The sequence below is a fragment of the Anastrepha obliqua genome, chromosome 1 (assembly GCF_027943255.1).
Source record: "Anastrepha obliqua isolate idAnaObli1 chromosome 1, idAnaObli1_1.0, whole genome shotgun sequence".
NCBI lineage: Eukaryota > Metazoa > Arthropoda > Insecta > Diptera > Tephritidae > Anastrepha > Anastrepha obliqua.
The window spans coordinates 142,264,838-142,386,733 of NC_072892.1; the positions used below are offsets into that span (position 1 = coordinate 142,264,838).

General features: G+C 34.5%; 4 protein-coding genes, 1 long non-coding RNA gene and 1 pseudogene across 6 annotated transcripts; 3 read left to right on the plus strand and 3 right to left on the minus strand.

The window, feature by feature from the left end:
* Window positions 1–8,174: 8,174 nt before the first annotated feature.
* LOC129236521 (uncharacterized) lies at window positions 8,175–8,651 on the minus strand. Its single transcript, XR_008581678.1, has 2 exons — window positions 8,572–8,651; window positions 8,175–8,511 (listed from the first exon to the last, which is right to left on the minus strand). It is a non-coding gene; the product is annotated as an uncharacterized LOC129236521 (long non-coding RNA).
* A 608-nt stretch (window positions 8,652–9,259) lies between these two features.
* On the plus strand, window positions 9,260–56,031 carry LOC129236354 (sialin). Its single transcript, XM_054870696.1, has 7 exons — window positions 9,260–9,812; window positions 14,194–14,427; window positions 20,280–20,576; window positions 33,480–33,629; window positions 33,701–33,833; window positions 55,479–55,723; window positions 55,804–56,031. Exons 1-7 carry the CDS (start codon window positions 9,549–9,551, stop codon window positions 55,930–55,932), a joined length of 1,452 nt encoding a protein of 483 aa, XP_054726671.1. The 5' UTR covers window positions 9,260–9,548; the 3' UTR covers window positions 55,933–56,031.
* Window positions 56,032–63,124: 7,093 nt separating this feature from the next.
* LOC129236355 (polyadenylate-binding protein-interacting protein 2) lies at window positions 63,125–67,538 on the plus strand. Of its 2 annotated transcripts, none has more exons than XM_054870698.1 (4): window positions 63,125–63,259; window positions 66,008–66,185; window positions 66,989–67,089; window positions 67,215–67,538. In XM_054870698.1, the coding sequence occupies exons 2-4, from the start codon at window positions 66,042–66,044 to the stop codon at window positions 67,342–67,344; spliced, it is 375 nt and encodes a 124-aa protein (XP_054726673.1). In that variant the 5' UTR covers window positions 63,125–63,259; window positions 66,008–66,041; the 3' UTR covers window positions 67,345–67,538. The 2 variants fall into 2 exon arrangements, with proteins under 2 accessions (XP_054726673.1, XP_054726674.1); XM_054870699.1 differs by lacking the exon at window positions 63,125–63,259 and adding an exon at window positions 65,010–65,205.
* A 4,790-nt stretch (window positions 67,539–72,328) lies between these two features.
* Window positions 72,329–99,843, plus strand: LOC129236356 (mucin-5AC). Its single transcript, XM_054870700.1, has 9 exons — window positions 72,329–72,841; window positions 73,471–73,691; window positions 73,877–74,580; window positions 74,640–74,694; window positions 81,810–82,818; window positions 82,888–83,894; window positions 83,963–84,104; window positions 84,213–84,371; window positions 98,588–99,843. The coding sequence occupies exons 1-9, from the start codon at window positions 72,626–72,628 to the stop codon at window positions 98,801–98,803; spliced, it is 3,729 nt and encodes a 1,242-aa protein (XP_054726675.1). The 5' UTR covers window positions 72,329–72,625; the 3' UTR covers window positions 98,804–99,843.
* On the minus strand, window positions 89,503–89,686 carry LOC129236519 (U2 spliceosomal RNA; annotated as a pseudogene).
* Window positions 99,844–102,861: 3,018 nt separating the features above from the next.
* On the minus strand, window positions 102,862–118,929 carry LOC129236357 (L-dopachrome tautomerase yellow-f2-like). Its single transcript, XM_054870701.1, has 6 exons — window positions 118,663–118,929; window positions 106,385–106,713; window positions 106,216–106,321; window positions 105,939–106,143; window positions 103,194–103,644; window positions 102,862–103,125 (listed from the first exon to the last, which is right to left on the minus strand). Exons 1-6 carry the CDS (start codon window positions 118,835–118,837, stop codon window positions 102,982–102,984), a joined length of 1,410 nt encoding a protein of 469 aa, XP_054726676.1. The 5' UTR covers window positions 118,838–118,929; the 3' UTR covers window positions 102,862–102,981.
* Window positions 118,930–121,896: the final 2,967 nt, after the last annotated feature.

The window sequence follows — 121,896 nt, forward strand, 5'->3', positions numbered from 1 at the left end:
TGAGTAACAGAGGCCCAATTGCTGCGAACCGCGACGAATCGATAATTGATGCTCATCATTAACACTGGCCGATACAGCTGCGATATTTTCTTCAGTTCGCAGTCTACGTAAGCGTGTTGGTGGTTTGATGCCCAATAATGTAAATTTGGTTCTAAATTTAGTCACAATAGCTCGAATAGTCGCTTCAGTGGGTCGATTAAACTGACCATAAAATGGAAGAAGCGCGCGATAACATTTTTAACAGAACACGCATTTTTATAATAAAATTCATTTGTAAGACGATTTATGGTTAAATTATAGACCAAACTGGAGATGTTTGACATTGACACAAAACACGAAACGTGCGTCAGCTGTTTGAAAAGATAATAGCTAAAAAATTACGCCTTACATTCGCCAAACAAAAGTCTAAAAATTTGAATTAAAAAGTTTGATATTTGACGAAAATTTGTTGAAATTTTCTTATTTTATACAATTTTTAAACTTTGAGTTACATTGTTTTTTTTTTTTGTTTGTAAATATTATGAGCTACATTTTTATTAATCATAATAAATTTAATATGATAATAATCATAAAAAATTAAATGTGAAATAAAGGCAAAACTTTGCAATATGTCGTGCTGCTATTTTTATGAACACAGGTGTAGGCGCTGTTCTACGACATGTTCAGCAAAAATATGGACGTACGTGTGCAAACGGTGAAATAATGGCTTAATGTATACCGACATATAAAAAATTGCAGTGTCAAATAAAGAGTAGTTTTACACTGCCCACTTTGAAACTCTATTAATGAGTCGACCCAGTGTTTTGTCAGACTTTGTAAAAATTTTATGCTTTACAAAATTTGCATACATAGATAGGCTAGAATCTTGTCATAAACTGTTTGTATTTTGCCCCTGAAGAGATATCCTCTGATGTACGTTAACCTTGGCATTCATGCGCTATTATCAAGGCACTTTCTTGCCCCTCTTAGCCCGGCGGACTGCTAGAAGCAGGGCAATAGGAAAATTTACATTTCATTGCATGCCTTGTCACACCCATTGTCAGCAATATTTAAGGGGTTACATGCGTCCAGAATTATCACAAAATCGATTTTTTGATTTTTCGATATTTCGAAAGTGTAGAATCTTAAGAATATATTGTGAAATTTTCATGTGGAAATTCCCATTATTATAGCTCCTACAGCCCATTAACCAGGTAGAGATGGTGCGCGCGCTGTACCTCAAACTTTAAATTCGTTTTTCTCGAAACTACTTTTTCCTCATACAGTTTTTAATATGTTTTTGATGCAATTTTTTTTTAAATATTCGAAAGTGTTTTCTCTATAGATTTGATTTTTGACATTTTTATTAAAAATTTTATAAACATAATTAAAGTGTGACATTTATGACGTAAAATGCATACTTTTTATTTAAATGCTGTAAATTGCAGAATTTTTCGAAATTCAAAAATCCGCCTCGACACTATAACTACAACTTTATTTTATAAGATTTTTTTTTTACTTTTTACAGATCCATCAACATTTCAAGGAGAAATGATGCAGACCGTGGAACAACTTTTTTTCATTGTACTTTGGGTCACGTGATTTTTTATATACTAATTTTTGTAAAGAAAAATTAAAATAATTTTTTTATTAAGTTTTCGTATTAATGAACAATGTTTAATTTTTTTATTTTTATTCCTATTGCTATCCCTTTTAAAAACAGTTTTTCTTTTTGCGCTTTTTTGGCGCTGCTGGACGTATGTAAGGGTTAGATATTCAGCACTAACTCACAGTCTCTTTAACCCCGGTTTACGTTAGCAGAGTGTATATCAGGTTTTAGTTGCAGCGGCATGAGAACTATCGATATCGATAATATTGATGTACCAGCTGAGAATGGCAAACTGTTTGGCGAGTCATCATGAATCGTTTAACAACAGAACCACGCTTTTAAATTGTGGAAATTTACTTCGAAAAAAATTAAAAATTTGTTCGCGATTATTTCCTAAATAGAATACAAGACAAAATGTATTCCAATAATATTTCGGTTTCATATTATCATTTTAAGTTCTCAAGTTCTTAAAAAAAAGCACCCGATACTTGAAGTAAGATTTAACTACAGCGCCGGGTTTCAGTGAGAATTTGAGGTCATTTCATGCATAAATTGTTATTTGTGGCAATACAGTTTGTAACGGGTGTCAAAAAAGTATTCGAAAAAAATGCATTTTGTCTCTCGTGTGTCAAAAACTGTAGTGTTTTCCAATGAGTTTGCTCGAACTTTGCCATTATATAGCGGTCATCTTGATAAAGCTACCAGCTAACCAAGGCGAATCTATTAAAGGTGCTGTTGGTAAATCAGTCGGTTTATTTTATTTTTCTCTCGATGTGTCAATGTGACTGTCAGCACAGAATAAAACAAGGCGAATAATTTTTTTCTTTTTCTACTTCGCCAATACCTTGCCGTGACAATCACACGTACAAAACATTGTTGTTGGTCTAGTGCCACCACCTTCAATAAATGCGCCTTGACTTAAACAAGTGTCCGGTTTCTGTTCGTCAAACTTTCCGTACACTACCTTCGAAATATCATCTTCAGTGATGAAGCTCATTTCTAGTTGAGTGACTTCGAAATAAACAAAATCGCCGAATTTATATATATAAATCTAATTAGCTCTTACACCCTTTCTAGAGTGTTGTTCCGAGTGGCCGAGCTCCTCCTCCTATTTCTGTTGTGCGTGCTGATGTTGTTCAAAAATGGAAAGGCCCACAGTTTTAAGCCTACTCGGAATGACTGATATTTTTTTTCTTTTGAAGAGCTTCAAGACTATATTGTACATTTACGAGGGTCGTTTGCAAAGTCCGTGCAAAAAAAAACTATTTAATTGTTACGGCTAAGCCTTTTTTTTATTTCTCACCATAGTCTTCTTTTAGGCTTATACAGTTCGTCCAATGCTGTTTTAGTTTTTGATGTCTTCCGAAAAATAAGATTTGCCCAAGTCCATTTGTTTCTGCAATCACCTCCTCGTTTCAATAAAATCTTTTTTCCGCCACCAATTTATTCAAATTTGGGAACAATTAGTAGTTCGTGGGTTCCGAGGGAGCCAAGTGTATTGAATAGAGGTGATGTGAAACGAGTTGGAACCCTATTTCCATTAATTTTGCCACTACTTGGGCGTGAGCCGATCTCGATGGAAAAGGACTTTTTTTGAAAATTACTCGCCTTCTTCGATTCAAACGAATGCCAAACTCAACGAAATAGGCCGATCTGACTGAAACTTGGTGTGTGTTCTTCCAAGAGATGCTACTAACTAAACATAATCTCGTTACGTGCCAGTAGTGTCATCTGTCTGGCTTTGTAAGTACTTTTCAAACGATCCTCGTGCACACATATAAATAACTTTCTTTATTACCTGACTAGCTTTCAAAAAACGAATGTTTACACAGGCTTGACTTAGGTATTAGTTTGAATTATGAATTTAAAGTGTTTAGATTAAAAGCAGTGATTGGCATAGTTCTACAATTTTTGGTGTATATCATAATGTTGTAGTACAAAATTGGCGAACACACAACTTTATGCGTCAGATGATTTTGACGTGATAACGTCTTATAATTCGATTTACCTTGCTCATTGCCGTTACCTTGCTTATTTGTCGTTACCTTGCTCATTGCCGTTACCTTGAATGAACTGCAAGCGAAAGCGCGGAGCGAACGACAAAGCAAACGAACGGCAACGTTCGACATCTTGCTCTCTCCTACTTAAGTGAGCGTATATATGTATGTATATGCGCATATGTACATATATAAATTCACGTATTTGTATTTGCATATGCCTTCTTATTGATTATTATTAATTTGATTTACTTGAAGAATTTAAAATAAAACCAAGTTTGTTAATAATACCTGTTGTTTTAATGTTATTATTTTTTGACGTGATAACGTCTTATAATTCTATATAGCCGGCTGCACGCACCAAAAAATGCGTCGTTACCTTGCTTGAACAGCATGTTATGTTATGTTATATGTTATGTTATGTTATGTTATGTTATGTTATGTTATGTTATGTTATGTTATGTTATGTTATGTTATGTTATGTTATGTTATGTTATGTTATGTTATGTTATGTTATGTTATGTTATGTTATGTTATGTTATGTTATGTTATGTTATGTTATGGTATGTTATGTTATGTTATGTTATGTTATGTTATGTTATGTTATGTTATATTATGTTATGTTATGTTATGTTATTTTATGTTATGTTATGTTATGTTATGTTATGTTATGTTATGTTATGTTATGATATGTTATGTTATGTTATGTTATGTTATGTTATGTTATGTTATGTTATGTTATGTTATGTTATGTTATGTTATGTTATGTTATGTTATGTTATGTTATGTTATGTTATGTTATGTTATGTTATGTTATGTTATGTTATGTTATGTTATGTTATGTTATGTTATGTTATGTTATGTTATGTTATGTTATGTTATGTTATGTTATGTTATGTTATGTTATGTTATGTTATGTTATGTTATGTTATGTTATGTTATGTTATGTTATGTTATGTTATGTTATGTTATGTTATGTTATGTTATGTTATGTTATGTTTTGAAACTTGCAGCCATTCAATCAGTATTTTCTTATGACGTTATCACGTTAAACTATCGTCAGTAAACCGACTTTACAGACAACCTCTTTTTTATGACGAACCTCGAAATGCACTCGGAGGTTCGCCCCTATCGGGCAAGTTGCGGCCGCTGTTAGAAAAACTGCTCCTATTATTTGATATTTCATGTCACTCGCCTACGCTGGCTGGGTTAACGTCCATTCTAATGGCCTAAGTTGACACCAGCCGCACTATTGCTGGGTGTATACATTTGAAACTATTTGTATTGGTGTAAGTGGGAGTGTATTTGTAAGCATGTGCATGATTTCTGTAAGTGATAAGGAAATGGCAGTGAGCAACCTATAATTAATTCATTCCATTTTATTTTACCTGTTTACATACCAGTCACGCTGTCTGTTGCACACATTGTTGCTTATGTACGTACATCCTTGCAGTAAATGAGGGAAATATTCGCTAGAGCTAGTCCCACACTGTGCTTGGGATTCAAACTAACTCGAGAATATATACTCTAAAAAATATAAAATAATCCCGGCTAAAACATGGAAATTATGCAGTTTACCTTCGTGTTCTTACACTAACGATTACGATGTGTAAGCACATCGCTTCACTCACCGTCATAAACACTCAGATCGACCGTGGGCTTAACCGCCTTGTGAGAGTCTCTGTCTTGCTAGCGTTAGACCTGTCGAAGGCTTTCGATACCGTCATCCATTTCACGGTACTAGAGGATATCGAACAAACCCTACCGGGACTGAAGAGGTGGTCCGCGAACTATCTGTGTGGTCGACAATCGCCTATCATTTTCCATACCACAGATCAAAATTGAGGAGGATAGAGCAAGGTGTGCTGCAGGGTGGAGTCCTTTCACCCTTGCTTCTCAGTGGTCGCCTTTGCTGACGATTGTTCGATAATGGCGTCTGGCAATGACATCGATGACATGTATTCCAAAGGGAACATTTATCTCATCAGCCTTTCGCGCCTTTTCACAGCGAGGAATCTCCAGATTTCTCCCAACTAAATCCACGGCGACCCTCTTTACCACCTGGACGAAGGAGGTCAAACCACAGTTCAAAGTTACAGTCGATGACACACCAATACCGATTGTTAACAACCCCAAGACTTTGGTTGTCCCCTTCGACAGTTTGCTCTCCTTTTCTGCGCATACAACCGCAATTGCCACTAAAGTTCAAAACCGCAAAAAAGTCCTAAAATCGCTGGCCGAAGTAGGTAGGTAGGTAGGTGAAATGGTTGAAGTGCCAGTCTGGCATTCCCCAAGAAGCACTGAAGCGCCGTTTTTATACCATTATGAGACCTCCAACAGGCAGATATCTACAGCCAGCCAGAGCTGTTGATATAATGGAGAAGATTGATGGGATTTAGGTTGGCGCACTGCCTCAGGCTGTCGAAGAAAGGAGCACCCAGTGATTGCCATTGTTTGCCGAGGAGCGACCGCTATTAGAAAAATGTGTTTCTTTATTTTACTGTTTTATTCACGGAGTTTTGAATCGAAGCTCTCCCGAATAGTAGCATTTGATTGAATATATATACCTATATAATTGGCGCGTACACCGTTTTTGGGTATTTGGCCGAGCTCCTCCTCCTATTTGTGGTGTGCGTCTTGATGTTGCTCCACAAATGGGAGGACCTACAGTTTCAAACCGACTCCGAACGGCAGATATTTTTTATGAGGAGCTTTTTCATGGCAGAAATACACTCGGAGGTTTGCCATTGCCTGCCGAGGGGCGACCGCTATTAGAAACATCTTTTTCTTAATTTTGGTGTTTCACCGAGATTCGAACCGACGTTCTCTCTGTGAATTCCGAATGATAGTCGCGCACCAACCCATTCGACTACGGCGACCGCATTTGATTACTATTACGTAAATTAACCTCTATTGGTGTTCACTACATTTTCTTTCAATGGTTGAAATCTTATTTATGCAATGGACGATATGTGGTAATAATTGAGAGTGAATGTTCGGAACTCTTCATTGCAACTTCAGTATGCCTTAAGGCAATGTTATCTGGCCTCTACTCTTTGTTTTATTTATTAAAATGTGGTTGTAGATTAAATAAATTAAATGAGTCATTTGCCAATTTCCTTTTATTTACAAGGGTCGTTTGAAAGGCCATGCAAAGTCAGAGAGATGGCATTACTGACGCATATTGAGGTCATGTTTAGTTAAGAGCATCTCTTGGAAGAACGCACACCAAGTTTCAGCCAGATCGGTATATTTTTTGCTTTTGGTTTTCGCTTGAATCGAGGAAGTCGAGTGGTTTTCAAAAAAGTCCTTTTCGATCACGCACCAGCTCACGATTCAGCAGTTTTGATCGCAAAATTAATGAAAAAGGGTTCCAATCGTTTCATATCCCCGCCTATTCTTCAGACTAGGCTTCCTCGGATGACTCGGACTACTATTTGTTCCCCAATTTGAAGAAATTTGTTGCGGGAAAAAGATTTTATTGAAACGAGGAAATGATTGCAGAAACCAATGGTTATTTTTTCAGACTTGGGCAAATTCCAATATTCGGACGGGTTCAATAAACTAGACTAGCGTTGGACGAAGCGTTTAAGCCTAGAAGGAGACTATGTCAAAAAATCAAAAAGGGTTACCCCAAAAAATTAAGCAGTTTTTATTTCTGCATGGATAGGGGTTATTGTGCCCCCTTACTACACAGACGAGTTTGACGTTTTGATTTTGGATTCAAAGGTTTTAACGTGGAAAGGAGTTCTACGCAAAAATACTATGGATAGTGTAGCCGGAGTAGGGCTGATGCGTATAAAAATTCTAAACAAAAATTGTAAAAATTTGCGAAAACCGTTCTAGTCGACGCTCCTGTAAAATTCAAATTTATATGTTTATATTTTCGAAAATGTTTCTCAATTCTAAACTAAAGCAAAAAATACTGCAAATTTACAAACTGAACGTGTCTGCATGCGAACTTCGTTCTTATTTCAAGTTTCTGGCAACACCAACTTTTCGCTAAATTACACAATTGTAACAATAAATTATTAAATAACTATAACGGTGGGTGCGGCTTTAAGATGGGGATACACCCTTACAACCTTTTTCTACAAAGCACATTACATTATACTAAATTTTTCCCCGAACGTACGTACATACTGCCTCATTTGCTATAGAAGCTATACATTTTACACGCCAATTTAAGTACTTTTTTAGTTTTCAAACATTATTTAACTAATTTGTTATAGAAGCTTTAAATTTCACACGCTAATTCAAGTACTTGTTTAGTTGTCAATTCTAAGCGCATAATCACAAGTCACAGTGGGTTTGTTCGTTTAAAAATTATCCACTAGCTCGCCAGGAACTTAATTTCCGAGAATGCGCTCGCAAAGAAAAAAATGAAAAGTATGTACTTAGACGCAAAACACGTAACAATTTGCAAGCTTTACGAACAGCTGATTAAATTGTTGGCATGGAAGGAGAAAGGAGATCTTTTAAAGTCGCTGGTCCATTTCCTCAAAAAGAGAGTATACATATGTATGTATGTGCACTGAGACTGAGAATTACTTACTACACTACCTTATAATTAAGTTTAATGCAAAATGTTGATTTTCATTCTTTATTTTTGTTATTGATTGTAGTTGTTTGGTTTTTCAACCCACTCTTTAGGACATATTGTTTTTGTAATTGAATTCAGAAAATTTTTAGTTACACATGTATGTATGTTGCTCATTGTGTACGGTGATTTTTTTAAATAAATTTTTCATGCTAAATGATATTTTGTAATTTTTGATTTGATCAATTATAAGCTTTGTCGATGTGTTTGTATTTCATGGCATATAAGATCTCTCACTTCATTTCTTCTCGAAACTTCACCATGCATTGTAGTTTCAGCAATGGTGACTGGAGGCTGTAGTTCAAAAGTGCATGAATGTCCGATTCCTATTTATTATATGTCTTCAAATAAACTTTATAATTTCTATCTAAAATATATCTACCTACATTCTCCATTTTTATTTAACCTAAGAACTTTGACTCAATTCGTTAATCTTAATTCGTGTTTATTTTTACTTTGCGATCAGCTGTTTTTCTCGCTTGCAAATTCTTACAAGTAAAAATGTATACAGTAAAAACCTGCAAGTTCCCCTCAAAATGAAATGTCAATTTGCTCTCTCACTTTCCCCTACTTTGCAAGTCTTTGGGATGCATGAATACCAAAACTTGATAATTTGTAAGAATTGTGATAAATCATTTGCTTCATGAACAGACATTATATTGAAAAATAATTTATTTAGGGTTTAACAGATATTCTAATTTCATTTAACTATTATTTCATTGCTGCCCTTCCTTAACTAGGTATTTCTGTTATTGTTTTGTTTATTTGTCGTGGAAGTTGTGATTTTGTTTTAAACTAATTTGATGCCCTAATGGGGTGACCACTGGAAAGGGGAAGGGGAAGGACAATGAAACTCTACTCAATACGAATCAAAACAAAATGAAACAAACCTAAAACTTATTCTTATTGTTATTGGTATTATCGTGCTTATATGTTTTGCTATTTGTGTATACCTCGCTGAACGTGACAATGGAACGAATTCTCTTTTAAAACTTCACCATAATGATATAACGCGAATACGAACGTGTTTCACGGTTACACGTGTTTGGCATTTAGGTGAAACGAATACTTCCACCCATACAGCACTTGCAGCCAATGAACAATAACCAACTCGAAATATTGTGAGCACTTCAACTCTCAGCGATGATCGGTCGGTGTCGCAAGCGCTAATGCCCTGATCCACATTTTGTGAGTCTTCAAATTCCGTTCGAAACGATTCATGCCATGTCGTGTGTGGGGTTATGTGTGTGAAAAAAAATTAAGATAACAAAAAAAAAATAAATAAAGAAATAAAAAAACAAAAAAAAAAGAAATAAATAAATTCCATTTAAAAAAGCGTTTTTAATACTATTAATTGTGTGTAATGCCCAAAATTTATCAGGTCAATGGCGATGCCGAGGAGCAAAGGCAAACCGATAAGTCGGCTAACTATCCACTTTGTTGTTCGGCGCGTCTAACCTATACAATATGTGCCTTTATTGCCATGATTGTGCAGTTGTGCATGCGAAACATTTTCGATTTTAGTATACTCTGCATGGTGAAGTCGCATGGAGAAGATGCAGTTCTTAACTCTAATAATACATTGCAATCCCTATATACAAGTGATAGTTCGCAATCAGAGCAAAAGGTAAGTATGTACTTGTATAAAAATGAACGCCGGATAATGCCAATATTGGTAGTTTCCAATAACTGTTTCCGAAAAGATGTACTAAATGTAGAAAGCATTGGTACGCTTTAACCACATAAACAGGTTATTTTCCAAATACTTCTAGTAAATTAAACCACCGCCATCATTCCCATGACAGTCGGTTCTACGTTATCAAAACGCCCCGGATTAAACCCGGCCGGATTGTCATATCAGCAGCATTCCCAAAACATTTATGGCGATTGTTTATGCTTGATTCTGTCAAATTCGCTGAGAGCAAAGCAGCAGTAGGGGAAAAGGGAGGGAGCAAAATGGGGAGGAAGTTGAAAGTTTTTACTGGATAAATTTTTACTTGTAAATTAAAAAAATTACTTATATTAAATAGAAATTGACCAATGATTTAGAGGTATGTTCTTCAGAACCAGTCAGCTTCCAGTCGCAGTTGCTGCAGTTTCCAAGCATTGAAGGTGTCTTTTTGTGCTTGTAATTCTCGGTTATTAACCAAGGCTAATTGAGTAGTGGAGGTGTCACCATTAAAAACCAGTTAATTATTTTGGTAATTTGAAGATTTTGACAAATCTGACGTCAGCTCCCTTCGCAATACAAAACAAACGAACAAGCAAAAGTAGGAGAAAATGCATTTCTGTGAAAATTCAGTGAGTGGCTTGGTAATATGTATTGCGATTTGTGAGATTAAAACTAAACAAACTAATGCAAACGAAGTGCCGCGTGTTAATTTTTTTTTTTGACGTGATAACGTCTTATATAGGGTTATTCAATAGGTGCGCTTCAACTTTTTTCCGATAGGGAGGGCGAACGACGCAATATTTTTTTATTTTTCGCTTGTCATTTGTAAACTTTATTAGTATACATTTCATCATGGAACGCTACACACTTGAGCAACGATTGCAAATCGTGCAAATTTTTTATGAAAATAATCGTTCTGTTGCTGCTACTTTAAGAGCATTACGGCCATTTTACGGTCCATTTAACAAGCCGTCCCGTTTTGGGGTTATGTGAAGTCATTGGTCTACAGTAACAAGCCGGCGACGATTTGGGAGCTCAGAGCCAATATTGAACGCGAAATTGCTGGAATTTCGGCCGATTTATGCAAAAGAGTGGTCGAAAATTGGGTTCAACGATTGGACTTCGTAAAACGTGCACGCGGTGGTCATGCAAAAGAAATCGAATTTCATACTTAAATGTATATGTTCAAACTCGATAATAAAAAAAAAATTAGTTAAAAACCGTTTGAGTTTTATTCAAAAAAGTTCAAAAGTTGAAGCGCTCTTACTTAAAAACCCTAAATTTCGATTTAGCCGGCTGCACGCTTGAAAAAATGTGTCGTTATCTTGCTCAACCGTCGTTATCTTGCTCATTCGTCGTTATCTTGCTCAATCGCCGTTACCTTGCCTGAACTGTAAGCGAGAGCGCGGAACGAACGTCAAAGAGGCACAATCGGCCCCCGCGTTCGGCATCGTTCGACCTACTTGAGTGAGCATATATATATGTATATGTATGTATATTCGCATATGTATATAAATTCACATATTTGTATTTGCATATGCCTTCTTCCTGTGTGCATGGTAATGAACCATTTCTCTGTTGAGAATAGGTCGATGATAGGAAAAGTAGGAAATGAAAGGGGGTGTTTCGAGTGTAATGTGTCTTGAAAAAGGCAAATCGATGATGTTGCCTCTTAGTGTTGTTAACTTATTACATACATAAACGTATCTAGTTATATCTGCCTTAGCAAGTCATTTTATTTGTTTTTATATATTATTTGATGAGGGCTCTTTCAGTAGATCGAGAGGGGATGAATATCCAAGAACTATGCTGAAGAACATTTGTATATTTTGGCAGGATGATAATGCGAGTATATGCTCCAGTGATAATTGTCCATGGCAGTTGGGGCATTTGTTTGGTGTAGAACGATCCAAGCCATAAACGAATAAAAGGTTTCAACATTTTTACAGGCAAAATAGATGGAAAGGTGGGTTTTATCCTCTTGTGATTAGCAGAAGCATAGTGGTGGGTGTAGAATTTCCAATCATCAAGGAGAGTGGAATGACGCAAGCCTCCAAAGGCAAATTCTTGCCTTTTTATGCGGAAGACGCCGTGGCTAGAAAGTAATGTGCGTGTGCGTATAATTTCTTGGGTTTGGCTGTTTCCATTGCTTTCGCTTACTTTTCCGCTTTTCTATTTATTAATGGAATCAAGGCGAATCTATGTATTAAATGTGCTGTTGATAAATCATAAATGTTGTTTTTTTTTTTTGTTCTTTTTCCAATATTTTGCGGTGACAATCAAACATACAAAACATTGTTGTTGGTCTAGGCCACCACCTTTAATAAATGCCCATGTGGGCTCTTACGACACGGCGAATTCGGAAGGCGCAATCTTCTTCTCTATCATCCTTAGTTATTAACTAATTTGGCAACATATAAACATACAAAAATGCATAGACGAAAGCAAGGAAATTATGAAGCAAATTGCGATTGCCACAAATGCAATTGCTAATGGAATGTTCTTCATCTGATAGCGATGATAAAATGGGGCATATTATTGTGGACAAAATAAAATCATGTGATGCTAAACTCGTTCTTTTTTTGTTTTTTTTTTCTAATTTAATACGAGATGGCTCAACTGAAATAATTGTAATTTTTGTGATTTTCCCGCCAAAAATTCAATCAGCTGTTCGTAAAACTTGTAAATTGTTACTGTTTTCGCCTTCATGTACTTTTTTTGATATTTTTCTCTTTGAGAACTTATCTCGGAAATTAAGTTACTATTTTTACATAAATAGGCCTAATATCCTATACTCGTATAAGTAGTGCAAACCAGTTGAACAATCTCAATACGAACTCAACCAAATTATACAAGGTGAAGTCCAATATAAACAAGACTGAGCTAAAATAGAAACGACAGGAGCTTTGTTCTGATAACTTCGAGTTTATTCATTCAAAATGGTCCCCTCTGGCCTCGATACGCTGTTTTGCGCGATTTAAAAGCTTTTCGAAAGAGTGTTTCAGGTCCTTGTCTGCAATGTCCTACAAGATGTCGGTACAAGACTTTTGGATGGCCTCTACGGACGCAAAACGTTTTTCTTTCATGGCTAAATGCAATTTTCCGGATAGGTACAAGTCACAGGGAGCCTTATCAGGCGAATATGGTGAGTGATTGATGGTTAAAATGCGATTCTTAGCCAAAAAATCAGTCACAAAAGTGGATCAATGAGATGGTGCATTATCATGCAATAAGCGCCAGCTTTCTCCTTCGCGGTATTCAGGGCGAATACGACGAATGCGATGCAACAAACGCTTCAAAACGTCAAGACAGAAAATTGCATTGATGGTTTGGTTCCTATGGCACGAACTCCTTGTGGACAATTCCCTTGGAATCGTAAAAACAAATGAGCATCGACTTAATTTTAGATTTCTCCAAACGCGATTTTTTGGGCGGTGGCTCGTCTGGGGCCTTCCATTCGGTACTTTCACGTTAAGTTTCAGGTTCATGTTGGAAACACCACGTTTCATCACCAGTTACAATGTTGTAAAAGAAGTTATCGTCTTTTCTCTCCTCTTTAATGAGGTCTTTCGAATGTTGAACTCTGAGCAATTTTTGGTCCTCAGTTAACTTGTGCGGGATGAAACGTGCACAAACCTTTCGTAAGCCCAAAATGATCAGTTAAAATGCGATAAATCGATGTTTTGGAGATATTCAACTCCGATTCCATGAATTTGAACAATGATTTTGGAGCATTTTTAATAAATTTACGAAGAATTTTGATGGAGTTTGCGGTGATTACTGATTTTGGGCGGCTCCTATGTTCATTGTCATTTATGTCCTTACAACCATCGCTGATACGTGTAAACCACTCATGAACTCTGGCACGAGATAGACAATCAACGCCATAAAGTGTTTTCAGCAATTCAAATGTTTCGGTAAACGTTTTACCGATTTTAAAACAAAATTTGATATTAGCTCTTTGTTCGAAACTAATTTTTGCACCGATGACACAAACATACTGACACTTTAGACGCAATAACTTCGCTTCCACTGAAGCGAATGACAAAAAACTTTCACTGGAAATCAGCTAGGGATGTAACTTCGAACGCACCAACCAAAAGATGGCGCCATCAAAAACAATTTTATGACACCAGTCTTGTTTATTTTGGACTTCACCTTGTCTGTTTTATGTTTTGTATGAAAAAGTTCAAGCTTCAGCTGAGAAAAAATTGAAAAAAAAAAAATCAATACAACTATGAAAGACATATTTATAGTGCTAGCTATTATACGATTTTTTTTTTGTTTTTATCTCATATTTATTATCTTAGTAAATATTCCTTTTCTCTCATTTCAGTTGGGCGACATTGCTTGGACACGGCAAGAGGAGTTTTCTATACAAGCCACATTTTACTACGGCTACGTAATTACACTTTGTTTTGCCGGTCGATTGGCTGACAAATTTGGCGGTAAATTCTTCTTCATACACTCCATTACAGTACAGGCAGCGCTGTTCATGCTGATACCAGTTGTCGCTCGCATTAGTTATGTCGCTACTTTTACTGTACGCTTAGTTCAAGGATTAGTGGCGGTAAGCACAAGCAAATACAGCGCACAAACTCGTTACTTAAATGTGGCTATGTGCACTAGGTTCCTAGGTGTTTTTGTTAGACTCCCAGAGCCTCCCTTAACTTTTAATTGTGGACAAGTGGTCGCACAGACCTGAACGATCTCATATCGAAGAAGACGGAAAATGCTATGTAAATTTTGAAACAATTTTTTTGGTACCTTAAAATAAAAGTGCTCAGGGTGGTGGTACGAAAAAGGAATGTCCATTCTTAGTTGCAACGAAATTCAGCAAATGTCTGTTATTGTAGTGAAAAAGGATTCGCATAGAACTGAGTATTGTTAGAGATTTCGCATTTTTAAGAAAAAATTATTAATTGAAATTAAAAAATAAATACTCGAAATTTGTCCATATGTGGTGTGCACTTTCTTTTGACGCTGAATGTATATACATATGTTCGAAACTGTTCCACAATTTTTGGAAGATTTTATTTTTTCATTGAAAATTTTAAAATATTGATTATTTTCGATCCTTAATTTTTATTGCAAAAAAATCTAAAATTGATATTTCTGAAACTGCTCCGAAATATCAAAACAATTAATGTAATTTCGAGCGTGTTAGTGCAAACTAGGGTTTCTCTCCCGGGACTTCCCGTTCCCGATATCCCGGGTAATCCGCAAAAATATCTATTCCCGATTTTCCGAAAAAAACGTAAATTCCCGGGATTATTAAACATTTATTATCATTTAAAATGAAAAATTCAAATTACTTTTTTTATTTAAAAATATTCAAAAACAAAGTAAGCTAAGCAAGCATTGACTTTCTTGTTTTCGTGATTATACAGCTGTGCAACACAAATATTTGAAAAGTCATAGCGTTTGGGTGTCTTTACTTTTTATATTTTAAAAAGTTATATATTAAAAGTGGTTAAAAGATTTCTTTGTGAATTAAAGTAAGTTTAATTGAATTTTAATTGAAATTTAACAATTAGTTATTATTCCACTGATATTTTAAATATTAAAATTAAAGGGTTATTAAAAAATACGAATGTCGTCAGAAAGAAATTGGAGATTTTATTTTACCATTGATTCTACTAATAAGGACAAAGCAAAATGCAATAAATGTAATCAAGTGATTATGAGAAAGGGAGGTTCCACAAGTGGAATAAATCGTCATATGCAAATCCAACATGGAATAGATTTGGTTACCAAGAACAATAAATTCGACGCTCCAAGTACTTCATCGCCGGACAAATCTGATAAATCAATTTCATGAAATCAAAATTCCATTTTAAAATATGTAAATAAACAATCATTGGAAGAAATTCTTGCAAAACTAGCAGCTGTAGATGGAATTTCCATCAATGTTATTTCGAAAAGTACGTTCATTCGTGAATCTATTTGTGCGAAAGGATATTTTCTTCCTAAAAATCCTTCACACATAATGAATCTTATATTCAACTATTATGCCGAAGTTAAATCAAAACTTAAATATAGATTTTCAACTATTCTAAATGCAAATCAAAAATTTTGCTTAACTGTAGATGAGTGGACAAGCAGCCGTAATCGTAGATACATGAATATCAATGTTATGTCCAATGGTGGGATATTTGAAAATTTGGGATTAATAAGAATTGAAGGAAGTTGTGGAGCTGAAAAAACATTAGATTTAGTTAATGAGCGGTTAAAGGAATTTAACTTGAATTTATCTACAGATATTATTGCAATCATAACTGATGGAGCAGCCGTTATGGTGAAATTTGGAAAGTTAGCTCCTGCCTTCCATTTACAATGCTACACACATGGGATTCATTTGGCTGTTCTGGATACCCTTTTTGGTTCTACTAAGATAGAATTATTATTGCAAAAAAATCAGCAGCACCAAGTAGACCAATTATTAGATTCAGATGATGATAGCGACATTGATAATTATGATTGTCTTGACAAAGACGAAAATACAACATTTGAAGGGATGTCATATGAACATGATACAAATATAAGTGACCTTAAATTCAAAGATCTAAAACCTCATATCCAGGATGCAATAAAACAAATCCGCAAGATAGCATCATTTTTCAGAAAATCGCCAGTACGTAACACAATTCTTCAGCAAAATGTCAAATTAGAATATGGTAAAGAATTAAACCTATCATTAGACTGTACGACAAGGTGGAATAGCTTATTAGATATGTTGGAAAGATTTGAGCAAATAAGAATTCCGATTAAAAAAAGTCTATGCGAAGTTAATGCTACACATCTACTTGAAAAGGAAGATCAGCTGTTCCAAATTGTAAGCACATTAATTACTTGTTTACGTCCAGTAAAATTAGCGTCCGATGCATTATGTCGACGTGATATGGATTTAATAAAGAGTGAGGGAATACTATCGTTCCTAATAGAAACGTTAAATGCGTTAGATAATTCAATATCTCGAGAATTATTACAAAATTTTAAATTCCGTATGACAACTCGAAGATCCAAAATTTTAATTTCATTGGTAAAGTACCTAAATAATTCAAGTTTATTGTACTCCAATCAAGATGATATGTTTTTTGAAATGTCGTCGAAGTCTGAAATGGTTAAATTATCTAAAGAATTGTTACACCGCCTATTTCCAGTTAATATCCTTGAAGACACCACTGTACTTGAAAATGAAGAAAGCGTATTGATTTCCGAAACGGAAAACAATATAGAAGCAGAAATGCCCGCGAATGTTTTAAAACGAAAGCTTGAAAGTGCTATAAATAGTATGAGCGCCAAAAAACAAAGTACTGGAGATACAGAATATAAGACTATATTAAAAGAATTTAATTTATTTGAAGCTAGTGGAAAGTTAACCAAAAATTTGAAAATGCTCTTCTTTGCATTAAACCAACTTCAGTGGAAAGTGAAAGAGTATTTTCGACTGCTGGCCTTTTTGTCACCAAAATTAGGACAAGACTCAACGACAATTCAGTTAATGCGTTAGTTTGTCTCAGAACTCATTTTAAAAACTCTTCTAATAAATAACTTTTTTTTGTTTTATGAATTTGAATAAATATGAATTTTTTTGTTTTGTGAATATGAATAAAATATGTGAAAATGAATTTTTTAATTGTTTTTAAATTAATAAATTTATTTTAATTAGTAAATATAAAAACTCGATTTTCCCGGGAATCCCGGGAATATTTTCGAAATATTCTCGTTTCCCGGGAATCATTATGTGACGGGAAATGAGAAACCCTAGTGCAAACCAGCATTTCATCCAGTTCAAGGCGCATTCATTAAAGGTGGTGGCGCAAGACCAACAACAATGTTTTGTACGTTTGATTGTCAAAGAAAAGTATTGGCAAAGTACAAAACAGAGAATGAATTCGCCTTGTTTCATTCTGGGCTGACAGTCACATGGACATGACGAAAGGAAAAACAAAAATAGCTGATTTACCGATACCACCTTTAATAGATTCGCATTGATCCAGTCTTTCTTGTTCTTCTCTTTAAAAGATTCATTATTTTTCATTCACAATAGATATTAACTCTAATTTTTCGGCAAAGTTGCCATCGAAAATTCTCCTAATCCGCTTAAATTATGGGCATTAAGTCCACTTGTCGATATCCACATTAGTTGCACTTAATTCCTGAGATAATTCCCGATTACTAGATAATAATAATAATAACACCGTCAATCTAGGCTATAACGGTCCATTGCTTATATGTTTATATGTTACAGCCGTCTACTTCACGTATCCATTTCGATAGGATGATTAATTTTACGCCACCCAGTATATACGAGGTGTGTTCCAAAAATAAGGTGAATTTTCAAATTTCACGGGCTACGTACATTCGACTTTCGATGATTATTTTTTTATGTTGGTACACTCGTATCGAAGTCATGTTTAGTTTGTTTGTGAGAGCCATATATAAGACAAGTGTTTTGCGTGTTCGGCGATTTTCTGCTATCGGAAAAAATGGATCTAAGAAGTTGCATTGAATTTGTGTCAAAAATGGAATTAAGTGCTCAAAAACACTTGCAATGTTGACAGTGGCATACGGTGAGAGTACTCTGAGTCAAAAAAATGTTTACAAGTGGTATAAGCTTTTCGCAGACGATAGAGAACAAAATTGCTGAATTTTCACCAAAAACAACGTCGCATGAGCATCGCTCAGGAATTGTTGAATCACCTCAACGATGATCCAGATTTGCTTAAAAGGGTCCTAACTGGTGACGAATCATGGGTATATAATTATGACATCGAAACCAAGAAAAGCCAGGACCGAAAAAAGCAGCCAAATTCGATCAAATGTCAAGGTTTTTCGCACTGTTTTCTTCGATTACCATGGCGTAGGGCATCAGGAGTTATTACCACAAGGTAGTACGGTAAATTTTAGTATTACCTTGAAGTAACGCCGACAGCCGGCAATAAGGGCCCTCGGGCCAGTGACGGAGCATTCGAAACCGGTCAAGGAATTACTGGCCTCACATTTGACTGCGCCCGAATTCTTTGACATAAGCCTCATCTGGGTTCCTGATCACAGCGACATTGAGGGAAACTGTGAGATGGATCAGCTGGCCAGACAAGGGACATTTGAGGTGATTTCCTAGCGAAGGGAGAGAATTCGGATCCTCCTGCCTACCTGCGTTGTCTGCTCCTGAAAAGATGGGCATCGCGCCAACTCAGCGAGCGCTGAGCAAATACACAAACGTGTAAAGTCGCGAAATCCTTCTGGCCACGTGTGGACTGAAGGCGCTCGGGCGAGCTTCTGAGGCTGACAAAATATCAGCTCTCCAATCTAGTGGTTTTTCTCACAGGACATTATGCGCGAGGAATGCATGCTGTGAGACTTGTAATTACCTCGAGTCCTTTTTGCGTCGGATGTATGGAGGATGAGGTGGAATCAGCTCAGCACTTTCTTCTTAGCTGCCCTGCTCTGGCGGAGTTAAGATCTAGGTATCTTGGCTCTTTCTCCTGTGCTACGCCTGCTGATATAGCTGGTGTTGACATTAAAAATCTGATCAATTTCATCAGCAGCACAAAGCGGTTGACGCAAACGCAGCGCAGTCATCGTTCATAATCCACATACTCACAAAACCCATCCTCGTAACCATCCCACCACCACTTCTCCCCGCCTTCTCGCATCGGTTTTCTCTTTCACCTTACCCACTTCACAATGGCATCACAAATGACGAATCCGTTTATCTTCGTTCAAGTGTACCCATTCCTTGGACAACCATTCCAACCTAACCGAAACTATGCGCCATTTGCGTGAAGCAACACAAAAAAAAACGCCCGGAATTGTGGAAAAAAAGTTTATGGCTTCTGCATCTTTGCTTGTGAGGGATTGTTTGGCCAAAAACAACACCGTCATCTTGCCTCAGCCACCGTATTCACTAGATTTGGCACCCTGCGACTTTTTCCTGTCCCCACGATTGGAGAGACCCACGAAAGGATGGCGGTTTGCGCCGATTGTGGAGATAAAAATCGAATCGCTGAGAGAGCTCAAGGACATGCCAAAAAGCGCAATTCAGAACTGCTTCGAGGATTGCGAAAAACGCTGGCACAAGTGTCTTTTATCTGAGGGGTGCTTCATTGAAGGAAATAAAATAGAAATTGACAAATAAATAAATATTTTTTGAGAAAAATGAAAATTCACCTTATTTCTGAACACACCTCGTACATATTTTAACGGGTTCATTGCTTCACAAAAACCGGTGAAGTGGACATGTTCAGCATTTTTTCTTAAGTTTTCAGGGGGCACTACACTTTTTTACATGAGAACAAATCTTTCAAAAGTTATGTGAAAAACTGGAAAAAGTTCCAGCCATTGATATCGAATACTTTATAATCTTTTTTTAATTTTTGAATAATATTCTATCATTAAACAAATACTTTGATTTAGGGTTTCGGAAATCCAGCACTTTACCAACTTTTTTCCACATGGGCGCATCAAAGGGAGCGCACCGCTTTATTATCGATTGCCTATGGCGGTTACTCGATCGGCGTTCTCATAGCTTTTCCATTGTCTGCGTTACTTTGCCGTTACAATTGGGAATTGACTTTTTACATAGTTGGTTGCGCGTCCATGGGATTCGGAATTAGCTGTCAATGGTTGGTTTATAACACATTGGAGGAGCATCCCCGGTTATCAGCGGAAGAACATGACTATTTGAGGAAGGCAAACCAGGAGAAAACAAACGTAAGTTATGCAAAACAATTCAAACAAATCAACAAAAAATTTACTAAAATGTGTGCTCTGCTCTGTGTGTGCGGTGCCATAACAGATAACACATTTTTCTGTTGCTGTAAGATGATTAAATACTTAAGAAAAAAAAATAGAAAATTACTATTTGATTGGTACAATAGTACCAAGCCTCAGACCACGCAACCTTAATAAATATATTTCCAATACTAGAGACTGTTTTGGCAAAAGAAAATGGCCGATGAGTTCTCTCCGGCACGTCCTGAATTTAATTTGGTCTAAAACCATACGTCTAGTAGGTTTCCTCCACACAAGAAAACCGGGGAGATGGCAATCTCTTATAAGTAAATCGCAATCTGAGCATTCAGCAACTAGGAAATTAATAGATGCAAAGGAAATACAAATCTTTTTTAGTTATCTCGCTTCTGAGATTGTGATCGGTCTTTTTCAACGCCATCAAAGTTTAGTACCAGTTAGTTTGTAATATAAGCGGAATAAGATGCGTTTCATAACCATAAGACACCTTTGGTATACAATTTTTGAACTACCATAAGCTCACTTTTACTTGCCGGAGTAGCTTTTATTTGGCGACTTTTAACAGTTATAGACATCAATTGTTTCTGGTACGAAAGCTCACTCTATTTCTCTATCTTTTCCAAGAAGCTGCACTTTTGCTAGTCTTTTCGGCGTTTCATAATGATAGGACACTAGTCGAAAATAAGTTTCTGAAGAGATAGAGGGTGCTGATTGTTATGTTGGATGGCTTTAATTATAGAGGGGTTCAATATTATTAGAAGAGGAGCGTGGAGAAATTTTGGCCAACAAGGATTCAGGCTTGTCAATCAAATTAATTGCAAAAAAAAAGAGGTTGTCTGTAAAGTCGGTTTACTGACGATAGTTTAACGTGATAACGTCATAAGAAAATACTGATTGAATGGTTGCATTTTTCAAAAGAAAATTTTAATTTTATTTGTTTGATAGATATTTTATATGGATATAGAGAATGAGTTAACATTAACATAACATAACATAACATAACATAACATAACATAACATAACATAACATAACATAACATAACATAACATAACATAACATAACATAACATAACATAACATAACATAACATAACATAACATAACATAACATAACATAACATAACATAACATAACATAACATAACATAACATAACATAACATAACATAACATAACATAACATAACATAACATAACATAACATAACATAACATAACATAACATAACATAACATAACATAACATAACATAACATAACATAACATAACATAACATAACATAACATAACATAACATAACATAACATAACATAACATAACATAACATAACGTAACATAACATAACATAACATAACATAACATAACATAACATAACATAACATAACATAACATAACATAACATAACATAACATAACATAACACATAGAGAATGAGTTAACATTAACATAACATAATATACTTTAACATAACATAACATAACATAACATAACATAACATAACATAACATAACATAACATAACATAACATAACATAACATAACATAACATAACATAACATAACATAACATAACATAACATAACATAACATAACATAACATAACATAACATAACATAACATAACATAACATAACATAACATAACATAACATAACATAACATAACATAACATAACATAACATAACATAACATAACATAACATAACATAACATAACATAACATAACATAACATAACATAACATAACATAACATAACATAACATAACATAACATAACATAACATAACATAACATAACATAACATAACATAACATAACATAACATAACATAACATAACATAACATAACATAACATAACATAACATAACATAACATAACATAACATAACATAACATAACATAACATAACATAACATAACATAACATAACATAACATAACATAACATAACATAACACAACATAACATAACATAACATAATATAACATAACATAACATAACATAACATAAAATAACATAACATAACATAACATAACATAACATAACATTACATAACATAACATAACATAACAAATTACCCCGTATTAAAGCACTTATCAACAGCTTTCATTTGATACCCATATTGTACATACACAACCAAAGGTTACCCGGGTCCACGTTTTGACCTATATCTCGAGACCCCAGTCACGGAGCGGCATGAAAAATACTCTGTACTAAAGCATTCACCAACAGCTTTCATTTGATACCCATATTGTACATACACGTCCGAAGGTTACCCGGGTCCACGTTTTGACCTATATCTTGAGACCCTATCTACCAATAGGTATTCAAACTATACGGAAATCATCTTCAATACCTACTTAACAATGTGTGTAAGTTTGGTTTAATTCGGTTCAAAGACACGGAGGGTCCACGTTTTGGCATATATTTCGAGACCCTAGTCATCAATAGGTATGAAAATTACCCCGTATTAAAGCACTTATCAACAGCTTTCATTTGATATCCATATTGTACAAAAACATTCTAGGGTCCACGTCTTGGTCTCTATCTCGAGACCCTAGTCACGGAGCGGATGGAAATACTCTGGACTAAAGCATTCACCAACAGCTTCCATTTGATACCCATATTGTACATACACATCCGAAGGTTACCCGGGTCCACGTTTTGACCTATATCTCGAGCCCTATTTCCAAAATAAAATATAATCCATGTTACTCGTGGAGGATGTAGCTTTCGAATGGTGAAAGAATTTTTAAAATCGGTCCAGTAGTTTTGAGCCTCTTCATTACAAACAAACAAAGTTTTCCTCTTTATAATATTAGTATAGACAACATATCTTATAAGGTATATGGTAAATATTAATATACCATACATTTTTTCCTTCATATATAATACAAAAATTAATAATAATAACATTAAAACAACAGGTATTATTAACAAACTTGGTTTTATTTTAAATTCTTCAAATGAATCAAATTAATAATAATCAATAAGAAGGCATATGCAAATACAAATACGTGAATTTATATACGTACATATGCGCATATACATACATATATACGCTCACTTAAGTAGGAGAGAGCAAGATGTCGAACGTTGCCGTTCGTTTGCTTTGTTTGCTTTGTCGTTCGTTCCGTGCTTTCGCTTGCAGTTCATTCAATGCAATGAGCAAGGTAACTACATATGAGCAAGGTAACACTAAAGAGCAAGGTAACACTAAAGAGCAAGGTAACACTAATGAGCAAGGTAACACTAAAGAGCAAGGTAACACTAAAGAGCAAGGTAACACTAATGAGCAAGGTAACACTAAAGAGCAAGGTAACACTAGTGAGCAAGGTAACACTAAAGAGCAAGGTAACACTAATGAGCAAGGTAACTACATATGAGCAAGGTAACACTAATGAGCAAGGTAACGACACATTTTTTCGTGCGTGCAGCCTGTTAAATGGAATTATAAGACGTTATCACGTCAAAAACAGGCAAAAGTCGTTGTGTTATCCGGAATTTTTCACGGAGTCCTGAGAATTGCAACATTTTAAAGCCCGTTGGAAGAAAATGTTCACTATCAAGTCGAGAACAGCGAGCAATCATAAGAAAAGCTTCTAACTCGACTAAGTCTTGCGCCAACTTAGCTGCTGTTAAATAAAAATAAAATAATAAATAAGGTTTCAAAAACAACAGTTTGGCGCACATTAGAGAGGTGCAATCATTTCAAATTAACAAAAATAAGAAAAAGACACCATCTTTTTGCCACGACACAAGCTGGCGCATCTTCAGTTTGCAGAAAAACACCTAGACACCAGCTGGGACACAGTAAGATATTATTTGGAATATTTTTAATGTTGCCCAATTTCGTATTATTTTTGAAAAGGGTTGTATTTTCGGATGAAAAAAATGGAACCTTGATGAACCCGAACGCAAATTCGGTGGAGGTTCTGTTGTGGTTTGGTGTGCATTTACATCGAAAGCAAATCTTAATACATAGTTTGCATCATAGCGAATGAATAGTGGGGACTATAAAAATGTTTTGGAAAATAGTCTCCTTCCATTTATTCAGAATAATCGGGAAGTGCCCATCGTTTTTCAGCAAGACAACACCCGAATTCACGTAAGCAAGGAAACAAGGCTGTATTTGACCGATTGTTCCGTAGAAACTATAGACTGACCTCCGTGTTCTTCGGATCTAAACCCAATAGAAAACAATTGGGGGTATATTAGGCAGAAGAGTTTACGCCAACAATCGCTAATTTGACAATACCAACGAGCTTAAAGCGGCCATTAAGTCAGAATGGGCTTCTCTAGATGTAAATTTACTTAAAAAGTTAGCAGAATCGATCAAAAAAAGGTTATTTTGCGTCGCTAAAGCAAATGTTGCTTCCATAGAATATTAAAACATTCTAGACGACAGAAAGAAAAAATCGAAAAAGTATTTTTGTTAAACGACCACTTTAAGGGGGGAGATACATGTAAAATGTTGAAAAAAAAAAAATTTTTTTTTCCCCATAATATGTTAGTATAGACCTTTCAGAATATGTTACCAAATTTTTAGAACATAATTTTCAGTATTTCTCATATTATAGAGCATAAACCGTGACAACTCTATTCTTTGCCTTCGAGCGCTGGGAGGGTTATACTTCAGCGGCCGACTCTTTTACCTGTCTCTTAAATTCCGTTTCCTTTTAACCTTTCTATTGGTAAAAATGTGACTAGGCAAATGTTTCAAAATACTTTCATTAACAAATTCCAAGCATTAGACATTTTCGAAGCTGCTGAAGCGTATATTAGTTCCGGCCAAAACCCGTGTTGCTCTTAGAGATTCTGTGTTTCTGTTAGTTTTGTTCAGTCAAATTTTGGACCTCATCCTGTACGTAACGATTTTGAAATCAAATAAATATAAAAATGAATTCGTATCCTAAAGGAGATAAAGATTCATCAAAGCGGTCACGACGCCCGTCAAAACGTAAATTTCAGGGAAATCAGTATTCTAAACGTGCTGAAGCCGATCAATCGAGTGCTAGTGCCAGAAAATTATCTAGTTCTACTAGTGAGGGTATTCATTACAACAATACGCATTGTTATAAGTTTATTGAGTTTTTTACGGTGTTTACTGCGTTATCAGAACTTGTTGTGTGTCGCGAGTGTAATCAGACAGTGAAATTTGAGGAAGCTGGCAATCGCGGATTGGGTTTTAAAATTGTTTTATTATGTCGTTGCGGTCGTAGAGATATCAACTCAGGGCCATTTATTAATAATGGATTTGAAATTAACCGTAGGATTGTATTTGTCATGCGTCTTTTGGGCGTCGCCAGAGAGGGGATTAATATCTTTTGTAATTTTATGGACATGTGTGACGGCTTGAATGAAACTGCATATAATAACATTGTTGTGCATTTACATAACGCCTCACAATCCGTATTTGAATCGTGCTGTAAAAAAGCTGTAGAGGAAGAAAAAGTAGAAAATGGAAAACATGGCAGGCCAGCTACAGATTTAAAAGTATCAGGGGATGGCTCATGGAAAAAACGTGGCTTCAAATCTTTATACGGTGTAACAACGCTCATTGGGTACTACAGTGGTAAGGTTATTGATCTAATAGTGAAATCTAGCTATTGTTTAGGGTGTACATTATGGAAAAATAGAGAAGGTACTGCAGAACATAATGAATGGTATGAAGAACACCAGCCAGACTGTCAAGAGAATCACCAAGGTTCTGCGGGGGCAATGGAAGTCGAATCGATCAAAGAAATGTTTGTGAGATCGGAAAAACTTTTTGGCGTGAAGTACGGCAATTACATAGGAGATGGAGATTCAAAGACATTTAAAGGAATTCTCGATGTAAATCCATATGGCGACGATTTTCCGGTAGTAAAAAGTGAGTGTATTGGCCACGTGCAAAAGAGGATGGGTACTCGCCTCCGAAAAGTTACGAAAGATTATAAACTCGGAGGAAAAGGCAAGTTGACGCAAGCTCTCATCAATAAATTATCAGTATACTACGGGCTTGCTATTCGTAGGAATGTAAACAACCTCGAGGATATGAAAAAGGCTGTAATGGCCACCTACTATCATATGTGCTCTACGGATTACGAACCAAAACATGAGTACTGTCCACCTGGTCCCGACAGCTGGTGCAAATGGCAAAAAGCCCAAGCTTCGAAAGAAGATTTTAAACATCCTGCACCACTACATCCAGATATCCAGAAGCATGTAGAGCCAATATTTTTAGATTTATCGCGAGATGACTTGCTTAAAAGATGTTTGGGTGGTCATACGCAAAATGCAAATGAGAGTTTCAACTCTACCGTTTGGCGTCTCGCTCCAAAACACCTACATTCGGGGTCAAAAATCATTGAAATGGTCTCGTACATTGCTGCTGGATTATTCAATGAAGGATACACATCAATACTACAAATAATGAATTGCTCAGATATAATAGTAGGCCGGCAATGTAACTCATACGCCAAAAAAATGGACGAACAGAGAGTGACCCGAGAAAATCGCCGCAGCTCATTAGCCTCTAAAGAATCTCGTCAAGCACATCAACAGCAACTAATTGAACAAAATGAGTTGTACGAAGCTTCAGAAGGATTGTTATATGGCGCTGGAATTGCTGATTAGTCAGTAAGCCACTATAATCATTGAATTTTCATGCACTTAAACTTTAATGCCTTTTTCTCAAAACTACATTTTTTAAATCGGCGGACACGATAACTCAAAAAGTTATTGACCGATCTTCCTGAAATTTTGCACACATCTTTCTAATGATATTAGTTTCTATGTGAACCTACAAGTTTCCAAAAATTTTTTGAGAAAATAATTTTTTTAGAGCAAAACAACATGAAAAATTAGGGCCAAAATTCATTTTATTTTTTTTAAGCATTGTATTTCGTGAATTTTTAATTTTTTTTAATTTTTTTAGGTTCACCGACAAATTATGACATTAATAAACACAAAAATGTTTGTTTTTTGGTTTTCAGATCACTAGAAACGATGCTAGAATGCCCGCCGATTAAAAAGCCTCGCTCCGACCTTCAAAGGAAGAATTTCACGTATACCCGCCATTTTAAATTATTATAATCAAAACATTTTTTTTTGTATTATTTTAATATTTAAACAAAATACATGCCAATTTTTAAAAAAATATAATGACTCTTTAATAAAAAAAATAAATCACAAACATCAAGGAAAATTTAAGCATTTACATGTATCTCCCCCCTTAATTAAACAGTGTCTTATCCTTTTGAAACGCCTGGAAATACGTTTTTGGCTAAAAATTTTCATTATGTATTAAAAAAAGTTCTAAATTCTGTGATGAAACAGACAACTTTTGTTTCCTCTGAAATCTATAAATTAAAGTACTTTGAAAAATTAGGGATTGTCTTATGAATATGAAACGTACCTTAGTTATAAAAAAGTGTTAAATTAAAATTTACTCCTATACGTGTCGATAAGAATCAGAAAGTGTAGATCTTACCACTGAGGCCTGTGGAAATTGCGACTCATACTGCCCTGATGAATTAAAGTATAAACACGAAAAATACTGGTCGGGCGAAAATCGTTGTAACATCAAATTTATATAAGCTAACAAAACAATTTTTATTTCATTTTCTTCTTTTTTAAGCATACTACAATATGTAAAACAAGAAACTCATATCAGTTATCTTTGTTGTAAACAAAATGGCGCCACTCAGTTTTGACTTCTCTCATTAGGCGATGGGCATTAGTTTTTGCTACGGTATCTGTCGCTCTCTGCCAATTAATTTTAAACTGCTGCTAATTTTTAATTTTTTTTTTTTTTGTTAAGCTATTTTCTTTTAACAATATTTAACAAGGACCACAACCCACCCAATATTTATATATATTTTATTTTTTATTTTATATATTTTTGATCAATATTTACCCCGTGATTTTCATACCAGTTCGTACCAACATTTTTTGCTTAAAGGCCTTTGGGACTCCTTCTCTCTTCGTTGCACTATAAAACTCAGCGTTCTGAATCTATTTAAAGTCTGCTTTCACGTATGCTTCAGCGGCCATAATCCCACAATCATATTTGCATTCTGTCAAAAAAATATCGGGGACTGTTCATTTAAAAAGTGCGCATAACACACATTTGTATGTCTAAATTTTTTTTCTGGAATGTTGGTACAACTGTCCTCTGTAGTGTCGCTGAGTTTGGGCATGATCAGTCAATTAGCTTGTTTTTGGCATTTAATTATATCAGTCAACCGCTGGTATGCTCTGCGATTTTCACTATGGATAAAAATATCGAATAAAGAATTTGTCTTAAATTTTGTGTTCTGAATGGGATTTCGTGTGCTGAATCATTTAAAATGTTGCAGCCTATGGCGGGTGTGCTCTATCAAAAACACGGTTCTACGATTGGTATAAGGCTTTTGCAGAGGGCCGACAAATCTTTAAAGATTTGCCCCCATCTGGTCGCCCATCAACTTCTTCAACGGATTAAAACGAAGACAAAGTCAAGGAAATGGTGCTGAAAAACCATCATTTGAGTTTGAGGGAGGTAGCTCATGACCTTAGCGTGTTTCACCAATCAATTCGCAACATTTTACACCATCAATTGGGTATGAGACGCCTGGCTGCTTGACTCGTTTCAAGAGAGTTGAATTTCTTTCAAAAATTCATCGGAAGAAGGTAGCTGAAGACATGCTTGAGCAAGTGAATTTGGACCCAACGTTTATCCAGCGCATCATAACAAATGATGAGACGTGGGTATATGAGTTCGGCATGCAAACCAGTCAATAGGCGGCTGAATGGCGCTATCCACATGAACCGAAACCCAAAAAAGCACGTCAAAAGTGAAAGTCATGCTACTCGCTTTCATTGATTATCATGGGGTTGTGCACTTGGAATTCATTCCAAATGGCTCTACGGTAAATAAAGAATATTATTTTGAAGAGAATGTGCGTTGGAAATGGCCCAATTTATGGAAAGAAAGCTCATGTATCATACACAATGATAACGCACCGTCTCACAAGGCTCATATAGTGAACACTTTTTTGACCAAAAACTCGACAAATATCATCGAACTACCATCGTATTCACCGGATTTAGCTCGCTGTGACTTTTTCCTTTTCCCAAAACTTAAATTACCACTCCGCGGACGCCGCTTTGTGTCGATAGAGGCCATTAAGGAGAATTCGCTGAAAGAGCTGAAGAAGATCTCTTCGAACGCGTTTAAAGGGTGCTTTGATTACTGAACATATGAGTATTGCTTCGAATGGAGCCTATTTTGAAGGCAACTAAATAAATTTTGATGATTCAACAATTATTTTGCATTTTATTGAACAATTCCCGGTTCTTTTTTGACAGAATGTATGAATGTCTTGACTGTACTAACACGTGCGGCACTAGTCTGGTGGCCGGCAATAGAAAAGAAATACAACCAAACCGAGCTGAAAAAGATACAAAGAACAGCGTGTATCTTAACTACAGGAGCGCTTAGCACCAGTCCTACTGAAGCGCTCAATGTACTAACTCATCTATTACCGTTAGACTTACATATAAAAGCAATCGCTACTTGAAGCGCGGTGAGACTCAGAGACATAGGAAGCTGGATAACAAGATCGTACGGTCACAGCAAGATCCTCCTACAGGGAGCCTCTCTGCTCAAAAACAAATCAGACTACACAGTCCCCGACCTTAACTTCAAGAAAGACTTTACGTTACGTTTCACACCGAGAGCCGAATGGGGCAAAAGGAAGATGATTGGAAGATACGTTATTGAAATAGACACTGACGGTTCTAAGATGAACTGTGGTGTGGGAACTGGCTTCCATTCGGAGCCGCTCAACCTATCTCAGTCAATTTGACTTCCTGACTATGCCAGCGTGTTGCAGGCAGAACTAATAGCGATCAGAGAAGAATGCAAATCACTAAAACTCTACAAGGAAGTTGATGCAAGAATACCTATCTTTTCAGACAGTCAAGCAGCTATCAAGGCCTTAGACTCCAATCCATTTCATCCAAACTAGTCTTTCAGTGAAGAGAGGAACTAAAATTGCTTAGTCATTGGCTTGAAATTACTCTGATATGGGTTCCCGGTCATAGCCACATACGGGATAATGATGCGGATGAGCTAGCAAGAAAAGGTACGGCATTAGACATCCCACTTAACACAATAAAAGCACCCATTGCTTTACACTATCTGATCCTATCTTTAGCCGAAATGAGATGGAAGCAACTAACTAAATGTATTACAACAAAAAACACATGGCCGTCGTTCAAAATCCTAAGGACGAATCACCTTTTAGGATGTTCTCGACCAAACATTTCACGCATAACTGCAACCCTTACAGGTCATGCAGCCAGACTCAACCTCCCTTTCAATCCCATCTGCAGAAACTGTCAAGCGGAAGGGGTGAAGGAAAGTCTTTTCCATTACTTATGTGAATATCCAGGGCTAGCTAGAGCTCGACTTCGCTCTTTCGGTAAGCCTTTCTTACAGCAAATTAATGAGATCTCAGACATCGAGATAAAAAATTTACTGCTATACTTGGATCTCACAAAATGGATCTGACTTAGAAAACAAAAACAAAAAACAAGACATCATCACACGAGAATAGTGGTGGTAAAACGATGCTGGTCGCTAATTGGGATTATTTCAGTAAAAATATTCAACCACTTCAACAAAACCCCTCTCTGATACCAGAAAGGAAAAATTGTGGATGGTTGCCAATCTTTAATTTCATTTTAAAATCAAAAATTCTTGAAAGGAGCACTTTAAAAAGAACTCCAGCCTTTGTTCAGTTTTTGTTTCGCAAAGCCTTGCCGTACCGTAAAAAATTTGCCAATTCGATAGCTTTTAGTCCTTGAGACTATTTATTCAAGTAGTGCATATATACCCGGTACCCATTCACACATGGAAGTTCACTTTTTTGATGAGATTTTCAAAAATATTTTGGAATAAGTGATGACTATATAAAGGGTGATCAATTTAGAGGTATCGGACTTTAAATAAAACAGCATGAATTCAAATTCATTGGGCAATCTTAATTATTTATGGTATTTTTTAAATATAACCCCTTTAAAATATTGACCAAAATAGCGTCGTAATTCGACCATCCGTAAATACCGATTTTGAATGACTCGCTGAAGGACTTCAGTCGGTATCTCGTGAATAACTTTAGTAATGTTGGCTTTCAATGCCTCAATCGAAGCTGCTTTATCCACAAAGCTTTTAGACTTTGCGTAGCCTTGCCCATAAAAGTCCATAGGAGTGATTTCACACGATCTTGGTGGCCAATCCACTGGTCCGAGACAAAAGATAAATTGCTCACCGAAACGACGACGCAATAAATCCATTGTTTCACGGGATGTATGGCTAGTAGCGCCTTCTTGTTGGAACCAGCGCCGTGTCGTTGTGGAGATCACGGGCTTCACTTTACGACATCAAAAAGTGGTTTATCATGGCGCGATAGCGTTCGCAATTCACTGTTACATTGGTGCCAGCCTCGTCTCTGAAAAAATTTGGCCGATGATTCCTCTAACCAGTAGGCGGCACCAAACGGTTGTTTTTAGTGGATATAATGGATGTCCATAAATGGCTACGGGTTACACTTCAGCCCAAACGCGGCAATTTTGCTTATTGACGTAGCCATTAAGCCAAAAATGGGTATCATCGCTGAACGGTAATGTACACCATAAGTTGGCCTGAGCCACGTTGAAAACTTTTCTCAAAGGTGTAAGGTGTAAGTCTTTCCATGATGAAATGTCAATGAATACTGAACAAAAATGATGTATTTAGTTTAACAATATTCACGCGTGATCCGTGAAAAACCCCCTATTGGAAAAAGTGCCTCTCATCTGGTCGTCCCTTATTCATGGTTACATATTAATTGGACCCATTACTCAGCACTTTTGCAAATAGAAAGGCTTTTGACGTGTCTATGTCGACATTTTTATTCGATCGACCAGTAAAATGACCTCTAAATGTTGGACACATACATACTCTGTTACCAAAGTGTTATGTTCTCAAAGTTTTGGATGATTGATTTAAGGGGGGGGTAGAGTCACAAAATCGAAATTTTTTTTCCTCACTCATCTTATAGTAAATCATTTCAAGAATGTTGTGTCAAAATTTTAAGTGGATCGGAGCAGAACTCTCAAAGTTATAGCCTTTGTAGGCACTCTACCTCGAATGCGGAGCATCGATAATTTCTCAGAGTCATTTTTTCAAACGCGTTTTTCCCGAAACTAATTCTTAAAAGTCGGTGCCAATCACAACTCCGAAACTATTCAACCGATTCTTTTAAAATTTGGCACACGTTTTCTAAATCAAAAATACCTCCCCCCTACACTGTTTTTTTTTTTATTTTTTTTTTTTAAGGTTGTTTTTCACTTACAAATATGGCGAAATTTTTCGCCAAAAATGCTCGTTTTACCTTTTTTTGCCATCAAAACTACAAAAATGAAAAAAAAAAAATTTTGTTAATGTAGGGGGGAGCATTACGTCATACTTTAACTGAAAAATTTGACTTTTTTAGTTTCAGATGATTCTACGACGAATGCCGATTGGCACCGCAGAGCACCTCTCGAAAAACATATCTCCAAAAAAACTCTGTCATGGGCTTATTTGTCAATATTTTATTATTAATATTTTTTAAAAACTTATTGAAAAGATGTACAATAACATGCAACTGATTTTATTAAAGTATCTTAAGCCATAATTCTGTAAAAAATTAATAAAAAAGTGTTTTTTTTAGCGCTAAACCCTACAACCCCCCCCCCACCCCCCCCCCCCCGCCCCCCCTTTAGATCCCTGTACTCAATTTAAATTTTGAGGTTATATTGAAATATAAAAATATACGATTTGCAAATATGTTAATATCTACATTTTTTAAAATGTATTTTTTTTTTCAGTCAACCCATATTCCCTGCAAGAAAATTCTAACATCTGCGCCGGTATATGCATTCATATTGACGCACGTTTTCCACAGCTATGGCATAATTGTGCTGACAATGATGCTCCCGCGATTCTTAAAAGAGGCTCTGGGTTTCTCAATATCACAAGTAGGTTTGTACAAATATTTCGTAAAATCTCTAAAATTCATGTATGTATTTTTTATTCTTTAATCTACAAGTCGGGCATTTTCGCTTCAACTCCGTTTTTGGGGGCCATCATTGCCAAAATCATCACTGTGCCCATATGCACATACGTCGAGAGAAGACCAAACTATAGGCCAACATTTTATGGAAAAATATTTTATGTTTTGTGTAAGTATTTCTTGAAATATATTCATAGTAGCAGAATATTAATGCGCACCTACCACGACTATCGGACCTAGAACTCGCCGTGTGCGAAGGGACCTTTAAGTGGTTAATCTAGGAGTAACATATTTGCTGTTCTTTGTCGGTTCTTTCACCTAATCCTGAAACTTTTAATTTCAATACAAGATAGCCTCCAAAGTTTTCTAACCCATAAGATTCTACATCATTCAATGTTGAAAACCTGTTTCGATTTGTGTTGTACCCTGTTCTTCGAAAATCTATGTATGTAGGAGTTATTTATAACTTTAGCGCATTTCAAACTATCGTCAACATCTCTGCATAGTCCACGTTGAACTGTTCTTATTGGGGCGCCGTGACATTTTTTAAATAATAGCCAGGTATGAGAGGAAATCGATGGGGTTGTTACTTCTACCATGTAAAATGTGCTTTGGGTGAAAAAAGTTAAAAAAGTGTAAACATCCGAATTAACCCTTTGTAGTGCATGTACCATTTTTGATAAAGCTTATGGCTTTTCCAGAATTTTTTCTGAGAAATCTTTTAAATTTATTGATCTACAAATTTGTACACATATTATGTTCTCTTTGCACTGTGCTTTAAGATTTAGTATTAGTAGTATGTATATCCCCGGATCCAACGCAATATCAAAATTTTCAGTTAAAAATTGAAAAAATGCCCAAAATTTCGTGTTAAGAATTTTGACATTTTTTCAGAATCCAGCACAATATCAAAATTTTGAGTTAAAAATTGAAAAAATGTCACATTTTTTAACATTTTAGTTGATTTTTTAACATTTTAGTTGATTTTTTAACATTTTAGTTGATTTTTTAACATTTTAGCTGATTTTTCGAGTTGGGTCGATGTATATTAAGTGAAAAAATGTTAAAATATTAACTACGAGTACCTCAAAAATATTAACTACGAGTAACTATAATATAGGGGTGGACTACAAACTGTAGTCCACCCTAAATATTAACTACGACTCAAATAATACAAAATATTGATTAAAATAAATATATCTATTTTTTGAAAGTTGGGTCGATCTCAAATAATACAAAATATTGATTAAAATAAATATATCTATTTTTTGAAAGTTGGGTCGATCTCAAATAATACAAAATATTGATTAAAATAAATATATCTATTTTTTGAAAGTTGGGTCGATCTCAAATAATACAAAATATTGATTAAAATAATATAAATATATCTATTTTTTGAAAGTTGGGTCGATGTCTATTAAGTGAAAAAATGTTAAAATATTGATTACAAAATATTATAGTAATCTATTCAAAAAAAAAAAAAACAAAAAAGGATACATTTATTTTTTAAAGTACCTTTCAAAAAAAACGACGAACTCCTCAAAACAAGAGTCTTTTAGTCAGATTCGAACTTGCAACAAAATTATTGTTATAATTCCAACTGCTTAACCAACTCATCTAACCATCATATTCTGAAGTAATGTAATTACAGCTGAGTAGTATGCAAAGCAAGCAATGCTGATAAGATCAGCATTGCTCACAATCTATAAATAGAATAAGCATAAGCACAAACCAAAAAATGAAATACTGTTGAATATGTTCACAAATTGCAAGATAAGCATAATATTTGGTCTAGAATATTCAATTAAGCTTTTATACATCAACACATGTTTCGACTCTGTCGAAACCGTTTGACAAAGTCAAACATGGTTACAAGTGCAGTATGTATTTAGCGTTAGAAGAGGGTGGACGCAAAAAAAAACAAAACAAAAAGATTTTATAACTATGGCTGGTAAGTGTTTTTTTTTTTTTGTAATTTTTTAAGTTTTTATTAATTTATTTGTTTCAAAAGAAAGTATGGATTTCGATGAAAGCAAGGATGGATTTGATGAAGAAGGGGAAAAATTTTTTAAAGATCTTGAAACCTTCACCGGTTTTTGTATAGAAAAACATATTTCTTCTTTTAATCAACTAAAAGAAAAATATATATTTGAAGGCATTGGCCTAAAATTAAAAAATGAAAAATATAAAAATTTTTTGGATAATATGTTTATGGATAAAAAAGATAAAAAAAATTATAAGAAAGATAAAAGAGAATTTGATTTCATCGATTTAAAAGAATTATTGGAATCAAAACGTGTAAACCAATCTAAACCAATTGGTTTAGATTTTAAAATTGATAATGAATTTATACAAAATTTACAAAAAGATAGTATTGATGATAATATTACAAAATTATATAAAATTAATAAATTATTATTACAAAATAAGAAAAATACTTTTTATATAAATTGTACAATAGGATTAATTTTAGAAGAATATGCAAGAAAATTGCAATTAGAAAAAGGTTATAAAAAAATTGGTGTAAAATGTAAATATATAACTATGAAAGATATATATAAAAAATTTAAAATAAGCGAAAGCTATGCTTGTAAATTACGCTATATAGGCTTTTTGGTAACACAATACCAAAAATTGCAAAATTTAGATATAACCATTGATGGATTATATAAATATAGAAAAATATTAGATATAGTTTTTGATGAAAAAAATGAAAAATATAAAGATTTCCAAAATAACTGGATATAATAAAAAATAAAAATCTTATTTAAACAAAAATTCAAACATTTTTTTATACTGTAAAGAAAAATTCAAACATTTTTTTATATCTACCATCATTTGTTTCTTGTTCTTTGTCTATTACTAAAAATCCAAACTGTTCTTTCCAACATTGAATACACATATTTTTTAAAATATCATAATCAATATCATTACAATGGTCATTAAATATGTGCTTCAGATTAGTCTTGTCTTGTTTAAATATAATTATATAGTTTGCATTATCTCTTATCAATTGTTTAGGTATTTTTGAATATGTTTGACATAAATAAAAACAAGAAATGTTATTGTGTCTACCATAAGCAAAATAATTGGCAATATTATCTTGCTGTTCTGTAGATATATCATCAAATATTATTACAGAATATGGTTTAATATTTTCAGGTGTTGGTAGAGATTGAATTGATAAACATTTTATATCTTTAGATTCCAAATCATTTTTAACACACAATTTATTGAATTGAATTATCATATCTTCTAAAAATTTATATTTTTCTTGATAGCAAGTTTTTGAACAAATTATTATATCAGAATAATAAATCTTTGATAATATATTTAATAATACATTTGTTTTTCCGCAATTACTTGGTCCACAAATAATTGCTCTAATAATATTCGGAAATATTTCATTTAATCTTTTTATTGGTTTATGAGTATCAAAATTTTGAATAGTTAATTTAATTTTATTATCTAATTTAGTAACTTTTAAATGACCATCCATAATTTAGAATTTTAGATAAATTTTTTTAATCTATTAATATAATTAATTACATATTTATTTCAATTAATTTTTAGTTAATTTTAATTTTATAAAAATTTAAAAAAACAAGTCAAACATGCATTACTTGATTTGTTAGTGGATTATATGAATAACTATCATCACTAATAATTAAACAGTGAACGACTGTATTTGATGGAAAATCTTCTGTCCATTTAAATTCAATTTTAATATCAATAGCAGCCTCTTTAATTACCTCATTCTGTTTAGATGTATCAATGCATATTATTGGATATTCTTTTAAAAATGTATCATAATTAACTATTGGTAAATTATTTATACTAGAACCATAATATGAATTTTTAAAATCTAGAAACATATTATATAATGTATCAAATTTATTTTGATTAATAGATAGTTGCATATCATAGTTTGGATATCTATTTGTATTTAATTTAACTACAACATTTTCTAAATTACAATGGTCAAATTTACTATTGTCTTTATAATTATTCTGATTTTTTAATGTTTGAAATGCAATAAGAAAATATCTAGGTTTAGCACTAGATGATGTTATATTCCAGGTATAAGTCTTTACAGCTGGAATTGCAGTAGTACAATAGTATCTCCAATTTCTAAAATACATTTGAAAGTTTGTATTATTTGAAATTTTTTTATTAATTTCATGATCAACTTCAACTGAAAATTTAACATGAGGCATTCTCCATATAATTTGATTAATATCAATAGAAAAAGTATGATCACTTAAACTACTATCAATAATTAAACAATTTGTATCATCATTTGATCTTATTAATTCTAATTTTTGATTAATTCTAAAAATGAAATTTTTGTAATCATCAAAAAACCCAATTAATATACATAATGGAATGCTAACAGAAAAATAACCTTTCTTATTACAAACACTACCTTTATTTACAATTTGCCAACCAGCATTATTTAATGGTAAATCATTAGAAAATGATGCTAAGCCTTTAATTGTTGTTGTTATTCCAGGATTTTCAATTTTATCAATTTCAACTGAATTAATAAAATATGTAATTTTACTAAACAGATTTATTATACCATTATTCACAAAATTTATTTTATCAGGATTAAGTTTATCTAATATTTTACCATCTTTATCTTTAGCAATAATTTGACCTCTAATATTAAGTAAACTTTTTGATGGTAACGTTTTAATGTCTTGATTATTAATATTTATTTCTATTGGTCTTCCATATTCGTTTAATAGTGTAGAATTAGATGGCAAATGTTCATAAAAGTCATAAGATTCAATACCTTTTTCTTCTTTCATTTATTTAACTAAAAAATATTATTAAAAATTTACTAATATGTGCTCGAAACCTATGTTTAAAATAATTGTAGTCTTGTATTTAATTGTCTTATCAAATTATAAAAAAACATTATTAATAGAATAATAATTAGTACCATTGAAATGTATTCATTTTGCATTATTTTATCTATTCCATTTGAAATAATAAAATCTATTTTTGATAATTGATTATTTTTATCAAAATTGTTTTTACAATTATTCATTTAAATAAAAATTTTTTTCCATTTTTTGAATTAATGACATAATATTATATAATAATTCTTTTACTTCATTCATATTCGTTAAATTTTCTCCACTAAAATCGCTTAGTTTGATATTATTTTCATCAAGTTTAGATGCTAATTTGGTAGTACATTCTGTATTTGATAATTTTATTAACGACTTTAAATTATTAATTTCATTATAAGATAACATACTAATATAAATAATAGCAATGATGACTATTATAAGTGTTGTTATTATTACAATTTTTGTTATACTATTTGAATTGTTGGCATATATATTACCCTCCCAATAAAGATCAGATTTACTATTATTTTCGAGTGGTATTATTTTCACATGCATTTTTATAATTTTTATTCAGAATTATTATTTGTATTTATTAAGATATTTTTTTTATTTTTTATTTTTTATATATCAAATTGAAAAATTCATCATCAGTTAATTGTCTACTTTTCTTTTTTATAGTTGGCATTTCATTTTTACATTTTATTAATTCTTTAGCTTTATTACGTATTTTTTCATAATTTTCTTCAGTCATCATTGTATTTCCATCTGCTAAATTTTCAATTATATTTTCCATTTGATTGTTTTCTACTACTAATTGATTCTTTTCTTCTACTAATTGATTTATTAGATCAGAGGAAACTGTTTGTGCAAATTCTAATATCATTTTTTCATTTATAAGTTCATGTACTATTTCTCTACTCGCTTCAACTGCAATACAATTATTATATTCCAATATATTATTATTAGTTTTTCTAATAATTCGTGCATGATTATGCCATTCATCATTAGGATCATTAGCAGCAATATTTAAACGTTTAACAAATGCAGATCTATTTTGTATAAATTTAGGATTATTACGTAAAAAAAGTTTAGTTTCTTCAATTTGTTTATTAATTTCTTCCCTATTAATTGTTTTCATATTATTAAGTCTTAATTTCAATACAGGAGGTTCATTTTTTTGAATAGTTGTAATGGTATGAATATTTGACATTTTGACAATTTTAATGGTTTACAAAAATAAATTTATTATTTATAATAATAAAAAATATTCAAAAAAAATTTATATATATAAATTATAAAATAAATTAAAAATGAATTCAAAGAAAATGATATCACCAGCACAATATTATATACCATCACAACCACCTCTAAAAAAACAATCTAATTTAAGTATTGTAAAACAACATATATCTAGTTTGAAAAATGCAAAAGTTGGTGTAAATATACCAAAAAATATGAATGAATTAAATCAATTTAGAGCTGAAAATTATGCATATGAGTATTTAAAATCTGCACTTGCTCTCAAGATAACTAAAACTGATTTTTGTAAACAAAAACATATTTCCCCTAATACACTAAATATTGGACTAAAAAACATTGGTATGAATACTATACGTAAAACTAATAAACAAGAGAATAAACAAGAACAATTGCGAATAAATGAAAATCAACAAGAACAATTGGGAACATTTGAAAATGATTCAAACCAAGAAAGAAAGAAAGATAGAAAAAAAGGTGGATATAATTATAAAGCTGAAATTATTACTGAAAATTTCTAAAAATTTGGTAAATATAATAAATATAATAATTATCCAAATAAATAAATAAATACATCACATTTTCTATTATAATAAATGGTACGATATTATGGTAACGGTATTATAAATAATCTTATAAATAATCTTCCATTTGAGTTACATTCTCCAGGATATAATTATTTAGGACCTGGTACTAATCTTGAATTAAAACTTGAAAAAGATATACATCCAATTAATAAATTAGATGAAGCAGCTAAAGAACACGATATTGCATATTCTAAAAGTAATGATATAAAGAAAAGACATGAAGCTGATAAAATTTTAGAAGATAAAGCATGGTCAAGAGTCTTAGCAAAAGATGCTAGTTTATCAGAAAAAGTAAATGCATATTTAACTACTAATGCTATGAAATTTAAAAGAAAAATGGGTATGGGTTTGACAACTCACAATTCATCAACTGAAGAATTGATAGATAATAAAAATGAGAATAAAGATGAAATTAATTTTATTCCAAAATGTGGACGATATATTAAATATCCAATATCACTAAATGAAGATCAACAAAAACAAGTTTATGATGCTATGAAAAATAAAACAGATATTACTATAAAATTAGAACCAATTCAATTACTAAGAACTAAAGAAAGTGTAATGAATGAAACATATTTACCATTAACTAGAAAACAAATTAATTCTATAAAAAAACACGTTTCCGAAGGAAACGGTTCACAGAGTGAATATGTTTCACAAAGTCAAACAGGTTTACAAAGTAAACATTTGGATAATAATAAAACTACTTTTAAAATTTTTATATTAAAATTATCTATGTCTCAGTTACAAAGTTTTAATAATGAAAAAATTGGAGGATTTTTACCAGCACTATTACCACTTATTCCAGCAATAGGAGCTGCAGTTACTGCAGGAACAACATTATATAGAGCATATAATGATAAAAAAACTAACGATAAATTATTAGAAGAAAAAATACGTCATAATAAAGCATTAGAAGAAAAAAATATAAAATCTGGTAATGGTATGTTACTTAAAAAATCTGGTAATGGTATGTTACTTAAAAAAAATTTGATTTTGAATTAATTCCAATTAAACCATTAAGTAATTATGATTTAAAAAAATATGCTAGAAAATTTAATATAGCAAATTTTAGAGGTGTATTCATGAAAGATAGATTACCAAAAAAGATAAAAGATATAGAATGTGGAATAATAAATTTAGATAATAATAATGGTAATGGTACACACTGGGTAGCATATAAAAAATATAATAATCATATTTTTTACTATGATTCCTTTGCTATAAATAAATTACCAATATTAATAGAGAAATATTTCAAAACTAATGAAAATACTGTAATTTTTAATAATAATATTGATCAAGAAATAAATGAAATAATTTGTGGTCATCTATGTTTAAAATTTTTACTTAATTAAATAATGCCGACTATATCATTAGATGGAAATACTTCAATAATTTCATGTAATTTTGATGAACCAATAGTTTTAGATAATAAACATGATTTTGAAATGTGTTTGCTTAATTTTTCTACTTATAATTCTATACCGAATATATCTGAAAAATTAAAAAATAATATTTTACATTATGTTGACTCTGTCATTGGTTCACAAAGTGAACAAGTTTCAACGGAGTCGAAACCGTTTGACTTCGTCAAACATATTTTCGAAGGAAATGATTCACAAGATAATTTACCTACAACAATCAATGCTAACAAAATAATTACATTCCCAATTGGTTCATATGAAATAAATGATATAAACAATTTTATAAAAGAGAAAATAAAGGGTATTACTATTAAACCAAATATGACAACATTAAAAGTTGAAATTAAAAGTGATTATATTATTGATTTTACACAAAAAAATTCCATAGCTTCATTACTAGGATTTAGTGAACAAATTATTCAACCTAATACATTAGTATCATCTGATTTACCAGTAAATATTATGAATGTTAATTCTATTAGAATAAAATGTAATATTGTAGGAGGTAGTTATGAAAATAATAAACAAACAAATATTATTCATGAATTTTTTATTAATGATAAACCTGGTGAAAAAATAAATGAAATACCTAGAAATTTAATATACTATCCAGTAAATACAAATACTATTAGAAATATAACTATTTATATAGTTGATCAGGATAATAATTTAATTGATTTTAGAAAAGAAAAAATTAGTATAAGATTAAATATTAGAAATGTAAATTGATATAAAATTAAAAAAAATATTTGTTAATAAATTGGAAATAATGGGAGAACTTCAAGAAAGTTTAACCAATCAATTTAATAAATTGAATATAACAATAGATAATAAAAGATTATATCATAAAATAGTAAATGGTGAAAAAATATGTTTGTCTATTAGAGATGGTAAAAAAATATGTTTTTCATGTTTAGAAGAAAAAGATTTAAATTATTTTAGAAATGGTCCTGGATGTTGTCGTGAATGTTTTAATTCTAGATTTACATTTTTAGTACCATGTGAGTGTGGTAGAGCATATTTTTACAAAAATAAAACTAACCATTTTCGTTCACAATTTCATCAGAAATATTCTAAAATAAACATAAATTAGTTTAAAATATTTTTGCTACTTATACATCACAGATTTAATTGATTAAGTGTATATTTTATAATTTTAAATTACAGAACATAAAATATTTAAAAAAAATTTTTCTATATAAATAAGGAAAAATTAAGTAAAAATATCAAATAAATAAAAATGAATTCATTTAATATTAAAGAATTGAAATCCAAAAATTTAAAAAATCTAAAAAAATATATTAGAGCAAATAAACATATTTTTCAATTGCCAAAATATTGGTATAATAAAAATAAAAATAGTTTATTAAACATAATAAGTGTTTTAATAGAAAAGCATAATAATGATGTTATTCAAAATATATTTCAAAATTTTGATGATTATGAATTTAATTTTAATTATATTGATGAAAAAATTGTATCTAGACCTATTGTAAAAAAATATGGTAACTTATGTACAGATATTGTATTTGAAAATAATGAAAAAATTGATATTAATCATCATTTAGATCTATTAAGACCAAATTTTTATTCATACATTAATAAAGGTGTAGTAAAATATAATCATTTTAAAGTAAGTATAGTTGTAGAAGTAATTCTAGCAAAAAAAAGTAATATAACATTTCCTTATTATTATCGATCTGGTACACATATAGTTAATTGTCATAACATTGTTGAAAAAATTGATTTAATGATCGAGGAAATAATTAATAAATTTCATGGATATTGTACTATGAAAACTGGTATTGAATTTTCTAGAATAGTACAAACTACTATATCAAGAGATAAATCACAACCATTACTTGGTGGATCATATATTCCATTTACTAATATGAATTGTATTAACATTAAAAATATTGATAATAAATGTATTTTATATTGTATCTTATATTTTATTCATCAAGATGAAATTGTTAAAGATCCTCAAAGACCAACAAAATATAAAAAATATCTTGAAGATTTAGAAAATGATGATAAATTTAAAAATCTAAATTTAGAATTTCCATTTATAATTAATGAAGAAAATGTTAAAAAATTAGAAGATTATTTTAATATTACCATGAATTTTTATCATTATGATTCAGATGAAAATGATGCAACTGAACAAATTCAATTAATATATAAAAGTAATTCTTTTGATTTTCAAAGAAAACATATTAATATTTTATATTTAGAAGAAAATATTACCAAAGAAAATATTTCCAAAGAAGAAACATACAAATCTCATTTTGTATTAATTAAAAATTTATCTGCATTTTTAAGTGGTAAAATTCACAAATATGATAAGCATCTACATATTTGTGTAAAATGTTTTAAACATTTTGATAAATCTGATAAACTAGAAGAACATATAAAAGCATGTTATTTATTAAAAGATGATAATAATATAATACAAAATATAAAGTTACCTAAAGAGGGTGAAAATATTTTAAAATATAAATCTAATGGTGCAGAATTATTTCATCCATATGCATTGTATGTTGACTTTGAATGTATATTGAAGAAAATTAATAAAAGAAAATCTGACAATTGTGAAAATACAATATTACTTCATGAACACATTCCAAATAGTTATGGTATTTATAATACTTATAATAAACAATATATTACAAAGAATAATTCTAATAAAAAAAGATTGTTAAAGTCATTTTTAGATACTTTAATAAAATATGCTAAAGATTATAATACTGTAAGAAAAATTAATCATGAATTAATTTTTGATAAAGATTCTTCACAAAAATTTGATAATACTAAAAATTGTGAAATTTGTGATGTTTCCTTTTCTAAAGAAAATAAAAAATGTTGGGATCATGACCATACAACTGGTAAATATAGAATGGCTTTATGTAATACATGTAATCTAAAATTAAAGATGCCAAAATTTTTACCAATTATTATTCATAATCTAAAAGGATATGATTCAAAACTATTTCTAAAATATTTAGATGAATTTCATCCTGAAACTGAAACTAGTGTTTTAGCAACAAGCACTGAAAAATTTAAACAAATTAGAAAACCAGTTATTGTAGATGAAACTAAATATTTAAAATGTAAAAATGAAAAATGTAAATATGAGTATAATTTAAAGACAAGAAACACTTGTCGTAATTGTAATTCAACAGATTTAGAATTATATACAGTTGTCGAAAAAATAGAATTAAGATTTATAGATTCAATGGAATTTATAAATACTTCATTAGATAAAGCTATTAAAAATTTATTAGATGTTAATGATATATATTGTGTAACATGTAAGAAAATAAGAAAAATTGATTATGTATCTTACAAGGTAGGTAAGAATAGTAATACCAAGAATAACTTGTATGCTTGTAGTACTTGTTCAGCTTGTAATACTAGAAATATAAAATATATTAATTTTGATCATTTAGAAAACTTTAATAATGTTTTTAAAGAATTATCATTAAAAGATAAATGTTATTTACTTAGAAAAGGTGTATATCCATATGAATTTATTGATAATTATAAAAAATTAAGTATAACAACACTTCCACATCTTGAAGATTTTAATTCATCATTAAATGGAAATATTAATATTAATAGTTATAAATTTGCAAAGAAATTTTGGAAACATTTTAATTGTAAAACATTTAGAGACTATCACAACTGGTATTTAAAATTAGATGTTATACTTTTAAGTGATGTATTTGATAATTTTAGAAAAGAATGTTTTAAAAATTATAATTTAGATCCTATACATTATATAAGTTCACCACATTTAAGTAATTCAGCTGCTTTAAAATTAACCAAACAAAAATTAGAATTATTAACAAATCAAGATATGTATGAATTTTATGAAAGTGGAACTAGAGGTGGAATATCACAAATTGCACATAACTATGCTAAAGCTAATAATTGTTATTATTACATTGACAACGATTCACAGAGTGAATATGTTTCGACTCTGTCGAAACCGTTTGACGTTGTCAAACATGTTGACATAGTCAACGATTCACAGAGTGAACACGCTGATATTGTAGAACAAGTTTATAAATTAAGTAAAGAGGAAGCTTCTCTTAAAGGTATATACGATTCTAAAAAATTAACAAGTTATATTTTATATTTAGATGCAAATAACTTATATGGATGGGCTATGTCACAAAAATTAAGTGTTGGTAATCATGAATGGTTAAATGAAGATGAAATTAAATACTTTTATAATATTAATAATATAATAAATAAAGATTTTGATAATGGTAACATTGGATATACATTAGAAGTTGATATAAATATTCCTACAGAATTACACAACTTTTATAATGATTATGCTCCAGCACCACATCATTATGTTCCACAATTTGAAGATTTATCACCAAATCAAACAGACTTAATTAATAAAGGTATTGGTAGTAAACCAAATGATAAAATTAAGAAATTAATGTGTACGTTATTACCTAAGAAAAATTATATAATTGATATAAGGTTATTAAAAGAATATTTAAATAATGGGGTAGTTTTAACTAAAATTCATAGAGGTATTAAATGTAGACAAGAAGCATGGTTAAAAAATTATATTGAAAAAAATACGACGCTTAGAAAGAATGCTAAAAACGATTTTGAAAAAGATTTTTTCAAACTTATGAATAATAGTGTATATGGGAAACAAATGGAAAATGTTAGAAATAGATTTAATGTTAGAATAGTTAAAATTGAAAAAATTATGAGAAAACTAATAAGTAGAAACACATATCAATCAAGAAAAATAATAGATAGTAATATGTGTGTAGTATTTGGTAAGAATACAAATATTAAATTAAATAAACCTATCTTTGGAGGACAAAATATTTTAGATTTATCAAAATTATTAATGTTTAAAATGTATGTACAACTTAAAACTAAATATGGTAATAGAATGAAATTATTAGGAACAGATACTGATTCATTTATTCTTTATTTTGAAGGTAAACATATTGGTGATGATTTTGATATTTATTCTGAAATGAAAGATGATCTAAATATTTATGATACCAGTGATTATATTGATAATTTTCCAATTGAAGACTTAAAATCTAATATTAATAAAAAAGTACCAGGAAAATTCAAAGATGAATATAATGGAATACCAATTAGAGAATTTTGTGGACTTAGAAGTAAAATGTATACATTTAAGACAGATGTTTGTGATAAAAAAGTTTGTAAAGGAATAAAGAAAAATAATATTAAAAGGTTAACAATTGAAGATTATAAGAATTGTTTAATTAATTTAGAAAATAAAAATGAAACTGTTCATAATATTAGATCATATGATATGAAGCTATATACTACAGAAGAAAATAAAATTGGATTATCACCCTATGATGATAAATTTTATTTCAATAAAAAGTTGAATAATAATGATAACGATAAGTTAAATAAGACTTACAAATTACCCTGGGGACATTATGAAATAGGAAATGTAGGTAACTAAAACGAACCCCCTCTCTACTATACATTAATATTAACTTAGATTATTTTAAGTATTTTGATATTGACAAAGTCAACAGTTTCTGAAGGAAATATTTAAATTATTAATTACATTAGATTAAGTTTTTTTAAATTTTTTATATTAATATTTTTTTTTTTAATTTTTTCCATTTAGATAAGTAAAATTTTTTAATTATTTTTCAATTATATTTGTTTTAATCTGTAGTTTACTTTTTTCAATATTTAATTCACTTTTTTCAATATTTGATTCAATATTTAATTCACTTTTTTCAATATCTGATTGTTTTATAAATTCGTCTACTTGAATACCTTTATCAATCTTATTATTAGTTTCATCATTTTGGTTAGTAGTATTATTTTGAATAATATTATCTTTATTTTGTAAAACTAAATCTTTAAGATAATTATCAATTAAAATTTGTTGTTCTGAATAACTATCCAATTGTTTTTCTAAACTGTTTTTAAAATTTTCAATGTGTGTATCTATAAAATCTACTCGTTTAATTATGTTAATAATATTAGACTTATTATGATTTATATTCTTTTCTAACTGTTCTATTTCTTTATTTAAAATAATAATAGCTTCCTGATTCAAATCTACTAATTTACTAATACTCTCTTTTGATTTATCACCATTTGAACGAATTTCTTCAACTTCATTTTCTAACGATATTATTCTATTAAGAGAATATTCGTTAGATGAATTTAATTCTGAAAAAGATTTTTGTCCAAACTTATCAATTCCCATTTATTAGAATAAAAACTTTTCAATTTATTTAAATTTATGTTTAATTTAATTAAATAGTCAACATATTTTCTTCTCTTAGTTCCTCAATAATATTCATAATTTCATTATGTATTTCTGGACTATCATTTCCTGCATTATACTCGCCTATTAACAAATTTAATCTATCTTTTAATTCATTAATATCATTCCAATAAACACGTTCAGATTGTGAACGATTCGCAAAACGAACATATTTAGTAGGTAAACTAGTTTTAATTTTAAAATTTTTTAATGATTTTGAAAGATTATTTTTTGAATTTAAACCAGATCCTACTTTTTCTTTTATAATTTTATTTTTAATCAATATTGGTCTAATAAAATTCATATATTTATTTCCAACGCTAGATTTAATACGTTTAGAACTTTTGTCATTATTTTGCATGTAAGCATATGTTGATAATATAATTTCTTCATAATTTTGTAAATCATTATTTGTTACAGCTGTTGATGGTTCTTTTAAAGTTATTAATTCCCATAACCCTTTTGTTCCATTATAAGTTTTATTATTTAAAATAATATCATTATTACTAATTTTTACTTCAGTATTACCAATCCATAAATCTTTTCCATCTTCAGATCTTAGACCAAAAATATTGTCACATAATTTCATATCAGAATTATTTAAATTTAAATATTTCATTGCCATATTTCCAATTTTTTCGGAAATAAATTGTACTGGTGTAGATAACGTTTCATTTGCACTACGCAAAAGAGCGTCTTTTGATGTTGATGGAGTCAACTGTTCGCTTCGTGAACATGTGCTAGTTGTTGGTGTACTTTCAACTAATTTTTGTTTGTTTGTTTTTCTAATTGGTGATAGTTGCTTTTCGTTAAATTCATTAGTTTGTAAATTCATATTATTGTCAAACGGTTTCGACTCCGTTGAAATATGTTTGACTTCGTCAAACGGTTTCGACTCCGTTGAAACATATTCACTCTGTGAACCGTTTCCTTCGGAAACGTGTTCCTTTCGGGAACGGTTTCCTTCGGAAACATGTTCACTTTGTGAATGTCCATCTATTGTTTTTTTATATGATTGATTTGATTGATTTAAATCTACTATTAAATTTTTAAAGCTATCATTTAAATTGTGAACATTAATAACTGATTGATTTAATGGTTGAATAATTGCTTGAAGATCTTCATTAATTTTTTCTTGTTTTATTACTTTGTTTAAATTAAATTGTTGAAGTTTATTTTTTAAGTCTTTTTGTGTTTTAATATATTCTTTTAAAACTTTATCTGATATCATTGTTATTTAATTAAAATAAATTTTAAATATTTTTGAAATGGATAAAGATGAATTTATTGATACTAAAAATAATTATTTTCAAATAGCAAAAGAGTTGCATAAACCAGTAAGAAAAAATTTTGAAAGAAGAAAAATTATTACTAAAGGCATAAATGAACTATGGGCAGCAGATTTACTAATTATGACAACAGTTAATGTTAGAATTAATAGAGGATACAAATATATGCTTAATGTAATTGATACATTTTCTAAATTTGCTTATATAGAGCCATTAAAAAAGAAAGATGGAAAAACAACTTCTGAAGCATTTTTAAATATTATTAAAAAAGCAGGTTGTGCCCCAAAATTACTTCATACAGATTCTGGTAAAGAATTTTTAAATAAACATTTTCAAGAAGTTTTAGATAAATACAATATTAACATGTATCAAACATTTAGTGAAAAGAAATCATCAATTGTAGAAAGATTTAATAGAACCATTAATGAAAAACTAAAAATACGATTTGAAATTCAGAAAAATACTAATTGGATTGATGTAATTGATAAAATATTATATGAATATAATTACAAAGATGTACATAGAACTATTGGTATGAAACCTTGTGAAGTAAATGAAAAAAATGAACAATTAATTTTTGATAATTGTTTTAAAATTAATAGAAACAATTTAGAAAAACCACTTTTTAAAATTGGAGAAAAAGTAAGAATTCAGTCACATAAAAAACAATTTGAAAACAAATATAAAAATAATTGGACTCGAGAAATATTTTATATTAGTAAAATTTATCCATCTAATCCAATAACATATTTAATAAGAGATTTAAATTATGAACCAATATTGGGTAAATTTTATAAATTTGAACTTCAAAGAGTTCAAATTTGAAGTTTCCTACGAGAACTTATAAAGAAGAATTACAAAAAACTATTCAATAAATGTAAACATTTCATTTTTGCTTATCTTGCAATTTGTGACTCATATTTACTCTGTCAATGGCATACGCTTATTCTATTTATAGCTTGTGAGCAATGCTGATCTTATCAGCATTGCTTGCTTTGCATACTACTCAGCTGTAATTACATTACTTCAGAATGTACGGTTTAGCTGAGTTGGTTAAGCGGTTGGTATTGTAACAATAATTTTTGTTGCGAGTTCGAATCCGAGATATTTTGCGTTCCATTTGGAACGCTTTTTTCTTTTGGAACGCTTTTTTAAAAGATACTTGCAAAAATGAAGGTGCTCTTTTTTTTTTTGTTTTGCTTTTTTTTGAATAGATTACTTTAAATATTTTGTAATCAATATTTTAACATTTTTTCACTTAATAGACATCGACCCAACTTTCAAAAAATAGATATATTTATTTTAATCAATATTTTGTATTATTTGAGATCGACCCAACTTTCAAAAAATAGATATATTTATTTTAATCAATATTTTGTATTATTTGAGATCGACCCAACTTTCAAAAAATAGATATATTTATTTTAATCAATATTTTGTATTATTTGAGATCGACCCAACTTTCAAAAAATAGATATATTTATTTTAATCAATATTTTGTATTATTTGAGATCGACCCAACTTTCAAAAAATAGATATATTTATTTTAATCAATATTTTGTATTATTTGAGTCGTAGTTAATATTTAGGGTGGACTACAGTTTGTAGTCCACCCCTATATTATAGTTACTCGTAGTTAATATTTTTGAGGTACTCGTAGTTAATATTTTAACATTTTTTCACTTAATATACATCGACCCAACTCGAAAAATCAGCTAAAATGTTAAAAAATCAACTAAAATGTTAAAAAATCAACTAAAATGTTAAAAAATCAACTAAAATGTTAAAAAATGTGACATTTTTTCAATTTTTAACTCAAAATTTTGATATTGTGCTGGATTCTGAAAAAATGTCAAAATTCTTAACACGAAATTTTGGGCATTTTTTCAATTTTTAACTGAAAATTTTGATATTGCGTTGGATCCGGGGATATACATACTACTAGTATTAGTAAAAATATTTATTTGGAAAAGAGCTACAGCTGATCTTCGGGAGTTCGTCTCAAAAAAGACGTTTTGCGGTGACCACTATATCTCTGATCTGGATCCTCTGTAATTGAAAAACCAAACAGATTTCGGTAAATTAATGTTAAATCTAGTGATTAATCGAAGGAATAAACCAAATATTTTTTTTACTAAATTGCGGTTTCTAATAAAAAATCTATTTTTGATCAAAATTTAAATTGCTTATAAAAAAAATGGTGAAAAAAAAATTTCGATTAATTACTAAAAAATATATTTGAGAAGCTCGTGCTAAAATTACGGTTTTCGGTTTACTAATCGGTTTAGCAGTTTTCGAGTAATGTTGGTCACCGACTTTGAAAACACCTTTTTGAGAAAAACGCTTATAAAGTTTTAAGTTAAAGCCCTTTACAACGCCTTTTCAAATTTGCGTGTAACTTCGAATATATTCACCGGAACGATATTAAATTTTCTGTGTGTATTCTTAAATATATGTACACTAAGAAAAAAATAAATAAAATCGATTTTTTGAAAATTCTAACTATTTGTTTATTCAAAAGGATAAACACTCCCCTTTATTTACGGAACATGATTTCATTCATATGGCTACATCGGCTGGCTTCACAGTTTTTCAAGACTTTGATGATGGTTTCGTGTTTTATCTCCCGAATGACTTGCTCGATATTTGCCTTAAGAACCTGAATACTTGTTGGGTTGTTTGTATAGCATCGGTCCCCCACAAAAAAGGCTAAAACCGTTAATCGCAGCTCTGAAGTAGCCAATTAGCAACGCCAATCAGACAATACCCACATGTTACGCATTCGTTTAGGATTTGGCGTAAAATCACTTTCGTCACATGAGGAAATGTTCACGTCTGATCTAGATGGTTATGCAGGCGGTTCCATACTTGTAGGGTTAGCATTTCTGATGTAATCTGTGATGAGTTTTTGCTTAGCTGGTTTAGAATCTTGTTTATATGTACAATTCCCGATAGGTCGACATGCATTTTTTAATTAAAAAAAAAAACCGCACTATTTCAAAACCGCATAAAAAAAAGCCGCATAAAAACAGAACCTACTGTATAAGTAAAATAAATACATGTATTGTATGTCGAATATAACTGTGTATTATTTAATTTATGTTGGCTTGTGCAAGTAGCTCGCCGTTTATTTCAAAATCTTGAAAGTAGCTCAACACATTGAAAAGGTTGGCGACCACTGCACTAAGGTTTGAGGACCAGAAGAAACGATTACATCTCTTTGGTTTTAATTCGCATTCAGTAAATTCAAATGCTTTATAAAATGTGTAAAAAAGTTTTCAATGTTAAGAAAATTTGAGAGGAAAAGATTTAATATTCTTTCATATCCTTAAAAGGAGCAAAAAATTAAATTTTCACTTTTAAAATATCAAATTTTATAAGAACCAACAAATTTTCATTAACACTAAAATCTTGTCAGAGTGACGACCTCTTTAACCTTCTTTTTTTAATAATAAATTTTTTTTTTTTAACTTAGTTTCGGTAGCTTTAAATTAAAATAAAAGAAACAAACACCAAACTTAAAAATGTTCGCTTTTTGAGTATAACTACGACAACGATATGCACATACATATTGTGCATTTGTGTTAATTCGCTTCAGACTTAAGACGTAAGCAGGTTTCCCAGCTGCCACTGTTACTTCTACTGCTATGTATATCTAACTTGCTTTACCATTATAGACGGAGAGCTCATGACCAAAAAACCCAACATATTTTATACTTCTTGAAATTTTGTGTGAGATTAGTTTTTTAATACTAGAATCGATATCCGGCGGGCTGGCTGCTCAATAGCGGTCTTAATTATGCGTTCTTATTTTTTAAAATTGTTAATAAAAAACATTTACTCAACATATTTTATACCACATGAAATTTTAACAGAATTTCATTTACGGTCTGTATAAAATGAAACGATGGTTGCCAGCCCATTCTCATGGTCCCAAAGTACTGCCAGCCCATGAGAAAGCCATCACAAGGGTTAAAATTTGTAATTTGTAAGACTGAAAAATCTGTAATCACTCAGGTTTTACAAATAAATGCAGCTGCTATCATACCGCAAATATTCGACATAGTCATAATCGATGGATTTTTCCTGCTTCACTTAATGAAAGAAATTCCAAACACTTTTGGAAATTTATCAAAAAAAATTATCTCATTCATGCAGAAGACACCGGCCAAAAGATTCGACATCATATTCGACCAATATTTTACTCCATCCATTAAAGATTATGAACGAATACAAAGAGGAAATGTCAGCAGTATCGATTATAACATCACAGGATCCGAACAAACTCGACCTAAAGATTTCAATAAAGAATTAAGAAATAGCAAATTCAAGGACGCACTGGTCAGATTTCTCATAGAACATTGGGGAACAGTGGAACTGGCGTCATTTATTGGTAATTCAACCATAAAATTGAATTACGATGTGTGCTATACATTTACAAGTGACGGCGCCTCTGTATCGAAAATCGTCGATGAGGAAATGTCATGCGAACTTCAGGAGGAAGCAGATACAAAAATTGTGTATCATGTGTGTAAAGCGGTCTGTTTTAATAAAATGTTCCGATACTGACATACTGATCATCATGCTGGGTAACATGGACCATATTTCGCATGACGAATTGCACATATTTGTGGAATTAGGAACTGGCAATAACAAACGTTGCATTGATATCAATGATCTCAGTGAACAACTCGGCCTATCCCTATGCCAGAGTTTACCAGGATTACATGCCGGCCTTTTACAGAAAAGGTAAGAAAAGACCTTTCCAGATATTAAAAAAATCACCGGAATATCAAAATGCTTTTATTGATCTGGGGAATATAAACTCCATCGCAACAAAAAATCATACATTTAAAATGCTGGAAAAATTTGTATGCGAAATGTACAATTTAAGAATCATAAATGACGTGAACAGCGGTCGCTTTTCTAAATTCTGGGAGACATATAAAGCGTCAAATGTAAACGCCGCATTCCAGAAACAGCTGAAAAATTTGGACGCATCGTCTTTACCGCCATGTAAAACCGAGTTACATCAGCAACTTCTCCGAGCTCAATATATTGGAAATACATGGCGAAACGCTTATTTGAAATTTCCAACTTGTTATCTCCCAGAATCGAATGGCTGGGTGAGAAATGGAGAATTTCTTTCTTTTAATTGGTTTGATGGCGACCAATTCCCTCAATCAGTCCTTGGAGCTGTCATAGAAACTCCTTCAACGAATGACAACATTGAATCAGGTACAGTATTTTACGCCTTCATTCATAGTCCGAAATATTGCAACTATCAGGTATTTTGATTGGCGGTATGATTTTCTTTCAGATGCTGAAGCTGAAGAAATAGAAAATGACTATTTCAGTTCAGACTCGGAATCTATTTCTGACATAGAAAATTAAAAATTTAATTTTGTTTTTTTTTTCTATTCATTTAATAAATTAAATACATAAATAAAAGAATAGTAAATTAGAAATAAACCTTTTTTAAGAAAGAAAAAAAAAAATCATTCTTCCCATTTTTGCAAGACTGTACGGAGAGACAGAATATGAACAATATACGCTCTCTCTCGTGCGCCCACATTCACGTAAGTCGGTCTCGCTCGCAATCACAGGAATGAAAATTTCCAAATTTTGCATGTGAAGCAATCAGAATGGGCTGGCTCTACACATTTCATCAATTTATTGTATTGCCAATGTCGTGTAAAAAAGACAGCCGGTATAAAATATGTTGACTTGTGCTTCCATCAACGCACTTTCAACATGGGCTGGCAGTACTTTGGGACCATGAGAATGGGCTGGCAACCATCGTTTCATTTTATACAGACCGTAAATGAAATTCTGTTAAAATTTCATGTGGTATAAAATATGTTGAGTAAATGTTTTTTATTAACAATTTTAAAAAATAAGAACGCATAATTAAGACCGCTATTGAGCAGCCAGCCCGCCGGATATCGATTCTAGTATTAAAAAACTAATCTCACACAAAATTTCAAGAAGTATAAAATATGTTGGGTTTTTTGGTCAAGAGCTCTTAGACTATTACACCCGTACTATTATTTTATTCACTTACTTTTCTATTCAAAAGGCAACCTTCTCACCATTAAATTCCTTGTCATCATTATGTTAACCAGTGCAGAGCAACACATCGTTATTAACTTGATGATTCTGTTCGTGGGTGTTTTCTCCGATATGGCATTTTCTGGCGGTTATTGGCCCAGTTTGTTACACTTAACACCGTCATACGCAGGTTTGCTTTCGGGAATTGCGAATGCGTTTTCAACTTTCAACGGCTTCATTTCGCCAATCATCATTTCCGCTATAGCTGTGCAGGTGATAATCGCTGAGACATTAAGAAATGTATCGATTACGTTTAATCGATGAGTTATTGTACATTTTTCAAATTTTTACAGGGGAACAAGACTGAATGGAATTATGTAATGCTTACTTTGGCTTCTTCCTACATTTTAGCTGCAATCATATTCGGATTATTGGGCAGCTTTAACTTGCAGCCATGGAACAAACCTATTGAAGAAGTCTGAGTTGTTGTTTGTTTTATATAAATTGTTATAAACTGTAGAAATGTGTAAATTTTTATAATATTTATTAACCCTAATATATAAATATTTTATTAATATAAACATTTTTTTGTATTTTATAACCATGTGCACAATCTGCCGTTCGGAGGTGCCATAAAAGCTGTAAGTAGCACCATTTGGAGGATGTGCTTGGTCAAGCAGAAGTGTACAGGAGTGTATCTATTATATAAAGGGTGGTCAATTTAGAGGTATCGGGTTTTAAATTGAAATAAAACAACAAAAAGTCGAATTGATTGGGCAATCTTTATTATTTTTGTGTAGAACCAATCATGGCATTTATTTGTTAAAGATAATCCCTTTCAAATGTTGACCGGAACTGCATCGTAATTCGGAAATCCGTAAACATTAATTTTAAAAGAGTTGCTGGAGAACTTCGGTCGGTATCTCGTGAATAACTTTAGTAATGTTCGCTTCTAAGAAGAATTTTGGTCGGTATCTCGTAAATAACTCCAGTAATGTTGGCTTCCAATGCCTCAGTCGAAGCTGGTTTATCCCCAAAACATTTAGACTTTACATACAACTGGGGTATTTAAGCCTTGTTCACCTAACGTTTGAAACCAGTCAAGTGATGGGCATGTAATGTACTGCTACAACAACAACAACCACTTACTGTCAATAAAAAAAAAAGTGCATTACCTTCCAAATTCCAAAATATTTAAAGCTTTAAGCGGTGAATTTTAATAACAAAAATCTTTCATTGAGTAGACATTGATAACAGATTTATTTTCATGAAATATATACGCATTTTTTTTACTATTATTCGCATACATGGCAACTAAGCATTAAAAATTATCGCGCAATCGAAAGATTAAGGGGTTAGGGGTAGTCAGAAACTCGAAAAATTTATCATTTTCAATCTTTTTTTTTTTTGCTAGGCAATTGCTTTATTTTACAAAAATAAAAACATAGCAAAAATTCAACAAAAAAATTAATAATTGTAAAAGTTATCGCTGTTTGTGTGGAGCCCGTTTCTCCAGAAGTCCTTTGCGGTGATCTTCACAAGTCCTTGGATATTCATCTAAAATCAATCGGACAAGAGAAATTAGTTTTATTAATAGATAATCTTGTCCCTGATCGAAGCTTTTTTTTTAAATTAACAATATGGCGGGCTCAGGAAATATTTTTCAGATTTTCGAAAAAAAAAACCAACAATTAATTGTTTAAAAAAATTTAAATTTTCGATAAGAAAAATCCTTCGATCAGGCACGATTTCTTTATGTTTTTCAAAAGCAGTATAAATTTTATTGAAATCTACCAAGCGGTTTTAAGTTACAGTGATCACCAGTTCAAAAAACACAGTTTTGCGAACACTCCGGAACGCCCGAGAGGTCTTTGTTAATCTATATATATGTATAATAAAAAATAGTTTAAAAAAACTAAAAAACACGCTTTTATTGCCAATCGAACTAAAAAGTATAAAATAAATTTTAATGACAAAGGGACCTATAATGAAGTAATAGCAAATCGAACGATCAGTCATAGTCAACTACCTCACAACATAATTATAACAAAAATTAAGATACAAATAGAGTAATTCAAATTAGAGCTAAAAGCGTGGGATGCTTGATATAGTAAATATTACAATCATTTTATTGGCAACTACCTATGTACAGAGGGTTATGAAAGTGAAGCAACCAGGGTCTCGAGAAATAGGCCAAAACGTGAACCCGGGTAACCCTAGGATGTGTTTGTACAATATGGGTAGCAAATGGATGCTGCTGATGCGTCTATAGTATAGAGTATTTTTGATGCCGCTCCGTGACTAGGGTCTCGAGATATCGGCCAAAATGTGGACCCCGATAACTTAAGGATGTGTTCGTACAATATGGATAGTAAATGGGAGCTGTTGATGATTGCTATAGTATAGAGTATTTTTAATGCCCCATCCGTAACTAGGGTCTCGAGATATAGACCAAAACGTGGACCTGGATAACCCTAGGATGTGTTTGAACCACATGAGTATCCATTTCGGGAAAAATGTAAAGCACTTATGGATTTAATTGTGAAATTATATGTATTTGGGGAGGTGCGTTGCCATATGTACTCCATCGAATGGCAGAAAAGGGGATTGCCGCACGCACATATACTAATTTGTTTGGTACATAAAATAACTCCGGATCAAATCGATAGCCTTATATCAGCTGAAATTCCTAACCACACTGCTGATCCTGAGTTATTTCAAGTTGTCGTTAAAAACTTGATACATGGACCGTACGGTGAACTAAATGTGAATTCACCATGTATGATTGATGAATAATGGTTCGCTATATTAGTAGCAATGAAGCTGTCTGGAGGATTATGTCGTTTCCAATGCACGAAAGACATCCTGCGGTTGTTCACTTGGCTGTGCATCTTGAGAATGGCCAACGTGTTTATTTTAATATAGCAAATTTGTTGGAAAGAGCAGCGCAACCCCCAGCAACTACGTTAACAGGTTTTTCCAAATTATGCGAAACTGATACATTTGCGATAACTTTGTTATATTCTGAAGTGCCTCAGTATTACACATGGAATGTGTCTTCGAAAAAATTTCAAAGACGTAAACAAGGAACAGCAGTTCATGGACATCCTGGCATTTTCCAAATAGATGCAATTGGCAGAATATATACACTACATCCAAACAATGTTGAGTGTTTTTATTTGAGATTGTTATTAGTTAACGTGAATGGCCCAAAATCATTTCAAGAATTGAGAACAGTCAACGGTCATTTGTGTGAAACATACCGTGAAGCATGCCAACTTTTGCATTTGTTGGAGGATGATGCACATTGGGATTCAACACTTCATGATGCATCTATTTCGGCTCATCCTCAATAAATACGAATGTTGTTTGCCGTTATATTATCAACATGTATGCCATCAAATCCACTTGAATTATGAAACAAATATAAACATAATATTGCAGAAGATATTTTAATTCGTATGCGTCATCATGCAAGAAATCCTGATTTGTTGATAACTTTGGAAATGTACAACGAAGCTTTGATAATAATTGAAGATATATGTCTACGGATTGCAAATAAAACATTAGTACAATTGGGTATGACCGCACCAAATCGTGACATGCATGATCTGTTTGATCGTGAATTGCAACGTGAGCAGGAATTCAATTCTAATGATTTGCGTTTATTTGTACAATCGAATATAACCAAAACGAATATTCAGCAAAAACATGTATATGACACAATCATGCAAGCCATTTCCAATAATGCAGGTGGGTTATATTTCTTGGATGCATCTGGTGGTACAGGCAAAACGTTCGTTATATCACTGATTTTAGCCACTATTCGATCGGAACAGAAAATTGCATCGGCACTTTTGCATTTTCGGGAATTGCTGCTACATTATAAGAAGGTGGTCGGACAGCACACTCTGCATTAAAATTGGCATTGAATGTACAGGTGATTGAAACTCCAATTTGCAATATTTCAAGAAATTCTGCTATGGCAAAAGTTCTGCGATTAACGTGAATTATTTTATGGGATGAGTGTACAATGGCGAATAAAAAATTTCTAGAAGCATTTAATCGAACAATGCAAGATTTACGTGGTAACCAACAGCTTTTTGGTGGTGCTTTGATATTACTGTCAGGGGATTTTCGACAAACATTGCCTGTCATTCCTCGGTCAACTCCTGCTGATGAAATAAATGCCTGTTTGAAGTCATCAGTTCTTTGGAGATATGTACAAAAATTGACACTGAATATTAATATGCGTATTCACCTACAAAATGATCCAGCTGCCCATGAGTTTTCAAAACAATTGTTACAAATTGGTGATGGCAAAATACAAATCGACAGAACCAACGGATTGATTACTGTACCGAACAATTTTTGTACAATTACGAAATCGATAGATGAATTGATTGAATGTGTTTTTCCAAATATTCTTCAGAATTACCGAAATCATGATTGGTTGAGAGAACGCGCCATTTTAGCACCGAAGAACATTCATATCAATACCATTAATTTTCAAATTCAAGCAAAACTACTAGGTGTAGTCACGACATATAAATCAATTGACAGTGCTATGAATCAAGATGAGGCAATGAATTATCCAACTGAATTTTTAAATTCATTAGAACCGGCTGGTATGCCACCGCATTGCTTGAATCTGAAAGTGGGTTCTTTGATTATATTATTGCGAAATATTAATTCACCAAAACTGTGTAATGGCACCAGATTGGCAGTGGAAAATTTATTGTCAAATTTGATTGAAGCTACGATCTTAACTGGTAAATCAAAAGGAGAAGTTTGGTTAATACCGCGTATCCCTATGATTCCAACTGATATGCCATTGAATTCAAACGATTACAATATCCTGTGCGTTTATCATTTGCGATGTCCATCAACAAAGCTCAAGGGCAAACACTTAACGTTTGTGGTGTGAATTTGGAGGAATCATGTTTTTCACATGACCAACTTTATGTTGCCTGTTCCAGAGTCGGGACCTCCAGCCGTTTGTTTATTCATGCTCAAAATGGAAAAACAAAAAATATTGTAAATCCAAATGTTTTGGATTAAGTTTTAAAATAGCTAGCAAATAATTAAATATATATTTTTTTTTTATAAATGAGTTTGATTTAATATTTCACTTTATACGTAGCGAAGTACGTACCGCGCCGCTAGTTGTTGAATAACTCGAAAAGTATTTGTCGGATTCACTTCAAATTTCCGCACAATATTTTTAAGAAATTTCAAAAAACAAGCATACAAGTTTTTGAAAATTCTGACTACCCTTAACTCCTTAAAACACAGTTCAGAGATGGATGCCTTATTATTTAAAAGTCGGAGCACTAAAAGTTACTGCGCCGAAAAGTTTAAGCAGTCCCTGACATAAAAGGCCCATTTGAATCATCTTCACAAAATCAAATTTAAACAATAGAAAGTAAAAGTAGAATAGTAATAGTAGAATAGTATATCAATCAAGCATACCATGGAAAGTCGAAGCTGTTCACCATGTACAGAATGCAAAAATGCAGATATATGGCCAGCATCAGACGGTTAATCGGCTCTCAGCGATTTCAAAGGAATCAGTTGATTTGCTTACGTCATGTGGGTTGTGATGGCGGTTTAAAAAATCAAGCGGCTTGTCTCGTTTTGTGAATCCTGTAGCAAGGCCTTTATTATTTTCCATAAACTGGATACGTGGGGCCTTTGATTCGCGCTTTTGTGATTAGCAATAGAAATTAAGAAATTTATTTTTCCAAGTTATTAGATTTAATCAACTCAATAAATGCTTTAGTTTACTTACAAGCGGACGGAAATGAAAATAATTTGTTTTTTTTTTTTATTTAAAATTAACTACTCCCAAGTAGATTTTCACGTACTTGTCGCAAGATCCATCTAGGTCGACTGTCATTGAAAATCTTATTATGCGCACCTTTTGCCTTATTTTGGACACGGTATCGCGCACATAATTTTGAGGGTTTTGAAATAGTGCCAGGAACGGTGTCAATTGAGCTTTTTTTCGTTGGCTTTTGACATCTTTATAGAGATTTAATACTATTTTACGAACTTCAACGGATATTTGGTGACTCACTTTAATTTCCCATGCGTCTAGGTATTAAGGGGGTCTTCTGGTCTCGAGGCCCTGAAATGAAGGGTTTTTTTGGGGATTGATTGTGACAAATCCTGTGAATATTTTAAAAAAAATTTTTATTTATTTTAAAGGTACATGTCTTGGCTTTTAAAAAATGGTTTTGACTTTGAAAAAAATTAACACCCGCGACCTTGAAATGGCGCTGAAGACGTCCACCTCCAAACGAAACAGGTCTCCATTTTGGTCACGGTTTTTCCACCTGGGTAATCAGAAAGCAAAACTTAGATATGCGTTGTCTTCAGAGTTGCCCTGGTTAAGTTTTCCCGTGACAGATTTTTTTTTTTTTAATTTTTTTCAAAAGTTATGCAACAATTTGCAAAAAAAAATTTTTTTTGCTCATTTTTTGAACTTTAAAAGGTTATAAAAATGGAATGAAAAAAAATTTCAAAAATCGTACACGGGGAAACTTAGCGGTAAGTTTTCCGAACCTTTTAAGACCAAAACCATTGAAATCGGAGTATAACTACTATGAAAAGTGTGACCAAAATGCTTAAAAAACACGATTTTCGGGGAAACGCGTTTAAAGATAAAGTTTATGATAAAACGGCCGGAGGAGGGTACACTTCGGTGCCCAGAAAAATGTGAAAAAATGCGATTTTCAAAAAATCCTTTCTGTGGCGTATTCTCGCATACACATACAACAAAATTATGCAAAAATCGATTCGTAGCTCATGTAGTTGATCATACCTTGCATGAGCAAGAGCCAAAAAAGTGTTAATGTCAAATTGGTCGATCGAATGTCAACATTTTAATGAGAATGTAAGCAAACAAAAAGCAAAGCGATTTGATATCCCAAACAGCAAATCGCAGAAAAAACATATCAACTGTTATAGCGAAGTCACCTTCTGTGGATTGTCCCTGGGTTAACGTAAACAAATATACCAATTATTTACTTTTTAATTGTCAAATAAACGTAGGTTAGGTTGTTGTTGTTGTTACATACGGTGAATGCTGCTGGAGTGACAGTCCTTGGCCGGATATAAATCCGGGTCGTTTCGGTAACGTAGAACCGACTGTCGTGAAAACGCGTAGTTAGGTTAGGTTAGCCTGGTTGACAATAAGCCACGCATAGACCTTTTGGTCCTTAACTATACCAAATGCGGACCGACCTCTATGAATACTGAAAGTAGACATCATGTAGGATGTCAACAGTGGGAGCCCCAGGCATTTTAAACGCATTTTTAATAATGCCGGACAAACGCACAGGTGTTTTAAAGTTTCCTCAACATATAAATCATATATTGATTCCACTTTGTTTAATTTACTTCGATTTTACATTCACAAAAACCGATTCTTAATTTCAAAATATATATTGTTTATACGCCTATTGTTTTCATCCTGTAGGTACTTTGTACTTCTCACCAATATTCAAACAAAAAAAAGCTTCAATATTCTGTACTACACGAAATAAAAATAATTCATCACTGGCAATTTTCCTAACGCAACTTATTTTAATAAAAGCGAGCAAATAAATACATCACTGAGTTTTGCGTTACACCAACACTGTCGGAGCGAGCTAAAAAGTTTTTGTACGTGGTGGACGTCAAATTTTTTGTGTATAATTTTAATAAATTTCTAGTGTTAACGAATTATTGCAAAATTTTCAGTGCATTTTTGAGGGGACTATTGTTTGACATTTTATCTTTAAGTGGATTTACAAAAGTTCTGGTGTAAGTCACATTTTTTATCGGTAAAAAAAATTGTGAATTTCTGTTTGAGGCAGAGAACAAAGTGACATGAAGAGCAAGGAATTGAGTACTCCATCTTGTTTATATTTGCTATGCTTTTTTATGAGGAAGACATCGATTAGCAAGCAGGTTTTCCATGCAATTTTAGTGAAAATTTACAAACTGAAGACATTAAAATTCTATCCATTTAAATTTATCCAATTGAAATGTAGATGTTGAAAGCACCTAATAACGGGATTCTGACTGGAATGATGCTGTTGTTTGGCATTCCAATTGGATATTTTTCTGCATATTTATAAATTTGCAAGACACCGAACGATAGTTTTCTGTATTTTGAAGGAATTTCACAAAGTTCTACATAAATTTAATATGCTAATTGCTATTCTGCGCAATAACATTCAAAATAAGCAATATTTTTGACCAGATAACCAAATAAAGTAATCCTGGTGGCGCTGTATTTATGGTGGGGTAAAGAAAAAAGCTTACCTTATTGGGTCGCTTAATATTGTTTGGAGTTCATAAAATAAATATTTCATTTATTTTAATTTTTATACCTTTTATTAGAAATTAAATACATATACGTATACATTTACCGTATAAATGTTTAGACGTGCCCATTAATGTGCGAAAAAAGACGGTTACAATAGTTGTGTAATTGTTAGAAAAATTTATATATGTATTTCTTATCCAAATGTCCTTACAATGAGAAACAAAAAACTTTACCTATCCATAGTCATTTACACTACCAAGACGGTCGTTACCGGAACTAAAACCGGATTTTTATTCGATCAAGTGCTATTTTCAGCAGCGTTCTCTATTAATTTTACGAATGATTTTATGCTATTTCATCGTCAACAACAAATAAATGTAGATAGGTTTAACTACTTTCATTCTAACGCCTTATTTCTATAAATTTATGTGCAAAACATTTGCTTCCGTCATATGCTAGTACATGCATAAATATAAGAGGCAACCGGAAATAATATACAAGGAAGTATTGTCACAGCAATGATATTCGCGCAAAATGTACTCATATGTTAATGTACCAAATAATTACATATACATGTACATATAATTTCAATTATCGGTATATAAATAATTTAGTGTGCATAAAAAGTTAACGATACCTAATATTATATTTATAAGTACATTAAGTAGGTATTTATAAACTGTCAGTGTGGCATCTTCAACTACCTGACTGGGGAAAACTTCTAAAAAATTGTATATATAATAATAGGGGGCAATTTGAATATTTTTGACCATACAATATTAAAATGCAGCTCAATAAGCATTTTAATATTAATTTTTTAACATTTTACTATCATGCCTTAATATTTTTTCCTGAAAATATTACTGTTATTTATGTTTTTTATTTTTTGTTTGGTATATTCTGTGTTGTTATCATTGCTTTCGTGTTGTTTTGAATATTGCCGAACACTTTCCCCTTTCATTGCTCAAGCAGTTGACGGAATGGCGCTGCTATACAATCATACAACTGGCGATACTCTCTTTGCCTTCGAACTCCCCAACCCGCTCTGCATATCACCTGCCCACACATGCCCACTATGTGCTTATATACTCGCACACCATTACCTTGGCGTTCAACGACTACCTACATATCTATCCTTATGTTTGTCTTGACTCACACGCGTCGTATAGAGAAATCCATGAACTCGTCTCTTGAATCAACTCGTTTACTTATGTGCTGCGCCAAGTCGAGGCGTTTCGTTGGTGTCAGTCAGTCGATCGCGTTCATTAGCTCGCAACGCAGTGAAGTGTTTAATATAAAAATATTTATAATTCAATATTTCTGGCGCTTTGTTCTGTTTTTCATTTGTTTAGTTTTCTACACAGCTGCTTTAAAAAATTTTAAATTTACGAATTTATAGCATCGAATGTAAATTAATTCGAATTAATTGATTCACAAGGTAATAACGCTTACACTCACACGTACTATATATTACTCTATGACGATAAGAGGACTTGAATTAGCCGAGGCATTGCATTCCAAAAACAGCGCATTGATCTCATTACTGAATCTACGACGAAGTTCTTTCGTAAAGTAAATTCCAACTTAAAATTCATATATGTGCCTGGTATATTTTTGTTTAATCATAATGTATGCTACATAATTAATTTATAGCTACTTGTGTGTAATTATAGGTAGCGAAGCACATACAATATTAACTTTCGAGTATAAAAACGCTAAGTAAACGCCTAGTAAACAAATGTTTTGGCTTTCAGGCATTGAGATAAGTGGTTTTGAGCACTCACAAAAATAATCTTTGGCCGTTTACCAAATGCGAAAATAGCCCATAAACAAAACAAAATAGGCGAGAATAGTAAATGATTTGGGGAAAAATAAAATAAAAGTGCACAAAAAGTTCTGGTTTGTATGGAAATTTGAGTGAGTTTGATACTAAAATCAGAAAAATATTTTACATCTTTTGCGTCGTATTTTTGTGCTGGCAATTTATAAATTGCCTGTTTTGAAGCGCAGAATGGTACCAAAAACACGTCTTATTGCTGCTCCAAAGTATTCTAAAAAAAACAAAAAACCATACCTAAAAATGCTGATATTTTTTAAATGCATGCAAATAAATAAATCTTTAATTCGGAGAATGTTCTGATGATAAAGTTCCGATTATTATTTGTGCAGATTTTTAATTCGTAAAATCTTTATTATCAATTTAATTGAATTAAATAACTTGTATTCTATTATATTTGCAGTTGTAAATTTTTCAAGCAAAAACTGACAAACAAAATGATTTTGAAAGTTCCTTCAAATGATTGGTCCGACCAATTTGAATATGTAGTGGAGGAAGATGATTCGCTATCAGATTTAGAAGATGAACAGGATTTCTCTGAGTATTTATGGATGGAGAATGAAGAAGAGTTCGATAAGAACGTAAGTAACTTGTTTGATACACGAAAGAAAAACAGTAATGGTGCTGAGTTTAACGCCCACGAATCGCGAAATTCTTAAATTTCTGACACATTAAAAAAACATCAAAATTATAAGTCCTGAAATAATATTTGCTTTCTGATTTGGCGCTAAATTCTTACTTACATTTTAAGTTTTGTATTAATAATCAAAGTCTTTAACCTGGCGCTTGTTGCTACTGGGTAAAAAGTACCACAGAGGTAATAAAACCACTTCTAACATTTTTTCTACAAAATATCGTGACCTGCCGCTTCAAGTAGCTTTCTGCATAGAAATAAAAGACGCGCCCCCTACGTAAAAAAAAATATTTAAATAATTATACACCTATATATCGTCCCCTTAGTATTAAAATAGCCTATAAATTTTTTGATGTTTTGAGAAAATGAATTTCAAACTTTTTGCCGAAAGTAGCTCTCACTCAAATCTCGTTATGTCTGTAAATATTTATTATTTTTTGACTGACGTTTTGACCCACTTTGTGGAACTAGAATTTGACAAAATTTTGACCACATATAAAATCGACGATGGAGAATCCAAAAATTCAATAAAAAAATAATAGCCTATGAGCACATACGCTATTGTTATACTAAGGGGACGATATTATGTGGTAATTTTTACCCGGTCGCGACCGTTTGTGGTTGCATTTGCCTAGCGACAAATCCCGGGTTTAAGTCTTTTACTTTCTAATTTGACTCTAAATTCTTACATTTTAAGTTTTGTATTAATAATCGTAGTCTTTAAAATGTATACATCTTTTAACGTTAAAGGAGTTAAAACGTCTTGAAGAAGAGGATATTATGAAAGAATGCATTGAGGCAATGCTTGAGGACGAACTTGAAGCTGAATTGGCTGAATGGCAGAAAGCAAAGTATGAAATTCAATAAAACTAAAAAGTTGTATACAACAAATTACATGTAATCGTTATTTTCAATTACTAAAAATTTCAACGTCACGTATTAATTGCTTATGTAAAATTATTTTTCTGAACTTTAGAACCGAAGAGTTAAATGCAGCATTATCGTCGCTCGCTGTGAGCGAATGCAATGTTGAACATTCCATTCTCAATCCTCTGGCTGCTGAGTTCGTTCCGCAAAAGCACATCATTGGACTGGGTACTTCGTAAACCCCAACCCCATCATCTCTTACACCCTAATTGGAATGTAATGCAACACACGAATCATTAAAACGGAACGCATCAACAATACCATATGAAATTGTACGTAATGACCCGAATAACACAAACTCAAAACAAAACAAAACAAAAAATTCAAATATTCTTATTCAAGTATATTTCAAGAAAACAACAAAAAAAACAAACACCAAACCTCTGTGCAGACGCCGCAATGAGGGTAATATTTACTCGCCATTATTTGCCAATAAAAGCAAGAGGTGTTTCAAATTGACAAACAAAAATACAAAAAAATACTAATGAACATTGCAAAAAAAACAAAAAACTAAAAGCCAAACAAAAAGCAAAAAATAATAATTTTAAATTACAATAATTTACTGACTGTTGCCCTGCGTTAGTTCCCAATTTTTAAAGCTAATATTTTAGCAAGTTGTTTGTGGCAAGTCCAACGTACAAATCGCTTTTAATTTATTGTGGGTATTTATACGCATATACTTTTCACAATTACCTCAACACTTTACTTTCGAATCGCCCTGTCTTATTATCGAGACGAGCTACTTGATTCAAGAAGACTCTTGCCTCAGGCTGCATCAGTAGTGCAAAGAGAATGAATACGAAAGAGAGCATTTCGGTCATTATTTGTTTGTTGTAAAAACATTTATCTAGTTTTAAATAAGTGATAAAATGATAAATTGTTAGTCCAGAATTGATATTCAGATGATTTGAGAAATTAAAAATGTGATCATTAATACTGTAGCTTTCCGTACTAAATGTTTACCTATATTTTTTATTGTTATGTTTTAATTCACTTTCGTTGCAAGCAAACTCAATTCAAACTTAAATTGTATTATGATCTACCAATTACACATTTTATACATACGCATATAGTGTATACTTAACATAGTGCTTTCTATATTTATATGCTTGAACGCTCCAAATTCAATGTAAACTACATAGACATGCCCCATCACTACCTTTTTAGCTTTAATGGAAAATTGTAAAGTTATTTGTAATTTAAAATTGAAAAAAAAAAATTAATAAAGTCAAATGTAGTGTCTGAAATCTGAAATTACAAGAATACATACATAATAGACATCTTAATATGCTTAACTATTAAAGCAAATATTAATGAATGCAATACAAATTTCAATATACATTTACAATAAAAAACACATGATTAAAAATAAATTACATTAGCTTAGTGTATAACTATTAAATTTGATAAAAGCTATTCTTGAATGAACAAATAAAAGAAAAATACCAAAGTTAAAATAATGGTAAATACTCCAATGATATTTAACTTTGCCAACTCTTTATATTTATAAATATATACGACACTCCAACTTTATGTATGTATGTGTTTGTACATCAGCCTCGTAAAATTGACCTGCTTCAAGCAAAATTATCTTAAAGACTAATGCTAAATATAGTGTTATTGTAGTTTATGAATAAAACTTAAAATATATGAAAACGAAAAAAAAAATATTAAAAATAAAAACGTTTATCATTAGCAAAGTGTTTCATAAGTAAGCATATATCTGAATACGTGCGTATTGTATATTATAACACGTTAAGAATGCAAGACATGAACAAAAAAAAAATACTATTACCTTTATGTGTGATATAAAAATACAAAAACTTAAAAAAAGTAACATTATGAGAATAAAAGCCAAACAAAAAAAGATGAAAAAACTATTAAAATCTCAATAAAAAAGTATTATAGCAGTAATAACCGAGTTTTATTTATTGTAAACAAGCGTCGAGTGATGACGCACACGTTTTTTTAATTGTGACAGATGGCTCGCGGAAAGAAATTCTCTGAGGAAGCAGATTGGCGACATCGCACCGAGCAACATAATCAGCAAAATGCGTGAACACAAGGGCAGCTGGAACGCGGTAAAGAAATACATCGAGAACGTACTACAAAAAAAAACGACCTCTACAACGAGCAACAAAGCAAAGCCGCATAGGTAGAGACACAAGAAGACGAGCATTAGCATGAAAGCTGGCACAAATAGGATGGACCCAGATATGGATGAATAGAATTTATCCTTTATGGATGCCGTTCTGGGCCCTCCCAAAGTAATACAGAAAGTAGTCCCGGGAAGGGTGTCTCCCCAGAAGGAGAGGAGGGATTGTTTTAGTAGCCACACACCATAGTAGACGCAGTAGACGAGGTCGCTGTAAGTGCTAAGTCATTTTGAACCCTACCTCGACCACCAAAAACAAAAGCAAAAGCTTTGTTATTAAAATACTCAAAAGATACAAAAAGCCAAAATAATGAGTCAGGACGGTTAGCAGTCGCAGCATTGCAAAGGACGAAAACTTTTACGACAGTCGGTTCTACTGTCACTTCAGCAGCATTGCCTGTCATGGGAACGATTCGAAAAAGGTCATGTACAGTCATGTTCCAGAAAATGTATCTGTACATTCCATGATGTATAGTTCTTTTCATGAAAGCAGAATGTTTAACGGGCATTCTCACTTCTAGCTGAGGGCACAAATATGACGCGTTTTTGTAATGCACACTATCTCGTGCACGTTTTCCTAATGTAGTTGGCAGCTGCAAAACAAAGCAAACACGTTGCTATAATCTTTTGTGTACGACTTTCAAATATAAATAATTTATTTAAGCATAACAGCATTGAAAATTGCATAATTTTAAAATTACGTGAGAAAATTGCATTTGCATGCACCCTCTGAAGAGTTGAAAATAAAAATAACTAATATTTTATTTCCATTTTTCGTTCAACAATAAGAATTATTTCTTATTTAATTTTTTTTTTTTTTTTTTTTTTTTTTTTTTTTTTTTTTTTTTTTGATTTTGTATTACATTCTTATCTTTTCTTTTCTTTGCTCGAAAAAAATATATTTTTCATCTTAATTTCTTTCTTAGCTATACAATAATTTTTAATTTTTGTTCGAAAATCATAGATAGATGAAAGTAAAAAAATTACCACAGACTGACCACATAACACTCAATGTGTGAAGTATAGTAAGGAAAAACAACTTAATTCAGCATTCTGTATATATGAATGTACATAAATATGTGCAAATATTTTTTCACGATCTGCTGTTATCGTTATAAATTTACGGAGGATGCAACGATACCAATGGAAATTACGAAATAAAAAAAATTTATTTGAAATAATTTGATCGAAACTGAGCCGAACATTTTAAGGACTCATGCAACACACAAGCATGGGCTTTTCAAAAATGCAGTATTTTTATTAATAAATTAGAAAAAATAGGTACATAAATTTCATTCTGCCATGAAAAAGCTCCTCATAAAAATATCTGCCGTTCGGAGTCGGCTTGAAACTGTAGGTCTCCCCATTTGTGGAACAACATCAAGACGCACACCACAAATAGGAGGAGGAGCTCAGCCAAACACCCAAAAAGGGTGTACGCGCTAATTATATATATATACCTATATATATATATAAATTTCATTCAGACATTTGGTAGAATAATTTGTATGGCAAGAAAAACCAATGGGTTACTAGCATTTTCACCTTGCGAGACTTCTATCGTAAATTAGCTGACTTTTAGCACTGAACAATTGCTCACTAGCCACATTCAATGGAGGAGCAGGTAGAGCAGCATAGAAAATGTGGACTTTGATACCAGTATTCAAAAATGTGACAATTTCTTGACAGCCGATACTCATTCAAATAAGTATCCAATTCGTTAATTAATGCGAAATTTGTATTTTTTTTTTTAATGTTATTACTGCACATCATATCGACCGGACTTTGATCGTTCTCTAGTTTCTTATGAGAAGTCTTTTTAAGGGGTTATATATAGTTAGAAGACTGAGAAAAAGCGAATTTTCCAGAATTTTTTCTGAGAAAACTTTTAAATTTATTGATCTTAAAATTTGTAAATATATTATGTTATATTTATTTATTTGGAAAGGAGCTGCAGCCGATCTCTGAGAGCTCCCCTCAAAAAGGACATTTTGCGGTGACCACTATATCTTTGAACCTCTGGCTCCTCTAAAATTAAAAAACCAAACAGATTTCGTTAAGGTATTTAACAATATTTAGGAAGGAATAAGCAAAAAAAAATTTTTTGATAGAAATGGTGGTTTCTCAAAAACAAAAACCTTTTTGACCAAAATTGCGGTCTTAAATTGTTTATTAAAAAAATATATATATCGGTGAGAAAAAATCTTCGATTAATTACTAAAAAATATATTTAAGAAGCTCGTGTTAAAATCGGTTCACCCCTTTTCGAGTAAGGTTGGTCACCGACTTTGAAAACACAATTTTGAGAAAAAACGCGCTGCCCCTCCAGCCTTGTACTTTCAAGCACTCTGAAACGCCTTTTCAAATTTGCGTGTAACTTCGAAAATATTCACCGGAACGATATTAAACTTTCTTACATTACAAAAAAATCGATTTTTTGAAAATTCTAACTGTATATAATCCCTTAAGTCAGAAATACACTCCAGCAATTTCTTTATTTTACTATACGATTATATTTTATATTTTATTGTTCAAATAATATTTAATTTTAAGATTAGAGAAATCCCAAAGTGGTATTTGTTCTCACTTTCTTAGATATCAATATTTTTGATCAGGCAGCTTCAATGCGATTTTTCCGTTGGCAACGCTAAAACAGACGTTTATCAGTGCAAACATGGCGTCATGCAATTAATAGTTTCTTATTGGATTGCGGCGGTTTCAATAAGATTTTTCGCGTTTAAAGTGTTTCGAAATTGTTCTGTGTATAATCAGAGTGCTTCCAAACATTCGCAGATCAACGCATAATAACACATTTTTATGGAATTAGTTTAAAAAAGCTGCAACAACCTTTTGCAAATTTCATTGCATATCTGCCATTTGACAAGGCCGATTAATGTCAGAAAACGGAATTATAAAGAGCGAGAGAGTGTGTTGTAAAATAAAGAACGCGCGAGCAGCAGCAGCAGCAGCTTTTTGACAGACAAAGCGGCGACAACAAACACACGTCGTCGTCGTCACCATCACAGACAGGTGTCGCAAGCATGATGTCTATAGAAACACTACTACTAATTTCTTATTGTAAACAAATGCTGGAGCGACATTGCACAATAAAATTTTCATAGTTTTTCTTAACAACTGTGGCAGTTATTTGCCCTATACTAGAGGAAGAAGACTTGCCAACTCACACAAATGTAATCAGATTTGCAAATTTAAATATTAATCTTTCTTGAGCGTAAACTTGGGGCAGTAAGGTAACATTCAGGTGCATGAAGTGCAGTGTTTCAATATTTACAAATTAAATTTCCATGCCAATGGCTACGAGCTCATCTGCGGCAGCTGCAACGGCAACTGCTGCCGCAGCTCCATCCTCGTCAATCAGCACGTTGAGCGGTGGTAGCAGCAGTGGAGGTGGGAGTGCACCTTTGATTAGTGCAAACGCTGCTCAATTTCGAGAAATACACAAGAACACTTGGCTTAAAAGACTAACTGCCGAAGGCAAAAAAATAACAGTGGGACCAAAAGTGAGTATATTAATTTTATTACGTTTGTAGAGATCAAAGTTGTAGAATCAAACGCTTCAAATTAATACTTTAATGTGGAATATTTTGCTGAAGACAGATGCGAAATTCAAATTTTGCCAAAATGATAGATTTCAATATCACAATATCAAATGGGTGAATGGGCAAGTACTGTTTTTCGGTTTCCATGGCAAGGCCTGAATGGCCTGCATTTATATCCAGATAGTGCATGACACTATAGCCGTATTTTCTAAAATTAAAAATTTCCCCAATAATTTGGTATTATTATATGAACTCAACATCCTTTTGGACAATTTTATTAGTCCAGCAAATGAAGTGTCGCAAAATCTATTTTTCAGCTTACAAGTTCTTTCATTTGCCACTGATCAAAGTGTGGTATAACTGGCAATTAAATTAGATTATATTTACACGTATGCTTTATGCTTTTGCTGGGAAACCAATTGCAAAGCAACGAATGTGAATACCCGTGGATTTTGCTCTTAAATTAAAATAGTAATGTGCATACGTAGGTATGTAGTGTGTGTGTGTGTATGCGCATAGCTAAATATAATTTTATTAGTTTAAGCCTTATTTTACATCAATCATACCATTTCCAATTTTATTTCTTGTAGAAATCTGATCGCAGTTGGGTTGTTTTCTGTGTGCACGATGATACCGATGCACTTTTGGAAGGATACGCGGAACCTCGCCAGGCTGCCTCTCACAATCCCGAGTGGACCGTTTCAATGCAGGATACATTACACATTTCGCACGCCCTCATTCCTAATTCGCACGAATTCGAATTTGTTGTCACGCTTGCTAATGAAGTGATACGCTTCCATGCAATGTCATGGTAGGTTGAACATTTATTACTCAACCTGCGCGTAATGTAATGAATTACGCTTTATTTACAACTCGTTGCACATCAGCTTACAGATATTTTCTGTATACATTACCACACGCGTTGCCTTAGTCAAGAGTTTTGTTTGAGTTAATTTGCCATTTATCAAAATTAATTCATATGTTTGATTTTTACAGGGAAATTATGCAAGAATGGGTGGAGACGCTACGTTCCAAATTACGTGAAATGAAAATTCTATCGCCACGGGAAAATCTATATACCAAGTTACCTGAAATACGTGCACCACTCCTACCCACTCGTGATCCGACGTCACCGTTGCCGGCACCGCCTCCGGTTCCAGCTGCCCTGGTGCCAGGTGTGGAACGCGTGGTACCGGTTAGCTTGGCGCAAGATAATTCAGCAAACGAAAACCGTCCAGAGAGAGCTAATTCTACCAGTGCAACTACAACTTCAACAATAACTCAACCAGTGACAACTTCTGCTATCTGCTCCGGCGGTAGTGGCGCAAACAGAACACTTGCCGCCAATAATTCTTCAACAACTGTAGCCAATACCAGCAGCAGTAGCAGCAGCGCCTCTGTGTTTAATGTGTCAGCATCAACAACTCAAGCGACTGCATTACCAGCGCTTACTGCCATGTCGAATACACTCACACAAAATCTGCTAAATATGCTATCTGATCCTATAAGCGCATATAGTGAGCAACTGAATGATGCGTCTCACCTGGACGACAATAGCTCTGTTGATGACGCGAATGAGACGGATTTTGATGATACGTTTATGTCACCAATCCTAAGAAAATCAGTGCAAAGACATGCTGCACCAACAACCTGCGCGGATAACAGCGTACGTGTGGATATTGGTCAGCGTGCTTCTGCTGGTATGCCTCATCGTTGCTGTGTTTCATAATTGCTATATATTATCTTTTGCTTTTTGTAGATCAAATTAAAAACTGGGAGAGTTTAATGCAAGCTGAAAGTGTCACCACGGCAAGGTAATATAAATTCTCATTGAAAACATTTTACTAAGTAAGAGATAGAAAATTGAGTAGCGAACTACACAATTTCTTTATTAAAAAAACGCAAGACAGATGGAGTTGTATGTCGTGGTTGTATCAGCATAAATATTCCCCATATATATGCGGGGAGTGCTGCTGAAGTGACAGTCCTGGGGCGAACCGACGTAAAACCGACTATCGTGGAATTTTATCTTATCGTGTGCTATCTCAAAAACACTTTGGCCTTAGTGCCTTAGAAGCAGGACTCTTAAGTGCTAGGGATCCCCGCCATTCAATTTCCAAACACATAGCGATGGCCACCGGTCACTGGGCGATTGGAACTCATGCGGAGAGGTTCCGTACAACCCCCATTGCTGAAGCTGTGGGGATCCCACAGAGAAAAAGACTGTTGAAACCTTTCTTTACAAATGTCCGGGCCAGGCGGCTAGGGACTTGAGGTTCCTTGGTGTGCCTTTCGGGAATAGCCTGAGGCAGTTCTCCAGCCTAGATCTCTTTTCTCCACTACACCAAGAGCGCTAGCTGGCTGTAGATAGTTTTTCTTCCTTTAAATTGTTAAATTTTTCAGTTAATGGTCGACATTATGGTATCAAAACAGCACTTTAGTGCTACTTGTAGTGTATCCGTGCTACTCTTTCCATCTAACCTACCTACCTACCTAAGAGATAGTACAAAGTGTGTGTAGAGATATATAAAAAAACTAGCAAACCCGGCCCGCTTCGCTGGGCACACTAAAATAGAATAGATATGGTTTAGAACAGAAAAGATATGGTTTTCATATTATTTATTTCTCTATTCTCATATTATTTATTTCTTTATTCAATACCACGTTTTGGTCTCTATCTCGAGACCATAGTCACGGAGCGGCATGAAAAATACTCTGAACTAAAGCATTCACCAACAGCTTCCATTTGATACCCATATTGTTCATACACATCCGAAGGTTACCTGGGTCCACGTTTTGACCTATATCTCGAGACCTCAGTCACGGAGCGGCATGAAAAATACTCTGAACTAAGGCATTCACCAACAGCTTCCATTTGATACCCATATTGTACATACACATCCGAAGGTTACCTGGGTCCACGTTTTGACCTATATCTCGAGACCTCAGTCACGGAGCGGCATGAAAAATACTCTGAACAAAAGCATTCACCAACAGCTTCCAATTGATATCCATATTGTACAAACACATTCTAGGGTCCACGTGTTGGTCTCTATCTCGAGGCCCTAGTCACGGAGCGGCATGAAAAATACTCTGTACTAAAGCATTCACCAACAGCTTCCATTTGATACCCATATTGTACATACACATCCGAAGGTTACCCGGGTCCACGTTTTGACCTATATCTCGAGCCCTATACACCAATAAACATCCAAACTATACGTAAACCATCTTCAATACCTACTTAACAATGTGTGTAAGTTTGGTTTAATTCGGTGCAAAGACATGGCCGGTTAGCGAACACACACAAAAAGTTGACTTTATTTTATATATAAGATTTTAAATCTGTATATCTAAATAAAAAATTTGTACAGACTGTGCTTCCGTCGAGCACCACTTCGCAAAAAAAATAAAAAACAACAACCACTATGTAAATGAAAGATAAGTCTGGCACATGTTTATATATAGAAACATCTGCTGTCGTAAGGTAATGCCGGTAGACTTTCGGTAGATTCGCATATTTGCAGTAGATAACAGTGTTGAAAAGCTACTCAATGATTCAACAGTGGAATAAAGAACCCACACAAAATAGCCTAAAAGGGGTCTAATCACAACGCAGGGATCGTCAATTGATTTCACCGAAACAGTTGATAACACGATTATCAAATACTTTCTAAAGAAGGATTGTTTCGTAAGCTGTGTGATAAGGTGCGCTATCCTGCTACATCTAAATAACGTAAATTTCTGTGAGCTGTGGCTATTGTGGCTTTGTAACCGAATTGGTGTCTCCAGCAGCATCTTCGGAAACAGCCTAATGATGCCAATACTCCAAAATCGATATTAAACTGCCACTCTCTGCTCATTCATGGTTTTGACAGTTTTATCTGCTAACACAGCCACTGAAATGAAATTAATGAAGCATAGAACTCAGGCCTATACTTCAAACGTAAAACAATCCATTTTCGAGAGTAGTTTCCTTCTCTCTTTTGGAGCGTGAAAAGCTTTAATTTTAAGAAAAAAGTGCTGTGAAACCAGCCGATGGTTCATAATATTTTTTAAGAGAAGCCTGTGGTTGTTGTAGCAGCAGAAACATTCCTCATACATATGCGTGACAATCTTTGGCCGTTTATGAATCCGGGTCGTTCCGATTACGTACAACCGACTGTCGTGAGAAGGTGAAAACTGTTTTAAGAGAAGCCTCATGAGATAGCACGATTTCTATTCTTTAATATTTTCTAAACGATTTACATACGTGAACTGTATGTATGTACAGGGTGGCTGATGAATTTTGCTACATTAAGAAACTCAAATAACTTTTTTTTTAGTGTATGGAATTCATTTATTTTTTTTTTCAAGTTGAAGGTCATTAAATTTTATTAAATGTAGCTTAACTAGTTTTAAAAATAATTGAATTTAAATGCTCGTTGACACAAGTGCCGCATCTTAGTAAAAAGTTGTTCATTGCTGCTTTGAGAGTTGCGACAGGAATAGCCGCAATTGTTGCCCGAATGGATTGTTTTAGTTCATCCAAATTTGTTGGCTTTGTTTTATAAACTTCTTGTTTACATAAACCCCACAAGAAAAAGTCAGGTGCAGTAAGGTCAGGCGACCTGGGGGGCCAACGAAATTCGGAGTTTCTTGAAATCAGTTTATTGGGAAATTTTCGTCGCAACTCTGTCATAACAGTCTGGGCTATGTGAGACGTTGCCTCATCTTGTTGAAACCACACAGAGTTGAAAGGAATTCTCTTTCGGCGTAGTTCTGGATAGAAAAATTCTTTCAGCATTTTCAAATAACGGTCTCCAGTAACCGTAACGGTGTGACCATTTTCTTCAAAAAAATAAGGCCCGACAATACAGCGTGAAGAAACCGCACACCACACTGTCACGCGAAGAGGATGCAATTCCGTCTCGTGGAGTATCTGTGGGTTAGAAGTACTCCATATTCGACAATTTTGTTTGTTCACATTGCCGTTTAAATCGAAATGGGCCTCATCAGACATGAAAAGGCAGTTTAACATGTTTTGGTCTTCTTCCACCATTTGCAGGATCTTCTGGCAAAATTCCAAGCGAATCGGCAAGTCTGCTGCATTCAGTTTGTTAACCATTTGAATTTTGTAGGGAAATAAGTCTAAATCTTTGTGCATTATTGTTTGCAAAGACTGTCGGCTGACACCAAGTTGAGCAGATAAGCTTCTTGTTGAAACCCTTGGATTGCTTTGTATAGCTGCAGCTACAGCAGCGATCGTTTCCTCCGTCCGAACTGGTGGGTTTCGATGATAAGGCCTTCTTGCGACTGTTCCTTGCTCAGCAAAATTATTCACCAGTCTCATTATGGTCCATCTGCTCGGGGGATCGCCGCCAAACATCCGCCTGTACTCTCTCTGTACCAAAACTACGGACTCCAGTGCGTGATAGCGGGGGACTATCCAAATTCTTGTTTGCGTGTCCCAGTTATTCATTTTAATAAATTTTAAAGATCAATCTGCAAATTAAAACAAAAATGGAACAGATAACTTAAAAAGAAAAAAAGTTATTCAATTTTTTTTGGTAGCGGCTTTCATCAGCCACCCTGTATGTGCATACTTATATGAATGCCCGATTCCTATTTAGTATATGTCTTCAAATAAATTTTATAAGTTTTATCTAATATATATCTACTTACATTCTCTATTTTTATTTAAACTTAGAACTTTAACTCAATTCGTAAATTTTAATTCTTGTTTATTTTTACTTTGCGATCAGCTGTTTTTCTCACTTGCAAATTCTTACAAGTAAAAATTTAGCCAGTAAAAGCTTCCAGCTTCCCCTCAAAATGAAATGTCAATTTGCTCTCTCACTTTCCTCTACTTTGTAAGTTTTTTTGGATACATGAACAACAAAACTTGATAATTAGGCAATTAATTTGTTAACGGCTGGCGAAAATCCTCTACTGAACCCTCCCCGAGGGTGCCGGCTGGTAATAAGTACCAAAGTTTTCCTATTTTCAGGAGTTACTTAACTAAGTTAAGGGTACTATGGTTAGTGTGCGATACTCCTCAATACTACACACTACAATTGTTACAATTTATTTCCTCCGCGAACATACCTGCTCTGTTACAAACCCCTGCTGCGCTATGTTTACTTAAATATTTTTATTTAAAGTTCATTTTACGTTATGTTTTCCCTGTCAGCTGATCAAAAGTACTCGCTAAAAAGCTTTAATCTTAAATTTAAAGAAAGAAGCATCCCGTCAATTAAAACTGGTATGAACTGGTTTATTATTTATCGTCTTAAAAACTGAGTTTAAGGGGAAAAAACTCACGCACCCTAAACTATCTCATTTACTATTGTCTGATACTTCTCTTCCAATACTCGCAATACTTCCCACATTTTCTCATTCATGCCTGTTCCATCCTTATCCAGTTGTGCATTTATAAACATTTGCCGCAATGCCGAAAAACATTTCAGTTTGACCAATTTCAATTGCAAGCGCTGTGCCCAATTTTGCATCCGCAAACGCTGTTCGTATTTCGCTTGCAACCGTTTTTTGCCTTTAGCAAATTTGTGACAAATATGACGTGCTATTTTCTCCTTTCGCTTGTTTAGCGCATTTTCGAAACGTTTTTCTATTATTTGCTCAAAATCATTATCGTATGCTTTTATTGATTTGAGAAATTCCGCATTCGTTTCAAAATCCCTGAATATCATTTCGAATAGTCTCATGGGGGAAGTTGGCTGCTCCTCTGCGCTCCAATGTTGGAGCGCTTTTTTGATTGCCTCAAGCATACTTTTACGTATTCCCCCCTCCAGTGTATTCCCATAATTGGATTTCTCCATTTCATACTTCCCCGCTATCTCTTTTAGGTGTAAATTCTCGATTTCTTTCTCTGTCAATTGCAAACGTAACGCTTCCAGTTCGCGGCGTAGCAATAGATTCTCAGTAAGTTTTTCGTTTTCCTCACATTCCGTGTACAATTCATCGATTGTTTCGGCATCACCACCAGCTCGATTATCGTTGGAATTGTCTTCAACGTAATCATACAGATTGGCCAGTTCATCTCTACACTTACAGGTACCTTTAGCTCTAATAACGTTGCCGACACCGTCTCCATCGCCACACTTTGCCGCATTATCAAATTCGCACATGCAGTGGTCAACAGGATGTCGCATACTGCAATGCAATTGATGATGATTGTGGCGCCGTTTTGGGTTGCAGTGATAGTGATAGTATCTTTTACTTTGGGCATGAGAAGCGTACGTTCGCATGGTCGGCGCTCGTCGCATATAATTGGCGCTAATGAAACTCTGTGTGTCCAGCTCGTGAAGTACGCGTTCCAAGTCACGGTTGCAGTTCTGTAAATTTGTGAATGGTTCACTCAAAGTGCCTTGCTCCTGCAACTGCTGTTGCATCAATGAGCAAAGGCAATTTCTGGCCATTTTCTCCCCTTTGCTAGTCTTACTAAATATTTTAAGCCATTTGCGACAGAGTTCGATGTCGTGTGTGCGACTCTGTTTGAATACCAATTCGCGTAATATCTGCAGTTGCTCCTTGTACAATTGATCCAGAGTATCTGCATTGAGCTCATATTCGCCGCTTTCAGTGCTACAAAACGAGTCTTCATACATCCTTTTATTCAAATTATTGTATCTCGCGCTTCCTGCTTGAAGAAATGCAAAGGATCTATCGTTCGTTTTATTTTTTTATGGATTGATTTCGCAGTTTATAAAAATATATATTGACGTCAATCCTCTACATCAAAGGCAAAAAAATATATTTGATATTCCAACTTTAAAAGTCTATAAGCATTCAGAAATTTCTAAGCAGTGTTGGAAAAATCCAAGTATAAACGCTAAGTAAAAAAGTTAGTAAGGAAGTTCTAAATTCGGTCCGAATCGAAGTTTATATTTAAAAAGTCCTTATCGAGATACTCCCATTTGCTGCAAAATGGGTGTGACCGCGGCCATTTTCCTCGCGTTTTTCAAACCTGGCTACACTGTTCGAGAAAGAAATCGCAGAAATCCCCTTAGAAAGCAGAAAATCATATCCTGAATGTATCGACCAGATCCATGTCAAGAGTAATTAGAGATGATCTCCTCATGAGGGCCTACCGCGACAGAAACAAAAAGCTTCTTCGGTGGTACGCTGTCAACGGTCATGAAAAAATTTCTTTTCATAGGTGAAACAATTTTCACTTTTGAAGAAGTTTTTAATACGCAAAATGTCAAAATCTATGCTAAAACTTTTCCAAACTCAAAAAATTTTGTTCCAAGGGTTCAGCGTGGCCACCATCCAGCCTCCGTATTGGTTTGGTGGGGAGTGTCTTGTAAAGGCTTTACATCTTTTCATTTCTACGAAAAGGGGGTTAGACCGGGCAAAACAGTACCCGAAGAATGTCTTAGAAGGCGTGGTGAGCAGTAGTCTCTTCAATGAAGAGTTTTTTTATCTTCCAGCAAGATTCTGCTCCAGTCCATACGGCAAAAACCACCCAGCAGTGACTAACACACAATATACCTGGGTTCATAGCCGCAGAAGATTGGCCGTCTGGAAGGCCAGATCTGACTCAATTGGACTACAGTTTGTAGTCAGAATTGAAGAACATGTCCTGACGAAGACTTCACAAATATTTGGAGAGTCTCGAACAATCTTTGGTTCGAGCAGCGACGCCAATATAGATGGAAACCGTGCGTGCTGCAATAGCTGAATGGCCTAATCGCTTGAACGCTTGTGTAAAAGCAAATTGTTACCATTTCGAATGAAAATTTAAAATTTTTTCTTTAATATTTACGTGATTAAATAAAACTAACGTCATTAAAAAAAGTATTATAATTTCATATCACTAACGGAATTCACTTGTAACAGAACTTATGGCAGGACTAAGTAGTAGCTGAATGCAGCTGTGTGTATGTCGGCACACAATTTATTTATTTATTTTTTGTTCTTTCCACAGGCTCCAGACTTCTCGTTCGTTATCCGCTGGCGCTGCAGATTCGTCACGAAAACTTGTCAATAAATCATCGGAACATCACAATGTCTCCGCTACCTCAAGTAATGATAATATAACGGCCCTGGAGATAAGCACAGACTCTCAACCACAGCCATGGCAGAACACTCCCATTTCCTCAACGGATTGTGATTCAACAGAGCAGTTAGATGCAGATAAAATGAACATCACCATCATCCAAGTATCGACCATCGATTCGAATGAACTTAAACAACAGAGCGAAACGAAAACCAATGCGAAAATGTCCAGTAAGCGAGTGACAGGGGAAATTTTCAAATTTCCCGAATCTACGCAGCTTGAGTACAAAAGCAATGTACAAATTATTCCGTCCACAAAAGCAAATAGTAGTTCAATTCAAGTACTTGGCACTAAGACTACAACTTCCACAACAACAACTACAACAACTCAGTATGCGACTCCAGTGAAGAAGAATATCCAGACTGCTGCTGCCTCAACAACAGCTGCAGCAGTGAATTTGCCTGCGGAAGAGTTTAAAATAACAACAGTGCATTTGACTGGCAATTCGCCATCAGCAACAATTGCTCAAGAGGCGGGCCACACTATCGTTACCAGTGCAGTGTCTTTATATGGCACTTGCTACAATACAGGGCCACCCAACACCACTTTACAGGCAACTAATGTAGATACCAGTGGCGGTACGCCAAAAATGATGAAGAAAATCATACTATCAACCAATAGCTCAGGTATAACAAATATAACTGTGAATAATGCCAGTACGCCGATAAGATCGGAGGTGGGCGCCACAGCGGGGGATGCAACAGTCAAACACAATATAGGTTCGGTGCATTATGAGAAGGTCTTCCTATCGACCAGCGTACCACCAGTACTCGACGCAGCGCCGAATGCTGCCGCCGTAAGCACAGTGACGAACATAGCGCCGCTGCTGTTACCCACTTTGGCAAGTAATGCGGTGAATCAAACGCGCGTAGTTGAGGTAAATCCATTTATTTATATGTATGTATATTTATAGTGAAAATACGAATGTTGTTTGTGTTTGTTTCAGGCAAACCCTAGTTCAGTTGGTAAGCCATTGAGTAATTGCATTTCCAAACCCTCTTCGCCGATACCGCTGACAGACACACAAAAACAAAACAAGCCCACAGCAGCAACGCGTACGGTTAGCCCTTCTGCCACTGCGAGTGTAGAAATGCCATCGTTGCCGCCGAAAAGTAGACACAAATTAATGCAGTCGCCACTGATGACGCGTGCGCATCCGCCTAACGCAAGTCCCGTGTCAGAGCGTCGACGCATAGCAACACCTACAAATATAACGGCGCGCGCCATCACGTCATCACCGCCTCCGCCGCCGCATCAAACAGTGTCTGTAACACAACAAAACGCCGGCACGATTACGTCAACCACAACATCTTCGGCTTTACCCTTACCAAGTCGTGGTTACCTATTAACACGCGGTCTTACTGAAGCTGTGATAACGACTCGACCGAGTCGCAAAGATTTTCATTTACTTAAAACTGCAGGCGGAAAAGCCAAAGCAGCTAGCGGTGGCAATAAAAGTGTTTCAATTACATCTAACAACAATGGTGATAGTTTATCGGCGGTGCAGACAACAGCAAATGCCGGTAGCAGCTCGAATGTGCAACAGCCCAGCCGTAATCGTAATTGTGAGTTGTTGGAACAACGTCGGCGCAGCTCCTCTACATCAGATGCGCGCAGTGGCGCCAATACACGTGGCGCCAACAATAATGAGCTTCCAGGCGGGCGCAACACAGCACTGCGCTTTCAGCAGCCGCCACAGCCGTTTCGCGACGTAGAAAATGGAGTCATAAATGGGGGTAGCGGTCTAGTAGGCAGCAATGCGGGCTTATGTTTGCCACTACCGCCACCAAGTGGTGCTACTAACTCGCCGGCGAGTAAACGTATGACGCTGCGCGAACATCAAGTCATGCAGCTGCGACGGGAAATCATGCACCCAGGCGGAGTGCGACTGCAGCTACGACGCAAAGACTGTGTGGGTTCCATTGCATGGGTGGATGCCTTTGGTGCAGTCTGGTGAGTTGTAGTCGGAAATTAATCGTTCGTGAAGTTTTATAACTTTTTTTATTTCATATCAATTTTAGGGTTGCTGGTTGGAAGCAAAAGGAACATCCGGTGCTCTACAATGCATTACACATTGGTGATCAACTACTTTCCATCGCTGGTACAGCGATAACTACTGCGAATGAAGCAAATAAAATTATACGCAACACTAATACGCTTTTTGTAAGTTCATGCCCGTGAGCCACATTCCCATACTAACACACATATGAGCATATATAATCTTCAAGGTCATTGAAAACTTGTTTCGTCTTTCTTATTCTACATTGCCAGGTCGAGGTGCTGGTGCGTCGCATACCTTTCGGTCGAGGCTATGCCATACGACGTGAGCGTGAAGGTCAGTGTTTGGGTCTAATACGCGATGGCAACACAGCGACTATTGTAGATGTAGTGCCAAATAGCTTAGCTGCACGGCATGGATTGCCACCTAAGGTAAGTTCATGTTGGCAATACACTCTTCGATAGCAATGAATTAATGATTCAACACGCAAAAACAAAAAAATAATTGCTTCAATAATTAAGTGAAATAATATTTTAATTTTAATTTTGTGTGACGGGACTGTAGATCCTCAAAGCGCCAGGGTTCTCCACGTTTGGTATTGAAAAATACCTACTTCCAGTATAAAAACTGGTAATAGTTTTCTGGTGCATATTAAGGCCAAAAATTATGACTTACATTCAAAACGCAAAATTGGATTCGTTTAAAAAGAAAATAAAATTGGGAAGTGCATTATTTTTTAAAAGTGAGTTATGGTTCGAACAGCTCTGAAAAAGGTGTGTTTGATTCTTATGTGCTCAAAATTATAAAGGGGTTTCCAATAACCGGTGTAATCTATCGCTATCGAGAGATGATTAACGATTTTTTATGACCGGAATTGGATGGTATTGATTTGGACAACGTTTTTTTTTTTTCAACAAGACGGCGCTACGTGCCGCACAAGCAACGAAACCATGGATCTTTTACGGGAAAAGTTTCCGGAGCGTGTTATCTATCGAAGAGGTGATCACAATTGGCCACCGAGATCTTGTGATTTAACACCTTGTGACTTTTTTCTTTGGGGCCACGTGAAAGAGAAGGTCTACGCCAACAGCCCGGGGTCGATTCAAGACCTCAAAGATGGAATTCATGGGGCTATTAACGGCATACCTTCCTCTTTACAATGAAATAAACATCCGATCATTTATATTAAAAAATAGCGTTTTTCTTTGAATATCAAAATAACACCTCTTATTAGAAACCCTATATGTATATGTAAATATATATGTATATATATATATATATATATAATTGGCGCATACGCCATTTTTGGCTGTTTGGCCGGAGCACCTCCTATTTGTGGCGTGCGTCTTAATGTTGTTCCACAAATGGAGGGACCTCTACAGTTTCAAGCCGACTCCGAACAGCAGATATTTTTTATGAGGAGCTTTTTCGTGGCAGAGACACTCGGTGGTTTGTTATTGCCTGCCGAGGGGCAACCGCTAGAAAACATTCGGCTACGGCAGTCGCATGTGCTCAGGACAGTTATAAACCTGGTGAACGTACGAGTTGATTTCGCCACAAGAACAGAGACCGGTATCGCTAGCATTTATTTTACCAAGATAGGCATCTTCATAAGTCTTTCCAGTCAAAATCCTGTTAATTCTTTTGATATCTTTAACTTTAAATTTGCACTTGTAAAACCATGGGTTCACTGGCAGAGCCTCATTTAGTCTAGCAAACAGACTAGGGTGCAAATTAGAGAATTTCAAAAAGCCAGAATACCAAGCTCTGAATGTTGTCTTGCGTATATTTTTCAGTGCCTCTTCAACAGTTCCATTTACGCTCACAGTGGACCCACAGTCGATTGCTTTCTTTGCAGCTAAATCAGCGCATTAATTAAAGCCAATACCAACATGGAGAGGCGTCCAAACTACGTGACCGCTGAGAAACCCATACTCAAGAATTTTTCGTTTGAGACTTTTTTTTTAATAGTCTGCAAGCCGTTAAGCTGTCCGTAAAAGTACAAATCCTCTCATATCCGCAATCATTGGCGATATCAAGGGCCTTGATTAGCGCCCGCAGTTCACCTAAAGTGGAAGACGTGGCATCTCAAGCTCATCTCAAAAAAGTTTGCTAAATTATTGACCATATTAACAATGCCACGGCCAACCGAATTGACAGTCACTGAGGCAGTCTTGCTACAAGAATTTTAAAACCGTCATAAAGATAATCATGAAATTTTTCCAAATAAATAGCCTTTAACTCCTCAACAGGCAAGTTTTTTTTCACGGAGAACGTATCTGTGGCAATAGTCTTGTTCTTATTTCTTACAAAAATGGTACCCACTTCAGTGTCACTAAAGATTTTCCCAAATTTCTGAAACACAAAAAGTATAGCTAGACTAAATATTGGCTGAGTTAGCAATCATATCATAAAGCTCAGGATTTTGATTGCTTCATTGCTTTTCATTTCTTTAGCAGTAAAATGTATTTAAAAATTATTTTATTTTGTTAATATAATTATCCAAAACAAAAATATGTATCAATCAATTTATTTCAAACATTATCAAAAAATATTTTAACAGTAAGAAGTTTGTTTTCCAGCTATAAAAGTAGCCACTTCTTTAATATTTTATCTAAGTATGCGTGCCGTAACAAAAACTACTATAAATATGTATATTCTCGGATCGCTGGGCGGCCATTAAATCTATGAATGTGGCTATATTAAGATCAAAGGTTGCCGGGCAGCCCTAAATGATATTAGTGTCGATTTCAAGGTCAGCCTTATTTGGTCCGGGGCACAGAGATATTGAGGGAAATTGTGAAGCCGATGAGCTACTATTCAACTGCTTAATTAAGAATAAGATTATCCAAGAGGCCAATAGAGCATGGATGGATGAAGACTCATGCGTAACAGCTAACGACTACTAAGGCCGCGAATAAATAAGAAAAGGACAAAGGAACTGCTTAGCCTTTAGAGTGAGGATATATCGAAGATCGTGGCTTATATAACCGGTCATTGGCTATTTGGCAGGCATTCCTGGAGACTAGGAGTTTCCATGACAGTCGGGTCTATGTAATCGGAAGGACCCGGATTTATATCCGGCCAAGAACTGTCACTTCAGCAGCATTCCCCATATATGTATGAGGAATTTTTATGCTGCCACAAAAACAACAACTAGGAATTTGTATTGTAGAAGTTGTAAAGATGAGGAAGAAGCAGTTGCAATTGTCCAGCCATAGCTAAAATCAGAGCAGATTTCATAGGCAAATACTTTTTCAATTCTCTTGCGGAACTGTTTGGCGTGAGGATGGTACCAATTCTGCGCTTCATAAGAGCCACAAAATGGTTCCACGAAGGAAAATAGATAAATGAGGTTCCCGTATCGCGCAGTGGTATCACAACTGGCCTGTGAAGTCTAAGTGAGTTGGTCGTACGCACTGACTACCACCATAACCTAAGAGTTTGGTTTCGTTAATACCAAAGAGAGATACTCAGTTATATACCATGTATGTGTGTATAATTGGTGCGTACACCCTTTTTGGGTGTTTGGCCGAGCTCCTCCTCCTATTCGTGGTGTGCGTCTTGATGTTGTTCTACAAATGGAGGGACCTACAGTTTCAAGCCGATTCCGAACGGCAGATATTTTTATGAGGAGCTTTTTCATGGCTGAGATACACTCGGAGGTTTGCCGTTGCCTGCCGAGGGGCGACCGGTATTAGAAAAATGTTTTTCTTAATTTTGGTGTTTCACCGAGATTCGAGCCAAAGTTCTCTCGGCGAATTCCGAATGGTAATCACGCACCAACCCATTTGGCTACGGCGGCCGCCAGTTCTATACCATACGTGTTTTGAATATAACATTTACATACAAATATAACAAGGAATGATAAGCGAGCATTACAGAATTTAACACGAATTTTTTCCACAACTAAGATGCTATGAACATAAAACATTACTTAGAATCAAACAGTAATATTAAAATGTACATAAAAACATTACTTAGAATTAAGCCTTAATATTAAAGTTGCTTCTGAGAAGTTGCCATTTAAACTCGACCTATAATCAGGAGAATATCGGGGGGCTGTGTGAACTATTTTGTGAATGCACGTGTGTTAATTTCGTTTACAATACGCCACTAGGTTCGTTTTTAAAACGAACATTTCATAAAAAATTCTCTATAACTGAAAATACTTCGAATGCCTTTACATCGCTTGATTGCGATTGGTGGCATTTCTGGTTCAATAGTCATTGTTTCATTTGCCTGCAAGATGTTTTAGAAAAATCAATTCGTATATTATATTTATTTATTTTTAAATAAAGCTCTTTTAAGTGCGCAATTGCAATTGATTTCAAAGCTATGAACTCTGGACTCTGCAGTAATCGCCTCAATCGCGGTTGGGCTTGAAATACCCAAAATCGAAATCCCCAACACGAAATCTCTAAACATGAAATCACCATGGTTTGTGGGAAATGCGTTTAACATTTAGGTCTCGGATTATGGCGATTTAGACCTTATCTGAATGCCTTTCCCACAAACCATGGGGATTTCATATTTGGGCCATATTAACCTTCAAAGTTATTTGAGTGTTGGACAATGTTTTTTTTTTTTTAAGAAAAACAAATTTTATGGTTTCAAGTACACTTTATTATTCAGTATAGTCTCCCTGAACATGTATAGGGTCCGGCACTCGAAGTGTAACCAATTAAAAAGCGTATATATTTAGTTTGGAAAATTACTTTTATTCAATTCAAAGTAAAAAATGTGTGAAAATAATACAAAATTAAGGGGGTAGTATGGTATTTTTTTTTTTTTTTTCATTTTTTTTTTTTTTTTTTAAATTATTCTATAACATCTTAAGATTATTGTGTGAAAGTTTGAAGTGCATTGGAGTAAAATTGACAAAGACACAAAGGATTAAGTATCTACCTCTCCAACCGGATTTCACGCTGCCGAAATCTTTAAACGCGTTTTTCACTTGCCTTTTTTACGGTCGGTGTCCACTGTAGATTCATATCTACTGCACCGATTCTTTTCAAATTTGGTTTTTTTGTTTCTTTACTTTATTCACGAGGTAATGACGTCGAGCTTTTTTTTTTTAAATTTTGTCATATTTTAAAACAACAAAATTTTCAAGTTTTTTTTATGAAAAATCGGTGTTTTGACTTCAAAGCGCTTTAAAAAATTAAAAAAAAAAAAAAAAAAAAAATACCAGTCTAACGGTTAGACTTGATAGAAGTGAAACCTTCCGTAAAACAAACTGAGAGAGAATAAGACGAAAGCAGCATTAGGAGCGGGATAATTATAGGTTCATTATAATATTGCTATAAAGTTCATATTTTATTTTCTTCATTTTATCATTATTCATCCTCAATGTTTTCAATTTCAACAAATGATACGAGTGGCTTATGATAGATAAAATATGATACAAATGCTTTGGTTTCGATGTTGTCAAAAAAAATACCCAAACGGACCGAAGAAACAGACTTACAAATTTCTTCCATTTTCGTCTACTTGTATTCATATAAAAATTTATGGCTCTTCCCACCAAAGCTAAATGTATTAGTATATTTTTTCTTGTATTTATTCAAAGCCGAAATCCCGGCGGTACTGCAATACCGGGTCAACCCGTGGCAGAGAAGGAGCAAGCCCCTAAAACACTCCGCCCATTTCCAAAAATTAGTTTAACATTTGTTGTCCTCCGATGGAGGATCTATCAGATGTTAAGCTGATAACCACACTACCTAGTCAATACATTTTAAATAATAAACCTAATAAAACTTTTGAGAATTACACGCTCACAAAAATTATTTATATCAACATATAATATAACGCTTCGTAACTAAATAACTTTTAGGCCAGCGACGACAGCATGGGGCGGTAGCCGAGCGACTAGCAATGTGAGCTTCCGATCCAAAATCCTTGGTTCAAATCACAAGAAAAAATAAAAGTTATTTTTATTTATTTCGTCGCTACTTTTATATCAACATATAATATAACGCTTCGTAGCCAAGTTGGTCGCTTTTTTCGTTTCACTTTTCCTCAAATCACTCCCAACGATTCTAAAGAAGTTTTCACTTCAAAAAATTCGACGTTGTTACCTGCGAAACTTTATTAGCTGATGAAATCAATTTGGTTTTTTGATTTTAGTTGATCCAGTAATGAGTTCTGAGGGACACCGCAATAAAACTTTTTTATGAGACGTCCGCGAAGATTCGCTGCCACCAACTCATTTCTTCATAAAAATCGATGAAAATTTCACACAATATTCTTTAAATATGACTTTATAATGAAGTAATTTCAAAATTTTGAATAAATCAACTGTGTCGACAAAAAAAATTTCGAAAAATATGCTTGTTTTAAACCGAATTAACCATACTACCCCCTTAAGAATCAATTTACTTTTGCTCGATATTACAACCTTCAGCCTTGACTATGGCCTTGAGACGGTCCAGAAACGAATCGCAAGCTGTCCGAATGTAATTTACGGGTATTTTGGCCCACTCGTGGACAATGGTTTTTTTCAGCGCCCCGAGACTGGTGAATGTTTTAGTTCGGATCTTGCTCTCCAAAATGGCCCAAAGAGAATAATACATCAAATTCGCGTCTGGTGAATTTGAGAGTCATTGTGTGGACGTTATGAAGTTCGGAACGTTGTTTTTTACCCATTCTTGGTTCACTCGAGTTTTGTTAGACGGCGCCGAGTCCTGTTGGAACGTCCATTGTCTACCACCGAAATGTTTGTCTGCCCACGGCTTCAAACCAACCTCCAGAATACTTTTCCGCCAATATTTTGCATTTAGCTTGACGCCAGGCTCGATGAAAATGATTGCAGAGCGCTCATCTGCGGTTACAGCCGTCCAAACCATTCACTGTGGCGGGTGCTGCCTCCTGGTGGCCAATCGATGACTCAAATTCTCACATGAACGGTCGGTAAAATAAACCCTATCGTTTTGGGAGTTTACAAATTGCTCATTTTGAAAAATTTTCTCATCAGAAAATACAATGTTCGGAAATTGACCACTTTCGGTGAAGCGAAGAAACTCCTTCGCTCTCTCAAGTCTGACTTATTGCTGCTTTGGTGTGAGATCATGCGCGTTTTGGATCTTATAAGGCTTGACTTTGGGATCATTTTTCAGTATGTGGCGGATGCTATGGTCTGATATTTTCAGTTCTTTCGCCATTTAACTGTCACTTCGTCGGAGATTTCGCTCAAATCGCTTCTTCACTTTTTGAACCATTCCACGTGATGTTGCAGTCTTTTGATGACCCTCTCGCAATGCCACCAGTATCAGTGTAACGAGTAATGGTGCAATTAACAACAACTTTGCTCGAGCTCACGAACAATTGCTGGTTGTGATTTTCCAGCTAAATATAATGCAATCACACTATTACGTTTGCAATCCACTTTTCTCCTTTCGTCCTATCGGTTTCCTTTACCTCTTTTCCCCTTGCAATAGTATCACAAAGGATGAACTAAACTTCTTCGTCCAAGTGGACCCATTTTCTGAGCAACCATTATAACCTAACCACCTTGAACACCAATACACTTGCTCCAACGAAATTCCAATTTATGAATTCCATCCCTAAAGTGAGGATCTGGTAACTGATGTTAACATCTTCTTGGCTGATTTCCGGACGCGAACTCGTTTCGGAGCCAAAGAACCAGGTTCACACCACTCTTTAGCCTCTTGTTTTAGCTTGGGATCATGGTGTTAGACCCAAGTCTCATTCATAGTGATGTATCGATACACAAAATCCACTTTATATGTACTCTCGAAAACGCTCTAAATGTTACTGACATTCGAATATGTTTTTGTTCCATTGTTAGCGAATGCGGCACCCATTGTGCACACAGCTTTCTCAAACTCAATACTTCAGTCGAAATATTGCTTACACTGCCCAATGAGGGCCTAGGGCTTCTACTAAATATCTTTCAGTCCCTCGATGGTTTTCTAATTCGATATCCTGCGATTTCTGCCGTTGTTGCCATCTTTCTACTGTACTAATTGATGAAGAAAAGTCAACTGCTTTTAAAGCTTCCATAAATAAAATTTCAATCACTGCACTATACTTGATTTTTCCATTGTAGAAAATACTGTGACACGTCGATACTAAATTTAGTATAAATAGTTTGTAAACAAAGAATGAATTGACAGATTGAAATGAAACTTCACATACGTTTATATGAAGAGCGTATCAAACTAACAAAAACCGTAGAACTCATTGAACAACCTAGTAATTGTTAAGAGCCGTATTTTGAATAAAAAAGAGTAAAACTTGAAATAATCTAAAGTTTTACATTTATTTTTTAAACAACATTTAGGCACGTCGCTTGAAAGCCCCTTTATATTTATATATATCTGTTTATACGAGGGGTGCATTTTATACGTCGGGATTTGGCAACCCTGGTGTTGCAATCTGGCAACTGACAGCTGTATCGCAAAGTTTGACATTTTTTGGCTTTTACGTACTCAGAACGTTTTGAAATACCAGCGCTATTTGTGTTGTTTACAGTAACTTAAAAGATTCATCTCGGTCCAAAAATGGAATTAAATCGTGAACATTTTCGTGCGATTATTTTTTACAACTTTCGACGTGGATTAACTCAGCAACATTGCATGGATGAACTTAATTCATTTTTTGGCGATGAAGCTCCATCAAGGACCAGTGTTTATCGATGGTATGGAGAATTCAATCGTGGTCGTAGTTCACTCCAAGACGAATTTCGTGAAGGTCGTCCAAAATCAGTTGTTGTTCCGAAAACCATTGATGCTGTGCGCGAACTGATATTGCAAGATCGTCATATGACCTATCGTGAGATTGAGACAATCTTAGGCATTAGTGGGACCAGCATACTTTCAATATTGCATAAACATTTGACTGTCAAAACAATTTGTTCGCGTTGGATCCCACACAATTTGTCAATCGCTCAAAAAAAGGCTCGTGTCGATTGGTCGAAGGAAATGCTAAAAAAATACGATCGCGGGGCTTCGAAACACGTCTATGACATCGTGACAGGTGATGAATCATGGATTTACGCGTATCAGCCCGAAAGTAAACAGCAGTCGACTGTATGGGTGTTTCAAGATGAGCCAAATCCAAAAAAAGTTGTTCGCACACGAAGCACTTCCAAGCAAATGGTCGCCTGTTTTTTCGGAAAAACTGGACATGTCGCAACCGTACCACTAGAACAACGCAGAACAGTAAATTCTGAGTGGTACACAACCATTTGTTTGCCAGTTGTCTTCCAAGAAATTAGGAAAACCAATCGCCAAAGACGGATCACTCTTCACCAGGACAATGCGAGATCGCACACATCGGCTCAAACAACTGCATTTTTGAGCACCCAAAACATCGAATTAATGGGTCATCCGCCATATAGTCCTGACTTGGCACCGAATGACTTCTTTTTATTCCCGTACGTAAAAAACAAACTGAGAGGTCAACGTTTTTCTACACCTGAAGAAGCGGTTGCGGCATTCAGAGTGCATGTTTTGGAGGTACCTCATTCGGAGTGGCAATTGGTTCAAACGAATGCAAAAGGGTATAGATCTTCATGGAGAATATTTTGAAAAACAATAAAGTGATTTTCGATGATTAAAATTTGTTTTTGTTCTCTAATCCCGAAATATAAAAGGCACCCCTCTTATAATTGGCGCTTACAACTTTTTTATGTGTTTGACCGAGCTCCTTCTACTACTTGTCGAGTGCGTCTTGATGTTTTGCACAAATAAAGCGGCCTACATTTTTTGACGTCTCCATCCGGCAGATGTTCTTTTTTGTGAAGAGCTTTCTCATAGCAGAAATACCCTTGGAGTTTTGCCATTGTCTGGCTAGGGGCGACAGCCATTAGAAAAATCTTTCTCTCAATTGGTGCTTCGTTCCCGGGGTTTTGAACCTGTGCACTTTGGAATGGAGTTACGCATTAGCCCATTATGAAAATATCCCCTTTCTACGCAAGGAACACTGATAACTATTTTGTAAATCTGATAATCTCATAAGATACTGATTCATAAACTAGCTTGCCAAAGCTTTAACTCAACTTTTTTGCAATGGCTTAAGTCGTATTGTCTCTATTTTCGGCGTGCCCTCTGAAACCTTGCGTGCCATGCCCGTCATCCTTCAGGGCAGTATTCTAGGTCCATTCAGTTTCGTATTTTTTGTAAATGACTAAAGTTCCTAAATGCCGTAAGTTCTTACTCTTCATATGCTCAGTTTCTGTTATACGCTGATGACTTGAAAATCGACTCGCGGATGATATGTTGAATCTTCAAGCTTAGATATACAGTTTTTATGCGTCGTGCGCTAAATCTCTTCTTTGCTTAAATATTAGAAAATGCTTTCATGCCACTTACCGAAATCGCGTTTTATGAAAGCCCGTATAGTATTGCCGCCATGCCCTGCAGACTTGATCAAGTAAAAGGCCTCGGTGTTATTAATCGCATTAACTTTATGATTTCAAAATTGTATGCAATACTTGGTTTCATTCGGTGGAATAGTTCGAAATTCTCTGACCCATACAAATTAAAATAGCTTTCACCTCTTTTGTACGTTCCCACCTTGAGTGTGCCACTATTATTTGGTGGCCTTATCATCCATTCTTAATCAGCAGAATTTAGAAGGTTTTTCTGAATTATACTTTGCGATCTTTACGATTACTGAACTTGCTCGATTATAAAGGGCCCGCCATCTATCGTTACGGATTTGAACTAGGTATTATTTGAAGAATGGTAACACTTAGCTGTCATCTGATTTGACAGAAAATTAGTTTTATTCTTCCGCTGAACGAAAATGGTTGTGTATACGCTCAAAGAACGCTGGGAAATATTGCGACATTACTTTGAAAATCATGGTAATGTTGCAGAATGTATACGAAAATTACGTATGGCAATGGGAAGAAGAAAAGCACCGATATCGTTTGGCCGCCTCGGAGCTGCGATTTGACGCCGTTGGATTATTATCTTTGGGGTGCCGTCAAAGACCAGTGTTATGCCAACAAACTAGCAACAATTGATGCACTGAAGACCAACATACGCGATGTCATAGCTGAAATAAGCCGCATACAATCGAAAATGTGTTGAAAAATTGGACCGATCGTATGGGATGGTGCATGGCTAGCCGAGGCAGCCATATGAATGAAGTTGTGTTCCATCATTAACCGGAAGGATTGTACTTCAAAATAAAAAAAATAACAGTTTGGAAAAATATTGAGTAGTTTCTTTTTTATAGCATTTTTAATTCCGTAAAGTTATATGGCGGACCCTATATATTATATATAAGGTTGTCAAAAAAGTCTTGCGGTATTTCCGCAAGCTTGTCTTTGCAAGCCCGTAGTTTTAGTTGTATTCGTCGCATCGGTTCACGCTAGAGCTTTTTGGAAAGCTCTTTTCACGTGCTAACACGTGTTTGATTAATTGTTGTTTGCTTTTAGTCGATCGTGAGTTATAGCGTCGCAAACATGGAGCAAAATAAAGAGAAAATACGGCATATTTTACAGTACTACTACGATAAAGGCAAAAATGCATCTCATGCTGCCAATAAAATTTGTGCAGTTTATGGACCCGATACAGTTTCCATTTCCACCGCACAACGATGGTTTCAACGTTTTCGTTCTGGTGCAGAGGTGATCGAAGATGCGCCACGGTCCGGAAGGCCTGTCGTCGAAAATTGGGATAAAATCGCTGAATTGATCGAAAGAGACCGGCATAGTAGCAGCTGTAGCATCGGCCAAGAGCTGGGCATGAGTCATCAAACCGTTATAAACCATTTGAAGAAACTTGGATTCAAAAAGAAGCTCGATGTATGGGTGCCACACGACTTGACGCAAAAAAAAATTTTTGCCCTTATGGATGCATGCGAATCGCTTCTGAATCGCAACAAAATCGACTCGTTTTTGAAGCGGATGGTGACTGGCGATGAAAAGTGGGTCACTTACGACAACGTGAAGCGCAAACGATCGTTTTCGAAAAGCGGTGAAGCTGCCCAGACGGTGGCCAAGCCTGGATTGACGGCCAGGAAGGTTCTCCTGTGTGTTTGGTGGGATTGGCAGGGAATCATCCACTATGAGCTGCTCCCCTATGGCCAAACGCTCAATTCGGACCTGTACTGCTAACAACTGGACCGCTTGAATGCAGCACTCGTGCAGAAGAGGCCATCTTTGATCAACAGAGACCGAATTGTCTTCCATCAGGACAACGCCAGGCCACACACATCTTTGGTGACGCGCCAGAAGATCCGGGAGCTCGGATGGGAGGTTCTTTTGCATCCACCGTATAGTCCGGATCTCGCACCAAGTGATTACCACCTATTTCTGTCCATGGCGAACGAACTTGGTAGTCGGAAGTTGTCCACAAGAGAGTCCAGTGAAAATTGGCTCTCCGAGTTTTTTGACAATAGAGAAGCGAGCTTCTATAAGAGGGGCATTATGAAGTTGGCATCTCGTTTGAACTCGTCATCGAACAAAACGGCGCATATTTGACTTAAATCGCTTTATTATAACCAATTTTATGAACAATTGAAAATTCAATAAAAATACCGCAAGACTTTTTTGACAACCTTATATATAATTGTCGCGTACACCCTTTTTGGATGTTTGGCTAAGCTCCTCCTCCTATTTGTGGTGTGCGTCTTGATGTTGTTCCACAAATGGAGGGACCTACAGTTTCAAGCCGACTCCGAACGGCAGATATTTTTATGAGGAGCTTTTTCATGGCTGAGATACACTCGGAGGTTTGCCGTTGCCTGCCGAGGGGCGACCGCTATTAGAAAAATGTTTTTCTTAATTTCGGTGTTTCACAGAGATTCGAACCAAAGTTCTCTCGGCGAATTCCGAATGGTAATCACGCACCAACCCATTCGGCTACGGCGGCCGCCTACTTCTTTTAAATCTCAAACCTCTAGAAAGTAGAAGATCTATTCTCTCCTTAACTTTTGTATTTGGCATTATAAAGGAAAATTTTGACTCAGCTGCCCGTCTGGAAAAAATAAACTTTAATGTTCCAAGAATAGAACTTCGAAATAACCGTGCCTGTCCATGCTTTATTCGGAAATACCGATTTTTGATATAGGCTTCTACTAGATCTGCAAACTACATCGGAAGTATTGTTTTAAGGTTGTATTATAGATTAGTCCCTCGCGCCAGACTTTGTCGAACGCCTGTGCGATATTCAGGAAAATGGCGGAGCTGATACACGCATTTTTTCTCTAGAGCGCTTGGTCTATCGTAGAATGATTTTCCCTAAACCCAAATTGGTGAGTAGGTATGGCTTCTTTGGGCGCGATAATTTCTTTTAAGCGCTTGGCAAATAGTATCTCAAAAAGTTTCTCCAACAAGGGAAGTAACGAGATTGTGCGATAAGAGGCTGCATCATTTGTATTTTTTTGGTGTGGGAGTTATTATAAATTCCGAGAATTTCCATTGCAATGCGGGGGCTTTTCTTCGTTTTCAGCTTAGAGATAGAGATTTCAAAAGTTATTTCTAAGAGCGTAAATGGTTCAATTTCGGAGGATTATTGGACAACAGTAGATGGGATAAAGCTGTCGATTATTCCGTGGGGTTGAAATATCCTTCAAAGGTGTTGCGCGAAAGCTTCAGCCTTCTCGATATCCGATTCTCGATTTTTGCCCAAACTTAAGAGCTCCAAACTTTTTTAATTGGAAGATTGTGGATGAGGCGTTGTAAATTTTTGTTGGGGATTTTTGCTTTTGAGTTCTTGTAATTTGTCTTCGGTCGCCGCAGCCGAATGGGTTGGTGCGTGACTACCATTCGGAAGTGCACAGCTTCAAAATCCTTGGCACGAAACGACAATTGATAGAAAATTTTTTTTCTGATAGCGGCCGTCCCTCAGCAGACAATGGCAAACCTTCGAGTGTATTTTTGCCATGAAAAAGCTCCTCATAAAAAATATCTGCCGTTCGGAGGCGTCATAAAACTGTAAGCCCCTCCATTTAGCTTAGCTAATTTATTAAGCTTAGTTTTTAATGGTGGCAAGACAATATCTCTAGTGACTGTACAATTCACTTCACGTTTATATTGGGTTGTTCGGAAAGTAAATTCGTTTTTTGTGAATATATCGAGCTTCGAGGTTAAACCCAGGCGTTTCAAGTGGTCATGAACAGTTGGATTCGATAAATTTAACCTCTCACCGATCTCACGTGTTGTTATACGCCAGTTTGCATCAACTAATGCCTTTATCGCGTCTTTATCAGCTTCAGCTAACTAACGTCTTTATCGCCTTCCAGAACGTATTGCATCTTCGACATCAAAACTGCCGAGTCGAAATTTTGCAAGCCAGTTCTGGCACTGGCGCATTGTCAACACATCGGTTAATTTCTTTCTGGCTTGAACAGCATTTTTACCTTTTCTATAAAGGGCTCCGACCAAAAACTACTGCGTTAAATCAATTGAACTTATTCACACACAAGCCTTGCTATATCAGCTGTCAAAACATATAATGACAAAGCGACTTAAGTGTGAGGTTAGCTGTGAAAAAATACAATTAAATCCTCTGTCGAGGAAAAAAGAACTACTTTCCGAACAACCCAATAATATCAATATTTCAGGGAAAAAAAATTTAATTTTATTTATCGTTAAAATTACCGTAGTTATGCAGTCCTGCATCAAAGCATTTCTTTTAAAAATGTACCTTTTTTATATGTTTTCTAGGCACAATCTTGCGATGGTACAACACTTACATTTTGGGTACTTACGGAAATCAACAGCCGACCTTTGAATTTGTACTTTAAAGAAAACGAGATACGCGATCGTTTAAATTCAGTGGGCCGTGATATTTCCATACTGGTGCAACCCTCAGATCTAATAACAAAACTCAAAAAGCAATTAAAGTCGTTACGTGGCTATAAGGACTACCTTGTGCAATAGGGCCAGATGTGATCTGGAGTAACGGCAGGAGCCTAGAATCGCTTCACGAAGAAAAAGATACTTAAAATGCTTAGCAAATTCAAGAATAAACAAATCAAAACGAAATTGAAACTTTAGTTGGCTCAACCACTTTTGCCATTCAATAATTAGGTTATCAGCGTGAGCGCGTGGAAAGCTAAGTAATCAACATGAACTTTTCGCTGCATGCATACATACATAAGTATTTTTACAGTTAAAATATTTATTGTCATATTCAAAACTATCGCTACCCTCATTTAACTTCAAAAGTAACTAGGCTAAGAAATAGCATGTCGGTTTGCAGGAACATAATCAAGCAATCATATACTGGAATTATATGCCGTTCATTATAATAAGCGAAAATCGATAACAGAAAAAATTACAAAAAACAAAAGAAAAAAAAACATTTATACGAAAATCATTCCATTTATAAGGGACATTTTACGCAAATTAGCCGAGTCAGTTTAGCCATTAATTAGTATTTAAAAAGTGATAGAGGACAACGTTCATATATCTACTATAACTGCCCATGTATACATGAGACATATACCTATACATATGTATTTTTGCAGCTTCGTAATCTCTTAATATCCATATGCACTATAAACATAGGTTGAAATTTATTGTACGTATAAGAAAATTTTTTAAAATCTTATAAAAACATAGTTTACACATACATACACACTATATATCTATGTATAAAAGACATATTTTAGACAAGACAAGACAAAATCACATTCGAAAGACTACCAAGTATTTAATTTGTATTGTATAAGAAAAGGTAATTTTTTTTTTTTCAAATAATTTAGAAATTTTAAGATACATTGAAAAATCTAAAATCTAAAATTGTCAAGCAATATTATAGTGCCTGTAATTTTAGTTAATCGCATATGGACAACGTGATAATTCCTTTTTGTGCATCTAATCTCTTATAAACATCATAATCACTTAAACTTTTTATTTACACATTTTTTTGTATGGTTTTTTGTTTGAATCGTAATAAAAAATATACAACCATTTTACATTTTGTGAATTTATTATTTATTTTTTGGCGCTTTAGTTGTTTAATCTATGACATTCTTAAATTCAATATTCAAAATATTAGTTTGGGGAAAAAGAAATACATTGCACAGTGTAATTTTGGGGTCATCAAAATCAAACCACACCGGACCTTTTTTTTCTGAAAATATACCTATTCAATAGCAAAACCCTCGCTGTGTTTTTAAAAGTTAGCTCGATTTTTTTTATAGCGTTTTGAAGATTTCTATTTTCATGAGGTTTTGGAGTTTTACCTGTACGCTAAATTTGACTTATAAATCGACCTTTGTTTGATTTAATCGATTTATTTTGTCATAGCTTGATGCAGAAATTTCGTACATGTACAAATAAACTTATTTTGAGAAGAACCTATATCTCAATACGCAATTTTGAATACCAAAATTTCGAAAAATTGTATGTTTTTACCATTTTTTACTGTAATTATGAAAATAATTAAAATTTCTCACTATTTCTGCTAGCAAAAATGTTGCAAAATGTACTAAAAAAGTCATTTATAAGATAAAAACATAAAACTGAACTTTAAGTTTGTTATTTTCTAAAAAAATAAATTTTTAACAAGATTTTTCTTCATAAAAATAATTTTTTTATACTCTGCTTTAAATTTTTTTTAAATATCTAAAAACTCTGTAGGTAAAAATATTAAATAGATTAAGTAAAAAGAATAAAGACTTGAATTATTATAATTTTTTTTTTTTTATTAAAATAAAGAATTTTTACGTACTAAAACCTTAGAGACGAGCTCTTTTCGACAATGATTGAATTTCAACATCATCATTATCAGAGTAATCAGATTCATCAGTAAAGAATCCATGCCTGTCTCTTCTTCTTCTACCTCATATTCTTTTTCCTCCTGGTTACTCCATTTTCCTTCATTTTCTTCCTGGTTGTATTGAAAAATATGTTTACTCCACCAACATATTTCGGCTAGTATGGCACCTGGAGCTCGTTTTCCTCGGTATCTTGACTCAAATGGCATCGCAGTTTGATGGTAGCGCTCTCCTTGCTCATCTGATTCTGTCGACAATTGTTGACTAAAATTTATAAGTCAAATTTAGCGTACAGGTAAAACTCCAAAATCTCATGAAAATAGAAAACTTCAAAACGCTATAAAAAAAAATCGAGCTAACTTTTAAAAACACAGCGAGGGTTTTGCTATTGAATAGGTATATTTTCAGAAAAAAAAGGTCCGGTGCGGTTTGATTTTTGATGTCGCACTGTGTTATTTTCACGGTAGATGGCTGGAGTGATCGATATCTCGTAAAGTACGGATCAAGCAATTTAAAATTTATGCTCGTTGTCACGGTGACATTTCACACTAAACCAAGGCGCACTCATTAAAGGTGGTGGCACTAGACTAACAACAATATTTTGTCCGTTTGATTGTCAAATCAAAGTATTGGCAAAGTAGAAAACAAAAAATGAGCTTGCCTAGAAAAAAAAAGCCAAATCAGCTGGTGTACCGATACCACCTTTAATAGATTCGCCTTGCACTAAACAAATTCTTTTGCTGTTCTTTGCTTGTTCCATTCAGTTGTGAGTTACAGGGTGTTAACAATAGAAGTCAACAAAGAGAAAATTCGGTACATTTTACAGTTTTCCATTGATAAAGGCGAAAATGCAAGCCAGGCCGCAGAGATTGTGAATGGTGTTTATGGTGCCGTTACTGTAACAGGGTAAATTTGGTTTTGTCGATTCCATTCAGACATTTTTGATGTTAAAGAAAATGTCAATAAAATCACAGAAATAATCGAAGTTGACCGGCAGGTTAGTAGTCGTAGCATCGCCCAGCAGCTAAAAATCGACTATAAAACAGCTTCAAACCTTTTGCGCAAAGCTGGATTCAAAAACAAACTCGATGTGTGGGTGCCACACCAATTAACACTAAAAATAACATCATCATCATCATCATAGCATCACAGTTCGGGGTGAGCAATTGCTTCCGTTACAATTCACCTCCACGTCACGCGATCATTAGCTTTGTTTTGATATTAGATCTGCCCATACCTCCAAAGTTGCTTTCATTGTCATCTCTCCATCTTCTGTCGTCTTGTGGATTTGTTTCGAAGATCTTTTTTATGGCCCTATCGCTGCTCATTCGTAGAATGTGACCGTACCATTGAATCCTTTGCACTTTGATGTACCTGAATACATTTGCCGCCCTGATAAGCGTGTGGGATACAATGGATTGGGGGCGGGATACACTAAACAGTGCTAGTTTACTGGGTCGGGAAAAACCCGAGTTGTTCCGGTAACGCAGAACTGGCTGCCATGGGAATGCTGATAAGTGTGTCTAACTCATTGTTGTACCGAATGCGGCAAGTACCGTCTTCAAGTCCATATATTTTACTTAGAATCTTGGTTTGAAAACAATTTAACTGATCGATTTCATTAGATTTTAGCACCCAGACTTTGCACCCGTATGTGAGTGTAGGTCTTATGACAGTTTTGTATGTTCGTAGTTTCTGGTTTCTGGAAAGAAATTTCGAGCTTATCAACTTTGTATGCCAAAAATATAACGAAACGAGTTTCCATCTGCGAAGCCTTGGCCAACGCAACGAATTCGGCCCATTTCTTAAACGGTTGGTGGCTGAGGATGAGAAATCGGTAACGACAATATTGTGGCGGGTAACATCAGTTTTGCCCATCTGCAGCCTCTCTCAGCCTGCCAAGCTCGCTTATGGGTTAGAGTAACCCGTTTGCTAACCACGGCTTTGATGACTGCAGAAGGGGGTGACAGAACGGGCTCCGGGCCAAGTAGTTGGCCTCAGAGCCCTTTCTGGCTAAAGAGTCAGAGATCTCATTACCCGCGATGCCCACATGTCCCGGGACCCATGTTAACATTAGGATATTATGTCTGCCGACATAGTAGACTACCACCTTTTTCTCTCATTGGAAAACTTCCTTAGTGCAACGCAATTGATATCAAGAAAAGATTGTAAAAATCTAGTACTACAGTTTTTCGCCAATAAGAACCACATGACTTCTATTAAAACGGCGTATATTTGACCCAAATCGGACAAGCCGAAATATCTTAAATATAGCAAAAATAATGGATTTAGTTTTCCCCAAACCAAATATTAGATCTTAGAATATTCACTTCACTATGGTGCACAAACAGTATTCCTTACAGCCTCATACACGTTCTGCTTCCACACTCGAAAATTCGTCACATTTACATCCAGCGTAGAATAAATAAAAATCGGCATGGAATTGGTCATCACCCAGATATTGCCATCTTCATCAACCTGCAGTGGCAATCATAGATTTAAAAACGAATCAACATTCAACTTAGATCTAATCACAGTCAACTCACCGTTAAATCACTGGGGTATATCATGCGTTGCGCATCCTGTACAACTATGCCGAGGTTTTGTGGTGAAAATGGTTTCTTTGTATTCCAGCAACCGACACCGTTATGTTGTACTTCCGCAAAGAAAATGGTATCCGTGCGTGTGTCGTATTGATGCTTTGTGGATTGGCGTTTGACACCTCGGCTGCCCAACGGCCGAAAATCGTCACCATGATCGCTACGCGCTGCATTTGCTTCATTCTGTAGCACGCTGGTATCGACCACAAATTCCATATTACTGGCCATAGGATGAAAGTATGCCGTCCGATAGCCGTCGGGGCCAAATGGGCCCAGTGTGATGGAGAAGATGCCATCATCCCAACGAAAAGATTGGCCGCCGATGTGCAAATCGCCAGCGAGGGGATCGAAATTAAAATAATTGTGGCTAAAACTCCACATACGATTTTCTTTCATGCTGTAATAAATAAATCATATATGAATTATATCGTGTAAGTATGTAACACATGGGCCGAGAAGTCTCAGGCTTAACACATAGATGGCACTAGTTTCATTGCATTCAGCTCTTTTGACGTGATAACGTCTTATAATTCGATTTAACAGGCTGCACGCACGAAAAAATGTGTCGTTACCTTGCTCATTAGTGTTACCTTGCTCATTGCCGTTACCTTGCTCATTGCCGTTACCTTCAATGAACTGCAAGCGAAAGCGCGGAACGAACAAAGCAAACGAACGGCAACGTTCGACATCTTGCTCTCTCCTACTTAAGTGAGCGTATATGTGTATGTATATGCGCATATGTACATATATAAATTCACGTATTTATATTTGCATATGGCTTCTTATTGATTTTTATTAATTTGATTTACTTGAAGAGTTTAAAATAAAACCAAGTTTGTTAATAATACCTGTTGTTTTAATGTTATTATTATTTTTTGACGTGATTATGTTATGTTATGTTATGTTATGTTATGTTATGCTATGTTATGTTATGTTATGTTATGTTATGTTATGTTATGTTATGTTATGTTATGTTATGTTATGTTATGTTATGTTATGTTATGTTATGTTATGTTATGTTATGTTATGTTATGTTATGTTATGTTATGTTATGTTATGTTATGTTATGTTATGTTATGTTATGTTATGTTATGTTATGTTATGTTATGTTATGTTATGTTATGTTATGTTATGTTATGTTATGTTATGTTATGTTATGTTATGTTATGTTATGTTATGTTATGTTATGTTATGTTATGTTATGTTATGTTATGTTATGTTATGTTATGTTATGTTATGTTATGTTATGTTATGTTATGTTATGTTATGTTATATTATGTTATGTTATGTTATGTTATGTTATGTTATGTTATGTTATGTTATGTTATGTTATGTGATGTTATGTTATGTTATGTTATGTTATGTTATGTTATGTTATGTTATGTTATGTTAATGTTAACTCATTCTCTATATCCATACAAAATATCTATCAAACAAATAAAATTAAAATTTTCTTTTGAAAAATGCAACCATTCAATTAGTATTTTCTTATGACGTTATCACGTTAAACTATCGTCAGTAAACCGACTTTACAGACAAACTCTTTTTCAGTTAGTACTAACCTTAGAAAGAAAGCTATTAGAGTACTCGTATCATGATATTCTATTTCTGAGTTGTTGTGCTAAGAGTAACGCTACTTTTGTTATTTGCAAAACAATGGATCAAAAATAATTTCGTGAAAGAATTTTACACTGCTCCTTAATGGGAAAAATATCGTTCGAGCGAAGCAATGGCTTCAAAAGTGTTATGAGAACTCCGCTCCATCGCTCCATCAGAAGCAACAATAAAATGATGGTTTGCTGACTTTAAACGCGGTCGTAGAGACACCGATGATGCACAACGCAGTGGCCGCCCAAATGAGGCGGCAACACCAGAAAACTTAAAAAAAATCCACAAAATCGTTTTAAATATTCGAACAGTGAAGTTGCGTGAGTTAGCTGACATCGTAAAGATATCAAAAGAACGAGTTGGCTTTATATTGCATGAGCATTTGACTATGAAAAACTCTGTTCAAAGTAGGTGCCGCGTTTACTCACTGTTGACCAAAAACAAGAATGTTTCGATTATTCTGAGCTGTTTTTGGCCATGTTTAAACGCAATAAGCCAGATTTTTACGTCGATATGTGACAATGGATGAAACACAGATCCACCACTTCACTCCGGTGAACCTCGTGCAAAACGCCGGAAAGCGCAACAATCGGCTGGAGAGGTTATGGTCTCGGTATTTTGGGATGTGCGCGGTGTAATACTCATCGACTGTCTTGAGAAGAGAAATACCTTCAACAGTGAATTTTATATAGCGTTACTGAAGTGTTTGAAGGCCGAAATTGCAAAGAAACGTGCGCATATGACAGAGAAAAAATCGTTGTTTCATCAAGACCACGCACCGCGTCACAAGTCAATTAAAACAATGGAAAAACTACATGAATCGAACTTCGAATCGCGCCCACATCCACCGCATTCGCAGACCTAACAAAAATGCTCGCCGATAAGAAAGTTCGTTTGAATGAAGAGGTTATCGCTGAAACTGAGGCTTATTTTGAGGCAAAAGATAAATCGTTCTACAAAAGTGGTTCTTGATGGAAATTACGTTGATGAATAAAACTAATTTTGAACAACAAAAAAACGCGTTTTCTCTGTTAGGCCCGGGACTTTTCAGCCCATGTGCTGTAAATGTAAATATTTTATCACCTAAAAACAAGCAACAGTCGATTCACCAAATCGGGTATATAAGCAAAGGCTTCATTACACTGGCGCTCATATGCGTCCACCGCTATGCTTGCGAGACCGCGTCCCGTTTCCACGATACTCGCAGGGATTTCGTAGCGATGTAAAACACGATCGTTCACCAAATCAATCACCCAAATTGCAGGTCGCTGCACCTGCATACGATTGTCTGTTGGATAAAGAATAGTGTTAAATATTTTATAACTAAAATTCACAATAAAGTAATATAATAAAGACTCACTGGGATACTCAAGCATGCCGGTATCGATAAACCATAGACGCTTGCAAGCGTCCACCGATGTGCGATATACCGAAATGATGCGATTTGAATTTGGTTCGAAATTTGGCTAAGGTAAATGCAATTGAAATCGAATAATGTATTCAAATAAAATCGAAAATATTTAATTTACATTTAGATAATTTGTTTCGAAATCGGGATACGCATGCAGTTTAGGGCTATGTTGTTTGCCATCCTTTTCCAAGTCAATGTAATTGAGAGTGGACGGTATTCCGGTGCGTCGGCGCGGCATAGTCACAAACAAGCGTCCCTTATAATGGGTTACACCCATGGGCACATTGTTGTACGGAATGTAAGAAGCATTCTGACCAATATCGTTAATTCGGCGCTCGACAGCTACTTGCGGTTCGTCCCGTGAAGTTATGCCTTCGGCGATTTCACGTTTGCTCCTCCGTGAGTTTGCGAGATCGCGTATCTGATCGGGAAACACAATTGCGCCAGCTGGAAAATTAAATTTTCGTTTAAAAGATAGTTACTACAAAAAAAATTAGAAAAATTTTCGATACAGATATGTACAAGGTGAAGTCCAAAATAATGAAGACTGGCGTCATAAAGATGTTTTTGATGGCGCCGTCTTTTTAATGAGTTAGTGCGTTGGAAGTTACATTCCTAGCTGACTTCCAGTGAAAGCTTGGTAACATTCGGTTCAGTGGAAGCGAAGTTATTGCGTCTAAAGAATCAGTATGTTAGTGTCATCGGTACAAAAATGAGTTTCGAACAAAGAGGCCATTTAAAATTTTGTTTCAAAATCGGTAAAACGTTTTTCGAAACATTTGAATTGACGAAAAAAGTGTTTGGCGATGATTATCATCTCGTGCAAGAGTTCATGAGTGGTTTAAACGTTTCAGATGTCAGTGATCAGTAATCACCGAAAACTCCATCGAAATTGTTTGTAAATTTATCAAAAATGAACCGAAATCATCATTGAAATTTATGGAATCGGAGTTGAATATCTCCAAAACATCGATTTATCGCATTTTAACTGTTCATTTGGGCTTACGAAAGGTCTGTGCACGTTTCATCCCGCACAAGTTAACTGAGGACCAAAAATTGCTCAGAATTCAACATTCGAAAGACTTCATTAAAGAGGAGAGAAAAGACGAGAACTTCTTTTACAACATTGTAACTGGTGATGTAACGTGGTGTTTCCAACATGAACCTGAAACTTAACGTGAAAGTACCGAATGGAAGGCCTCAGACGAGCCACCGCCCAAAAGGGTCACAAAATCGAAATTTTTTTTCTTCACTCATCTTATAGTAAATCATTTCAAGAATGTTGTGTCAAAATTTTAAGTGGATCGGAGCAGAACTCTCAAAGTTATAGCCTTTGTAGGCACTCTACCTCGAATGCGGAGCATCGATAATTTCTCAGAGTCATTTTTTCAAACGCGTTTTTCCCGAAACGACTTCTTAAAAGTCGGTGCCAATCACAACTCCGAAACTATTCAACCGATTCTTTTCAAATTTGGCACACGTTTTCTAAATCAAAAATACCTCCCCCCTACACTGTTTTTTTTTTTATTTTTTTTTTTTTAAGGTTGTTTTTCACTTACAAATATGGCGAAATTTTTCGCCAAAAATGCTCGTTTTACTTTTTTTTGCCACCAAAACTACAAAAATGAAAAAAAAAAAAATTTATTAATGTAGGGGGGAGCATTACGTCATACTTTAACTGAAAAATTCGACTTTTTTAGTTTCAGATGATTCTACGACGAATGCCTATTGGCACCGCAGAGCACCTCTCGAAAAACATATCTCCAAAAAAACTCTGCCATGAGCTTATTTGTCAATATTTTATTATTAATATTTTTTAAAAACTTATTGAAAAGATGTACAATAACATGCAACTGATTTTACTAAAGTATCTTAAGCCATATTTCTGTAAAAAATTAAAAAAAAGTGTTTTTTTTTTAGCGCTAAACCCTACCACCCCCTTAAAAATGAAAGATTTACGGCCATAATGTCACGGCAAGCAATAAGCAAAGCCATCCACCGGCACTAGATAATCGATTTCAGTATTATTTTCCATTATATTGGTCGCAAAATACTCAAAAAGAATTTAGGTATTATGTATGCATGTAAGTGCCCATTTACACAGGGAAACATTTGGAAGGGAAACCTTTTATTTCTCGGTAAAGGACGGCCGCGGAAGAGAGAAGGTAATTTGTCTCCTGTACTGGCGACACACTTTGCGCTTCTTACCATATTCGTATTTCTTTTCTTAAAGCAATTTTTGACAGTTGCTTCATTCATTTTCTTCTTTTGTGGAAGAAAGCTCTGAGTTCTATGTTGGTTTTAAATCAAACGGAAGATATCAACGATGACAAACATCCGAACGCTGCTTGGGAAGTGCAGAATTATTTTTGCTAGTAAAGTAGGATTAATTTAAAAAAGTTATGGGATATGTTTATGTTGAATTCTTATTTTTCCTCCCATTTCTAGATACTCAAGTTAATTTTAAGTTAATTATTTATATATGAAGTATTTTTAATTTAATTTATTTTATTCAAGTACAACAATTTATAAATATATTTACATAAATAAAACAACAAATTATTTATTATTTAACCAGTTTACATTCTTCATTGATATATTTAAGAAACTGTTGACGAACGTTTTCCGCTTTACATGTTAGCGGGTTGTAAAATATATTCGTACCAGAAGATACTAAATTATTAAACTTCAAAATGTTGCCGAAACAATTTTGCCCGTGTGACGGCGAATGAGACATGAAAAGAGAATTTCCAGTGTGTCCCTTCCAGATGTCGCCGTGTGTAAATCGGCACTAAATTGTGATATGAGTACTGATGTATCGCTCAATATTTATTGACAGTAGTGCGATCCATATTGATGGATTTCAAAATTTCTAAAAATGTTGCGATATGAATGACGATCCATCAATATTATATGATATACATATAATAAATATTGTGAACTCAAAATAATGCCAGTACATATTGAACGCCTGACATGCACCTTATGTACAGTGAAGGACTTAAGTTTACGTACAGCAGCATATTTTCTTATTTCCCAGAAGGTATACAATAATTCACAAAACTGTTGATGTAGTTTTTTTTCTGTAGTTTTTATTTATAATAAATTTACAAAAATTAAAATTTTCACTTGATTTATAACAAACAAAAAATTTATAAAACAACAAATAAGCGGTATGCAGTTTAGTTAGCTAAAAAAACAAATTTATTTATTTTAAAACTACCTTTTTTGAATACTTTTAGTATTTAGTAGGTCCACCATCATTATCGATCACTGTTGGAAGGCGTCGTGACATATAACCAACTAGCTGGGTAAACTCTTTCCGCGTTATTTAATTCCATGCTTCCGTCAACACTTTCTTTAGTGATTCTACGTCAGTTAGAGTAACTTCGCCGAATTTGTCTCTCTAAAAGCATCCACTCGTGCTCTATCGGATAAAAATCCGGCCTCTGCGGCGGTGTTTTTTATTGACTGGGTGCGTAATATAAGCTTTGGACCAGAAATCCATTACCTTGTCAATATGTGTCCGTGCAAATTCAAGCCTAAGACTTCGTCTTTAATTTGCTAATTTTGCAATTTCGCCTTAAGATTTATTTTCTTTTCTGTGCTTAACCAAAAATTTTCTTAAATCTGAAGATATTTCTTTTCTTGGGCTCATTATTTTATCCACTTAACCAGCGACAAACCACGCATGTACGTACATATGTATGTATGTAATAGCAACGACGATTTATCAACTGAAATTTTCGAGTAACGGTATTTTAAAGCTACTTTTAGAATACTTGCTTTGCTTGAGTGAACCAAATCAAACGGATATATGTATGTAGACTTTTTTCATATAATATATATACACATGCCCCACAAAGTCTGCGTTCACCCGAATAGCCTTCTTAAATTTATTAAAAACAAAATAGAATATTATGATTAAATTGAAATCTTTACAATTTGTTTATTCACTAAAAATAATTTCAGCAGCATGTAAATGTGGCACCAAAAAGTCTGCGTTCAGCCTGTTTATTTTAATGATACCGTTAATTTTAAGATATTTTTCCTTGTTTATATTAATTTTGGATTTCGCATTACTTCGACTGAATGTTAACAAAGCTTAGTTGAACATTTTATTTATAACTGGAGATAATTAAAGAACATGGAAGGAAAGGGAAAAGAAATAAGCGTTTCTGAGAGGAAAATAATTATAAAAATGTGGAAAGACGGAAAAAGTTTCCGAAATACTGGATAATCTATTGGGAGAACGTATTCCTGTATTCAGCGAGTTGTAACAAATTTTCGGCAAACTGGAATTTTTACATCTAAGCCCAGGTCAGGGCGTCCGAAAAAATTATCGACCCGGAAAGAGCGTTCTATAATCAACTTGGCAAAGGTTAACCCCCGGATTACATCCTCAAAATTAGTTGAAAACATAAATCAAACATTTAAAAAAAGTATTTGCGCTGAAACTGCCAGAAAAGTTCTACGTCAAGCTGGATACCATGGTAGAGTCGCCCGAAGAAAGCCTTTCATTTCTCTTGTGAACAGACGTAAACGCATTCAGTTTGCTAATGAGTACATATTTAAATAAGCCTCCCGAGTTCTGGAAAAAAGAAATATTTTCAGACGAAAGTAAATTTTGTATATTCTGAATAAAAGGCCGTCAAATTGTTTGGCGAAAACCTGGAACTGCTCTTGAAAAGCAAAATCTTGTTGGCACGGTTAAGCACGGAGGTGGCGGGGTTTTGGTTTAGGGCTGCATGGCGGCAAATGGGGTGGGTCAGTTAGAATTTATTGATTCGACGACGGATAAATGGGGATACTTGAACATACTAAAACGGAATTTCAAGCAAAGTGCAGAAAATCTCGGCTTATCAGGAACATTTTGCTTTCAACAAGATAACGACCCAAAGCACACAGCCGAAATCGTTAAGCTTTGGCTCTTGTACAACGCCCCAAAACAGCTTAAAACCCCGCCACAGTCCCCAGATCTTAATCCCATCGGGCATCTGTGGGATCTATTGGAAAAAAGAATTCGTCAGCAAGTGATTACTAGTAAAGAGGTTTTGCGGAGTGTCATGCAGGCAGAATGGAGGAAGATAACAGCAGAGGAAACAGAGAAACTAGTAAGTTCAATGCCAAATAGGCTGAGTGAAGTCCAACTAAATATTAGATTTAATTTTTGCATATAGCATGTCATTGTATTGTATTAGACTTTAAGACTGAACGCAGACTTTATGGTCGCTTTATTTACTTGTTACAGCTATTATTCACCGTTATCTAAAAACTTATGTGAGGAATCTTGAAATTTATTTTTGTTTTTGAAACTTAAACATATAATAAGCATATAAATATATACAAATTTATAAAAATTAAAAAATCAGGTTGTGTGTTTCATTCACTAAAAAGTTATTGTAGGGTGAACGCAGACTTGGAGTGGTTGACGGCCATATTTAAGGCTGCTCTCAATTTGAAAAGTGTCCCATCAGTATGGAAAGAGGTAAAAGTGGTCTTTATCCCTAAAGCGGGAAAAAGTTCACACACAACACCTAAGGATTTCAAGCCAATAAGCCTATCCTCCTTTCTGCTAAAAACATTAGAAAGAATTTTAGAAGAACATATTAAGGCTAACATCAGCCCTAATAAGCTCAGCATCTCACAACATGCGTACTGTAAAGGGAAATCAACTGAAACAGCACTTAACTCACTTGTTACAGAAATCGAGAAGTCAATGTATAATGAAGAATTCACACTGGTAGCCTTTCTAGATATCGAGGGCGCATTCAACAACATCCTACCGGATACCATAATAAAGGCACTGACGGATTTCGGGATCTCTGGCGCTCTGGTTGAGTTCATCAAAAACATGCTCTTGAGCAAATTTGTGATCGCAACCCTTGGGGCCTCAGAGATCAAGAAAAAAGTTAGCAGAGGAACACCTCAAGGCGGTGTGCTGTCCCCTCTCCTATGGGTGCTGGCACTAAACTCATTGCTAAAGAGCCTAGAGGGGAGAGGACAACACGTCGTAGCATATGCGGACGATGTGGCAATGGTAGTAAGAGGGAAATTCCCCAATACACTTAGAGAAGTCATGCAAGATTTACTAAACATGGTTGAAAACTGGTCAAAAGCAAATGGGCTAAACGTCAAGCTCAATAAAACTGAACTCATCCTATTTACCAGGAAACATAAAATTCCAAATATAGCTCCTCCGACGTAAGGTGGAACGGCACTGTCATTTAGTGATGAGGCCCGCTACTTAGGTCTAATACTAGACCGAAAGCTAACTTGGAAGGCAAATGTCGAAGATAGAGTAAAAAAGACGACAATAGCACTATACTCTTGTAAACAGCTGATAGGACTAAGTTGGGGTCTCTCCCCATCTATCATATACTGGCTTTACACGGCCTAACATACGGCATATTAGTATGGTGGCCAGCTTTAGATAAATTGTATATTAAAAGAACCATCATGGCACACGTACAAAGAATGGCCAGTCTTTGCATCTGCGGGGCCCTCAGAACCACACCCACAGATGCACTAAATATTATGCTTAACATTTTACCAATAGAGCAGTACGGTAAGCAAACAGCTGCCAAAGCAACTCTCAGACTAAGAGAAATCGGCCTACTCAGAACGTACCAAAGAGGACACTCCTCAATTTTAGAACAATTCCCCTGCATTCCCAGCACAACGGATTTCTGTAGGACCAAGGACATCAATTTTAATAAATCCTTTGTCGCAGTATTTCCTTCCAAAGAGAAATGGGATAACGGGCTCATTGTTAAGATAAATGACTTAAGGGGGTCTTCTGGTCTCCAGCGAAAAAAAAATCGATTTTTTTTTTTTTTTGCATAATTTTGTTGTATGTCTATGCGAGAATACGCCACAGAAAGGATTTTTTGAAAATCGCATTTTTTCACATTTTTCTGGGCACCGAAGTGTACCCTCCTCCGGCCGTTTTATCATAAACTTTATCTTTAAACGCGTTTCCCCGAAAATCGTGTTTTTTAAGCATTTTGGTCACACTTTTCATAGTAGTTATACCAGAGAATGTTAATGCATTAACATTCTCTGGTTATACTCCGATTTCAATGGTTTTGGTCTTAAAAGGTTCGGAAAACTTACCGCTAAGTTTCCCCGTGTACGATTTTTGAAATTTTTTTTCATTCCATTTTTATAACCTTTTAAAGTTCAAAAAATGAGAAAAAAAAAATTTTTTTTGCAAATTGTTGCATAACTTTTGAAAAAAATTAAAAAAAAAAAATCTGTCACGGGAAAACTTAACCAGGGCAACTCTGAAGACAACGCATATCTAATTTTTGCTTTCTGATTACCCAGGTGGAAAAACCGTGACCAAAATGGAGACCTGTTTCGTTTGGAGGTGGACGTCTTCAGCGCCATTTCAAGGTCGCGGGTGTTAATTTTTTTCAAAGTCAAAACCATTTTTTAAAAGCCAAGACATGTACCTTTAAAATAAAAAAAAATTTTTTTTTTAATATTCACAGGATTTGTCACAATCAATCCCCAAAAAAACCCTTCATTTCAGGGCCTCGAGACCAGAAGACCCCCTTAAACATCTACACAGATAGCTCAAAACTGGATAACAAAGTAGGTGGAGGGGTCTACTCCGACAAACTCGGAGTATGCCAATCATTTCGCTTACCTGATCATTGCAGTGTATTTCAGGCGGAAGTCACTGCCATAAAAGAAGGACTTAAAGAAATATAAACGAGAGTATTATCCACAAATTAAATCTTCATTTACTCGGACAGTCAAGCAGCAATAAAAGCGCTGGAATCAAAAACGCACTCGTCAAAAACAGTTCTAGAATGTTTTAAACTACTAGATGACGTATCTAAGTGCTACAAGGTGCACCTTATCTGGGTACCAGGCCACAGGAACATCGCAGGAAATTTTAAGGCGGATGAACTTGCAATAACCGGTACAGCGCTCGGTCTCGAACCGGATAAGGTGCTGATACCCATGCCCATAGCCACTTGTAAATTACTTATAGACAGGGAAACCATCAAAAAGGTAAATACAATCTGGCAAAACCTCACAACATGCGAACTAAGCAGACAGACATGGCCGAACTGGAACAGCGGTCAATCGAAGATCTTGCTAAGATTCAACAGAGAATCTATAAGAAAAATGATAGGTGTTTTAACTGGTCATTGTTTAATAGGCAGCCACGCTAGAAGGTTAGGACTCCCTTACTTCGATTTCTGTAGAAGCTGTCTTAATACAGAAGAAGAGGAAACAGTCAGACACCTTTTATGTGAGTGTGAAAGCCTAGCTATGAGAAGGCTGCGCACTATCGATACAGCATTTCTAACCGATGTAGCGGATATAGCCCATCTAAAACTAACGAAGCTCTGCTCGTTTATTAAAGCAACCGGATGGTTTGAAAAGGAACACGTAGAGTAAGGATAAGCTCCAGTGGTATCACAATGGACCTGCCGAAGGTCTAAGTGTGTCTTACGACAACCACCCTACCTACCTACGCAGACTTTGTGGGGCATGTGTATATAATTGACGCGTACACCCTTTTTGGGTATTTGGCCGGGCTCCTCCTCCTATTTGTGGTGTGCATCTTGATGTTATTCGACAAATGGAGGGACCTACAGTTTCAAGCCGATTCCGAACGGTAGATATTTTTTATGAGGAGCTTTTTCATGGCAGAAATACACTCGGAGGTTTGCAATTGTCTGCCGAGGGGCGACCGCTATTAGAAAAATGTTTTTCTTAATTTTGGTGTTTCGAGGAGATTCGAACCTACGTTCTCTCTGTGAATTCCGAATGGTAGTCACGCACCAACCCATTCGGCTGCGGCGGCCGCCACTTGTAAACTCGCTCATACCACTTGTAAATTTATTAATGCATATGTTATTCTATACCTTCTGAGAAATAAGGAAATATGTTGCTGTATGCAGACTTAAAGCTCAAAGTAGAGGTGCAATTACCATAATGTTGTAGCCTTAACCATAGTCTTAACCATAAGAATAGTTATGTATGTCATCAATTGTTGGTGCCATAGCCATAAGCAGCTGATATTATCATATACTATCACATTTGTCCAGTTCGAAGTGCAGAAACTAAAGAAAAGATACCACAATGCAACACCATGCAACTGGTTATGGTTACGGCGAAAAACCAAAATTCAATTGGTCTCTATGGTTATGGTGATGACTACAGAATTATGGCATGCCATCTCTACTCCATTACAGTGTTGCCCATATGTTGGTTCGAGCAGCAAATCTGTGGTGTTATGATTATGGCATCTCTACTCCCTTCACTGTATGTAAATCAAAATATCCCGCTCATGGGGCTTGCGTGTGGTTGTCGACCACAGTTTCATTAATATCCAAAAGCTACGAGTGTACCAATATTGGCAAAGTCTAATCTGGAAGTTGTAAAGTTCCACACACTTGCATTAAAGTTAAAGGCGCTAATCTCATTTGCCTTTTTTTTAATCCCCTCATTTACTTGCTTGCAATCTTCTTGTATGTATGCGAAAAGCGCGCAGGTTTTCTTCAGTAGGTTCAAAAATATTAAATTTTTTGTATTTTTGAAACTTAAAAAAATATTGATTGGCGGGTACACTTCTGATAAGTATTTGGCTGAGCTCCTCCTCCTATTTGTGGTGTTTCCCCCCCCCCCCTTGTTCACTCCTCTCGGGGGCATAGGGCCTCGGCAAGACCCTTCCATCGTACACGGTTCTGTGCTGATGTTTTTGCACCGTCCCATGAGATGTCGGCATCTGCTAGTTTGCGCAGCATCGACCTTCTCCAAGTATTTTTTGATCGACCGCGACCGCTGCTCCCTTGTGGGTTCTCGTGATGCTATCTGGTGGTTTTCTCAATGTATGTCCTATCCATCGCCACTTTCTGCGTTTGATTTGCCTAAGGATGGGTTCCTCATTCGTTTATCTTCATAGTGCGTCGTTATATGTGTTTGGCCAGAATATTCTGTGTGATGGTGTTAGAGACCAGCCATGTTTCTCTTCCGTACAACAATACGGACTTCACTCTTGATCCGAATATTCGTAGTTTAGTGCGCCTAGAAATTTGCGAACTCCCCCATACTGTATGCATTCGCTCGAATGCCGCCCTGTTTAGCCTGCAGTTGACATCTTCATCTGCTCCACCATCTGCCGTGATGATGCATAATTTGTGTGCCAAACTTCGTTCAAATATCTCCACTGATAATGTTGTTTTTGTTGTTGCTGTTGTGTAAGCAGCGTAAACTAATCGATTCCTCTAATCATGTGGAATGTTTGGTACATAAATTCTATAGCCACACACACATACAGCTGTTGACAGCTAATTAGAAACGACACATATTTCAAAATAAATTTTCCATTTTCCTTTTAAACACGTATTTTCATAACTTTTTGCCAATTTTATTTAAACATATGATAAACTTAAAAACTAGTGGAAAACAATTTAATCGCAATTCTTTATTAAATATATATATATTTTTTAAAGCATGTGAAATGCACGATTTGGATAGGGCAACTAATTAGAAACAGTAATGTATTATCAGATCAACATAAAGATTATGTTAGTATTTGGTTCCATAACACTTTTGCTTCAACACTGCCTCACATCGATTGCGCATTGATGTAATGAGATTCTGACAGCGCGCCACAGGTATTGCTTGCCATGCCGTTTTTACTTCGGCAAAAAGGACATCCATATTTGGGAGATTTTTGGCACTCACGGCTTTTTTAACGTCACCCCAGAGATGCTCTATTGGGTTTAAGTCCGGACTGGATGATGGCCATTCCAAAACATTGATGGAATTTTCGTCGAAAAACTGTTTCGTCAACTTTGCCGTGTGCTTTGGATCATTATCCTATTGAAACTTCCATATAACAGGCAAATTTTCCTCAGCCCACGGCAAAATTACATTTTTTAGTAAATCGACGTATTTCTCCTTATTTAAAATTCCATCAATTGTATGAATTGGGCCAACACCACTCCACCAGAAACATCCCCACACTATGATTGATCCTCTACAATGCTTCACTACCCGTGAAATGTAGCGAGGATTGAATTCTTGGTTGATTGGCCGTCGAACATACCTTCTACCATCTGGGCCTATGCGATTTATCTTGGTTTCATCGCTCCAAACGATATATTTCCATTGATTTGGAGTCCATGACCAATGGGATCTCGCAAAGACTACTCGCCGTCTCCTTTGTATCTTGGTTAGAAGGGGCTTTTTGCGTGCTGCTCTGCCATGCAGTCCAGATTCGACCAGACGCCGAGCAATTGTCTTCTTAGATATTTCGAAATTATATTGATCCTGAATTTCCCGTTGGATGTCAGTGGAAGTCGTTTTTGGGTCTCTTTTGGAGATGATTGCAATCTTGCGGTCAATTTCTGCTGAAGTTTTCCAGGGCCTTTTCTTACGTGGAACATTGTCAACAGTCTTAAAAAGTTAGATATGCTTTAAGGCGATAAAAACTTTTTTTTTCGAGCATTTGACTTGCTTAGAAATTTCACTGTACGACTTTCCAGCCTTACGAAGGTCAAAAATGGAGCTGCGCAGGGAAGGTGTACAGCTGCTGCTTTTTCCCATTACACATCTTGAAGACGAATATTTTAGTTGCTTTTAAACAACCAATTTAAAATATATACACACCAAAAAGTCGATTAAATTACTATTAGAATAACACAACTTGCCGAATATGCTTCCATTGAACAACTGTTTCTAATTACTCGTCTCAGTTTATTTACCTTGAACTAAGTAACCCATGCACTGCGTTGGATAATATTAACGGTACTTCAATTACACAACTACAAAGCTAGGCGCATTGGGTAGTAAATATAGTAACAAAAGCAATGCAAATGATTTTGAGAGAAAAAATAACGGTAAATTTAAACAGTTTAATATTATGCTCATCAAGCGTTTATCAAAAGAGAGCGTTTCTAATTAGCTGACAACAGCTGTATGCATATCTCGATGCCCTTAGACTGATAGAAACTACCGTTATTTGAAACTAGATCCACACATGATATTACATCCATACAAATATATATGTGAATGTGTATACGGTCGAGCAATTTTTATAAATATGAGTATGTATGGGTATTGTGTTATAAAATCAATGTTAAAGTCATCCTCACAGTAAGCCTAACTAGCACGCGTAATCACCAAATAAAAGATTTACAATATTCATACACTTACATACATACATATGTATGCTCACGACACATAAACAATGCATAGAATCACTATATTTTGCACCTTGACCTCACAAAACCTTGATTAAGCCCAATCGTTATATGTGCATATACGTACATACATATAAACACGTATTCGAACTATTTCATTGGATTTTCCATAAACTGATGATTAGCGTATAAGTTATAATCAAATTGAAATTGATTTTCTTACGAAGCGGCCGCTGTTTATCCCTCCCACCATAACTGCCGCCGTTCTGGTTCGGACGTTGCTCGCCACGGTTGTAATAGTCGATTTGCTTCCAGCCAAAAACCTCTACCATGCCATCACCAATAGCAAATTGAAGAATATTTATTGTAAAAACCAATAACGCATATTTGATTATCATTTTACTAGGCAATTTTGAAACTAAAAGCGTCCGTTTTAACGAATAATTCTATCGATTGACGATCTATACTAACCGACACCAGTATTTATACTAAAGCATCGCTTCTCTTTAGAAAATAGAAATCAGCAAGAATCACTGCCGCTGTCTCAAAGAAAAACTCATTTGGGTGTGCGTGCATGCTATCTGCACCTAAAACTAAGCGCTGAGAACCTTTATTTCTTTATATTGTCTGTACTAGTTAATAATCGCCTACGGTAGCGATTGGAGACTACTCACGGCGGAAACACTGATCACTAACACCAAAGCGAGTAGAGTACTCACTCAACCGACAATATATTGAATCAATAATATTTTGATAAACACATTAAAAGCAGCGAGAGACGCCGGATGTTGCACACAACCGGTTTTTTGGTAGCTTTCTCCTCCAATTGCAATAAAACATGCACGCGTACCATATACATATAAACATAAGTACTGTTAATAGTACTCAAAAAGTACTCGAGAGGAGTATCTGAGCCATTCAGACATTGAACGAACCGCGCTTGGGATATCTTCAAAATCATTTTATTTTTCTATGTTGGTGCACCTGTCGGTTGTTTATATATCACGCAATCTGTCATATGGACGTAATAGCTTTTTAAACAAGTCATTATTGGTATATTCTGCGAATGTCGCTATATCGAATTTATAGTATAAACAAAGTCAAATCGCTGAGCGAACTTCGTTGAGCGGAGTGATGATGTCAGGTAATATTCAAAAGCGAAAATATGAATTCCCAATTTTTTCACGTTATGTTAATTATCAAAGTTTAAAATTTAATATTTACAATATACAAGGCATAAATGCAAGTGAGGCAAAGTTTGCCACATAGGGGCCTATATCAACTCTGGTACGGCATCTCTGCTACGGTATAGATACTTATGGGACCATTAAGGGACAATTACGCTATCCGCATCGAAACTCTTAAATACAAAACAACCCCTAAAAAAATCCGACAGGAATTCGGAACTAAACTTCAAAACACTCTTTATGTAGAATCGCCTCTTTCCACCGGCAGGGGAGGAATCTTGGTGGGTCAGAAATGCAAAGAGCAGAAGCGTATCGGTGTAAGCGTCTAAAGTTATTTCGAGGAATCAGACTCAATGCTCCGTAGGGGTGCTAGAGAGGATTATTGAAGAAGATGCGGATAAATCTTCAGCAATCTAAGTTGGCGCCAATTTACTGTCCCACCTTAGAGCAAGGTGAACCCCATATAACCCTTATCTACAAGCCGTGGCTGAGTAGTAATTCAAGTTACTTCTCAACGTGCATTTTCTGACGAATCTTTCACGCGAAGTTGCTTGCTGGATAAGCGCCGCCTACTTTAGGCGACTGACTCTTTCTTAAAGTTGCCTTATCCCGATGACATCATACTTGCTCAACTGCAGAAATCTACAGAGTTATCTTGTCGTTGGCTGATCCCTATCTATGCGCACTGCATAGGCAGGAATTACATTCCGTGGGGCCTGTGAGTTGCGTGCATACTCAAGACAGAAAAAAGCTCACATATAACCACTGTGGATTTCAGGACGATTATTGTTCATGCCGAAGATCCTTAGTGGTCTAATTGATCTATACATAAAGTATGGAGGGCAAAACTACCCCTGCACGTGTCGCAATCAGAAGGTCCTTAGAGGTCTGATTTATCTATACATAAAGTATGGAGGGCAAAACTACCCCTGCACGTGTCGCAATCGGACTGAGGCGCTCAGCCCACAAGTTAAACTTAAGCCACGGACGCTTTTGTCTCCTTAGATACTTTGAGTTTATCCCCATCCCAGCAACTGATCAATGTACACTCTTGCTGGGTTTGAGAGGGGCATTTGCCATGCATATTCTATCAAAGCAATAATGGATAGGGAGCATGGTAAACTTTTTTGCGAATGATTCGCAGTTAGGCGGAAAGGTTGATGGACTGATATTTTGATAGAAGCTCTTCATTAAGCTTAAATTCAGAGCCTGGGCGCAATCAAAGAAGTACTTAATCGGTCGCTTACTTGTGTAATTACTGTTAGAAAGGTAAACATTTATTCCAACCGCCAAACGGCCAACAAGGCTCTAGGTTCGGATAACAAGTAAGAAAGTTTAAATTCCACCCGCACCGCACTTTGTTTACGCGCTAATTAAAAAAAATTATTTGGGCTGGATGTTATATTTTAGAATTAGAAGAAACCATAGACAATGAGAGTTATAACTTGTATCTTCAGATGAACAGATGGAATTTGGTTTTAGCATATAAAAAGTGAGCTTGATTTTTATCCGATCTCAATATTAATAATGTCGGATCTAAACGAGCAATACGTGTCCCTTGTTTTTATTAAGCCGATATTCGATTCCTTTATACTGTTACCTACAAAAAATATGAGCCTAAGTTGTTTAAAATATTCCTGTTTGAAACAAAAACTGCGGTTGAAGCCAAAGTACAGCTAAATGAAAAACTTATTATGAGCAGCATTCGATCCTCGACTGTAGTCGAAAGTGCTGATCGAATAAATTTTCATTTGGTATTATGGTGCTCATTCGTTGAAGAATATGACTATTGTGAATTTCGATCGCTCGACGCATTTACAATAGATAATTTTTTCTCAGCTGATACAGCAAATCAAAATAAAAGAACAACCGATTGTGTTGAAATTCTTTGCTAACAACATTTTTTAAAGTTAAAAAAATAATTTTTTTGTAAAAATGAGTACAACGGAGTTGTGGTTCGACGATTCATCGGACGATGAAAGACTAGTGGAACTAGCTAGAAGTAGAAAACAGTTGAGGAGCGCATCCAACCCCCTAGAAATGGCTTCCACTGAGTAAGTTTAGAATTTTCAAAATGTGTTGACGTACTTAATATTACAGAAATTTCCTTACAGATTTTTATAGAACTTTAGATTATCTAAAGAGGCGTTTATGAACCTACTGTCCAGTACAGAAAACCAGTTGCAGCAGTGCACCCAAGCCAAATCCATTCCAAATATGTTAAAGCTAGCCACAGTTCTGCGATTTTGTGCTCAGGAATCGTACCAATT

Bases quoted from the DNA above. Each gene is read 5' to 3' on its own strand.
- LOC129236354 (XM_054870696.1), top strand. From the start codon at position 9,549: ATGCCCAAAATTTATCAGGTCAATGGCGATGCCGAGGAGCAAAGGCAA. The intron at 9,813-14,193 runs GTAAGTATGTAC...CTCTCATTTCAG, and splicing joins GTTCGCAATCAGAGCAAAAG to TTGGGCGACATTGCTTGGAC. The intron at 14,428-20,279 runs GTAAGCACAAGC...ACTTTGATTTAG, and splicing joins TAGTTCAAGGATTAGTGGCG to GGTTTCGGAAATCCAGCACT.
- LOC129236355 (XM_054870698.1), top strand. From the start codon at position 66,042: ATGATTTTGAAAGTTCCTTCAAATGATTGGTCCGACCAATTTGAATAT. The intron at 66,186-66,988 runs GTAAGTAACTTG...TTAACGTTAAAG, and splicing joins AAGAAGAGTTCGATAAGAAC to GAGTTAAAACGTCTTGAAGA. The intron at 67,090-67,214 runs GTATGAAATTCA...TCTGAACTTTAG, and splicing joins GCTGAATGGCAGAAAGCAAA to AACCGAAGAGTTAAATGCAG.
- LOC129236356 (XM_054870700.1), top strand. From the start codon at position 72,626: ATGCCAATGGCTACGAGCTCATCTGCGGCAGCTGCAACGGCAACTGCT. The intron at 74,581-74,639 runs GTATGCCTCATC...TGCTTTTTGTAG, and splicing joins TGGTCAGCGTGCTTCTGCTG to ATCAAATTAAAAACTGGGAG. The intron at 74,695-81,809 runs GTAATATAAATT...TTCTTTCCACAG, and splicing joins GAAAGTGTCACCACGGCAAG to GCTCCAGACTTCTCGTTCGT.
- LOC129236357 (XM_054870701.1), bottom strand. From the start codon at position 118,837: ATGATAATCAAATATGCGTTATTGGTTTTTACAATAAATATTCTTCAA. The intron at 106,144-106,215 runs GTGAGTCTTTAT...TTTATCCAACAG, and splicing joins CGGCATGCTTGAGTATCCCA to ACAATCGTATGCAGGTGCAG. The intron at 103,126-103,193 runs GTGAGTTGACTG...TTGCCACTGCAG, and splicing joins TATACCCCAGTGATTTAACG to GTTGATGAAGATGGCAATAT.